This window comes from Lynx canadensis, chromosome F2 (genome assembly GCF_007474595.2).
Source record: "Lynx canadensis isolate LIC74 chromosome F2, mLynCan4.pri.v2, whole genome shotgun sequence".
Classification (NCBI taxonomy): Eukaryota; Metazoa; Chordata; class Mammalia; order Carnivora; family Felidae; genus Lynx; species Lynx canadensis.
This window is the reverse complement of record NC_044320.2, coordinates 36,941,446-37,085,624: the sequence shown is the minus strand read 5'-3', so window position 1 is coordinate 37,085,624 and position 144,179 is coordinate 36,941,446. Positions and strand designations below refer to the sequence as shown.

Below are 144,179 nucleotides of genomic sequence, written 5' to 3'. Positions count from 1 at the left end.
TGACCCTGGCACTGTCTTTGTGACGAATAAAAACATTTCAACTCCTTATAGTTGTGCTATCCATTTGAGTGAATGATCCTGCAGGAAGTCAATTCTGGGTCTTGTGGATGGACAACCTGGGGACATGTTTAAACCTTTGACCACATCCCAGGAAATTGAATTCCTTACTTTCAAAGATCATGGTCCAGTAGAAATGAATAAGGCTTATTAGCATTCTTGTGCCATGATGATGAGCATTCAAAGATGAATGTGTGGTCAGTTTGGTCAGAGCTCCAGAGGTTTCTGTAATCTCTGGAGCCTTCTGCTATGATGCAGTTCTGGATAAGAGACGTGATAAGTGAATGCCAACAAAAGAGAACCTGTGTTCCTTCACAGAAGATGCTCGTGTTTTAATTTATAAACATCTTCCATTTGAAACTCTGGAAGTGGAAACAAAAATGACATTAGAGATATTTCAAGACAGCAAGTATAAAATGGATTTCATAGAAGAGCAGTCATCTCAGAACCCTGAGAGAATAGTGAAGCTACACAGATTGGTCACTTCATTGATGTGAGTGAGGGTCCTTTTAGTCCAAGAACAAGTATTTGTTTCCATTAGGAAGTGTCAGCAGTTCACAATCTTCAAACCACCCAGTTGAGTCTTGTATGAAGAATCCAGGGTCTGTCTTTACCTATACACTTAAGAGCACATGTTACAATATGGGATAAGCCATTGGAAAGATCTTGGAAAATGCTAACTGAAGCTCAAACTAAACCTACAGAGGAAAATGTACCGACCTAGCAACTTCCTAAAATGTAAATATGAATGGTAAATTAAAATAAATATTTTCCTGTGAAAAAAATAAACTTAAAATCATACACCTACCGTACGATCTAACCATTCCACTCCTGTGTATTTACCCAAGAAAAATGCAAGCATATGTCAATACAAAGATTTATGCACAGATGTTCATAATGGCTTTTTTATTGCCAAAAATTAATAACAGCCTAAACATATTTCAATAGGTGAATGGATAAATTGTTATATCCATACCATAGACTACTACTCACAATAAAAAGGAATGAACTGATAGAGATATACAACAGTGTGGGTGAATTTCAAAATAATTATGCTGAGTAAAAAAGTACATATAGTATGATTCTATTTATATAAAATCCTAGAAAATATAAACTAACCTATCATGACAAAAAGAACAGCTGATACAGGGGAGGGCCAAAAAGGAGATAGTTGAAAGAAACAGGAAGAAACTTGGGAATGATGGATATATTTATTATGGTCAAAAGCTATCAACATGTGCATTTGAAGTATACAAGTTTGTCAGCTATACCTCTGTAAGCTGTTAAAAATTGGGGGAAGGGAGGGAAGAAAAATATTTTGATATATGTGTATTTTTCATTCTAATTGGCATAAAACATGTAGAACTTTTAACATTACTTCAAAAAAAATGAGTCATGATTTTGTTTGTATAAAACTGTGTCTCACTGTGTATACATACATGTAAAAATATATGTAGAAATGTCAGAATGTCAGTGTTATCAGAGTGGTAGGATTTTAGGTGGTTTCTTTCTTTTTCATGCTCATTATGCTTTAAGTTTTTAACCATGGACATGTATGATTATAATCAGACAAACCAATGAAGTTGTTTGAAAAAGGAAAGAAAGGTCACCATAAAAAGTGTTATCTTAGATATCTTTATTCACTTTTTAATATCTTCATATTCCTACTTGACAGGATGGTTATGTTTTTAATTAAAGGAAGAAATTTTCTTTAACATGGTGGTTATGTTGCAGAAGACCTTGTTGGAGGTTGAAAGAGATCTGAAAAATTCTAAACCTGCACCTAAGACTGAAACCAAAGGGAAGAGAATGGTAATCCAGGAAGTAGAAAACTCAGAGGATGAAGGTGGAAAGGACAGCAGAAGAAAACATGAAGACAACAGCGGAGATAAGAGTAAAACATCTTTTCTCTTTTGGTTATGCAAAAACCTCCCTTTTTATATGATGAACTGGCTCAAATTTTCTCTTTCTATCAAAATTCTTAGTCTACCAAACTCTAGCTTTACCTTATAAATTCACAAGCAAGTTTTTTCTTTATGTTTTTCCTAATATAATCTTCCAAACCCATTTTTCTTCTTAACCTGGTACACTTCTCTGGTGTTCAATTCCTGATTATCATGGTAAACTGATAATACCAGTAATATTATCATATTATCCATGTACCAGCCATTTGCAAGTTAACCTTAACCTTTACCTTTCTCCTAGATGATTGTTCCGTATATATCTACTTGGTTGTAAACAAAATATGTTGCCTTCACAGGAGTATAGGACAAAGACGAATGCATTGTTGGGAAATTGCTACATGTGCCTCTCAAAAAAATTTTTTATATATGCAAAAGAAATAGGCATAATTTCACCTCTGGTATAACTTTTTTTTTTTTTTTTAATTTTTTTTTTTTAACATTTATTTTTGAGACAGAGAGAGACAGAGCATGAATGGGGGAGGGTCAGAGAGAGGGAGACACAGAATCCGAAACAGGCTCCAGGCTCTGAGCTGTCAGCACAGAGCCTGACGCGGGGCTCGAACTCACAGACCGCGAGATCATGACCTGAGCCGAAGTCGGACGCTTAACCGACTGAGCCACCCAGGCGCCCCTGGTATAACTTTTTTAAAAGAATCTACACTAGGTAAACTTTTATCTTCATAATACAAAATAATGATAGTTACATCAGCTTTAAGGGGGAAGATCCACCTACTCCCTTGTGGGGGGTAGGGGGGTGGGTGGGCGACTCTACCCCCTTCTGAGAGTAGCCTCCCACCCCCCACCCCAGCATTCAAAGGGAAAGCAACAGTTTTGAAAATCATTCATGGACAGAACTCAACTTGGCAAGTAACTGACAGAATATTTTAATTTTGAAAGAGAAATATAAAATGTTCATTCAACTTAAAAAAGTAAAGAGGTAAACATTGTTATTTTTTCAGTGACAGAAATATAACGTAAGATATATAGCTCAAGACAATATATGATCAGTGAAGACAGGGTAAAGACAAAGGGACCGAAAAAAAAAGGAGGAAGAGAAAAAAGGAAACAGACTAAGAGCACCAGGGAGATAGGAAAAGAAGAGAGGGCATCAAAAGGATTTAAAAAAAAAGAAAAAAAAAGGAGACATTAAATAGTTTTTCAAGGATTGAGACTCACCTTTCAGCCACTTTAAATAAATTCTGGCAGCAAATATTGTTCTACAGGTTTATATTCATCTAAAGGTGTCAAGCCAAGTGTCTTAAAATTAAAGGAGATCATTTAAAATCTTACGTGGGGGGCCCCTGGGTGGCTTGGTCGATTAAGTCCCCAACTCTTGATTTCGGCTCAGGTCATGATCTCATGGTTCATGGTTTCGAGCCCTGTGTGGGGCTCTGGGCTTGCGGTGCAGCACCTGCTTGGGATTCTCTCTCTCCTTTTCTTTCTGCCCCTCCCCGTCTCATGCTCATTCGCACTCTCTCTCAAAAATAAATAAATATTTAAAAACTCTTTTAAAAAATTTACATATAGTGAAAATGGAGTTTTTTGGTATGCAGTTCCAACATGTATATAATTTCATGTGACAGCCACCACCATCAGGATACAGAACAATTCCATCACACCAAAGACTCCTTGCTCTCCTTTTAGCCAAATTCTCCCCTCACCTCAAACCTTGGTAACCGATGATCTGTCATAATTTCTTCAAAAGTTTTTTTGGGGGGACAATACTATTTCTCCTTTCCCACAGGGACTGTTATGCCACAATTGTTAGACCACTTACTATTGTCCCACAAGGCCTTGAGGCTTTTTTCTTTTTTTTTTTTTCTTACGATTGAAAAGTTTCTATTGATCTATATTCAAGTTCACTGATTTTTTTCTTCTTTGATCCCAAATCTACTGTTGCTCCCATTCAGTGAATTTTAAATTTTGGTTATTGTGGTTTTCCACTCTAAAATTTCCATTTCTTAAAAATCTTACATTTCTCTGCAAAGTTTTTAAGTCTTTCTGTCCATTTTGGGAGAGTTTGGCTTTATTTCTTGGACATGGTTATAATAGTCACTAAAAGTCTTTGAGTATTAACATCTGTGTTATCTGGGGTTTGGCATTACTTAATTGTCTTTTCCCCTTGCCAAATGTTAATATTTTCTCTCTTCCTCATTTGTTAAGTAATTGTGTACTGTATACTAGCAATTTTAAATATTATGTGGTTTTCAGTCTTGTTTAAATCTTACGGAGAATTTTTTTAAAGCAGTTAATCTGATTAGGTTAGGGTAACAGTTTTCCTACCCAACTTCTGTGGAATATGGGTTTTTTTTTAAGTTCATGTATTTATTTTGAGAGAGACAGAGACAGCACAGTGGGGGAAGGGCTGGGGGGGTGGGGTGGGGAGAGAGAATCCCAAGCAGGCTCTGTGTTACCAATGCAGAGCCCGATGTGGGGCTTGAACTCACAAAACTGTGAGATCGTGACCTGAGTCAAAACCAAGAGTCAGACACTTAACCAACTGAGCCACCCAGGCATTCCTGTGGAATATGGTTCTAATGTCAGTTTAGTTTCAAGACCTTTGCAATGCTATTTGGATCTGTCCCACCTGTACACAACTCTGTGACTAGCTGGGGTCTGGGCAGTGGTCTTCCCCTGTGATTCCGGTCTCAAAATTTTCAGAATGACGTTTAGGGTCACATGCATATAGATCACCTGGAGGGTGCGTCCAGTCCATATACAATTCTTTGCAATTGTTTTCTTGAGTTCCCTTCTCTCTGTGATTCTTCTCTACTCTTTCTGGTTTCCAATGGTTTTCCTTCCCATTCCTCTAGCTAGAAAGCCAGACTTTTAATTTCCCCATTCTACTACACACTTCCCATGACTGTGTGCCTCCAGGACTAAGCAGCAACAGGACAGAGAAGAAAAGCAATGGGGAAGAATGCTTGGGACACAGCTTCTCTGACCAGAGATAAGAGTTTAGGTACCTACTTGGCTGCTGCTGCCTCTGCAGCTGCTGCAGGATTGGCTGGGGGCTGGGACTGGATAGAAAGGAAAAAAGAAAAAACCAGGTTTTCCCCAACTCTCTCTCATAGGTGCCAGCTAACTTGTTGCTTTAGATAAACTAAATAGAGGGCTTCTCCTGAAGCTCTTTCTCCCCACACCCAGTGCAGCAGTTCTGGGTTTTAGATGGCCTTTGACCCAGGTTAGGAGATATCAGAGGAAAGAAAAAACAGAAACTCACTGCTGGTTTGGTGGTATTTCAGGTTCTAGTTCCTTTTCCCAACTGGGCTGCTACCATTTACTTTTCGGTGTCCTCGTGTGCCTGCTGCATCAATTCTGTTTCAGATTTTTAGTTATATTCAGTGGGAGAGATGGGTGGAGTGTGTTTACTCCATGTTGACAGGAGCTGCCTTTCTCATTACTAGTTTTTTTTTTTTTTTGAAAGATTAGCACATTTGAAGAACTATGAAAGTGTTTTATATAGATTATTTTATTTAATTCTCAAGAAAGCTATAATGCAAACTTTCATAGATTAGGCAATGGAAGCCTAGACAGTTGTAGTTATTTGCTGCATATGCACTGGCTGTAAGTCACGTGGCTAGGATATGGCCCTAAATCTGTGTGACTCCAAAGTCTATCTCATAAAAGTGGTTACTGGATGCCAACTAAGAAAGTATATGTTCTATACTCTATGAAGTCCAGACTGAACATCACCAGGCTACACTGTCAAAGAAACAGATGTAATTTGGTGTTTATCTCCCTTGTGCTCACTGACTCTTATCAGAGGCTGAACCTATGTTGAGGAACAAGTGAGTTAAAAACCAATGTGATCATTTTTGATTAAAGGAGCATAAGAACTGAGTAGACATTTTTCCAAAGAAGATATTCACATGGCCAGTGGATACAGAAAAGGGTGCTCAACATCAGTCATCAGGAAAATGCAAATCAAAGCCACAATGAGATGTCACCCCAAATGTGTTTGAATTGCTGTCGTCAGAGAGATAAGAAATAACAAATGTGGGCAAGGATGTGGAGAAAAGGGATCACTTGCTGACTGCTGGTGGGAATATAAACTAATGGAGCCACTAGAAAAACAGTATGGAGGTTCCTCAAAAGATTAAGAATAAAACTACCATATGGTCCAGTTATCCTATTTCTGGGTATATGTTCAAAAGAAATGAAATCACTATCTTAAAGAGGTATCTGTACCCTTTTGTTCTTTTCAGCATTATTCCCAATAGCCAAGACATGGAAACAACCTAAGTGTCCTTCAGCAGATAAGTGGATAAAGTAAATGTAAGACACACACTCACACACACTAGAATATTTTTAGGCCACAAAAAGAAAAAAAAAAAAAAAAAAGAAGGAATTCCTGCCATGTGCAAAAACATAGGTGGACCTTTAGGACATTATGCCAAGTGAAATAAGTCAGAGAAAGGCAAATACCGTATGATCTCACTTCTGTGTGGAATGTAAAAAAAAAGCCAAATTTGTAGAAATAGAGAGTAGAACAGTGGTTGCCAGGAGTGGGGGCATGGGGGATGAGTTGGTTAGAGTGAAAACTTCCAGTTGTAAGATGAATAAGTTTTGGGGAGCTAATTTACAGCATGGTGACTATAGTTAAAAATGTGGTATTATATACTTGAAAGTTGCTAAGAAAGTATATTTTAAATGTTCTCACTACAAAAAAAAGTTATGTAAAGTGACGGATGTTTTAAGTAACCTTACTATGGTAATCATTTTGCAATATACGTATATACATATTTATATGTGTATATATGTGTGCATGTATGTGTATATATATAAAATCATCACGTTGTACACTTTAAACTTACACAAGGAATGTTATATGTCAATTATATGTCAATAAAGCTGGGGGAGGGAGAGATACTAAACAGCCCTCCTCACAAATAAACATAAACAGGGAAGGGCTAATCATTAAACAATGAGTAATATTCTATGATTAGTAATCTGAGTTAGGATTGTTACGTAATATCATTTAATAGGTTCATAAGATGTTTCTCTCTGAGTTAGGTGGTTATCCCTAACATTAGAACTACAGAGAAGCAATATTCTCATTCAGATTTCCAAGCAGCTAGAGCTTTAAGGGAACCATATCTGATCTTGTCATTCGTGCCCCTCAATAATTATTTTATAGATAAGTGAATACTTAAAAATATGTGAGATTCCGAAAACAAAAATGTCTTGAGAGGAATGTAAATGTTAAGACCAGTTAGTTCCCTTTTATCAGGAAAGCAAATCCATAGGTGGAATAAATGGCTAGAAGCACAGAGGTAGTCCTTTTAAGATGAAATAAAATCAGTGAGGCTATCTTATGCTCACCTTACCGAGTTCCATTGTTAGAGGTCCTGGAGCCTTGGACAAGACAGGAGAAATCGAAGTCACTTCTAGGAAATAATGTGAAAGCCCAGAGGGATGTTATTAGGATGGAATCCTTGCATGTGTTTCCCCATATCACCACATTCCGAGAAAGAATTCCTAGTCATTATGGGGTATGATGCAGGGAGCCCTGAAGGCCATGGAAAAATGCAGCATTTAGTGTTGTTTAACCTCGGCTGATAATGTTGCTCCCTTGCGAGCACCACTTGCGTTGGCCAGGCCCAGTTCATCCCGACTGAGGTATAACATAACCAGTGGATTTAACTTAATAGCTGACAGTTATTGAGCACCTACTCTGTATCAGGTACTGAGACAAGACAAATGATAGGTTTCCTTCACCTGCCCTTCCAAGGACCAGTATGAAGAAATATCTATATGTCAGGCTGATTAGGTCTGGGGATTTGAGTTTCTGGGCTTTCTTGGGAACTCCCCATCTATTTGTGTTTTCTTTCCCTACTGGAGAGCATTTAGACGTGACCATCATTATACAACTAGCTGTCAGAGGCTTTAGTATTTATTTTGTCTTCTTACAGAGTCTGTGAGAAGCAATCAGAGAAAATTAAGCATCTAGCCCCTCTTTAGTGCTGTTGCTTATTCCCCACTTAAAAATGAAATATAAGAAAATTAAATAGTAACTCACAGAAGAATAAAATACAGTTATTTCTCTTGTCCTGGAGTCAGTGGGATCAAGAAGGTGGAAGGGTAGGGATTTCAAAGAGTTAATAGACAAAATCATGAAAGGTAAATGATGTTGACTGTAAAAGTGAAAAACCTGTATAAGTCAGATGTTATAAAAAAAATTAAAAGACAAATGACAAACTAAGAAAAATGACAAGCAGTTGATAACCTTATAATATGAAGAGCTTTTAAAAAACAATAATCAAATGTTAAAATAGCCCAGTACTGAAATGAACAAAGTGTATGAACAGATAAATCACCAATGGATAAATTAAGTGATCAACAAATTTTGTATTACTAATAAAAAAGGGAAAAGATTCCTTTTCTCTCCCATCAAATTGGCCAACATGGGGGTTTAAAAAAAAAAAAAAAGAAAGAAAGTATCCTCTGACTCATCAAGGGTAAAGTGAAATAAGCATTCCTTTTTTTAAATTGAGATAGGATACATATATCATGAAACTCATCCTTTTCAAGTTCAGTGGATTTTAATATATTCACAAGGTTGTGCAACCATCAACACAGTCTAATTCTGGAACATTTTTTTATCATCACAAAAAGAAATGTCATACCCATTAACAGTCACTTCCATCACCCATCCCCTGACAACCACTATTTTCTGTCTCTGTGGATTTGCCTGTGCTGAATATCTCATATAAATGGAATCATACAATATGTGGTGTTTTATGTCTGGCTCCTTTTACTTAGCATAATAGTTTCAAGGTCCATCCATGTTGCAGCATGTGTCAGTACTTTATTCCTTTTTATGGACAAATATTCTATTGCATGGATAATACTACACTTTATCTGTTGATGTACATTTGGGCTGTTTCCACTTTTTTGTCTATTATGAATAATGTGGCTATGCAAGTTTTGTGTTTATGCATGTGTTTTTAATTTTAATAACTAGGAGTAGAATGCTGGGTTACACGGCAACTCAGTGTTTAGCTTCTCTAGGAACTGCCAGACTATTTTCCAAAGTGGCTATACCATTTTATAGTCCCACCAATATATGAGGATTTTAATTCCTCCACATCCTTGAAACACTTGTTACAGTTTACTTTTTTGATTATAACCATCATAATGGGTGTGAAGTGGTAACTCCTTATGGTTTTGATTTGCATTTTTCTAATGACTTACTATGTTAACCAATCTTACGTGTTTATTATTATTTGTTTAGCTTCTTTGGAGGAATGTTTATCAAGTTCTTTGCCCATTTAAAAATTAGATTGTCTCTTTATAGTTGCATTATAAGTGCACTTTATATAGTCTGGATACTAGACCCTTGCACACAGTTTCTCCCATTCTGTGGGTTGTCTTTTTACTATCTTAATAATACCCTTTTATGCACAAAAGTTGTTAATTTTGATGAAGCTCAATTTATTTTCTCTTTTGTTGCCTGTGCCTTTGATGTCATATATAAAAATCCTTTGCCAAATCCAAGGTCATATAGATTTACCTTTATGTTCTCTTCTAAGAATTTTATGGTTTTAGCTCTTATATTTAGATTACTAACTTATTTTGATTGATTGATGTAGGAAGGGGTCCAACTTAGCTTTTTTTTTCCCCCTCAGCATGTGGAAATGCATTGTCTGAACACCATTTGTCAGATTATTCTTTCCCCATTGAATGGACTTGGACACTCTTGTCAAAAATCAACTGGCCATAGATAAATATGGGTTTGCAGACTCTCAGTTCTATTCTGTTGGTCTAGATGTCTATCCTTATGTCAGTACCACACTGTTTTGATTACTGGAACTTTTAGTAAGTTTTGAAATCAGAAGTGTAAGTCCTTTGATTTTGTTCTTTTTCAAGATTGTTTTGATTATCCTGGACTCCTGTAAATTCCATATGAATTTGAGGATCAGCTTTTCCATTTCTGCAAAAAAGCCTGTAAGAATTTGTTAGGAATTATGCCAGATCTGTAGATAACTTTGGGTACCTTAAAATTAAGTCATCCTATCGGTAATGAAGAGATGCCTTTCCATTTGTTGGTTTTCTTCCAGCAATGATTTGTAGTTTTCAGCGTACAAGTCTTTCACCTCCTTGGTTAAATGTATTCCTAAATTTTATTCGTATGACGCTATTGTAAACGGGACTGTTGTTGTAATTGTCAGATTGTTCATTGCTAGTATATCTTATACCCTGAAATTGCTGAATTTGCTTTTTAGTATGTGTGTGTGTGTGCGCGTGTGTGTGTTATACACACACACATATATATAAACACACACATACAAACACATATGCATAATATAAAATATATATAATAATATATAACAATTATGTCATCTGTTAATAAATGCTTTTACTTTTTCCCTTCCAATATGGATGCTTATTTTATTTTATTTTTTAATTTATTTTATTTTTTTCTTGCCTAATTGATGAGGCTACAATTTCCAGTATAATGTTGAGTAGCTGCAGTGAAAACAGTATCCTTGTCTTGTTCCTGATCTTCAGGGGAAAACTTTTAGGACTCTACCATTGAATATGATGTTGACTGAGTTTTTCATAATTGTACTTTATCAGATTGAGAAATTTCATTTCTGTTCCTAGTTTTCTGAGTGGTTTTCTTTTTTTTTTTTTTTAAGTCATGAGAAGGTGTTGGATTTTGTAAAATGCTTTTTGTTTTTACTTATTTTTATTTTTTTAAGTAGGCTTCACACCCAGCGTGTGGAGCCTAACACAGGGCTTGAACTCATGATCCTGAGATCAAGACCTGAGCTAAGAACAAGAGTCAGATGCTTAACCAACTGAGCTACCCAGGCGCCCCAGGTGTCCCTGTAAAACACTTTCTCAATGTCAGTTGTGGTCATGTGGTTTTTCCCCTTATTCTATTCATGTGTGGTGTGTATATTGATTTTGTACTGTTGAACTACTTCCTGAGAGAAATCCCACTTGGTCATGGTGTATAATCCTTGTATAGGCTGTTGGATTTGGTTTGCTATTTTTGTTGAGGAGTTTTGCATCTACCAACTACCCAAACTATGGAAGGCTACTGAAGTAAGTCCTTGTGGCTTTAGATCTAATGGTTCTCTATAGGCCTTATGTAGTTGACACTGCTGGCCATCCATTCCTTTGATATTTGTTACTGTTGAGTCCTTTCTCCCTGAAATACTCTTTCTTGGTTTCTGAGGCAGTACTCCCTCCTGGGTTTTCCCTCATTTCTATATACTTCTCCATCCCATTGGAGGTTTTTCTTCTGATCATCCTTTAAGTATTAGTATTTTTTAAGAATCCTTCAGAAGATCTGAGTGACCTCATCCATACCCAAACTTCGATGAACCTGTTTATATCAGCAACTCCCAAGCTAATTAGGACTTATCTGAAGAGTCAAGATAAGGCCACTCCTCTGAGCTACTTTTGGAGCCACCTCCTGAACAACTCCTCTGGAATGTTCCACAGTTCAGTACCGCCAGAACTCACAGGTCTTTCATGTTTGGGCCTCTGCTTACCTTTGTAGAGACTAACAAAGCTGTTCAAAGACATTTCAATCTTAAGGAAAGAGGTATGACTTTCAGTTCATTTCCCTGGAATCCCATAATCCAGTTATGCTGATTTCTAGCTCTTTTGCTCCAGGACATTCTTTAGCTTTTTCCGTGTCTTTGTTGCCCCATTTGTAAACTGGGGATGATAATACTTGGTTTGGGGATTAATGATTATGTAAAGATATTGACCCGTATTAAGTTCCAAATAAACTGCAGCTATTTAGTAATAGACAGACTTGAGGGGATAATGTACAAGGTAATAGAAAATAGTACTAAATTGTCTTGTTTCTGCTGACACTGATCTATGCTTTTATCTGGTTTTATGCTGGGAGGGGACTTGAGCAGCAGATACCAGATGACGAACACTGGAGCCTTGCTCTAATAATCTTACTGGGTCCAATCTCAGGATTTATTGCTATAACAAGATCTTTTTATTGTGTTCATAATGAAGCCCGTTTTGGTTATTACGCTTGTATGTGTGTTTTTATACTCAGCGCTTGCCTTAAGGTGAGCATCCCCTGATTTTCATTTAAATATTTGTGGTTTTCTTTTTACTTTCGTTGTTTTTAACGTTTTTTTTTTTTTTTTAAATTTTTTTAACATTTATTTATTTTTGAGACAGAGAGACAGAGCATGAACAGGGGAGGGGCAGAGAGAAAGGAACATACAGAATCTGAAACAGGCTCCAGGCTCTGAGCGGTCAGCACAGAGCCCGATGCGGGGCTCGAACTCACAGACCGTGAGATCATGACCTGAGCCGAAGTCGGACGCTTAACCGACCAAGCCACCCAGGTGCCCCTTTAACGTTTATTTTTGAGAGAGAGAGACTTTGAGCGGGCGCACACACAAGCTCAAGCAGGGGAGGGAGAGAGAAAGAGGATCCAAAGTGGGCTCTGAAATCTTTCAATTAAGATCAAAGGAATTTACGTTTGCATAAGCATTGTAATGGGAAATTTATTGTTTTTAAGGCTCCCTTTAAAAACTTGGTACCTATTTTATATCACTTCTTTGCTAAATTCATTTTTAAATGGTTTAATCACTTGGATTTTATTTCACTTTCGCATTATCTTTTTCTCCTAGTCCTTTAACGTAAGAAAATGGTACTCTGATGTTGGGTGCAATTAATTATTGTATTCAAGGTTTAGTAACTTCATTCGTAAATTGTAAATGGGAGAAGGGTACACATATTTTGTAAGTTGTAGCTCGCCACGTATGCTTTGACATAGGGAATGACTTTGGACAGTGGTTCCGCCTCGAACCCGTCGGCGTTTAACGAGTTAACTACGGGGCGGCTTCCACGCACGGCCGGGAGGACCGGGCCAGGCGGTCAGCCCCGGAGCCGACCTGCCCCTGGAAGTGCCGGGAACCGCGCCTCCACGCCCGCGGGGGCGGTGCCCGCCGGGCCTTTCCCGCGACCCGCCCCCTCGGGCGCTGCGCCGTGCGCCTGCGCAGACACCCCCGCGGCAGCCGCGGTAGGTAGTTTCTCCTGATGATGCAAACGCTCACTTCCCGCATCAACTTCCCACAGAGGGCGCGGAGCCGGCGGGAGCCAGGAGCGCCGCGGAGCCGTGCGCCATGGGCAACATCCAGAAGAAGCTGACCGGCAAGAGCGAGGGTGGCAAGCGGTCGGAGAGGGGCGCGCCGCGGCGGGGTCGGTCGCCAGGGGCCGGCGCGGACAAGCGGGGCCGACCGCGTGCTTCGGCGGCGGCGGCGGCGGAGGACGGCGCCAGCCGGCACTCTGGCGGCGGGCGGGACGCGGGAGACCCCACCGCCGCGCCCCCGTCCCCCGCCGCCCCTCTCGGCCCCGCCGGCCTGAAGAGCCAGGGCAACGAGCTGTTCAGAAGCGGGCAGTTCCCCGAGGCGACCCTCAAGTACTCGGCGGCGATCGCGCAGCTGGAGCCTGCAGGTAGGCGAGCAGCGCCCGCGCCTCCCCTAGGGCTGCGGCTCACGGGACCTGCCGGGCCGCCGCCCGGTGACAGGCGCTCGCGTGCGTGCGTTCCTTCATGCGGAACAGACCCAGGGCGGGGTGGCACCGACCTGGGCAGGCAGCACCGTGGAATGCGTAGTGTGTGCGCGGGCAGGCCACTGCGGGCACGGGCCGCTCCCGGGGCTCCGCATTATGGGCGGCCTGCAGGACTGCAGTGTCCCTGGAGACCTCAGTCGTCTTGTGCTGGTGAACTGTGACTGCGCTAATGGATTTTAACCGTGTTTAATTAAATGTGATTTTAGGAAGTGGAAGCGCAGATGATCTAAGTATCTTATATTCAAATAGAGCAGCGTGTTACCTAAAAGAAGGAAACTGCAGCGGCTGCATTCAAGATTGTACCAGGTAAACTGCCCATTTTCAGGTTTCTCAAGAGAGTTTTACCATTCCAGTGTGATGAATGTAGTATTTAATTGCTTACTAAATTTTTGCATGAGTCTGATTTCTTAAGACACTTTTTTAAGACATGTTAATTGAACTATACATGGAAGTCATAAATTCTTCTCTTTCATAAACTTCTAACTGAAGACAGTTAACAGAAGACTGCAAACTTTTTTCATTTCTACAGCCACCACCTTAATTCACGCTCTTTTCATATCCTAGACTACTGGACAAGCCTTCCATCTAACCTCTCTGCCGCCTCCAATCCACTGTAGTGTCAGAACAACTTTTCCTAAAGCATTATTTTTTGTTTCAAATAGGCATTCAGTGGCTCAGTATGGTGTTCCAGATAATTATAGGCTCCTTTTTTACCACGTTTCCCCCTGAACAAGCTTTCTGCTCTCATTTGGTCCACTGTAATGCCCTCTGCACATCTTTGCTTCTGAAATCCCTGCTCAACTAAGCCCTCCCTCTTCTTTGCCTTCCTGGTCACTTGCATGGCTATAACCCTTGCAGTGTCACTCTCACACCTCTGGGCACTTGTGTCATCCATTGCATTGGATATTGAGCTTTGTGAGGACCAGAACCATATTTTACATACAGCTTTGCATCCTTCAAGCACTGTGGTCACCCATGTTAACAAGTTACATACTGAAATTGGTGAATATATTTACATGAATAAAAAGTACTGTTTTCTTGCACTATCAAGGAATAAACCTGCTTCAGGAGCCCTTTGGAAAGAAGCTACTATTAAGTATCTAGCAAATAAATTGTATGTCCTGGTTTGATGTTCACAGTCCTGGTTTACTCTTGTGTGGTAAAATTATTACTGTCACCCTTTTTCACTCTCAAAAGTCCTAGTTTGAACAATATGTAGATAACCTTCCAAGAAGAAGAACAGTTTAGGGGCGCCTGGGTGGCTCAGTCGGTTAGGCGGCCGACTTTGGCTCAGGTCATGATCTCATGGTTCGTGAGTTCGAGCCCCGCGTCGGGCTCTGTGCTGACAGCTCAGAGCCCGGAGCCTGTTTCAGATTCTGTGTCTCCCTCTCTCTCTCTGACCCTCCCCCACTCATGCTCTGTCTCTCTCTGTCTCAAAAATAAATAAACGTTAAAAAAAAAAAAGAAGATGAACAGTTAATTATTTTTCATTGATAGTATCAGTATATTGATATGTGTAAAAACGTATAATATCTGTGCCTGAATTTTTTAAAAAAAGTGTTGAGGGGCTTGGATTTCTTTTTCCCAATTTTATGTATTTAAAAGTAAATACTATATGTTCACTTGGGCCTGACTGTAGACCCCATCCACTGTTGTGCTAGCTCACACTAATTAATTGTTGTATTTTTAGAATTTTGTGAGCTGGTTGAAGTCAAATTGGTAGCTTGAAATCTACCAATTTGTTTGGAATACTAATACTGTGAAAATTGGAAAATCCCACAAATCTGGGGTTTTCTCCCTAGGAGGAGAACCGGTTGTTAAACATTCACCACTGCACATAACTAACCAACAAGACCATGTGAATTTGTGGAATATCAAGCACATTGTGATTTGCAGCTAAGAACCTTGTAGCTCAAGTGTCTGTTGCTAATACCTTTCAGACTGGTCTTAGGTCTTCCTGCAGTAAGCACGTTCAGGACTTTAATTAAAACTTGAGACCCCTAGGGGTGCCTGGGTGACTCAGTTGGTTAAGTGTCTGACTTTTGGCTCAGGTCATGATCTCATGGTTCGAATATCAAGTCCTGAGTTGGGTTCTGCACTGACAGCACAGAGCCTGCTTGGGCTTCTGTCCCACCCCCCCTCTGCTGCTCCCCAACTGACACTGTGTGTGTGTCTCTGTCTCTCAAAAACTAAACTGTAAAAAAACAAAAACTTGAGACCCCTATAGTTAGGGCCACTGCAAAACAAATGGACTCACTTTATCCTTAAGTGAGATGGTTTAAGGTGGCAGACATAAAATTTGTTGTGTTTCAGTGTCGATCTGGGAGGAAGTCAACGATGGGATTCCAGCCATGGTGTCTAGGGAGGCTAGAATGGAGGTTTGTCTTGAAGAAGAGCAGGAGATGGCCTTCTGGGGAGGGAAGTGGCAGTGGTTTATTTAAGATGTCCTTAGATAAGAGCTGTGTTGTAGGCCAAGGAATCCTGCTCTGCTGGTCAGTGCTGACCTCCGTAGAGGCTGACCTACTTCGATGTTTTCTTGATACCTGGTTTATGAGTCCCAACATAAGGGGTATGAGATGATTTTACTCCAGAGCAGGGAGTCTCAAACTCGTTTTAATGCCAGAGAAACCATGATTGGCTTTTGCGAACATGTTGAAATCAATGTATTTAAATCTGTGTGAACTAGGAATCATTTAGTAGCAGAAATAGGACTGTATTTTCTTTTCATCTCAAGAAGATTGCATACATTTTAATGGAAGCCTATTTAGTTTTTCACTTAATTGTCTGCTCTTTGGAGAGTTGTTTTTTCTGCCATGAACCCTTATTACAAGGCAAGTGGTAGCTGTAGTCAAACATTGAAAAAGAAAAACTCACGGGAGCAAACTTTAAAATAAGGAGCGGAGGGGATCCTATGAATTAGCTTTCATAGATTGACCTATGATCTATACCTTTGTATGCATTTTGGGAAGAAAATGTTTGATTTTATGTGTCTGAATTCCTGGGGCCTGTTCTGAAGCACTTGCTCTAAGGTTTGTCCCGGGGTGTGCTGGGAGAATCACTACTGGGAGTATAAGAGGTATTGGGAGAGCTCAGGGAGCTCTGGGCCCTGCCCGTCTCCTGGCCACAGTATCTCCATGTTTCTTTTAGACTTCCAGGTGAGCCATGAAACAGGGTTATGATGCCTAAGCTGAAGTTTAAAACCATTATCCTAGAAATTACCTTTGTCGTCTGTTCTCAGGATTCTTTATCACCTAAAAAAAAGTCTTCACTTTTCCCATCTGCCAGAGAACTTTTTTGGGTTCTCTAAACTATACCAAAATATCTTTCAGTGACTTTCCATCAAGGGTATTTTGACAGGCTCAATAAAAATGAATGTTGCCTGATAATTCTTCGCTTTTGCTCCTCTGCTGCTCTCTGCCAGGCTTCAAATTAGGAGACTCTGTAGGGCCTTAAAAGTGTTAATTTGAATAGTTAAGTTTTTGTAAGCTCTGGTTTAAAAATTCTCTGTGTTTTTATGAATGAATGCCTTTTTTTTTTCTTAGCAGAATTTCCATTTATAAGCTCGTATTCATTTTCAGGCTTGTGGTTAAAGAGAAAAAACCTTGCATTTACTAGGCTGGGAGTGCTAAAAATTAAATGCATCATCTCACGCAGTGTTACATTCCACGCCTACCTCAAATCCATCTTGAGTGGCTAAATAGCACCTTGGGCATTGGAAGTCTGTGGTGAAATGGGGTAGTTGTGGGGAAATGAGGTAGTTGTGTAAGTATTACACGTATTTACAATCCCTCTTCATGCCATTAATATCCCCGAAGCGTGAAACTAAGCTAGATTTAAGGCAGTGGTACTAGTGATAGATCCTGATGCTCAGAGATCTGTTTTCTAGTGTTTAAAAGCTTTTACTTGATCTTCATTTCTAAAATAACTTTTGGAGTGGCTCATTCGGTTAAGCATCCGACTCAAGTCATGATCTCACGGTTTGTGAGTTCGAGCCCTGCGTTGGGCTCTGTGTAGATACCTCAGAGCCTGGAGCTTGCTTCAGATTCCGTGGCTCCCTCTCTGCCCCCTCTCCCGATTGTGCTCTCTCAAAAATAAATAAATGTTAGAAGAAATTTTTTTAAGTTAAATAAAATAAAGTAACTTTTACGGCTTACAAAAGTAATACGTATGTGTTACAGAAAAAAATTTTTAAACCCAGTACAGTACGAAGGAGATCATTAAAATAACCCATAATCCTAACACCTGGGTGGAACAAAATGTGTTATTTTTTAAAGAACTGAAGCTAATTAATGACAGCCTCTATGGTACACAGCCCGGGAGTGCACCCACACGTGCAGTTGAGTATGACGTGGAGAATTGTGAAGGAGTCCCAGTGGCAGATGACTCCAGTGAAGTTCCTTTATTTATAGTGTTTTTGCACTGTTTTGTGGTAGAAAGAGCATTGGTTCAATCAGGTGTTTGCTGAAGTGCTTCCTCTGGCCCAGGCATTGATCTCTACACTGGGAATATAGTGGTGCTTAGGACAGGCGGTGTCCTTGCTTTCCTGAAGCTTAAATTCAAAAGAACTGACATGTGGGCAGATGGCCCCATGTCTCTCCATCCCCTCACCTGCAGGATGAACGTGGGACTGTTTACCCTGCAGGCTTGTGAGAATGTCTACAGTGACCAGCACACGGTAGATGTCCTGTCAGAGCTTGCTCTTTGCCAGGTCACTGTAGACAGGAATAGACAGTAGATCCCCAAGACTGCTGGAGAAAAAGTAAAGCAGCCCTCACTCGTGCTTTCCCTGCAGCTGATCTATAAGCTGCATGGAACAGAAGAGTTAACCAGAAGAGCAGACCTGCCGTCCCCAGTGTGGACAGTCTGGTGCAGCAGATGCTCACTCATGGGTTATATAGAAAGTGGGCTCTTCCGAGGATCTGTGCACACCATACTTTACAATTTTAGTTAAGTTTGTTAAAACTAAGTATGATAGTTTTCATTCATAAACTCAATCTTTTGATTGTATGTTCTAGTGATGTTAGAAATACTTCGTAGCCTAAAAAGTGCAAGATGAAAATTCATGATTTATAAGGAATTCTCATATACTTCCTTGATTCCCTCCAGTTTATTTTTTAAGCCCTTTGGCAGCAAGTAAATCATAATAAACTGTATGAAGTTCAGAGAGCTGATTTTCAAAATGTATTGCAAGCTTCTGTGGTTCTGTGCTAAGGTGCCTTGTTAAACACATAGGTGTAGATAAAAATTTTCCTTTTAATCCATCAGTAAGTAACAATCTTTTGAAAGCCTACTTTGTACCTGGTGCCACGTTGGGCTCTGTTAGGGCACAGGGGAGGGGAGGGGCATTGGAGGGGGTGAGACACATTGCCTGCTGCCAGGGAGCTCAGGCTCAGTGGGGGAAAGAGTAAATGCCAGAGTGCTTTGGAACTGTTTGAAATGAGGTATGCAAGTTTGATTGCTCTTCTACTCTGAGTTTGCCTTTCTAGTATGTTCCTAGGTCCCCAATATGGACTGGCAGATACATAAAAATATTTCTGAGAGTCTGGTACTGTAGTGTACGTTCAGTTAGTATAAGTTAAAAGTAATTTTCAGAACAAGTGACATGTAATATTTTTGTCTTTAGGGCTCTGGAACTTCATCCATTCTCCATCAAACCTCTTCTTCGACGAGCAATGGCCTATGAAACTTTAGAGCAGTATCAGAAAGCTTATGTGGATTATAAAACGGTGTTGCAAATGGACTGCACAATCCAGCTAGCGAATGACAGTATTAACAGGTAACCTAACCCGAAGCAGTGCCTGAGGTCTAGTTGTTTTACAATGGAGCTACATTTTTCTCTTCCCCACCTGCAAGAACTACCAAAGTGTAGACTGTTCTGTTATTTACTTTGCATGAATGATCGCCTTCTCTCACTCCCATCAAAACCAAACAGTTCTTTCTCTATAACTTAATTTCTAACTGTCCTGCAGTACATTTTGAGTTGTCCTCTGACACCTTTGTATTTGTTTCCTGGTCCATTTATTACTGTTCAGTAATTATGGTTTTTTTTAACTTAGGGTACAGATCTTTGCTGTTCTGAGTGCACAGCATTTAATTTCAGTATTTATAAATATCTGTGGAGTTAGGAAGTGTTTTCAGTGATGTTGTAAATCAGTACTAATTATAGGACAGGATCCAAAAATGTAGTGAAAACTGCCATGTTGAATCTTCTTCTCCTACAGGGTTTGCACATGCTCATTGGCACCACATCTGTCAGTGGAAACATATCTGTTGTTTCTCCTCAGGAGAACGGATGTCTTCATGAGCCTGCTAGATATTTGTGTTATATGCCCTTTAGACACTCATCTAGGATGAGTATTAACTTACAATGGTGAAATAGCAAAGAATTTGGATCTAATTTATATTATGACCTATTTACCCCCTGAGTGAGCATGGGAAGGTAAGAATTTCCAGACTTCAAATGGCTTTCAGGTGAAATTTGAAAATTACTAGTTGGGCAATATTTCTAATTATGTATAATATTTTCTGATTCCATTTGTCCAAAGTATAATCATGTGCGTTATGCTGTGCCCCGTGTTGGTCTAGTGTACCATGTCCCCCACCCCCCCCACCACCTAAAGAGACAAAATGGGGAAAAATAATATAGTCTCTGTATTTAAGCAAACCAGAATATAGTTAGATGAAAAAAACACAAGACAGGTTATCTCCCACTGTGAAAAATGGTTAGGAAGGTGGGGGTTAACAGGCCAGGCCACCTTTGTGTAGACTTCAGTTGTTGGAGAGAGAGTGCCTGAGGTGGTCTTTGAAGAGCACTGATGGGACATGAGGAGACCTTGAGCAAAATTTTAGGAAATGAGAGTGGCATGTTTTGGATTAATTCATTTTATAAAATCATGCCTTACCTTCCTACATTATTTCACCACACTTTGGAGAAAACTGTCGGAAAGATTTGTATGTAGAGCCAGTGGCCATCTCCTGGAACGTTCACTCTCTGGTCGCGTGGAACCTGTCTAAAAGGGATATATACTGTTTATTGGATCTAGAGTGGGGCTAGCTGGAACCTTGGGCATTCACAGACTCTTTGATCTTGATCTTGTAAAATCAGGCAGCATCACGTGGGAGCTCTCCAGCCATTTGCCCTGTGGCACAGCTGCCTTGCCAAAGTGTCATCTACTGCCACATATATGCTTGAAGGTACTTTTCTTCTTTTTTGTCTAGTTAATTCCTTCCTATCAGGAGAGGGTCTGCTTCCTCTAGGAAATGACTTTCACAGATACACCCACCTCCTGCCTCACCATACATGTATTTCAGGCTCTCTTCCCAGTGACCCCAGAACACTGTGCCTTTTATTACACAGCTTCCATATTATTTGTAAATTCTCTGTCCCTCTCTTTTTGTAAAATTATTTTTCTCTCATTCTCCTGGAAGTTCTGTGAGGTCAGGAATTGTATTTTATCCATCTCTGTAGTTGAAGTACCTCATACAGTAAATATCCTCAGTAAAATGTGTTGAATGAAGTCATTCCCTAACAGTGTAATTCACTCCTGTGGGGAGTGAAATAGAAGGTAGTTGGGGAATATAGAATCCTCTCATGGTTAGAGGTTCTTGTGAAACAAAGTTGGGAAGGCCCCTGAAGTAGCTGACAGAGAGGAAAGGCCTGTTGAAAGGTATTTTAGGAAATAACAGTTCACAGTGATAGGCTGGAAGGTCTGAAGGGAGAAATCTATATCTGACAGGCTGTAATTACATTTCTGAACCTGCTGCACTATATAGTTTTTAAAAGTGAAGTACAATTCACAGAAGGGAAAACTGTTTTAAAATATATGATTGAGTGGCCTTTTAGCACATTCACATGTTGTATAACCACCACCTCGCTCTAGTTCCAAAACATTTATCGTCCCAAAAGGAAATTCTGTTCCCATTAAGCAATCACTCATTTTCCCTTATCCCAGCCCCTGGAAACCACTAATCTGCTTTCTGTCTATGGACTTCCCTATTCTGGGTAGTCCCTATAAGTGGAGTCCTAGAGGAGGTACCTTTTGTGTTTGGCTTCTTTCACCTACACAGTGTTCTCAGGGTTCATTCTTGTTGCGGTATATGTGAGTGCTTCATTTCTTCTTATAGCTGAATAATCCATCATACGGATATATATCATTTTGTTCATTCATTCATCAGATGGTGGACATTTGGGTTGTTTGCATCTTTGAGCTGTTGTGAACGGCCTGCTTTGAACATTTTGTGGACAGGGTTTTGTTTATATACCTGTTTTTGGTTCCTCTTGGTGTATACTCAGGAGTGGAATTGCTGGGTCATATGGGAATTCTATGTTTAAACTTTTTGAGGATTGTGTTATACTTTTTATATGTCCTCATGAAGGTCCTTTTATATAGATTGACTTGTAAGTTTTTTTTAATTGGTTCTTACTGATGTTTTATAAGAAGGTGAGGAGGCTTTTTTTTGCTGCATTTCTTCTATAAAATATCAATTTTTAAAATTTCACTGTTCCTTTTCATGAATCCCATATTTATGCTTTTCCATGTGAGCAACAACAGCTTTTTTTTTTTTTTTTCCAGTTTAAACATCTGTGCTTATTTTGTTTCTGTCTTCCATTAACCATATTCCTCTCTTCCTCTCCAGGAATCTTATATGTTAAATTTCCCTGCATATACTTATTTACTCCCTGGCAACACATCATCTCTTTTCAGCTGCTTCTTCCTTCCTCTCTGCTGGTAATACAAGTTTTGCTTGAAAATTCTTTTTTCTAAAGCTTTTTTTTTTCTGCATTTGTGGGTGGTTTTACATTATTTTTCAAAAAAAAAATTTTTTTCACTAAAATATGTGAGAGTTGGTTAGCATAACCAATTTCAGCATAACTGAAATTTCAGTTTAAAAAACTGGGGAAAAAGTATGTGCATTGTATTTGTGCCTAGATAAATAAAAACTATTCGCACAAAAAGTACTATTGAGTTAACTAACTTGAATGCATTCTCCTAATTACCAGTAAACCTTCTCAGTCTTGGGGCACACCTTTTTTTTTTTAATTTTTTAAAAATGTTTGTTTATCTTTGAAAGAGAGAGGGAGAGAGACAGTGTGAGCTGGGGAGGGTCAGAGACACACACACACACACACACACACACACAGAATCTAAAGCAGGCTCCAGGCTCTTAGGTGTCAGCACAGAGCCCCACGCGGGGCTTGAACTCACAAACTGTGAGATCATGACCTGAACTAAAGTCGGACGCCCAGCTGACTGAGCCACCCAGGTGCCCCGGGGCATACCTTTTGGAACCAGTTTCATTTCAAATGCATGATTCAATTTTGTTTTAAGTCTAAATATATTTTGTGTGTTTAAAATGATGACACAGTGATAATCGGAGATGTTAATCTGAACCTTTTGATGGTCATGAGTAAATGTCAGTAATACAAGGGCCCTTGTATTAGACTCCAGTATCTTGTCCCTTCATCATTATGTGTTTGAAAACGTAGTTAATGGATAATTTTAGAGGCAAAAAAAATACAAGGTAAGAGTCTCTTAGCAATATGGAAATGTTTTAAGAAAAAACAGCATTCCACATTACAGCTTGTCCTCATCACTTTCGGCAGCTAGTCTTGAACACCTGTCTTTGGTGTATGGTTTGGGCATAGAAATTCTGAAGTGCTTTTGGTTATTCTCCAGAGTAATACATTATCAATTTAGTAATTACATTAAATGTTATGCAAGACGTTTCTTTTAGGCCTTCTAAATTTTGCTTTTATTTTTCACTTTTTCAAAAAAATAGTTTTATTGCATATACATTAAAAATATTTTTTGAACCAGTTAGAAAGGCCTTCACTTTTTTCTTCTACAAAAAGGATCTAAAGTTAACATAGTTTTTGGCAACTTTTAAAAGTCCTTCTAAAGACCATTTAAAGGTCTGTGGACAGCAGACAGCTTAAGACTGTTTTCTGCAGGGAAGTACACAAATGCAATGTTTGTAAATCTTACTCTTGATTTGAGCTTCATGGATATAAAAAACAAATGGCATGATTAATCAAGAAAATTCATTTTCTTTTTAGGATAACAAGAATTTTAATGAATCTGGATGGACCAAGCTGGCGGGAGAAGCTGTCACCCATTCCTGCTGTGCCCACTTCCACACATTTACGAGCTTGGCAGCCTGCCACAGAGACACCCCCAGACCAAGTGGGAGACTCCTGTAGCCATTCCCAGCCTGGCATCACAGGTAGGGGAGGCCTACAATCCTTTCTTGTGCGGGTTGTCTTGAGCTGTGTGTATATCTTCTCGGTAAAGCAGAAGGAGAAGGACATGAACTCAGGCATCAGACCCAGGTTTAAGTTAAGACCCTGTTCTCCCTCTAACTAGTCTTAAGTTGTTTCATGCATCCAGTGTCCTAGTGTGTATGAAAGGAGGAAATGTAACTATCTCATGGAGTTCTTAGGAATAAATGGAGATGTGCATACAAAATAATAAAGGTTAAGTTAGCATAATTATTAATAAGAAAAAGAAATAGCATTAGTTTACTACTATGCCTATATGTGGCAGGGCTAAAATAATAAGATTGGTGTGTTTGAAATAATAAAGTAAAATCCTACAATGTAAATATCTAGCAGGTATTTTCTTCTGCCTTATATCATAGTTGTTAACATATCTGCATTCCCTTAGTACCGACCTCATCACGTTGTACAGTGTTTAATAAGTGTTGACTTCACTCCTGCTTTCTGCGTAAAGCCATTGAGGCCCCATTTCTCCTGCCTGCTTAGGAACTCTATGTATATCTCCTTGAGCCTCATCTTGCAGACACCCTGAGATTCCTGAGTCATGATGTTCCAGTGGCTTCTCTTAGACCCTCACCCTCTTCATTGACTAGAAAGAAGATGCAGGGAACATCTGCTGAGGCTTTAAGATTATTTATTTATTGAAATGCTTATTTATTTATTTTGAGAGAGAGGGAGAAAGAGCGTGCGCACGTGTGCCAGCAGGGGAGCGGCAGAGAAAGAGGGAGAGAGAGAATCCCAAGCAGACTTGGGGTGAGATTGTGACCTGAGCCAAAATCAAGAGTCGGAAGCCTAACTGGCTGAGCCACCCAGGTGCCCCAGGGCTTTATGATTATTTAGCAGTCCTTGGAAAATCATGGGGCTCTCTGGTTTTCTAGAGTTTGCCATTAGAGCCTCGCACAAAGCATTTGGTCAGTAAAGGGTAGCTGTTTGTTAACAGAGTGAATATACTAACTGTACCGTAGATATGGGATAGCTAATTATAAGCACAAGTATAATCAGTTCTTTCTGTTCATTTTTATGTGATTATTAGAATAGATACTGAAGGTTTAAAAACACTGGGGGAGGAAAAGCTTAAGGAAAGTTTTTCAGCAAGTTATATAAGCCCTAAAACAGAGTAATACTCTGTTTATGTTTTAGGGCTTATATATGCTAGATTTATGGGGAGTGTCATTGGCCCCATTGTATGAGATCTTTTGAAACATGACACATTAGAAATACTCTGTGATTGGGATGCCTGGGTGGCTCAGTCGGCTGAGCTTCTGACTCTTGGTTTTGGCTCAGGTCGTGATCTCAGGTTTCAGCAGTTCAGGCCCTGTGTCGGGCTCTGTGCTGATGGTGCAGAGACTGCTTGGGATTCTCTGTCTTCTTCCTTTTTCTCTGGCCCTTCCCTGCTCGTTCTGTCTCTCTCTAAATAAATAAATAAACTTAAAAAAAATTTTTTTTTTAATATTCTGTGATTTAAAGTAAAAGATGAGAAGTTACTACTTCATGCCATTGTGCAGGGGACAAATAAGATTATTGTTAATATTCCAAGTTTATATTACAAGTTTAGTGTATTAAGATTTTTAGATTATAAAATTTAAAGATACTTTAAATTTTTAATTTATGGATTTTTATATCAGGTGACTCCATTGGGTAATTTACACAGATTTAAAACTTTAGATATTCATACTTTATGTGTGTTAAAAAATTTTGATTGCAAGTAACAGAAAATCTATTGACAGGTTGTAAGGAATGGTTTTGGCTCATGGAACTGAAAGGGCTCAGGCAGGCCCTAAAACCAGGCACAGCTCATCAGGGCTCAAGTTCTGATGGAAAATAATAGAACTGCAGCAGTTTTAGGCTTCATGTGTGCACTTAAGAATGTCTAAGGGGAGAGAGATGCCATTGCTTTGGGTGGCATTAATTTAACAATGAGAAAATATGTTACACCTAAAACCCTAGCTTTTTTATCCTGTTCCTTTCTTGGCCCAGAATCTAATGGTAGTTACTCTAATGGGTCATGTGTCCATTCCTGAGCCAGTCCCTATGATGAAGGAATGCCATGCCTGGATTGGCTTAGGCCTGAGTTCTTGATCAGTGGAATCAGCTTCCCCTGAACACCTGGGGTTAATAGGAGAGGGGTGATTGCTGAATGAATATCAAGGCACTCTTAGGAAGGGGAAATGGATACTAAACAGAGAGTCAGCCATGATCACTGCATGATAACAGGTAATGGTAATAGTTGGGACTCTCTCTTTGAAGATAACAGAAAACCCAACCCTTTATGGCTTAAGCAATAAAGGTTGTTTACTGGCTCGTACCGTGGAAAAGTCCGCAAGTAATGTAGCTGCAAGGATGGTTGGATTCAGGAATCGGGGATTCTTATTTAGCTCTCTATCTTGACCTCTCTCTTGCTCTTTTCAGCCCATTTTTAGACACACAGACTCTCCCCTTGTATCATCGGATGGCAGAATAGCTCCTCCTTTCCTCCTCATTTTCCACTGGAAAGAGCCAAGAATTTTCAGAAGCTGCCACAGAAATCTTAAGTGTATCTTATTGGCTCTCATAGGCCCATCCCTGACCAATTAGATTATTGTGGCTAAAGAAATAATATGTGCTGATTAGTAAAAAAATAAAGATTACTCCAAATGGTAGGGCTAGGGTACGGTTTGCTTTACCTAAACTACAGGACAGAGGGTGGAGGAGGTGTGATTTTCCAAGGAAATGTGGGGCCAGATGTCTGCCTCAGGCATGAACAGGTTTGTTTGTTCATTTTTCATGAAATAGTTTTCCCACCAAACACTGTAGATGTTTGTATCTTCAGCAGAGGACATACCAATATGGATAAAATAATATAATTACTTATATTTTATGTTCTAATTTGAAAAAATATTGTAATAATTGTGTAATTTTTACTTACAGCCAATTTGTCTTTTTAATTTGTATACCAAGTTTTGTTCCACGTAGACTTCAGCTCTGCATGGTATGTGTGGTCAGGTTAATTTGCAATAGAATATCTACTTACAGATGTACTGAAGATTTTGTAGAGGTGCTTATATGAATCCTTCCTCTTTTTTTTTTTTCCCCTTGGGGGGTGTCCCATAGATGAAAAAATGTTTAAAACCCTTAAAGAAGAAGGAAATCAATGTGTAAAGGACAAAAACTATAAAGATGCCCTTAGTAAATACATTGAATGCTTAAAGATTAACAACAAGGAATGTGCCATTTATACAAACAGGCAAGTTCTTTGTAACTTTATGTATTTCTTACGTTCATTTTTTTTTATTAAAACATACAGACAAATTAATTGCCGAATTTTTTTCCCATCATTTTGACAATTTATATAGCATATTGTGCTAGGTGAGTATTCTTTAAAGAGATGGGGCCATAGAAGTTCCAGAGAGATGGAAAGCATGAGGCGGGCTGGGCGTCTGGTTGGTCTGCGACACAGGTTCCGCAGGCCGTCCTCGCCGCCCTGACGTTGCTGCACTGTCCCGTCTTGGCCGTTTGGACCCACTGTGGCTTAGTCAGGTCTGCGCATCATCCTCCGTGTAGGAGCAGGAGTCACCTCCCTTTCAAACTAGTTCTTAAGTGTCCTTTTTCTCTTAAAGTCCTAAGAGAGGGGACCAGCATCCTTCAGTGCATAGCAAGAATAGGCAGATTGTTCTGGAAAGCTGTTTACAGGCCATCTATACCACATAATGGTAAAAGATTGCTCTAGAAATCTGGTGATTGAGGAATTTTAGGAGTAAGTAGAGTCTGGGGTGATGAGGAAAAAGGCTTAGTTCCTAAAGAGCAGGGACTCCCAGCACAAGATTTCCTAGCTATTTCAGATGAATTCTTTTTAATTTAACTTCTCACTGCTTTGTTTTTGTACATGTTTTCCTCTATTGGCAACCATTTTGCCAAAAATTTTGTCATTAACTCCAACAGGTAGTTTTCTACTCTTCTTCTGTTCAGTCTCTGCGGTTCTGGGCATTAATGGTCACTCAGTTTTCCCTGGAAACCTCCTCTCCTCTTGGCATCAGTGCAGACACTCACTTGCCTGGCTCTTTTCTTCCTCTATGGGCCTTTCTTTCCCAGCCGTTCTCGGGGTTCTGAAGGTGTAGGTCCCTTTTTCACTCTGCATGCTCTCTGAGCCATTGCATCCTCCCTTCAGTTCCATTACCTTTCAGTTGTGTCCCCCCCCAGATCTCTGTGTGGGCTCCAGACCTAAGCACTCCACTCCTCTCTGCCTTCCTGACCAATGTGTCCCTCTCCTAGTGTGTCTGCAAGCTCAGATGTCCTACTTCTAAATTCCTCTTGGGGGAGCCTTTCTCTCCGCCCTCCCCTTCACCCATGTCCCATCACCACTGTCTCCTCCGAGATGTCTGCTACCCCTTCCACAGAACAGACTTGTTCCCTCTCGTCTCATTCTCTGAATTGCAGCACGACTAATCTTCCTAAAACATGGTGAACATGTTAGCCCCTATTTGAGAACCCATTGGTGGACTTGCTGGAAGCTCAGGATAAAGCTCAGGCTCCTTGCTCTTCCCCATCTGGCCTGACCGCCCTTCTACCTCATCCCTGCACCCAGCCAGCCATATGGCACTTAGTTCATCAAGAGTACCTTGCTCTCTGTCTTTCACTGTGAGACTCTGCCGTTGCTGGGCCATTGGCCACCCTCTCCCCTCCTGCATCTTAACTCTCAGCCCAGTGCCTTCACACTGGATAATTCTCACCTCCCACTCTGGGCTTCAACTTAAATGTAACTTCTTCTGGGAAGTCTTCCCCGATTACTCTTGCCTTTGCCTCAGCCCCACCAGATCTGGTAAGATTCTCAGCTGTGTGTTCCCAGAGCATCCTGTTCAGATTTTATTATGTTTGCTTATTTTAATTGTCTCTTCCACTTAGACTGTAGCCTTCTTGAGGGGCCTGAGCTGTACTTGTTTGCAGTTGTATCCCCAGTGCCATAATTAGAGTATATTGCAAGAAAATGCCATAATTAGAGTAAAATGTTAGGCTTCAATGAGACAGCCAACAGACTTATTGAGCTATGTTCTGATTGTTATTAACTATCTAAATTTATAGTGTTGTCTTTGCATTTCATAATACGTAATTGCTTTCATAATTACATTCTACCAGAGCTCTATGTTACTTGAAGCTGTGCCAATTTGAAGAGGCAAAGCAGGATTGTGATCGGGCACTTGAGATAGATAACAGGAATGTAAAAGCGTGCTACAGACGAGCTCTGGCTCATAAAGGACTCAAGGTGAGGAAATCTTCATTTTAATAAGTAAATTTCAGCTCTGAAAATAATATGTGGTTTTTATGAACATGAATCTTGGGAGTGAGATTATCCTGGGATTTAATCCTGGTTCTATGCTAACCAATCTTGAAAGCTTAGAATAGGCCTCAGATTTCCCCTACCTTTAATGTGGAGCTAGATATTTTCTAAGATTCCTTCCAGCTCAAAAATTATTATTTTATTTCCGGATTTTCCGAGGACTTTTGTTAGTTAATGATAGATCCATTTTATGGAACAGGAAGGTTTGTTACTGAATCACTGAAGGCAACCACTGGATTCCTCCACCAAAGGATTGAGGTGTCTGTGGGGTGGGAAGAAGGCATCAGAACGGAAGCTTGGTTCACCAAGTGAAAGTTGGTAGAGACATCAGAGATTGGTGATTTGGGCCTTAAACTGGCTGCTTTAGAGTGGCATTCTTCTCTAAGAAAACCACACCATTATTTGCAAAGAAAGTATTGTATAATTACACTTTTCTTTAGGCTGATTCTTCTGCATGGAAAACTTGAATGAATGTATGTATTTGTAGAAAGTAATGTCACAAAGAAAAGTCAGAACATACTGGGCTATGGCATTTCTTGAAATTGTTATTTCTTAAAAATCAACTTGATTAGGGTCTAATAATGAAATTCACACATTGTAAGCTTTCACATCTTTTAATTTTTTTCTCTTCAGAGGTTTTTTTAAATTGAGATACAACTGACAACTAACATTGTATTAGTTTCAGGTATACAGCCTAATGATTTGATTTGCACAATGATCACCAGTAAGTCTAGTTAGCAGCCCATCAGCACACATAGTTGAAATTTTTTTTCTTGTGATGAGAACTTTTAAGATCTATGCTTGTAGCAACTTTCAAATATGCAATACAATATTATTAATTGTATCACCATGCTGTGCATTATATCCAATGAGTTCTTTCTTTCTTAACTGGAAGTTTTTGCCTTTTGACCCATTTCACCTACTCCCCAGCCCTTGTCTTGCCTCTGACAACCACCAGTTTGTTCTTTGTGTCTGTAAATTCAGTTCTGTTTTTGGTCTTGTTTTCTAAATTTCACGTACAAGTGCAGTCATAAGGTAATTGCCTTTCTCTGTCTTACCTCACTTTTAGCATATGCCCTCAGGAGCCATCCATGTTGTTGCAAATGGTAGGATTTCCTTCTTCTGTATGACTGTAAATAGACCACATTTTTTCTATCTGTTCATTCATTGATGGGCACTTAGGTTGTTTCCATGTCCTGGCTGTTGTAAATATTGCTGCCGTTAACACAGGAGTGCAGAGGTCTTGCAGATTTCATGTTTTCGTTTCCTTCAGATAAATACCTAGAGGTGGAATTGCTGGATCATATGGTAGTCTTATTTTAGTTTTTTGAGGAGCCTCCATACTGTTTTCTATAATGGCTATATCAGTTTCCATTCCCACCCACAGCGCACGAGGGTTCCCTTTTCTCCGCATCCTCACCAGCACTTGTTATCTCTTATCTTTTGGATGATTGCCGTTCTGACAAGAGTGATACCTCATTGTGCGTTTGATTTCTATTTCCCTGCTGGTTAGTGATGTGGAGCATTTTTTCATATACCTGTTGGCCATCTGTATGTCTTCTTTGGAAAAATGTCTGTTTAGTTCCTCTGCTCATTTTTTAATCAGATTATTTTTTCGATATTGAGTTCTGTGAATTGTTTGTGTACTTTGGATAACTGCTTATTAGATACAGGATTTGCAGATATTTTCTCCCACTTGGTAGTTTTCATTTTGTTGATGGTTTCCTTCACCGTGCAGAAGCTTGATGTAGTCCACTTATTTATTGTTGCTTTTGTTACCTTTGCTTTTGGCATCAAATCCAAAACCCAAGACCAGCATCAAGGAGCTTACCACCTATGTTTTCTTCTAGAAGTTTATGGTTTCAAGTCTATGTTCAAGTTTGGTCCATCTTTTTTTTGTTGATATTTGTATGTAGTGTAAAGACAGTGGTCCAGTTTTCTCAACAGCATTTATTGAAGACTGTCCTTTCCCCAGTGAGAATTCTTGGCCCCTTTGTCATAAATTAGTTGACCATTTATGCATGGCTTTTTATTTCTGACCTCTCTGTTCTGTCTTATTCATCTCTGTGTCTGTTTTTATGCCAATACCATACTATTTTAATTACTGTAGTTTTGTAATGTAGTTTTATTTTTTTTTATTTTTAAAATTTATTTATTTTTGAGAGAGAGAGAGACAGAGACAGAGCATGAGCAGGGGAGGAGCAGAGAGAGAGGGAGACACAGAATCCAAACCATGCTCCAGGCTCTGAACTGTCACCACAGATCCCGATGTGGAGCTCAAACTCCTGAACTGCGAGATCATGACCTGAGCCGAAGTTGGACGCTTAACCAACTGAGCCACGCAGGCACCTCTGTAATGTTTAAAATCAGGAAGTGTGATGCTTCCAGATTTTTGTTCCTTTTCAAGATTGCTTTGGCTATTCGGGGTGTTATGTGGTTCATATAGTAAGTTTTAGGATTGTTTATTCTATTTCTGTGGAAAATGCCATTGGAATTTTGAATAGGGATTGCATTGAATCTATAGATTGCTTTGGGTAGGGTAAACATTTTAAAGGTATTATTTTTTCCCATCCATGAGCATGGAAAGTCTTGCCATTTATTTCTGTCTTCTTCAGTTTGTTTCATCAGTGTGTTATAGCTTTCAATGTGCAAAGCTTTCACCTTCTTGGTTAAATTTATTCCTAGGTATTTTATTCTTTTTGATGCAATTATAAGTAGAATTGTTTTCTTAATTTGGTCATTGACTTTTGAATAATGTAAATTCTCATGTAGCCATCACTCCAGTCAAGGTAAATATTAGTTGCATCTCTCTAGGAAATTCCCTATGCCCATTTTTCTTTATTTCCCTTATTCTGCCCCCCACTCCCAGGCAGCCATCCATCTGGTTTCTATCATTGTAGATTAGTTTTGCTTCTTTTTGACAGTAACATAAACATAGTCCTATAGAATTTACTGTTTGACTTTTTTTTTTTTTTTTTTGCTCAGCATAGCATCTGAGAGTTAATCTGTACTATGTGAATATTAGGAATTGTTTCTTTTTAAAATTTTTAAAATGTTTTTTATTTATTTTTGAGAGAGAGAGAGAGAGACAGAGCGTGAGTGGGGGAGGAGCAGAGAGAGAGGGAGACACAGAATCTGACGCAGGGTCTAGACTCCAAGCCACCAGCACAGAGCCGATGTGGGGATCGAACTCATGAACCTCGAGATCATGACCTGAGCCAAAGTCTGATGCCCAAACGACTGAGTCACCCAGGCGCCCCAGGAATTGTTCCTTTTTTATTGCTAATTTTTATTACTGACTATACCACAACTTTTTTTTTTAACATATTCACCAGTTAATTACATTCAGCTGTTTCTAGTTTGGGGCTATTAATATAGCTGCTATGATTTTTCCCCGCCCACATGTTATGAACTTGTTCATGAATTGGTACAGCAAGAGACCAGCTGTGAGTAGGAGTGGGGATGGAGAGAGATGGTCAGATCATGAAAGGCCTGGGGGTCATGCTGTGGTGACTGAGCTTGATCCTGAAGGTGGTGGGAACCCCTAAAGGCTACGTGGTCAAGGAGGGCACAATGGGTCAGATTTGCCAGCAGTGTGGAAGGTGGATCACTGGGGACCCAGCACGGAGTAGGGAGATTGGTTAGAAGCTACCAGGTCAGCTGCCTGAAGGAAGGTAATGGCAGAGGGAAGAGAGAAGGCCTATTAGTTTGCCGGGGCTGCCATAACAAAGTACCCACATCACGGGTTAAACAACAGAACTTCATTTTGTTAGAGTTCTTACGGTTCTTAATCTTGAGATTAAGGCATCAGCAGGGATGGCTCCTTCTGAGGGCTGTGAAGGAAGGATGTGTTCTAGCCCCTCTCCTGGGCTTGCGGTTGGCGGTCTTTTCCCTGTATCTTCACGTTGTCTTCTGTCTGTATATGTCTGTCTTCCACTTTCCTCTTTTTTTAAGGACAGCAGTCATATTGGATAGGACCCACCCTAATGATCTCATGTTAACTTGATTACTTCTTTAACGAACCTATCCCCAGGGGTGCCTGGGTGGCTCAGTCGGTTGAGCGTACAACTCTCGATTTCGGCTCAGGTCATGGTTCCTGGGGTCATGGGATTGAGCCCTACATCAGGCTCTGCACTGACAGCGTAGAGCCTGCTTAGGATTCTCTCTCTCCCCCCTCTGCCCCTCCCCCGCTTACACTCACTTGCTCGCTCTCTAAAAAATGAAAAAGAACCTGTCTTCAAATTACATTCTGAAGTATACATTCTAAACTGCTATGGGTTAAGACTTCAGCATAGGAATTTTTAGGAGGGGAACACAGCCCGTAACAGAGAGATTAACTGAAGGTTGTTTGAAGGTAAAGTCGACAGGACCTACTGAGCAGATGGACAGAGGAAGGAACAAAGGTGGTACCTCCAGGGTTACTGGCTTGGGTAGCTGAGTGGTGCAGTGCAATAATGGAGGGTATTCAGGAGGAGGGAGAGACTTGAGTGGGGAGGGGGATAGTTAGGTTTGACGTTACTGAGTTTGAGGTAATTCTTTTAGTTCCTGCCCATCACTGATGGGGAAATACTAAAAATATATTCTGTAAAACCTGGTTTTGTTGGGAGAGGGCGGTCATGTTTTTCTACAGTGCAGCATATGAGCTGTGCTCGTTGCGCCTTGAGGAGTCAGGACTTTCTGCATCGCACATGCACTGAGGTTGCCGCGCGGAGGCTGTGCTGTGACCTCCAGACCATTGGAGCCACGCAGCTGCCTGCCCTCCCTGTCGCCCCTCCCAGTTTGTTACAAAGGATGCAGATGAACAGCCGGGTAAAGAGGTGCATCGGCCCAGGTCCAGAAGGGTCCTGAGCATGGGAACTCCCGTCTCCATGGAGGTGGGGTGCGCCACCTTCCCTGCAGGTTTATGCCATGGTGCGCACGTGACCTGACCCCCCCCCCCCGACCCGACTCCTGCTTTTTTTGTTAGCAACACGCTCATTTATAAACCTCATGTATAGATTCCTTAGATGGTATGTGGCACCATGAATTAAGAGAGGCTTCTTCAAAACTCCCTCAGCTTTCTCTGAGCTTGATGAATTCAGGTACGTGAGGGTAGGTGTGTGTGATGACTCACGAGTGTATGCGTGTCCAGACTCTTAGAGCAGGTTTACTCCATGCTGGTTGCCTGACTCTTGGAACTTGTCTTCCTGACGCAATGTGAGAGGTGTACCTAACGAAAGACTTTCTATACTCCTTTGGAATGCATTCTAGAAATTATACTCTGCAGAAAGATGATCCCAAATTTGAGTAATCCAACCCACTAGATTATGAGGCCAGCAGTTTGTTTTTCTGGTTTGATTTCTTGCAGTTTTGTTTATACATCCTGTAGTTTGAGTTATGTGCCAAGCTAATTTAGTTTCAGTATCTTCAAAAGCAACAACTGCTTACAAAACGCACTAGAAGTCATGCCTGGATCCACTTCCTTGGCGTGTCTGGGAGGGGCTGGCACAGAGGCCCACGAGGAGCAGGTGCCCTGCCTGTAGTTAGTAGCACGCGCACACACATGCCAGTTTTAAAAATCACGAGGCTTTCACTTAGAATTCCTTTTTCCCCAAGTTTTTGTTTAAATTTCAGTTCACATACAACGCAATACTAGTTTCAGGTGTAGAATTTAGTGATACAGCACTTAGTGTAACACCTGGCGCTCATCACAGTAAGCGCCTAGATCCTTGATCCCCAACACCTAGTTCACCTGTACCCCCATCCACCTCCCCACTGGTGACCATCAGTTTGTTCTCCAGAGTTAAGAGTCTTCCTTGGTTTGCCTCCTCCCCCACCCCCTGTGTTCATTTGTTCAAATTCCACACGTGAATGAAATCATATGGTATTTGTTTTAGAATTTCTTTCTTTAATCGAGTGCCACTTACGTACGTGCTAGACTGTGGGAGCAGAGTGGTAAATAAGACATCGTGCTTGCATTAAGGAATTTGCAGCCAATTAATTGGGTATGCTAGAAGGCCAGAAATATCAAAAAGTAACATAACTCTTATTACAGTTTAAGTGCATCTATTAATATATATATTATCACAAACACATGTGATTATATATATATTTTTTAAGGCCTAATGGTGTAATTAGCAACTTTGAACGTCTTCCTTTTTGCCAGAGCCATATTTTTCTCTTCGTGTATGCTCTGCTCTTCCCTCCCGCGTGGCTGTTTGTCTTCAGGTCTTGTGTTCTCTGACAACTGTGTCAAAAAGACGACTCCTTTGGGGTGCCTGGGTGGCTCGGTCGGTTGAAGGTCCGACTTCGGCTCAGGTCATGATCTCACAGTCTGTGAGTTCGAGCCCCACGTCGGGCTCTGTGCTGACAGCTCAGAGCCTGGAGCCTGTTTCAGACTCTGTGTCTCCCTCTCTCTCTGCCCCTCCCCTGTTCATGCTCTGTCTTTCTCTGTCTCAAAAATAAATAAACGTTAAAAAAAAAAATTAAAAAAAAGACTCCTTCCTCCTCGTTAGTATCATCGGAAACCTTGGTTTTCTTACTTGCATTAGTGATAGTCCATACTTACTCATTTGTTTACTTTTTTATATTGTTTCCCTTCATAAGACAGAAACTTCTATAAGGGCCAGGGCCAAGCTGCGTGACCATTTTTGGGATCTGGCCCGCGGGCCCTTGTCTTCCAGTGTCTCCACTTTTCTGGCTCTTTTTCTCTTTACATTTGCTCGCCTCTGTTTTAACTCTTATCGAAGTGTATTTCCTATTTTCTTAGGTCTCCTTCAACCAGACAGATTGCTCTTTATGCATAGATTTTTCTTGAATGGGTTGAAAAACCATACATACTGACTCTGACTGGTGGACTTTCATTTCCAAGGCTGTAGCTCACAAATCTGTTTTCAGGCTTCTCGCTAGGATTCCACAACTGTATTCCCGTTCACTTTCTGGTCATTGCTGCCTCGATCATCCCAAGAATTATCTCTCTCTGTGCCTCAGTTCCCTGACCTTTTAAATGGGGACAGAAGTTAGTATGTGCAGGGCTGCTGTGAGAGTAAACTAATACTTTCAAAATGCTGAGAATGGTCAGAGTTAGCAGGAACTACCTCAGCTTGCCCTGCTGCCCCACTTGCTTGCCTTTCGGTATGGTTCCTAGCATGAACACTTAGGATGGAAATACGGTGTCATTTGGGTTCTCTGTAGCTGGTTCCAGCTGTACTGTTGTGACACAATGGTATGTGATTTGTTCCTAATAGTTTATAATGTACTATCGTTTGTAAACAATTTACCTTTTTTAATGAATTTGAGCAGATTTAAGTTTATCTGTTTAAACAAATCACTTTTGCTGCAGTGTCCTGCTGGACAGAGGGAGAAGGGATGTGGCATCACAGCTAGTCCCCCAGGAACGTCATGTAACCACAAGCTTAGCTTCCCGTGCCCCAGCCTCCAGAGCAGGCCGTTATTGGTAGGTCATGAATACTTAGGGAGGTTATACATCATTGCAATTCTTTGCCTCCTCACAGAATTAACTTTGGCTTAATCAGAACATTGGTGTAGTCTGTAGTTCTAGAATATGGCCTGTCACATCAGACTGATTTTGTGGCCTCTGTCTCAGCTACCACATTCTGCTATGCGTTTAGATGCCTTTTCTTTGCCCTCAACCTCTCCCAGCGTATTGTCTGACTCGATGGAAGAATAAATGTCGACGCTAGCCTATTTGAACAGTATACAACTTTGAAGGGTTTTATGGTACAGGATACGATGTGACAGCTGACATTTGTATCACCCTTTATGGAAGTTCAAACCGCTCGTATTACTACTTCATTTATGCTTGGTACAGCTTTGTGAAAACTTGAGTAGGAAAGCTTTTGTTATCCTTAAAGATGAGAAAACTGAAACTCAAGAGGTTAAATAAGTAGGATTTTGGTGTTTTGTTTTTTGTTTTTTTTTTAAGTTTATTTTGGTGGGGGCGGGACAGACAGAGGCAGAGAGACTGAATCCCAAACAGGGTCCACACTGTCAGCACAGAGCCTGACTTGGGCTCAGACTCATGAACCGTGAGATCGTGACCTGAGCCGAAATCGAGATTCGGACGCTTAACCAACAGCCACCCAGGCGCCCCTTTCCAGTTTTTTAGGTAGGTACTAACATGAGGCTGTTCGTTCATTTCGCAGACAGCAAACGCCTCCTGTACATCCAGGACTGATGGTTGTGATACACAAGTGAACTGGAGTCTGAGAACTCCAGATTCTGTGCTCGCTTTTACGGGTTTTAATATTTCAGTCCGAGACTACTTTGTAGGCCTGACTTTGTAATCTGGGCACTACAGGGAGCCCACCGCACACATTCTGCACCACTCCGTCCCTCAGTCTCACTCCTGCTTGGGTTAATCTGTGCCTCTTCTTTTGTCATAAAAATTATTTTCTCTGCCTTTCTACTTTCAGGATTATCAGAAAAGTTTAAACGATCTCAATAAAGTTCTTCTGCTGGATTCAAGTATTATTGAGGCAAAGATGGAACTGGAAGAGGTAACCAGACTCCTTAAGGATAATGCATCATTCAACAAAGAAAAAGAGAGAAGGAAAATTGAAATTCAAGAGGTATTTGTATTTGATTAACTTTGAAAGTACTCTTTTGGGGATTTCGTAGATGCTAAAATCCTATTTCTCTGAGTTCTACAAAAAAAAATTTTTATTTTCTTTTTACTTGGATGTCCAGTAAAGGCATTTTAACCAGTTATAAAGACAAAACTTTCCTTTGCTATAATTAGCCACTGTAGATCCCAGCTTGTGTCCATCGAGGGTACTGGGAGTCTGCATTCCTGAGGTTTCTCCTTTCTCTCCCCCAGCCACCCCCACCTGGCCTATAGTTTGCATTGTTTCTGCTCAGATTGCTCTGGAAGCCTATTTGCTTCAGGGTACACCTGGAGAATCCTGACAGGACTCATTCAGTGTCAGTGGCCCTGCCAGCCATACCCCATAGGGATTTTTTTGATTGATTGAGACCTTTTTAGCACTCTGAAACAAGACTGGCCTAATTGGAGATTTTGGAGTATCCCAGAATCAAACGCCGTGTCTTGCGCTCTAGCTTTTTCGTTTGGCATCCGTGAAGAATGTCAGCTCATGAATTCCTGTGTCCTTGTGGATGCTAATATCATATCCCATTTATCATACATTTCCGCTAAGAGTAAGAGGCGAATATGTGAGAGAAACTAGAAGGATTTCCAAGGAGGGAAGAAAAAATATTTTAAGTTCATGTCTCTGTTAAATGTGAGGAAATATTTGTCACGAAAAAGAGGTAAAGTTGTTATAGGTCTTCTTTCATAGAAAACTAAACCTCATGATCATATTTTCAGTGTCAAAAATTTTTTATACTTAAAAACATACTTTCATGAATGGATACTTTAACACTTCCTAAAAAGAGTAGGTTTTCCTATTCATTATAAAGTATACACTTTTTTCACTTAGAATTTGACTAAAATAGAGTCTACCAGTGTTTTTCAGTTCTTTCCCATTTTAATAATTTGTGCAGTGGCTGTTGTGTCACAGTATAATTTTTTTTTCCTCATGAAGGTGAACGAAGGCCATGAAGAAGAGCCTGAAAGGACCTCTGAGGAGGTGTCCAATGACTGCTTTGCCACCAGGAAGGAGGACACAACCAATGGGCCACCAGCATACTGTGAAACACTCCCGATCGCCAGGCCTACCAGTGCCTATGAATTTGGTCAGGTTATAAATGCCCTCAGCACGAGGAACGATAAAGAGGCCTGTGCACACCTTTTAGCCGTCACTGAACCGAAAGATTTGCCAGTGTTGTTGAGTAACAAACTTGAAGGGGATACATTCCTCCTCCTCATTCAGTCTCTGAAAAATAATCTTATTGGGAAAGATCCTTCTTTGGTGTATCAGCATCTTTTCTATCTAAGTAAAGCAGAAAGGTTCAAGGTAAGTGGCAAAACATGGATACTGATTTTTGTTTTAGGGTATCTGTAACTTTAAAATGTTCATTTTTAAATGAAGCTAATACAGTTTTTCTCCTTCTTCCAGATGATGTTGACACTAATTAGCAAGGGCCAAAAGGAGCAAATTGAACAGCTCTTTGATGACCTCTCAGACACACCAAACAAACATTATACTTTAGAAGATGTACAGGCCCTAAGAAGGAAGTATGAGCTTTAAATGAAGGCTATTGTTAGATTTCTTCCATGCATGTAGGAGTTCCAGTAGTGCTAATGGGATGGTATTGTAATAGCGTTGCATGGATAAAACCTGGTTTCGAAAAGATCCTTTGGTTTGGACTGTAAAATATTTTATGTATTTTTATATAGAGAACATGTATATTCTACGATATGCTTTTATTAGTTGTAAATATTTTCCTACGTACCAGAGCTAACATCTTTATATTTAATAATAAGTACATTTGGAACTTGTTCAAGTACATTTTAATTTATATTCTAAATTTTCTTTTAATAACTCGTTAAAAATTTGAGTTCCATTCCTTTGGGCCATAAAGGATTCCTCTTAAGTTTCATAGAAGTGTATTTCTTTAAAAGTGAAAATCATTAACAGTGATTATTATATCACCTTTATTTCCTGCTATGATATATATATATGAATACTATTTTATACTACTTCTGGATTACAATCCGCTAAGGTGAAATGTAACACTTAAATCTTACAATATGAAATGATTATTAAATAAATTAACTTAGAGCTATAAGAGAACTTCTTTTCTCACATGGAAACATTGCCTAATAATTAAAGAACAAAAATTGGCAAAAATTTCTACTACTTACTACTTTTTACTAGATTTTAAAGTGCGGTTTCCCAAACAACTGTATAAAAGCAGACTAAGCCTGCATTGTCCCCTCCACATTTTCCCCAACGTTTAGATGTTGTCTTCACCCTTTTTTCCCCCCCCCCCCCCCCAATTTATTCCCTCAACGGAAAAGTGAAGTCTTATTAAAATCTCCTTTGTTAACTGGATCAAAGTAAAGGTATTTCTTACAATAAAACATTCAGGTCTCTATCAATGTACTGTCATTTATTGCTATAGTTTTTATCAAGTTCTTTTTCTGGAGCATTCTGTCTTGAGAAGTGAGTATCACAGGTGAGTATCACTTTCATTATTTGCATATTTAATCTTTTGGAATTAATAGAATTTTAAAGAATCATTGGGGGTAAATGGTATCTTTCAAACTGACATTTTTCTTTTTAACTCTTTGTTCATTAATGAAAAGCTGATTCTCCTTTTTTAATGTTAGTAAACTTTACAGTAGAGACATAAAAAGGAAACTCTTTTGTTGACAGTTACGTACCCAGCACCTAGCTGCACGGGGCTGTCTGGCAGTGGTCACCTCTCCTTCAGAGGAGGTGGAAAGCTGTGAGTGCCCAGCGGTGCCAGTTGTGTGGGTCATGGCTGGAGAAACCCGTTTCTGTCCAGTGACAGCCAGGGTACTGAAGTGGGAACTTCATGACTGAGGGGAGGGAAGACAAGGTGAAGGAACTGTAGATAGGAATATCAAAGAGCATTAAAAGAATGCAGTTCCTCAAGACTTCAGCAGGAAGTCTGCCCATATGCCTCTGGGAGTATCCCACTCAAAGACCTCCCCACCAGATTGCCCCACTGGGTCCACAAGCCTCCCCAAAGCCCTGAGTTAAATTCACGCCACCTCTCACTATGTGCTGGATCCCCGTGCGTGCTCCTGAGCGGGGCAGTGAGAGCAGGCCCGGTGATGAGAGTTTTCTCAGAAAAATGGACCAAGAGTCTGTGGGCAAGGGAGAAATCACACACTAGAGCTGTGGAGCTATAGCACCACCTTCTGGAAAACAAAAGGTTCCAGCAGCTAGACTTGAGTTACAAGAAAAGATGGAAAAGTTTAAGAATTCTGCCACTAGAGGGAGCAAGAAGAGTGGAGCAGGTTCACCCATTCAAAGGCTGAGGACACCTCTGACGTAGTGACACCAGTGATAGTACCTCATCTGACGGCAACCAGTGAAGACTCGGGAGGCGTCTGTTACTTCAAATGTGAAAATAGCCATGCAAACGTACAAGGAACATGAAAAAATATTTCACCCTCCAAAAGACACCAATAATTCAACGACTACACACAAAGACATAGGATGTTGCAGATCTAGCTGATAAAGAATTCAGGATAGCTGTTTTGAAGAACACAACAAGCTACAAGAAAACTCAATGATATTAGGAAGGAAAACATGAAATCAACAGAAATTACAAAAAAGAACCAAATTCTGGAGTTGAAGAATTGAGTGAATGAGATGAAGACTACTATAGCAAGCCTCTGTAGAATAGAGCAATTGGAAGACAGAATAAATGACTTAGAGAATACAAATTCTCAAATGATGCAGAAGACCAAAGGGAGAAGGGGGCAGAAAATGTAGTTTGAAAAATAATTGAAAATTCCCCAAACCTGGGGGAAAGGACTTGAACATCTAAAGTCACAGAGCTCACATAGATCACCGTAGTATCTCAATGTGGAAACACCTCCCAGACATGATACAAGGAAACCACCAAAAATCAATCCTAAAGACGGCTGGGGGAGTGTAACTTACCAAGGAAGCCCCATTAGGCTGTCCGCGTATTTCTCCGTGGCAAAACCCTAGAATGACATTCAAAGTCTCAAAAGAGAAAAACTTTCAGCCAGAGTTACACTTCAGTGATGAAGGAGAAAGACTTGCCCAATAGCCAAAGCTGAAAAAATTTATCACCACTAGGTCTACCCTGCAGAAATGCTGAGAGGAGTTCCTCAAGCTGAAATAAAAAGATGCTAATCAGTGACATAAAACCATCTTTACACTGGTAAAGGTGAAAAATACCCAAATTTAGAAAACTCTAATTCTATAAAATGGCATATTAGCCACAACTATAGTATACCATCTTAAAGAATTAGAATTTTCTGAATTTGAGTACGTTTCACCTTTTCCTTTAGGAAAAGAGTATTAAAAATAACTTGCTACTATAATTTGCTGACAGTACACAATACAAAAAGAAATCTGATGTCAGAAAATATATATAAGAGTAAAAGATGAATAGACCCTTTATAGACAAATGAAGATAAGTTGCTATCAGCATAAAATGGACTCTTCCATGTATGAAATGTTTTATGTAAACCTCATGTTAAAAAATTCAGATTCACAAAAGATAAAGGGGAAACCATATATACGACTGTGGAAAATCAGTTTACAGAGTTGAAACAAACGGAGAGGGGAACAAAAGGGAGGAAAGAACTGGGGAAAAGGAACAATGGAAATCTAGAACAGGAAGGCAACCAGGAAGATGGCAGTTGTAAATCCCTACATATCAATAATTACTCTAAATGTAAATTGAATTCACCAATCAAAAGGCACAGAATGGCTGGATTAAAAAAAAAAAAGACAACCATATGCTCTGTACAAGAGACTCACTTCAGCTTTAACACATATAGGTTTAAAGTGAAGGGATGGAAGAAGATACTACTTGCAAGTGAAAACCAAAAGAGCAGGGGTTACTGTACTTGCCCTTAGACCAAACAAACCAAGCCAAGAGTGGTAAGAGACAAAGAAGGTCATTATATAATAAAGGGGGTCACTACAGTCAGATGATACAATAATTGTAAACTGTATGCACTCAACATTGGAGCACCTAAATATATGAAGCAAATACTAACAAATCTGAATGGAGATGTGGAGAATAGAATAATAGTAGAGGACTTTAATACTTCACTTAGAGCAATGGGTAAATCATCCAGACAAAATCAACAAGGAAATGTTAGAATTAGATCATACTTTGGACCAAATGGACCTAATGGTCATATAGAACTTTCCATCCAATAGCAACAGAATATATTCTTCCCAAGTACACAAGGAACATTCTCCAGGATAGATTATATGATAGGACACAAAACAAGTCTTAGCAAATTTAAGAAGATTGAAATCTATCTTCTGACCACAATGGTACGCAACTACAAGTCAACAAAAGGAAAGCTGGAAAATATGTAAATATGTGGAAACAACACAATTCTGAACGAGTGGGGTCAAAGAAGAAATTAAAGGAAATAAAATTTATCAACTGAAAATGGAAACAGCAAACCTGTGCAAAAGCAGTTCTGAGAGGGAAGTTTAGAATGATAAATGCACATGTTAAGAAGTTAGATCTCAAACAGCCTCACATTACACCTAAAGAGCTATAAAAAGAACAAACTGAGCTCAAAGCTAGAAGAAGGAAGGAAATAAAGATCAGAAATAAGAGACAAGAAAAAAATACAAAAAAAGAACAAAACATTTTTCAAAAAGATAAATGAAATAGACTGTTAGCTACACTAAGAAAAAAAAAGGCAAAATCAGAAATGAAAGAAGAGACATTACAGAAATACATCGGATCGTAAGAGTCTACCATGAACAGTTGCATGCCAACAAATTAAGTAATTGAAGAAATGGATGAGTTCCTAGAAACACAGAATTCACCAAGACTGAATCAGAAAGAAACAAAATCTGAACAGATTAATAATAAGAGATTGAATTAGTAATCAAAAGCCTCCTAACAGAAAATTCCAGGATCAACTGGCTTCATTGGCAAACTCTACCAAACGTGAAGAAGAGTTAACAATCCTCAAACTCTTCCAAAAAATTGAAGAGGAGGGAATACTTTTAGGCCAATTCTATGAGGCTGGCATTACCCTGATATCAAAGCCAGATAAGGACCTACAGGAAAACTGAAGACCCGTATCTCTGATGACTGTAGATCTGCAAATTCTCCACAAAATATTACCAAACCAAATTCAAGAACACATTAAAAGGATTGTACACCATGACTATGTAGGATTTATCCCTGGGATCAAGCGTGGTTCAACATGGGCAAATCAGTTTCATATACCACCATTTAATAGAATGAAAGATAGAAATCACACAGTCACCTGAACAGATGCAGGAAAAGCATTTGACAAAATATCCTTTCATTTTAAGAACTCTACAGACTGGAAACAGAAGGAACATACACAATAAAGGCCATACATGACAAGCCCACACCTAACTTGCTCAGCAGTGAAAAAAGCTTTCCTCTAAGATTAGGAACAAGACAAAGATGCCCACTCTCACCACTCCTAATACAAGTGTTGGGAGCCCTAGCTAAAAGAATTAGGCAAGACAGAAATAAAAGGCATCCAAATTGGAAAGGAAGAAGCAAAAATTTTCTTGCAGTTTATGTTGTATATAGAGAAAATCCCGAAGACTCAAAAAAGTATTGGAACTAATCAATAAATTTAGTCAAGTTGCAGGATATAAAATTGACAAAGAAATCAGTTGCATTTCTGTAACCATAAGCATCTGAAAAAGAGGTAAAAACTATCCCATTCACAGTAGCATCAAAAACAAAATACCCAGACTAAATTTAACCAAGGCAGGTCTGTACAGCAAACACTACAAGACATCATTGAAAGAAATCAAACCTTACACAAATGGTAAAGGATTCCATGCTTATGGATTGGAAGAATTACTACTGTTAAAACGTCCCTATCACCCAAAGCCATCTATAGATTCAATGCAATCCCTATCAAAGACCCAATGGCATTTTTCACAAACATAGAAACCAAACCAAACAACGACAAAATCCCTAAAACTTGTATGGAACCAGAAAAGAGCCCAAATTGCCAAAGCAATCATGAGAAGAGCAAAGCCAGAGGCATCACACTTCCTGATTTCAAACTATACTACAAAGCTTTAGTAATTGCAACAGCATGGTACTGGCATAAAAAGAAGACAGACAAGTGGAAGAGAACAGAAAGCCCAGAATTAAACCACTACATATATGGTCAACTAACATTCAACAAGGCAGCCAGAATACCCGGTAAGGAAAGGATAGTATTTCAATAAATTGTGTTGGGAAAATGGCATAAACACAGAAAAGTGAAACTGGACCCCTCATCTTATACCATTCACAAAAATTAACTTGAAATAGGTCAAAGATTTAAACATAAGACCGGATACCGTAAAACTCCTAGAAAAAACAAACAACAACAAAAAAACAGGAAAGAAGTTCCTCAATATTGATCTTGGCAATGTTTTTTTGTTTTGTTTTGTTTTTTTAATGTTTACTTATTTTGAGAGAGAGAACATGCAAGCAGAGGAGTGGGCAAAGGGAGAGAGAGAATCTGAAGCAGGCTCTGTGCTGTCAGCACAGAGTCCAATGTGGGGCTCAATCCCATGAACCATAAGATCATGACCTGAGCCAAAATCAAGAGTCAGAAGTTCAACCAACTGAGTCATCCAGGTGCCCCAATCCTGGCAATGACTTTTGCATATGACACCAAAAGCACAAACAACAAAAGCAAAAATTAACAAGTGGGACTACATCAAATTGAAAAGCTTCTGCACAGCAAAAGAAATCAACAAAATGAAAAGGTACAGAATCGGAGAAAATCGTTTGCAAAGCATATATTGGGTAAGAGGCTAATATCCAAAATATATAAACATTTTGAGAAAACGCCAAGTGGCGGATGGCACTGGTGTTAGTTAGACCTGGAGGGCCTGGGGGTCCTGGAATGGGAGGTCATGGTGGCTTCCACAGAGGCTTGGGCAGCAGCATCCAGGGCTGGGGTTACAGCTGTGGTTGGGCCATGGCTAAGACCAAGGCCAAGGCGCTTGTGGAGGCAAGGCTGAGGACAAGAAGTGGATCCCCATTACCAAGCTGGGCTGCCTGGTCAAGGACATGAAGATCATGTCCCTGGTGGAGATTTCTCTCTTCTCCCTGCCCATTAAGGAATCTGAGATCATTGACTTTTTTTTTTGTCCTAGGGGCATCCCTCAAGGATGAGGTTTTAAAAATTATGACTGTTCAGGGGCGCCTGGGTGGCGCAGTCGGTTAAGCGTCCGACTTCAGCCAGGTCACGATCTCGCGGTCCGTGAGTTCGAGCCCCGCATCAGGCTCTGGGCTGATGGCTCAGAGCCTGGAGCCTGTTTCCGATTCTGTGTCTCCCTCTCTCTCTGCCCCTCCCCCGTTCATGCTCTGTCTCTCTCTGTCCCAAAAATAAATAAACGTTGAAAAAAAAAAAATTATGACTGTTCAAAAGCAAACCCTTGCTCGCCAGTGGACCAGGTTCAAGGTATTTGTTGCCAGCAGAGATTACAATGGACATGCTGTTCTGGGTATTAAGTGCTCGATGGTAGCCACAGCCATCCATGGGGCCATCGTCTTGGCCAGGTTTTCCATTGTCCCTGTACGGCGAGGCTACTGGAGGAACAAGATCCACAAGCCCCACACCATGCCACGCAAGGTGACCTGCTGCTGTGGCTCTGTGCCAGTGCACCTCATCCCTGCCCAGAGGCACTGGCTTTGTCTCAGCCTCTGTGCCCAAGAAGCTACGATGATGGCTGGTATTTATGACTGCTACACCTCAGCCAGGGGCTGTACTGCCACCCTCTGGGCAACTTTGCCAAAGCTGTTTTTGATGCCATTTCCAAGACCTACAGCTCACTTCTGTGTTTACCAAGTCACCTATCAGGAATTCACTGACCGTCTTACAAAGGACCACATCAGAGTCTCTGTGCAGAGAACCCAGGCTCCAACTGTCACCAGCATATAGTTTCATACAAGAAAAATACACACACACACACAATCCGCACACACCCTCACACTACTCAATAATGAAAACCAATCCAAATAAAAAATAGGCATTTTCCCAAAGAAGATTTCAAAATGGCCTAGAGGTTACATGAAAAGATGCTTAACATCATTAATCACAAAATCACAATGAGGTATCACCGCACACCTATTAGAATGGCTGTCCTCAAGACGACAAGAGAAGCACTGGTGAGAAAGTGCACAAAAAGGAACACTTGTACCCTGTTAGTGGGGTTATAAACTGCAGCCGCTATGGAAAACAGTTTTGAGGTTCCTCCAAAAAACTAAAAATAGAACTATCAATATGACCCAGCAATTCCACTGTGGGTATATACCCCAAGAAATGAAAACAGGATATTGAAGGTTATGCAATCCCATATTTATTGTAGCATTATTCACAACAGCCACGATATGGAAACAGTTTATGCCCGTCAACTGATGAATGGATAAAGATTATACATACCCATACACAACAGACAATGCAATGTTATTCAGTCACAAGAAGGAAATCCTGCCATTTGTGACAACATGGCTAGACCTTGAGGACATGCTGAGTGACATAAGTCAGAGACAAATACTGTATGATATCACTTTTATGTGGAATCTTAAAGCCAAACTCCTAAAAATAGAAAAATAATAGTTACTATGTAGAACTACCAGGTTGGGGGAACAGGAGAGATGTTTACGTGAACGAACTAGCACTAGAAGATCAGCTAAGTCGTAGAGAACTAATGCACAGCATAATGACTGTAGACAATATTATAAGCATCAAACTTGCTAAGAGACTGATCTTAATTATTCCCACCACAGAAAAGAAATAATTATGTGAGGTGATAAAGATGCTACCTAGCAGTACAATATATAAGTGTACCAAATCAGTTATGTACACCTTAAATTTACACAATATGTCAAACATTTCAATTAAAAAAAAACTACCGTACTTGGTTTTGAGCTTTGTGCTAGGCCTGTGTATAGTTTATTACACACTAATTTAATTCTTATAACAACTCTGTTATAGATGAGGAAACTATGGCACAGAAAAAATCAAACACAGAAAATGTATATTAAATCCCTGTAAATTAACAAGGGTTACAAATATTGCAAGTAGTTGATCCAAGATTCAAGTCTTTGAACTTATGCTGTTTAATGGAAAATATTAAACATAATGGAATAATTAGTAAGGTGCCTGGTCTTTAAGTTACAGCTTGTAGAGGCAATGAACATATAAACTACCAATCTTGTTAAACCAATAGAGATGTAATAGTGATCATGTAGAGCAAGAGAAATGCCCAGTACTGCCTGTGAGGTTAAGATAGGTTTTAAGGAGATAACTGTGCAGCCTGAGTTTGTCATTTGGATGAGAAGAGGGTGTGCCAGGCAGAGGAAAGAGGAGACACAAAGGCATCCAGATGCACATCGAAGGTGCATGTTGAACGCAAGTGTGAAATAACGGGGCGTGTGTAGGGAACTACGTGTACTCTTCATCTTAGAGGAGCAGAATGTCTATGTGATAGGCCTGAAGGAATGATAGTTGGATAAAACAGAAAGCTGTATGCTGCATATAAAATGGTAGAAATAGAGTTTTAGTTACAGATGTGGTTCCTCTGTGAGTCAGGCGTTGCCTGGTTTTCTTCCCCTTCTCGGCATACACAAGATGGGACTTTTCAAACTCTGTGATTGGTTAGGGACACATGACAAATCCTGCCAACAGAGTAGAGGTAGAAGTGATGTGTCCCTTCTGGGCCCAAGTACACAACAGCTAGTACAGGCCCTGCGTGGTCTTCACCCTTGCTACAGTGACTGAGAAAGGCCTCACATTCCAGTTAGTGGGTTGTAAGAAGACGACAGCTCCATCATCAGCCTGATTCTTTGAGTGTTGGTCTGAAGTGGATTCCTACCAGTCTGCATTGGACAGATAGCATGAATGAGAAATAATCCTTTTTTTTTTTGTTGTTAAGCCACTAAGACTTTTGGATTGTTTAAAATTGTATCCAAAGACTTGGATCTGTTTCTGTATAGTCTTTCCTGATCTCTCAATCCGTAAAACCAACTTCACACTGTTCATCTCCACATGAATGCCTCATAGACACCTCAAATGTAATAATGCCCCAAACTGAACTCTTTGTTCCCTCAAACTTAGGTTTCACTTGTTCTTTATCTTGGTGAAAGATACCAGCATTCATACTCTGGCCTAAGCTAGAAACTTCAGATTCCTCCTAGACCTTTCTGGCTCTTTCAATCTCCGCATCCAATATTCATTCAGGCAAACTGTTTTATTACCCAGAGAGGGCACATTCACTCAACATCGACTGCTTTTGCACCAGACGTTTCCCTGCTCTTCTCTCTTCCTTCTTACTTCCCAAAACCACAAAGCTAATTCCTAGGCATCCTTTAAAATCCAGTTCAAATGTCCTCTCCCAGAGGCTTTTCCTCACCTGCCTTGGCTGAGTTAAGTGATCTTTGTTTTCTCATAGTGCCGTATGCATAGCTCTACTATAGTTTTAACCACTGTTTTTGTGTTTTGATCTGTGATCATGCTCAGCTACCTGACCTTAACTGAAACAATTGAGGCCATCTCATCTAACTGCTCCAATGTACTCCCCTTTTGACTAATGACCAGATTTTCCCTGTTCCTTCTCTTTTAGAAAGTAATTTTCCCCCTCCTTTCTAGTGCTGATCCCTCATGCTATCCTCTCCTCTCTTCAAGGGCTTTCCTCCCAGAATAAATCCATCTTTTGCATATTTCTCTTTCAATTACAGCCTTCCTCTCAGTCTCCAAACCCACTCAACTCTTCCTCACTTAAAGTCCTTCTCTCAGTCTCCCAAGTTTCCATCCTTTCCTACACCATATTTTCAAAAATAGATAACTTCTTCCATTTTTCTTTCCTACCTCCCAAATTTCCTTTTTTGAAAGAAATTTGGCCTCTATCTCCCAACACTATTCAAACTACTGCCAACAACATTTATCAGATCCAGAAGCTTTTTCTTTGTCATAAAACTGGGTTACACTGTGGCCTGAAGAGGTGTTTTTTTTTTTTTTTTTTTTAAGAGAGATCCTCATCTAACTCTACTCCATTTACATTGAAGTCCAAATAAGAACACAACAGAATATTATGCAGTCTGAAATGCTGGTGAACCGTGACTGTACTGGTTTTGCTCTTATGCTGAGATTGTGGGCAAAGGAGGGGAAACTTGAAAGGTAAAGCGGCAAAGCCTTAAGGGCAGCTACAAGACTGAATCTAAAATGGCTACTCTGGTTCTGAGTTGCTCAGAATGATCAATAACGTATCCAGGCAATTTCAGAGAGCACCTTCTTCATGAGCAAGATCTCAGAATGCCAAGGGCTCTGTAAGTTGACACTGCAACATGATGGACAGATTGAGAATCTGCTGTTTGTCAGGAAAACTTTCATTTCCACTTCTTAAATGCATTTTGGTGAAAACTCCCTTCACCTGACCAACTTGTGGCGCCTCACTGTTGGAAATGTGCTCTTCACTAGAGGACTTCTCAGGAAAAGTATTAAGGGCTGATGGTATTTGTGTGCAAACAGAATAATTAATCATGAGTTACAGATCATTATTTTAAAGCGATTTCAAAGATATGTTTTATACTTGTTTTTCTAATATACTATTTGCCATCTAGGAACAAGATGTAGCAAAGTATGTTCACGTTTGGAATGTGTTTTACTCTCTCAGCCAGTTGCGACCACTTAGACCACAAGGACCCCCAAAAACCAACGCAGAAGTCCTGCCTCTCAGGTCTCCACACAAGGGATTTGTCTCCAGAATGTATTGAATTTCTTCAAGTTCATAGGTTTTGATGCCTTTTGCCACACGTCAAAGTAAAGAGATGGTTGAAAGTTAATCGATGGTACAAAGATCAATGAAAAACAAGCAGGAGATAAGAGTATAAGAGACTCTCACAGCTGTCTCTTCTCTTTTTCTCGGGGAAACTACTTTAGAGCATAAACCTGGAATTAAATCCTAACTCTGATACTCAGGAGTAATGAGCTCATATAAAACTCTGTATAATCTCAAGGATTTTAGGTTCCTCATCTGCAAAATGAGGAGGGATATCTTCCTACCGTTCAGGGTTGTAGTATGATGTAGTTTATGTAAAATACCTGGTGATACTTAGTACTTTTATCTTTCCGTCCATGTTTACAATTGCTCTCTTCCCAAATGTATATCTTATCTATGTTGCTAGAAAAAGAGAGGTCTTTTCAAGTATTATGGACACAATGTTACATTAAAGAAAGTATTATGGACACGTTCATTATTCACTTACTGGGTAAGAGATATACATTAAGACCCCTCCAATAGAAACAATACAGCCAGAGAAGTGACTAGCCTTGGATATCTGTTACCATCTCCTGGGAATTAGTCATGCCAAAGTCAAGAAATTACTCCACAGGTTGAGCAGCAGAGAATCTAACAACATGCATCTTTCTTTTCCAACCTGTCACTGTTTTGAGGTATGTCAACACAAACAGTTGCATATTCAGAGTCTGGCATAGGCTGGTGGGTGCTTAGTAAATGTTCAATAAATGAATCTAGAGGACACTGCCCTAAAAAGGTGCTCTGGTTAACAAAATTCAGATTAGAGAAGTTCCTATTATTGACAAATTTATAATGCTCTTCTAAATATTTCTCAAACAGTGGTTCTTAGAATATTTGCTCAGAATTGCTTGAGAATCTTGAGTCCAAGGGGCTGGGAACTTAACTTTTAAAATATCTCTTCTAATTCTTAGGCAAGTTGGAATATACAACCCAATATGCCAGAAGGCAAGTTGTGCAATTACTAATACCTGAGTTGCACAAACATTGTAAGTGAACTAAACTACTCAAGACCCTCTGAATAAAGTATTGTGGAGGATAAGTAAAAAGGACAGTTTCTGATTTTAATGAGCTTATGACTAATTTGGAAGAAACAAAACCAAGTTCCAGAAGCTCTAGTAGGGGAAACAAAAGCATCAACGCAATGTTTGAGTGTCAAAGTTATTACAAGGGCCAAGAGGAATAAATCAAGAACATTTTCAGGAGAAAGCAAAGTCTAAGCCAGGTTTTTGAACAGACTTGGGTGGATGAGAAGAAAGAGCTCAGTATGATTAAATTACTTTTCTGCGGAATTTTCAATATCAGAAAGCAATACAAACCTAGTAATAATAACTCTGCTGCTGGAAGCTTCATTGTGTAGCAGGTAGAAGCCAGACAGGAAACTCAGGAACCAAACTGACCTGGTTTTCTGTTTTTCCTTAGGGTTTAAATAGTGACCTGTCAAATCCAAAAACTGCTAAAAATTGAACCTTACTGGCTACCTTACATTTGATCTCTTCTATGTCAGCTTCTTACCTGCAAACAGGACCAAATATTTACTATAATTAATCAGTGGGTTGGGAGGAACAATTTTAATCCTAATTCATATGTGTGTGAAGACAAGGGCAAAGATTCAACTAGAATGGTTATAATAAAACAGACAAAAAAAAAAACCAGACAGACAATAACAAATGTTGACAAGGATGTGGAGGAATTAGGAAGTATACATATTGCTGATGGGAATGCAAAATGATGCGGTTGCTTTGGAAGAGTTTGGCAGTTCTCCAAAAAGTTAAACAGTGTTACCATATGACCCAACAATTCCACTCCTAGTATTATACCCAAGAAAACTGAAAACATGTTCACACAAAATCCTGTACACACATGTTGATATCATTTATAATAGCCAAAAATGTGAGAACCCACTGGTCTATCAACTGATGATAAACAAAAATGTGTTATAACCATAAAAAATATTATTATTCACCCATAAAAAGCATGAAGTACTGATATATACTACTCCATAGATGAACCTTGAAAACACTAAGTGAAAAGAAGCCATACATAAAAAGCCACATATTATATGAATTTTATGTGAAATGCCCAGAATGGACAAATCTATTCAAACAGAAAGTAGCTTTAGTGGTTGCCAGGAGCTAAGAAGACCATGAGGGATGGGGGTCGTGGGGGGACCACTGGGGAGATGGGAACTGGTTGCTAGTGGATACAGGGTTTCTTTTTGGGGTGATGAAAATGTTCTAGTATTAGGTAATGGTTATGGTTGTATAACCTTGTGAATATACTAAACATTACTGAATTTTACACATTGTTACAATATGTGAACTGTATCTCAATTTTTAAAATTGAAGGAAAAAAAAAGCAAACCACTCAATTCAAATAATAACTTACAGGTAAACTCTGGGGTCCTCCAATCAATCCAAACTGGCCACCCCTTTAAGCTTGTCAAGATTTTACCAAAAGGAATGAAAGGTGAAGATGGAAGACTACTTAGACTGGAAACAAGGTAAGGATGTCTCTTTTACCAGTCCTATTTAATATCTTACTAGAGATTTGAGTCCATAGGTCCAAAAAAATAAAAAAAATGTTGCTAATGGCATCTAGATTGGAAAGAAGGATATAAAACTATTTGCAGAGACATGATTGTCTATGTAGAAAAATCCTATGGCTGTACTAAAACTCTTTAGAGCTAATAAATGACTTACAAGTTTGTAGGATTCAAGAACAATCTACAAAAATCAATTGTATTTCTGTATAATAGTAACAATCAGAAATTGAGATTTAAAAAAATATCCGTATACTGAAAACTATAAAGCACTATTGAAAGAAATTTAAAAACTTAATAATAAATGGATAAGCCATGTTCATGAATCAAAAGATTCACTATGGTTAAGATGCCTATTTCCCCCAAATGGATCTATAAATTCAATGGAATCACAATAAAAATCCCAGCAGGCTTTCTGGTAGCAATCTAGAAATTCCAATAGAGAGGTGGCATTCAGATCAGTGGGAAAGGATCGATTATTTAAAAAACAGTGCCTTCACAAAAACAGCTTTCCATTGGAAGAAAATAAGATTGGACTTCTACATTATAGTAAACAAATTCAAGACAGATTAAAGCAAATGTAAAAAATTTAAAAATCTCACAAGAGGGGGCGCCTGGGTGGCTCAGCTGGTTAAGTGTTCAACTCTTGATTTCAGCTCAGGTCACCATCTCACGGTTTGTGAAATCAAGCCCTGTGTCAGGCTCTGGGCTCTGCACTGACAGTACAGAGCCTGCTTGGGATTCTTTCTCTCCCCCTCTCTCTGCTTCTCCCCGGCCTGCATGCTTCCGGTCTCAAAATAAACATTAAAAAAAAAAAAAATCTTCCAAGAAACCTAGGAGGCTGTAAGTATAATTTAGGAGCAAAGAAGACCTTAACTATGACGGGAAGTTCTGAAATATAGAATTAGATAATAGAACTTTCATATAGCAAAATTGTGTGTGTGTGTGTGTGTGTGTGAGAAAAGTGTGTATGAGAAGCCTCTGAACTATCTTTGCAACTTATCTTTATAGTCTAGAAACATTCCAAGTAAGTTTAAAATAAAATGCACGGCAGGGGCACCTGGGTGGCTCAGTCTGTTGAGCATCCGACTCTTGATTTCAGCTCAGGTCATGTTCTTATGGTTTGTGAGTTCAAGCCCCACATTGGCTCCATGCTAACAGTGCCGAGCCTGCTTGGGATTCTCTCTCTCCCTCTCTGCTCCTCCCTGCTTGTGCATGTGCGCTCTATCAAAATAAACAAATAAACTTAAAAGAAAAGAAAGATTCAACCTAATAAAATTCTACATTGTTTATAACATGTGCAGCAAAAAAAGTTAATAAAGCAAATGGCCAAATAATAGACTTGGACAAAAATATAACCTGTAACAAAAAACTAATAGTTATATATAATGCATAGATAATTATAATAACTGTAAATATATAATAGCTATGATAAAGATCCCTTTCAAACTGAATAAAGAGAAAACCCCCTCCAAAAACAGGCAAAAGATATAAAAGTCAGTTTAGAAAACAGTACATCAAATACCACCAATTCTCCCCCTACAAAAAGATATACAAATTCACTAGTGACCAGGGATACATAAACATAAAATCAAATAATACATATTACTTTATGCCAAATAGTCTTGTAAAAACTATAAAGCTCTAATATTTACTATTCGTTGAATGCAGGGGAAAGGAGACTCACCTATTGTTAGTGGAACTGTAAATATTGATGGCCTTTTTTAAAAAAGGGAATTTGATAACCTTATTAAATTTAAAACTACATAGACTTTGCAACCTAGACTTCGGAAATCCATGAAACTATCTCCCATAATTAAAACTACCAGAAAATAAGGACTTACATGAGGGGCTGCCTGCACACTTTTGTAGAGGAGTGGGGCGGGGTGGGAAACAAAAGAGCCAAAGAGAATGCCCATCATATGCAGCCATTAAAAAGAATGAGCTGGAGCTGTACCAGTTGACTTGGACTAATTTCTGTAAGATATTGAGAAAATCAAGAAAATGATCAATGTATATATGCATTGTGCATGACCATGTAACATGGAGAAAACTTATGCTATCATACATACTTGCTCCTTTGCAGGGGTTATGGGGGAAGGTAATGTAGAAAGGAGGGGCTGAGAAAAGGTGGAGCAAAGAAAAAAGGGAAAGAAGGGAAAAAAGGGCTGAAAGGGAAAGTAAATTCTTTTCTGTGCATTCTCTGAAACATGTTTGCACATTACCTCTCTAAATCAACAAATTTCTTTATCCAGCTAAAGTATCATATTTCCTATAATAAATGACAATACAACAAAAAGCCCCCAAAAGCAAAATTAAAATGCCTTGGCTAAACCAACCCTGAAAAATGCTGTTCCAGTTGATGAGGGAAAAAAGGCAGGAGAGCTGCAAATCTCCTTGCAGCTTGCAGCCCACAGACAGACACGAGAAACATGCAGGGTGTGCCTTCCTCAAAGAAATCACGGCTGCCTTCATGTTTTATTAAAAACTAAAAATGACTTTAACAGCAGCTGCCCCTCAAGGTCCTGAAACCCTGTTTCAAAGTATCTTAGAAACTTACTTTATCTCTATCTCCATTCCCTCCACAAACTTAAAAGTATATAATCAGTCACTCCTCACAACCCTAGTGCAGCTCCTTCTCCCCACGGGTCCTGTCCCTGTGCTAAAATAAAATCACGTTTTTGCACCAAAAACATCTCAAGAATTCTTTCTTGGCTGTTTGCTCATGAACGCAAAACTTCCAAATTTCATCATAGTGGCTGTCATACACCTACATTTATGAACGTACGTGATATAAAACCTTATTAAAGGTGACTGCTTTTTCAGTCACTGTCTTTGTTTCCAAAAACTTGTTCTAACAATGTAATGAAGAGACTGGTACCAACTCTGAGGCCTAGGCCCACAAACATTCTCATTGCCGCTGCTCAGTTATTCTGTCCCATCATAGCAAGCTTATCCTCAATCTCCTCTTCAAATATAAAGTACTTATTAGTACATAACTTATAGGAAAAAGAAGACATGGTCCTTATCCTCAAGAGCCTATAGTTTCTTTCTTTCTAAGATTTCTCTTGTCCCAGTATTCTGAATTCAGAATTTGGAGGCACTTGGTATACCTGTGCTATGAAGCATCTAAGTTTTACCTCCTCCGTGCTGGATAAAAGGTAGCTGAAATAGGTGTTCCAATTATTAGGCAAAAGGCTGGAAAGAAAAACAATAAAAGCAAAACTGTCATTACCATAGAGCCAGAAAAATTCACAGATTCTAGGATTAGTAAACTCTTACAGAAGAAAGCCTGCCACTCCTTACTGCTCATGTTATATCGATAAAGATGAACTGCTTCTCAAGCTGAAAATCTCATTTTCTATAATATTAAAAAATAATTCACAATGCCCAGATAGCCTTAACAACAATTTTTACCAAACATTCAAAAAAGATATAATTCCAATCCTATGCACTCTGATACTGAAGTTTATCCCAGAAGGTTTGTATAATATTTGAAAAATCATGTTCATATTTTAACCATATTAACCATAACCATATTAACCCTTAAAGGAATAAATCACAATTATATGACAGATGTCCCTTCCAATAGCAGTCAATAAAATTCAACATATTTCTCAAGGTAAAAACTATTGGCAAACTAAAAGACAACTTAATAAACTTGATAAAGGGCATCTACAAATTTATCCACACAAATATCATACTTAATGGTTGTTATTCAGCACCTTACACTTGAAGTCCTAGCCAGTGCAAATGAGCCAGAAAAAGAAATACATGATAGAAAGATCAAAGGGGAAGAAACAAAACCATTTGAATCCTGGCTTTGCCACTTACCAGCCATGTCACCCTGGACAAAATACTTAACTCTGTGCCTCTGTTTCCTCATCTATAAAACGGGGACAATAAATACCTCCTTCAGAGAGTTGTCTGAAGAATAAATAAGTTAATATTTTAAAAGTATGTAGAAAGTGTTGGACAATTCAGAGCACTGTAAAAATGTTAGATAAAAAAATAAATTATTCACACATGACGACTGTGTACACAGAAATGTCAAAGAAGCTTAACTACTGGAATTAAAAGTTATATTCCCTAGCTATGAAATTACACAAAAATCAGCTGTATTTATATATACTATCAGTAACAAACAGAAAATGGCATTGAAGAAAATATAAAGTTCCCCAGGAATAAAATTTAACAGAACACACAAAAGACCTCCACAGGGATAATTATAGACCCAATGTAATCCCAACTAAAACTGGCGGAATTCAACGTTACTCTAAAGTGGTTATGGAAATGTAAAGTGTCAAGAATAGTCAACACACTCTCCAAGAAAAACAAGGTGGCAGATTTGTCTTACTAGATGTCAAATACCAAGACTGATGTCTAAATAGTCCATTAACTCACCTGGGAGAAGATCTCTTTCTGCAATGCTCATCCATTTGGTTTGGATCTTTTAGATCTTTACACTAATGTTATCTAAGCAGAAATGCTCTGTATAAAACAGCATTACCCAATACCTCTAGTCCCTTTATTCCACACTTCATGTTTTTCATAACACCCATCATCTGACACCATTTTAAGCTATGTGTATGTTTTTCATGTCTCTCTCCCCCAACTATAGTATAAGGTCATTGAAGCCACGGTGTCTGATACAATGCTGTATCTCCAGTCTACTTTGTTACTTAGTTGAATAAATTGGCAGGAATCCCAAAAATTCTGACTAGCATATGAAATACAATGATTAAATTTGAACTAAATTTAAAACCTGCAAACTCCCTTTCACTATTCATCTATTAAATGATGGTTACCAAAACACTGTAACTCTCCCCAAGTTTACAATACTATTCTGAGCATTCAAAGCCCACCAGTATGTAAACATTGGCTTTTAGCAATGATAACTCATGCTTCAATAAGGGAAATAAATAAAACAAGCCTATTAAAAGGAACCATATAAAACGTAGCCCTGAGAATCCTAATGACTCTGGCTATAAAGGCAAAACGATCAGAGAACAGGAGGTTAGGTATTTTGCTCATGTAGGAATTAATAGCTATGATGGTTTTCAACATGTATTTTATCCTTTGGTGGTCAAAGTTTACATTTAACTAGACAATATGCTGTGGAAAGTCTTACATATTTACAAATTAACTCAATTTGCAGTGAAAATAATAGTGATGGACTGTGTAAATTTTCCATAAAAGCAGATTCAGTGCTCTGAGGCTGGGAATTGTATATTTAAGAGAATCCCAGTAAACTGGTGGTCTACATAACGAACAGTAGAGTAATGCCATTATAATCTTTGTATTCTTCTCTCTCACTACTCTGTGACTTTTCCCCTGTAGGCCTTAAAAAAAAGCAAACTACAAATGGTCTTACAAAGATTTTGGTGAGTTTAGGCCTGCTTGAACCCTGGAGTATTCTCGTGTTCTCAGAATTGAGCTCCAGGGGAATTTGGCTTGGTCCTAAATTAATCCAAGTGTGAAGGATCCGTGGGGGATGAAGGAACTTCTGAAACCAGTGGAAAGGTTTAGACCATTTTTTCAAGTGAGACTGGGGCAGTACTTGTTGAGGGCACAACCAGAAGTGGAATGAGGTACACTGAATGCACTGACCTCCTACGTGGCACCACTTTTGCCGTATTCCTCCAAAACTCATTTCACTTTCCATTTAATCTTCGGTCTTTTACAGAAACGTCAAGAAGGTGGGCAACATATGCATACATATTAGTTTCATTATTAACTATGTAACAGGAAATTTAAACAATTACCAATGCATTTTTTAGAGGCTACGAGGAGGGAAAGCATTTGATTACAATTACTAGCTTAAATTTAAATGGCTCTAGTTTCATGGTCTTATGTTGCCAGAGAAAATCTTAGAATAGTCTTTTAAGATCTTTTTACTTTTCTGTTAAGATGAGGATTTATAATACTTATCTTTTCACAATTTAATGATGGGTCTATTTACTTTCCAACCAATTCACTTTAAAAAATAAAATATGTTGATGAATAAAGCAGCTTCTTTCTAGAGGAAAGGCAAGTATCAGACATGAAGAAAGGACAGTTTCTAACATTGTTGAGAATTTCAGCAGATGCTTCCTTTTGGGCTGAGACTAGGATACAGAATCATCTCAATAGCTTGCAAGATCTATAAATACCTGCCATATAGCAAATAAGTATTCTTGTTCTTATAAAAACACTTGCAAACGAACCATAAGGCAGCAATACATTAGTATTTACATTTATTTAATGTATGCAGTTTACACACTCACTGTTGAACAAAATTGGAATGCAAACAAATATACAAATACCGTAATAAGCATTATCAAATAAAATAACTGGCACTAGTGTTATAAGCATATTAATGGACCTGGTGAGAACAAGTGATGGAAGAAGACTGCAGCCCAGGGCATTTTTCTTTTTATCAAAAGAAAACGCTCAGTAGCACCATAATGGTAATACTTAACAGAAACACTTAAGATGGAACATTTCAACTGCTATCATTGAGGTTAACCTGTTTTATATAAGTGAATTAACAGTATAGGCAGTATTTTGGCCAACTTCTGTTTATGTCAGCTGACCACCCTCCATAAACAAAAGCAAAAGAAAGTAAAGCCAGCCATACACGGATCCCCTCCTCAGTACTTGGTACAAACTCTGCACCGTGCTTTGAGCTCATGATCAGAGAAGATATGCATGTGTTAAAAACTGAGGTTATGTAATCACTGAAGCCTGAGTGTGTCTTTGGTAGGCTAATACTTTTTCAGCATTGTTATTATTAATCATGTTTATCTATCTTGTATTTGTCTACATAATCCAAAGTGGCTAGAGAGGACACTATGGAAAACAATATAGCAAAATCTTCAAACAACTAGGCCCTTAAAATCCAGTCTATTCCAAAGGCACCAAGAATCAATGGGGTGCAAACATCCCCTTGGTAGAAGGTGACTTTTTTGTAATACTTATAAACTAATGGAATTGTATTTTGTAGTTTTATAGATCTTATTTGGTGCTGTCAGTATACTTAATTACCTACTTTTACGCTTTGCTTCTAAGATGGCAACAGCAAGATGCAAGATATAGAGAGTACCAGGTATTTCTATTTCAAAGTTGTGCAAAAACTGCCACAATCTTGCTCAGAGTGTCTAAGTATCCAAATGGTAGCAAATGGGCTGCATTAAGCTTTATATATCCACATTGCATATGAAGAAAAAAAATGAAATTTATGCTCAGTTATGAATAGAAATGTTACAAAGAGGATCATATACTGAGAGTAACCTGCAAAGTTCTTTAAACAGTATCCTTTAGTGGTTTCAATAAAATGTCACTAACCACTTATCCCTAAGCCTCAAGTTTTCTTCATAAGAATGTTTCTAATTGCATTAGTACTTTATACTGATTATAAATTAAGCCAAATTTCTATCTAAATACACAGTATGTGCTTCAAGCATTGTTTTGTGGTGAACACACAAAACATACTTCTCTTAAGAATTATTGTCCTTACAATAATGCACTTTTTAAAGCCTTCATTTCATAGTTTGGTAATTAAGATCCACATGAAACACAATGCTTTGCTGAACACAGAAAATGTATCTGCATTAGATTATGCAACCTGGCATTTGCTGGTAACTTGAAACTTAAAGTAGTCACATGTAGTTCAACCAGCTCCAAACAAGGTTGTTCAGTGGTAATTAATTTGCAGCATTTATAGGCCTAAATTTCAGTCTGAATTGCAACTTTTAATTCCATTGTCTGATGTGAGTGGTTATTATTTGTTTCTTTTAGTGCATCACCAAAATATAAATCAACATTGGGTTTTATTCCATTGTTACCATGTTCTTCAGCAATATGATTCAACTGTGGAACTTCTGAACACGAAGCAGTTTTGGTAAGCACAGAGATGCTACACTGATGTGGAGAATTTTCCAGACGGTCATTTTCTACCTCAGGAAGAATGTTAACAGTAGCAAAGCGGGCATGATAATCATTGGAACCATGACTACAAGAAGTTTTCATGCTTTCTAGGTCAGAACAACTAAATTCAGAAAAATGACTAGAGTGCGAATCCGCTACAGATGGCATACTGTCACTCAGGGATGGAGCCTCAAATTCACTTGAGTTCGTGCTTTGCTGTTCTAACAACTGTGCATCCATGTCCTCTCTGGTCTCATTTATCTTCATGGTACTCTTTTTCCTCAATTTACCACTTTTTGCTTTCTTTCCTGCTGTTGCTTCTTTGGACCACTTGGTGGCACCGGATTTACCTTCAGGCAAGCCACTGGATGAACCACCAGGATGACTCCGAGCGGCGCTGCCATCCTCCACGCTACTACTTCCGCTGTTGTGCCTGAATTTAGATGGCTTTGATTCAATATCTACTTGCACCTCCAGACTGTTGCCTTCTCTGGAACACAAGAGTAACAAATATAAACAAATTTCTAACTTCCTTTTATTTTGATTCAGGTTAACAGCAAAGGGGGTGAAAAATTCAAAGACTACATAAAAGCTGTCAGAACAAATTGATGTCGGACAAGTTCTATTAAAAAATTACTTGAGGGGCGCCTGGGTGGCTCAGTCGGTTAGGCATCCGACTTCGGCTCAGGTCATGATCTCATGGTCTGTGAGGTCAAGCCCCGTGTCGGGCTCTGTGCTGACAGCTCAGAGCCTGGAGCCTGTTTCAGATTCTGTGTCTCCCTCTCTCTCTGATCCTCCCCCATTCATGCTCTCTCTCTGTCTCAAAAATAAATAAAAAAACATTAAAAAAATTTAAAAAAATTACTTGAAATAATAGGATAGGACTATATTTACAATAATGCTTTAATTAAAAAAAAAAAAACAGAAATAGCTACATTTATTGCTTATGCTGTTCCAGGTACTATGTTACCTTCTCCATTTTTTTTCAGAATAGCTTTATTGAGATGTAATTTACATATCACAAAATTCCTGTTTAAAGCACACAATTCAATGTTCTCTAGTGTATTCACAGAGTTGTACAACCATCACACCACCACCTAACTTCACAACATTTTCATCACTCCCACAAGCAACTCTGTATCCACTTCCACTGCCTGTCTTCCCACCCTGACAACACCTAATATACTTTCTGTCTCTATGGATTTGCCTACTCTGGACATCTCTTCATTTGCTTTTCCCAGAGAACCCAATAGTTGGTAACCACTATTTATGATAGTTTTGCCTAATGATAGGAATAATTCTTTTAAAATTAATTTAGAAAATACTTTAACTTTTGGGGCACCTGGGTGGCTCAGTCAGTTGAGCGTCTGACCTCGGCTCAGGTCATGATTTCATGATCAGGTCATGGGTTCGAGCCCCGTATCAGGCTTTGTGCTGACAGCTCAGAGCCTGGAGCCTGCTTTGGATTCTAGGTCTCCCTCTTTCTCTGCCCCTCCCCCACTTGTGCTCTGTCTCTCTCAAGAATAAACATTAAACAATTAAAGAAAAAAATCTTTAACTTTATAACAGTTCTTTCCTTACTTGTCCAACGGGATGTAGGAATTCAGAATAGATCCTGCCATTGCTTTGGTGCTGGCATTATCACTAACTGTTCCCAAGCTGACTGTGCCAGATTCTCCACTTAGACTGTACCGTTCTTTCTGTACGTCTGCTTGTACTTCCAACCTTAAAAAGCAGGGAGGAGATAAAAACTGAAATTACATGTAATATCAGACTACTATAATACATATCTTCAAATAATTCCATTAAGAATCCCTAGGAATTAAGAAACTATTTTAGAAACAGCTACCAGCATTTTTTTAGCCTCCTTTTATTTGATTATTTAAATTCTACTGCAGCACACGGAACAGTACCAGCCATCCAAATAAAATAGGAAAAATTAGCTGTCTGCCAAGTAAGATACTAACAGAATAACACAAAAAGGACATAAAGGATTTTAATTAAATATGCTGGCCATGTTTGAGTGTGAAACAAAATCTGAATACACTAAAAGCCATTCTACTTGACAGAACAATGAATCAAAAAATCATGAGCATCTATATATTAAAAATGATCCTATGAATTTGACCTGATTCTTTAAAAAAGACATAATAATAAACACCACTACAACTTAAGAGTTTGTATTTAAAAGCAACCTACCTGAAAATAAGATAAATACAACCAATTTGACTTTTGGGGTGCCTGGGTGGCTCAGTTAACTATCTGACTCTCTTGATTCTGGCTCAGGTCATGATCCCACAGTTCACGAGCTTGAGCCCCACATCGACAAGCTCTACATTAATGGTGCAGAGCCTGCTGGGGATTCTCTCTCCCTCCCTCTCTGCCCTTCCCCCACTTGCTAGCTCTCTCTCAAAATAAATAAACTAAAAAAAAAAAGATCCTGGGGCACCTGGGTGGCTCAGTTGGTTAAGCACCCGACTTCAGCTCAGGTCATCATCTCATGGTTCATGAGTTTGGGCCCCACATCAAGCTCTCTGCTGTCAGCATGGAGCCCACTTTGGATCCTCTGTGCCCTTCTCTCTCTCTGCCCCTCCCCTGCTAGTTTTCACTCTCTTGCACACAAAATAAATAGATAAGCTTTAAAAAAATTTTTTTAAAAGAGCCTATAAAATATCTGATTCTTTAAAAATGACATAATAATAACTTAAGAGTTGTGTTCAAAAGCAAGCTACCTAAAAACATGATAAATATGACCAATTTATCTTTTAATTCATGTATACTTTCCTACATTAAAAAAGCTAATAAACAGAAGTAAAGAATACTGAATTAGAAAAGAAACAAAGGAAGATAAAAATGCTTTACATTTCTCCTACTTATCTGTATGGCTGTTAGTAAAAGACTTGGTGAGAATGAAATAAACATAAATATACAAAAGGATTCAGGTGGACTAGACTACCCTGGCCTCAGTTCACACACTCCCACATATCCTGATTCCTCCTGTTCCCCTAGGCCTTAACCCAATGTCTCTTTTTCTAACATCCAGCTGCTGCTGTCTTGAGAGGTAAGGTCCAGGCTTAAGTATTTCCTTTACTGTGCCTACCAAAGCAGCTCTAGCACTGATTCATAACATCAGATGTGACAAGTGCAGTGAAAAAACTGGCAGAATGCTATGCCATAGACTTACTTGGCTTTTACTATAGCATGGGTCTATACTATTATGACAGAAAATTCAAATAAGTAAAAACCTCCTGTTCACCACTAAGATTCATTTTTAATATTACCATTTTCAACTCTGACACAGCCCGGTTATATGTAATCATCATATTGATTACATAATGACATAATCATTCAAAATTCTTATTTAATGAATAACTTGTAGTTAACAGAAGGCAAACAGAAAACTAAGCACACTTCTCTTACCTGTTAAAACAGTTTACCATGGCACTTCCTGACAGACTCCCTGTTATACTGGCTCCAGCCAGAGCCATGGTACTGGCCGTTTCACTCAAGTTGTCTCGAATGGCTCCTATTCGATCCATGTGGCTTCCACTCGCGCTCAAACTGCCAGTCAGACCACCAACACTTCCCTCCCCTATGCTAGGGTTGTGTCTTGCTTCTGCTACTGAAGTTGTGTCTAAATGCAAATATTTCAAAGAAATTAAATAAGTGTGATTATTAGTTTTCCTCTTCTTAAATTCCTCTATGATTTCAGATAGGACGTTTTATTATAAAACATACACAGGAACAGAAAAGACATCTGGAGTCAGGAACAAGTAACTATGGGGTAAAGGGAAAGAGAAGTATCTCAGAGTTTAAAAACAGATTAAGGACTAACTCTCAGTATTAAACTGTCACCACTTTTTGCCATAATAGAACTGTATGGGAACAGACGGTCGCTACACTTGTGGTGAGCATAGTATAATGCAGAAACTTGTTGAATCACTATGTTGCATACTTGAAATTAGTGTAGTACTGTGTGTCAACTATACTCAAGAAAGAAAAAAAAAATAAATGAGGAATGAGAAGAAATGGGAGAGGAGAAACTGGTTTTCTCCTTTTTTTTTTTTTTAGGATTAAAAATACTAGGATTTTTGTATGCTAATGGAAACAAATAAATATGATCAAAGCAAGTACCTACTATGTTCTGGGTGCTAAAAATACAGTAACAAAGAAGACACATATAGCCCTTATCCTTAGGAAACCAAGTAAACAAAAAAGTTATTACAAATTGTGATAAGTGCTTTTAAGGAATCAAATTTTTCCCTTTAAGGCAAAATTGGCTTAAAATCCCACCCCTTCCCAAAAGAGTGGTCAGCACTTTTTAGAAAATCCAGATGATTTAGGAATTCTGTAAAAAATGTGACGGTTGAAAAAGTTAGCTGACTTTGGAGGCAAATATGTGAGTTTCCAACAAGGTTCCATTTAAACCACTTATTATTCTCCAGGTCAAGAAAGTGGGCCAGAAGCTGATTTCTAGATATGTCCTACAGATCCAACTGTCTGTAAGCTATTATAAGATCTGATACCAGGGGAGAAAACTATTCCAGGCAGAGAGAACTGCAAGTTTAAAAGTCTACAAGTAAAGGTGTACTTGGCATCCTCAAAAACACGAAGGAGGGATGGTATAAGATAGGAGAGTGACAAGAAAGAAGTTCAGATATGCAGCCTAGGACAGATCATGTGGAGTGGAGCTGTACAGGCCATGGTAGGGATTGTGGATTTTTCCTCCGGCACAGTTGGAAGCACTAGCAGAGTTCTGAGCACAAGAAAGACATGATCTGATTTATGTTTCACAAGTTATCACTATGGCTACACTGTGGAATAGTGAGTGGAAGATAAGATGATGGATGAGCTAAAGAAGCTATTACAATAGACCAAGAAGAGGATAGTAGCTTGGACTAATGGAATAGTGGTGGTGAGGGTAAGAAATGGTTGGATTATAGCTAAATATTGAAGGAAGCACCAGAATCTGCTGATGGATCTGATGTAGGGTAAGAAGGGAAAAGGAGGAGTCACTGTAAGTGAAGGTTTTTGGCCCAAGCAACAGCAAGAATGGAGAGGCTACTTAATGAGGTGAGGATGATGACTGAGAGAACATGTCTTAGAGTGAAGAATTTAGTTGCAGACAAGTTAACCTTGAAATTCTTGTTAGATATTCAAGTGTAGATTAAAAGAGGAGAGTTAGATGTACAAATGTGAAGTTCAAAGGAGAGTTCCAGCCTAGACACAAATTTATGAGTCGTCAGTCTACATATTATTTAATAGAGGAGATTATAATGCAGCGGGTGTAGATGAAGACTGAGAAGAAGTAGCCAGGAGATATGATGAGATGAGAAAAGGTTTCCCGGAAGGTAAGTGAAGAAAATATTTCAAGAAGGAGGGCATGGTCTACCATGTCAGGTGTACTGGTATATTAAGATAAAACCCAAAAGGTGACCATTATATCTGGTAACATGGAGGTCACTCATGACTCTGCTTTAGTGGAGTGGTAGAGATAAAACCCTAGAGTGGAAGGGTCCAAATACATTTGGAGTGAGTTCAAGACAGAATGGGAGGTAAGAAAGTGTATATTATCTTTGTACTTCTGCCTAATTATTTCCTGAAGACAAATTTCTATAAGAAGAATTGCTGGAATATAGAACATGCACATTTTTTAAGGTTTTACTCCTACTGGTAGTCTATGAGGGCCTTTTCATTCTCTAGTTAATTCATATTTCTTTGAATAACAGTGGGTTGAAGATATTCTCTATTCACTGGCCATCTGCATTTCTTCTTTTATGAACTACCTTTCTCTTCATATCCTATCCTTACTGACTTGTAATATTTTAAGCAAAACTGAAGACTGAAAGTCTAGAACTTCTAAGACGTTACATTTCCAGTGTAGGTTAGGTACCCAGAACCCTTCCACCCGTTTTCATCCATTCACCTTTCCTAGGCAGTATTTCAATGATATACTTCTGGATGAATGCTATTAGCCCTCTGGAAAAGAAGGCAATGGAAATTCTAATTTACATGTTATCTATCCCCTAACATAAACTATTAATAAGTACATTTTCTTCCTTTGCTTAAAGGACTTACCTACAGCTGTATTAGTTCCACCAACATTTATATCATTTTCATCATCAAATTCAATCCTGACTCCTTTTCCATTGCCTGCTGAGACTCCACAACCTCCGCTTCGACAGAGAGAAATTGGAACAACACCATAGACATAGGCTAACATGATAGGAACACCAATACCTAAAGAGGAATTAAATTAGTCATTAGAAGGCAAAAAATAAATCATAGAAACATCACTTTTTAGAAAGCCTTTTCAAGAGAAAATATACAGGAGAAAAGTGCTGTTGCTCTCTAACTCTTGCCCAAAGTGGATTTACCCAGCTGATAAGGGGAACAAACAAATTCAAAGCTCTGAATCTTTCAGGTGACACTCATGAGGTGAAAAAAGATGTCAACCTTTTTAAGTGCCAAGTCTTCAAACTGTATGGGGTGAGGGAGGGAATAAGCCACTAAGAATTTACCAATTATCCTAATGCTAGGCTCTTGAGTCTATAATACTTTTAACCAATACAATTACTCAATGAGAGGTTTTCTGTAGGCTCAGTTTAAATTGTCCTTAAATACAAAAGTAATTATCGTTGGGATGAGCACTGGGTGTTGTATGGAAACCAATTTGACAGTAAATTATATTTAAAAAAAAAATACAATGCTTTCAATCCTTCCACAAAACTTAAAACTTGAGATTATTGTATTTTTAAGCATTTTCTTACCTACAGTTACTGCAGCTACAACTGGAGATACTATTACAGACAATGTTACACCACCTGTTATGGCCAAATTCCGCTTGTGCTTTGAAACGTCCTTGCCTTCGTATCGGTTGTGAATCTTGAATTAAAAATAAAAACGAGGTGAAGATTTAAAAACACATTACGTATTTAATTTAAATGAAAGTCTAGACATACATTTGATAGTAATTTAAAGTGATTTCTTTTATAATTTCATTCACTTAAGTGTCCTAATTGAAGACAAATGTTTTAATGTTCTTAAACCACATTCTTACACATAGTTTACTCCTTATTAATAATTTGCTTCAAAAAGACAGTGATTTAATAGATTTTACTTTCTGTTTACTTTTAAATAGTCTTGAGTAAATGTATAATCTTATTCAAGAATAGTTAAAATCATGTTTTGAGCAAAGAAGAAATTAAGAATATTATTTTCAACACAGTTATGAATTAGATATTTACAAATAGGATTACTCCTAAGAAATTTAGCATTTCACAGGTTTCTAAATAAACATCCCTAAATGGTAAAAGTTGGCTTCTAGGGGAGATTTCTACAACTTTTTTTTTTTTTAAATGTTTATTTATTTTGAGAGAGAGAGACAGAGAACGTGAGCCGAGGAGGGACACAGAGACAGACACAGAATCCAAAGCAGGCTCCAGGCTCTGAGGTGTCAGCACATAGCCCGATGTGGGGCTCAAACCCATGAATCGTGAGATCATGACCTGAGCCGATGTCAGACGCTTAACCGACTGAGCCAGCCAGGCAGCTCCCCCTGCCCCATTTTTTTAAAAAATTAACCTTTATTTTTTTTTTTTCAACGTTTTATTATTTATTTTTGGGACAGAGAGAGACAGAGCACGAATGGGGGAGGGGCAGAGAGAGAGGGAGACACAGAATCGGAAACAGGCTCCAGGCTCTGAGCCATCAGTCCAGAGCCTGACACGGGGCTCGAACTCACGGACCGCGAGATCGTGACCTGGCTGAAGTCGGACGCTTAACCGACTGTGCCACCCACGCGCCCCTAAAAAATTAACCTTTAACAAGCAGTATGAATAAGCAAACACCACTAAATAAGTCACTTAGATTCCTTTTTATAAAGAAAAATATTATCAAATGACTCAGAATCCTGGGGTCCCATTTATAGCTCAAAGTAAAAAGGTGAATGAGGGAAAAAAGAGAATGCTGCTGCCAGGGGACAGAAGTTAGATCTACTTAGCATCTTTGTATACAATATAAGTAGTAATAAATAGAATTTAATATCACATTGAAAGTGGCTTGGGAGATATATGAACTTCAAGAAACAGCTCAGTATCTGGGATGCCTGAGTGGCTCAGTTGGTTAAGTGTCTGACCTCAGCTCAGGTCATGATCTCACAGTTTGTGAGTTCAAGCCCCATGTGGGGTTCTGAGCTGACAGCTCAGAGCCTGGAGCCTGCTTCCGATTCTGTGTCTCCCTCTCTCTGCCCCTCCTCTGCTCATGCTCTGTGTGTGTCTCTCTCAAAAACGAATAAACATTAAAAAACAAAACAAAAACAGCTCAGTATCTTTGGTCTCGTGATTTGCAAGGGCTAAAGCTAATAAGTACATTTCTCCGGTTTCAATAGAGATTCACAACAGCCTTCAAAAGTGTGCAAGTAGTCTCTAACATAAGATACTTGACTTATGAACAATATTACAAGTGAGGTTTAATAAAATAATCTATTATTATTATATGGTTATTTTGAAGGCTATAAAGTACAATGAGTCTTGTGAAATATATTAAACAGTGAGAAAGCTGGGGTGGGGAGGTGGGAGAAGCATGTGTGGGACAAGAAATATTCCTATTTCCTAGTCAGAATCTTGTTTCCCAGCATTGACTATATGTTCCTATGGAATGGGCCTCTATAATTGCCTCAACAGTCCCTGCAGGTAGAGATGGCAGCCCCTCCCAAAGGTAGCTTTCATTACCCTTCAGTACTGCAGCTAATTCTTGCTCCTCTCCCAACTACCATTCCTGAAAAACAGCACTGAAGCAGAATAAAGCCAAAACTAAAAACTGAGTAAACAGGAACCCTCCAGAAAACTTTTCATCCTTAAGCACTAATGTTTAATTACAGTGATCATATCATACTACTTCTGGTTCAACTTAATTTTTTCTATTTTACTATTTTGTGCCACATTTTCTATTTGTTATTGCAAATAAAGACTAAACTTTTAGGTACTTTTCAACTTAATAGGTTTGCCTGGGCTGGTTTGTATCCCCAAATACGGCAGAGAAAATTGTTTCAATGGAAAACTAATTCATCAACTTGTAGATGTTTGAAAAAAGGAGACTGGTAACTGCACCTAAGACTTGAACAATGAGGTAAATAATCCCTCCTCTATAAATTATTTGTAAGTGTGTGCAGTACAACAGTCTCTATTTACCTTCTACTTCTATTTCTAAGTATCTGAATAAACAGTTTTGTTTTTAGCAAAGGCTTGCTTTGGATAATTACATGAAAAATTATTATAATCAGCTATTATGTATGGGACACTTTAAACAAGCTTAGTTACTTAAAACCTTCCATAATAAACATTTGGCTCATAAGTATCTATGTTTATCCTTGGTCCCAAAGCTAATTTTTTTAAAAAATAGTATGTATTGTTATTTTTCTGATTATAAAAGTAATATATGTTGAATATTTAAAAATGTGCCTGTTATATGGAAAAGGATCAGCTTTGTCTTGAGTTTGGCCCCAAAAGTCTTAACTGGAATTTAATGAAACAATTCAAAGGGAAACAGATTCTGACTCAACATTAACAATTACAGATAACAGGCAACAGAATGGGCTGCTTCAGGAGTTGGTGTTTCCCCCATTACTGAAGTGCCCAAATGGCTAGAAGAATTTATCAGGATTCTTACATAAAGAATGTATCTGTGTTTACATCCTAGCTCTGCTTCTGTTTGTGTAACTCAAACTTTCCTAAACCTCAATATTCTAACACATAAATTTCTGTGAGTTTAAAAGGAGTCAAAGTACGTAAAACACCCAGCACACAGTAAGGGCTATATGCCTCTGCTCTATTCTGCAATTAGATACCTTCTATAGTTACTTCTCAATTCTGATTTTCTATTAGCCACTAAGTGACTTCTTAGCCACTTCACAAATTATCCCTTTAACTTTTCAAAAAAGAATTATTGAATAGCTAATGAAATATAATTCATCATTCACAGGCCACTCACTGGTAATTATTGGTGTTTGGACCTTCAAAAGATTGTTATAATCTACAAAACAGCATATTTAGTAATAGCAGTAATCTAAGAAAATAAAAGCTTTGAACTAAAGTTCAAAATAATTCAGGAACTGGCTAATTATTCTTTGCCTTGAGGGCATGTGTTTGTTAGCCATTAACTTTTTCTAGACCTGACTTTACAAGATATACATCCATGCGAAAATTATCAGGTGTGTCCTTCAATACTTTACACTTAAAGTTAGAAAGGTTTATAATACAAATGTACTCAAGTTTTCAGATTCAGGTAATTTCAAAGCAAGTCTACTTTTTAAAAAAAATTTTTTAATCTTCATTTATTTTTGAGAGAGAGAGACAGAGTGTGAGCAGAGGAGGAACAGAGAGGGAGACACAGAATCCAAAGCAGGCTCCAGGCTCTGGCTCGAACTCATGAACTGCAAGTTCACGACCTAGCTGAAGTCAGATGTTCAACTGACTGAGCCGCCCAGGTGCCCCAAAGCAAGTCTACTTTCTATGCATTCGTATGAGTTTGCTGAATGCTGAAAATTTATTATTTTATGAAAAATAAAGTAGTTTTATACTGAAAATACTAAAAATGATCTTTCAAAACAAATAAAAGGCAAAACAAAAATCATCAACCTTAATCCTAAAGATTTAGAATAAGATATTAAACTAATAAGGAATCAAGCATTTTACCTTACGGCCCACATAGACAGGAATGCCAATAATCATTGCAGGGATAGCAATGCCAGCTATTAAAGCAATTCCTACAGGAGCACCAACAAGTGTCCCCAGCTGCCACAATATCTTCTTCTTTCGGCTCCAGGGTTTCTTCCCCCAAAAAGTACAACCTGATGGACTAATGAAAAAAATTATAACTGTAACCACTGTAAAACATAATAATGACTACAGTAAAGAAATGACTCTAAAAGAATTTTCATACTTAGGAATGAGGTTTTTTCCCTTTCTTTGAATTCATTAAAAGCCAAAAAAAAAAAAAATCAGTGTAAGAATCACCATAAATTATTTTAAAAGGATACTGATAGGGGCACCTGAGTGGCTCAGTCAGTTAAGCGTCAGACTTTGGCTCAGATCATGATCTCACGGTTCTGTGCTGACAGCTCGGAGCCTGGAGCCTGCTTCAGATTCTGTCTCCCCACTCTCTGCCCCTACCCTGCTCACACTCTGTGTCTCTCTCTAGCTCTCAAAAATAAACATTAAAAAAAAATTTTTTTTAAAGAATACTGATAACTAGGATTCAGGTTAAATATTTATCCCTAGTTCTCCATTAGCCGGAAAATGTTAGTTTTTGAAGAGTAAATTAATGCAAACATGCTTATTTCTATCCCTGTTTTAGGCATACAATTATCTGATTATATTAAGCTCACTTTGTGGAATAAATGAGGAAATTTATATATGAGAAAATTAAGTGGAATTATTTATGACCTAGCATAATTACATGGGGGTATAAAATACTAGCTTTCTAGTTTAAAAAAAAAACAAAACAAACACAAAAAAAGAAGAAATCTAGGTTTCCTATTTTTGACTAATCCCAAATGACAAGCACAATAATTTGGTTCCATTTAAATTTATGTAACTGAAATAAAACACATCCCTCTAAGAATCTTAAAAGCACCAAGTTTAAAAATGCTTAGGATAATAAAGTTTCAAATTCTTTTACAATATAAAATTATATTTAGATATAAACAGCTCCTTTTCCCTTCCCACCCAAGTACTAACCAGGCCTGATCCTGCTTAGCTTCCCATATCGGACATGATTGGGCGTATTCAGGGTGGTATGGCCACAGACTAAATAGCTAGCTCCTACTATAAACTTACCTTAAATAATGTAAATCTGAGATTTCTTTCATACATAACCAACAAAACTCACAACCACAGACAGCACATGTCATGTGATTACAGCTCCCATCATTCATCTTTATTATATAAGCAGCACATCGTGGACATGGCTTTATATCATCAGCTATCAGGAAAACAGAGAGACCTGTTTGTTTAGTACATAAAACTGGTCTAAAAATAACAATTTTAGTAGATAATCAATTGCAGCAATGCCAAAAAAATCTTAACATATCAGATTGTTAACTGAAGAAAGGAACATACTTTATATTAAATTTTCAAATTGTAAACATTTTCAAACAGAACAATGAGAACAAACAGTGACAAAATAATAAAAAGAGAAAGGAGAACCAAGGACAGCACTGGGCAAACTGCAAACTACATAAAGTTTGTCTTTGTTCCTACCTCATAGCTGTCTTCTCTGAGTGGCACTTGATATTCTAAAACTTTTCTAACCATCTCTACTTTATTAAAATGTAGATATTCTTTATACTACAGAATAGTTATCTTTGTCCTTTTTTTAATTCATTTATTCAAATGCTGTTTCTGGATAATGCACAGTAATATGGTTACAATGCACACAGGTGCTAAGTTAAAATCAAATGGTACATAACTTTTGGAATCACTAACATAGAATACAAGTTATCTCAAATTACACAACTATTTTGAACTTTGGCATCTAAGAGCAACCAGTAAATTATTTTCTATTATTAGTAGTGAGGTATATTTTCTAACTATACACAGTTAAGAAAAGATATGCATGGTACTAGCCATTGAATTCAAGTATTTGTTCCATTTTCTTACATGATAAGCATTAAACTATATTCTAGTTTCCTTTCTAAAAGTTTTATGGTCATATTTTACAATGAATTCAGCTTTCCTTACTGCTTCTTTAAGAGCCAAAGCTGGTTTTTAACTTAAGAACTCATCAATGCTCACAATTAGTATTTTAACAATTCAAACAATTTTGAGCAAACTGGTAACTCTATGCAGCCAGATCAAGAATATAAAAATTAAAAATATCCGTAAGTCACGATTTCAATGATCCAAAGGACATAAAGTCTGCATTAAAATACTTTTAACACTGGAGCATAAATTTTAAAAAGCTAACTTTTATAGGTGATATAATGCCTAGTACATCAAATTAAAGAAATACTAATACTATCTGCTTAACTGGCATATTAATTGATAAACTTCCTCATTCCAGAGTATACTCAAGTAGTAAATATCTCAATTAGAGGTGGGAGTAAAGACACTCAACTTTGGCTCTGATACATTCAGAACAAAATGAAAGGGGACATCCTCATTCATTCTTATGTTCTAAAAACACAAAACAGCTTTTCAATACGCTTAGATTACATGTTAGAGAATGAACACCATAAGGGATTTTTTTTGAGGTCTCCTTATAGATGTGCATGTTTTCACTGTGTACTTATCTACAAAAGGCTGTTTTGTCTTTGTCTCTTTTCTTAAAACAAATTAGAAAAAAATTCACTGTGTACATATTTTTCTCTCAAAATGCAAAAATCCTAAATAGATCTATTTTACTGATTAGATGGTCAACTGATGCCCCATTCCCTGAGCATCAATTAATCCACAGCTGCTTTATGTTAAAAGTTTCCTGTTTGTATTTAAGGTGGGTTTGACAAAGTTTTGTGGTTTTTTTTTTAAATCATATTTCTATTTGCTGTTAAAATATGGGCTGGCCTACTGTCATATTAAGAAAAAAAAATAACAGGTTACAAAACACTATACAATTTGTCAAATTTGTCAAATCTCAAAATTTATTTAAAAATGTTCCCACCCCCCACCATAGTACCTGTAAGGACTTACAACAAAATGTTAACAGTGGTTATCTCTTGGGGTGGTAGCATTAGGGAATAGTACACAGGGGACAGTAGTAGATAGGGGAGTGGAAAACCAATTAAATGTATTTTTAATAAAGGGGGAAAATATAGTAATAAAAGTGAAAAATACAGTTATTTAAAATGTGAACTCCAAGTGCATAAACTCCCTAGTAGCTATAAGGAAGTGTCTCATGTAGATGCAATACTGTCACAGTTTAAAGACAAATATAATCACAATACAGCACTCTTATCTTCAACTCACTCATAAGGAATAGTCAACTGATTATTATCGTTATGTCAAGCAATCTTTAAAAGTACAGCCAATTTTTCAAAGAATCATGATAATGGGAGACAAAAAATACCAAGATATCTGGAATAATGGGAATTAATAAAACCATTTCAGATGGTAGTTTCCTTCCCTCTTCCCCCCGCCAGTCAATGAGCAGCCAAGTTCAAGTTTATAGATTATATCAAAAGAAACTATCACATAAACATTTGTCCTGAGAGTTCTGATTTTTAGAGCACTGAAAGTAAAAAGGCATGTACTTAAATTTTCAGAATTATAAGATTTTTGAAATATGGAAAAATTCCAAATGAACTTTTTAAAATAATCACCTTGGGAGGCTATATTTATTCCAACAATGCTACTATTTGGCTCAAATCATTTGGGAAGTTTTTCTTTCATAATTACTTTCAAAGCAACTTAATATAAAGAAAATCACTCTCGAGAGCACCTGGGTGGTTCAGTCGGTTATGCAACCAATTCTTGATTTTGACTCCCGTCATGTGTCTCATGGCTTGTGACTTCGTGACCCACATTGGGCTCTGCACTAACAGTGCACAGCCTGCTTGAGATTCTCTCTCTCCCTTGAGAGATCCCTGCTTGAGATTCTCTCTGCCCCTCCCTCCCTTGCACTACCTCTCTCTCAAAATAAATAAATTTCAAAAAAAAAAAAAAATCATTCCCATGATCAGACAGTCACATTTTACTTTGGATATATCCCAAACCGGTGATTCAACTTGGTATGATATTCTAGTGGTTAAACTTAGCTCCAAAGGAACTTCTGGTCTTTTCCAAAAATCAAACTGACATTAAGAAGATAGTTTAAGTGGCTGTATTAGGATCTAAAGGTTATGACCAATAAGGTGTTCCAGGGTAGCACTGCTGAAAAAAAAACAACATAAAATCCCCCATGGTGAATACTGTAAGATCAACATTTATTTGGATGACTAAATCATGACGTTTATTTTAAAATCAATAACAAATGCAAATCTCTAGCAGGTGACTGGTTTCTCTAGTTTCTCCACCTCTAACAGCCAGAGCACCTACTATGTGTCAGGAAATGTTTCAACCTTATAGACATAAGTATTATTAATATCTTCATTTTATAGCTGAGACAACTTGCTCAGGGTTGCACAGAGAATTAGTGGAGAAGCTACAATTCATATCCAGAGACACTGATTCCAGGGTCAAGTCTGTGACTCAGTATGTCATGTGTCCTATAACCAATAAACACCCATCCCTACATTTAAAAAAGAGGAATATCATTTCCAAGTGGACCATTCAATGGCTACAGCGGACTCTACAGGGTACAGTTTACATATATCAGGTCCTCTCTGAATTGCTTCTGGACCCACACCTACAATTCATTATTAATACCTTTGAGTTCCACCCCAAATCTTCAGGAGAGTAAGCAGAAACAAGTCAATCAGCAAACAAGCATGAAAATCTGTGTACATTATATAAAATATTAAATGTTGACTTTCAAGTTTATATCATTTTAAATGTTTAATTTAAAATTCAACTTTAACTACTGAATAAGACTTTTTTCTGATAGCATTAAGTATATGACTATCTCAATAATACACTGCTGGTAGGAATGTAAATCATTTTCTTGACAAATGTCTGTACTTTCCAAGTTTTTCCATTTTATAATTAGTAAGAAAAGTATTTTTCTAAAAAAAACTATTTTTCTAAAAGTATTTTTCCTAAAAATCCCAATAAACAATGAAATTTTGTAAATGGGAAATACTAATTTTTGGAATTTTTACTCAAAGAACATTAAGAGATTCAGAAAAATTTTTTAGGGGCGCCTGGGTGGCTCAGTCCATTAAGCGTCCAACTTCGGCTCAGGTAATGATCTCGTGGTTCGTGAGTTCGAGCCCCGCTCAAAACGTCAGGCTCTGTGCTGACAGCTCAGAGTGTGGAGCCTGCTTTGGATTCTGTGTCTCCCTCTCTCTCTGCCCCTCCCCCACTCATGCTCTCTCTCCCTCAAAAATAAACATTAAAAAAAATGTTTTTTTTTTAATTTTTGAGATTTAGAAGATGCATACATTGTTCGTGTACATATCCCCAGGTAATTTTTAAATTCTTAGCCAAAGACACAAAATTCTTAGTGTCCTCCCCACTAAGGTATGATTTGAATCCTTGATCACAAAATTAGAAGAGACATCTGTAAATAAAAGATGTAGTATTTCACAAAACATGTAAATGAAAGAATTCAAAAAATAAATACCATTTTAAACCTGTAACTTTGTGATATTTACACAATTAGAAATAATCTAAAGGTAATATATTCAAACTTAATATTTTATTAAAAATCTTTGCTAAGCTTTGCATAATACACCTTTATAAATTACAATTTCAGACATCCTTAGCTATCAGTTATGCAAATCATCATGGCACTTCACTTTTTTACAATAAAATCTTTCCAACCTCAGTACCATTTTCTTCCACAGCAAAGATTGAGTGCTTCTGAGACAGAAATGCCAACACATAAAACACTTTCAAAAACTGAAGGGAGAAAAGGTAATAGCAGGAACTGAATGCTGCATTTTTTATTAAGATAACTATAGTGCTCTGTATGTGTCAAGTATCTTATTAGAAAAGTTAGACATAAGTACCTGCTGCTCCAGATTCTTGACTATAACTAATGGATGAAGAACGTATAGTTCTCAGACGTAAACTCTGGGCTCTCTCTTGCCGAGCAGCATCACAGGTCTGATTGGGGTGCCAAATTTGTTTACAGTGGTAGCAAAACTCTGTTCCACAGCCTTCTCGCCCACAAGTTAATTTTGGACAGCTAGCACATCCAAATGCTATCACAGCGTATCTTCAAAGAAGAATAAAAACGATTTAAAATGTGACATAAAAGAAGAAATATTAAGTAAAACAATTAGCCAACTTCAATGCTATTCCTGTTTTCTATTTATGCATGACCAAATAGTCATAAACTCTATCTCATCAATATAAAAGGGGGGGAAAAGTGAACAATTCATAAATGAAGACATACAAATGGTTCAAAACATTTTTAAAGTTCCATTGTTAACTAAGATGGCAAACTATATACTTAACTTAATCCCAATTTTATAAAAATTCTATTAAATTAGTATAATATGCACACAGAAAACACTAGAAGGAAATACACCAAAAATCTTGACAGCCGTTTTGCTGGTATTAGAGTTCTAATTTTCTGTTTTATATATTTATACATTTCTGACTTAAAATTTTTTTTTAATGTTTATTTATTTTTACGCGGGGGAGGGGCAGAGAGAGAGGGAGACACAGCATCCAAAGCAGGCTTCACACTCTGAGCTGTCAGCACAGAGCCCCATGTGGGGCTCAAACTCACGACTTGTGACATCATGACCTGAGCTAAAGTTGGACGCTTAACCGACTAAGCCCTATAGGCACCCCTATACATTTCTGATTTTTATAATTACTTACTTTGAAAATCAGAAAAACAAAAATATAACCTATTTAAAATATAATGACTGTGAATGAGCTATACCTATAAGTGAATGGCAAACTGCCAATTCATAAGTTTTGTGATTATCTAGTATTTATGCATAAATTCTCATATTAATGTTTCTAAGGCACATGCTGAAAGTGCTCTTTGGTGCCGATGTCCTACCAAAAAGTACATAAACTTGAATTCTCAAGCAAAAAAAATTTTTTTCCACTTAAGATAAAAGACTGAGAATAGTAGATTCATGACTTGCCCCAATACCTATTCTCTAAGTTAATATTTTTGTCACTTTCATGTTTATTTTTGAGAGAGAGAGACGGACAGAGCGAGCGCGCACGTGAGCAGGGGAGGGCTGAGAAGGAGATATAGAATCCAAAGCAGGCTCCAGGCTCTGAACTGTCAGCACAGGGCCTGACACAGGGCTCAAACCCATGAGCTGTGAGATCATGACCTGAGCCGAAGTCAGATGCTTAACCGACTGAGCACCCCCCAATATTTTTGGCACTTTAATAATTTCTTATTTAAAATAAATTCTGGGCACTCTTGGACATTTATCCCAGAAAAATGAAAACTTATGTTCAAACAAGTACACAAATGTCTATAGCAGCTTTATTTGTAACAGCCAAAAACCAGAAACAGTTTAGATGTCATTCTTCAACAGGTCAATCAACGGTTAAACAAACTGGGATGCATATATACCATGGACTGCTACTGGAGAACAAAAAGAAACTACTGATACACTTAACAAATCTCATAAATCTCTGGGGAATTATGCTGAATGAAAAAAGTCCGTCTCAAAGTTATATATACTGTATGATTCCATTTATACATTTTTGAAATGACAAAGTTTTAGAAATGGAAAACTGACTAGAGGTGGCCACAGGTTAAGGGATGGGGTAGAGGAGCCAACAGGGTGTGATACAGGTGGATGTATTTATAAAAGAACAACAGGTATATGACTAAATATACATACACACACTAGTAAGTACAAGTAAAACTGGGGGAATTTAAGATTGGTAGATTATATCAATGCCAATATCCTGGTTGTGATGTTGTCTTATAGCTTTGTAAAATGGTACCACTGGGGCAAACTGTGAAGGATACACAGGATTTCTCTATTATTTCTTATAATTACACATGAATCTATAATTATCTCAATAAAAGTTTACAATAAAAAAATGTTTAGGGGATTCTGGTTCTCTTTGAAAGAGACACAAACAAGTCTTATTTATATATAAGAAGCTTCTGGGGCACCTGGGTGGCTCAGTCGGTTGGGCATCCGACTTCGGCTCAGGTCATGATCTCGCGGTCCGTGGGTTCGAGCCCCGCGTCGGGCTCTGTGCTGACAGCTCAGAGCCCGGAGCCTGTTTCAGATTCTGTGTCTCCTTCTTTCTCTGACCCTCCCCTGTTCATGCTCTCTGTCTCAAAAATAAATAAATGTTAAAAAAAATTAAAAAATATATATATAAGAAGCTTTGTAAATATCAAACATTTCCTTTTGCCTGGAAACTTAGGGGAGTTTCCAGGGTTCCTTTTGTTATTGGCAGTAAAATTTAAACAGTAACTGTCACTGAGATTTTTATTAAATTTCAAAATAATCTACAAAATTGTGAAGTTTTAATAGTCAAGAAGTTCCTCCACTTTTGGACCCTTTGTTTCCTTAATATCTTATATCTTACCCTTTAAACTTAAATTTTACATCTTAAATTCCATTTTATTTTTGATAGACCAATTCTGCAATTACCACTATCTATCATAAATATGTCCAAGCATGACTAACTCAAAGGTAATTTATGTATCAGCGTCAGGTAATTTAGCAAAGTTTAATTTCCTGAGGGCTTATTCATTGCATTCTCAATAAAAAGAAAAAAGTCCTCAAAGACTCTACACTTTCTCTTCTACAAATTATAACCCTAAGTAGTCTTTAAGGTAGTAATTTCAGTGAAAAGGAAATGACCTTCTCTTCTAAAACTCTTTTCTAACCTAGCTTTTCTTGAAGGAAGGAAGAAAAGGGACACAGGGAAATCTCTGTGTGTATGCAGGGGACAATGATGCTAAGACCGACTGTTTTTTAAGGCCAGTCACAATTATAAAGGCAGAAGAAAAATTTAGGTTACCTGGTCCAAATTCCACTTCTACCCCCTATTACTGAATAGTTTCATGTAAATTACATCATCTCCCTACAACTAAGTTTTCCCAAAAATATAACAGGGACTCAAGAAGTTTGGCTTAGGCTCAGTAGTCACCCAAAATCAACTTCAGCTTTAGCCTTGATCTTTAGAATGCCAAATAAGCAATTCACCATTTCAGTGATATTTCTAGTATCTCTGCACCTGTGTTTGATTAATGACCATGTGATCATACAAGTTACTATCCTTTCTACAGCAATATAAATAATGTATGTCATTTTGGATTATTAGTATCTGAATATGCATTGTAAAATAACCATTAGTAGGCATTCTAGACAGAATAAAAATTTTATGGCTTTATATGGTGAAATTTTACTGGACAACTTAAGTATAAATGTACATAATGTTGGAAAAATAAAATGCAATAATTATCAGTGATGACTGTGAAAGCCAAATTTAGATACAAACTAAAGAACTTTCAAACAATTAAATAGGGAAACAGATTTACAGTTAATATGAACATTGAGAGTGCTATAACAGAATTTAGGAAGAATATAGCCTTTCTGAGTAAATAAGTATTTATAAAAAATATATGAGGTAGATGAACAGAAATTAGGTTATATCAGGGCGCCTGGGTGGCTCACTCGGTTAAGCATCTGACTCTTGATTTCAGCATAGGTCATTATCTCACAGTTGTGGGATCAAGCCTGGTGTTGGACTCCACACTGAACATAGAGCCTGCTTAAGATTCACTCTCCTTCTCTCTCCTTCTGCCTCTCTCCCCTGCTTGCACTCTAAAATAAATAAAATTAAATTTAAAAAAGAAATTAGGTTATATCGTAATTCTAACCTCGGTTGAAAGTTGTTCAGTATACTACTATATCACTAAATAAACCTTTAAGAATTGACATACTTTTTAATGATTTAAGCTATGAATCTTTTAAGAAAAAGTCCTTATTACAGAATTCTTCACATTTTGACAAGAAGAATGAAAAACAGAATTCAACTTTGCCATTTTAAAATTTCATGACAAGATGCAGTGTATGGGTGGCTCAGCCAGTTAAGCAACCAACTTTGGCTCAGCTGGTGATCTCACGGTTCATGAGTTCGAGCCCCACATCAGGCTTTCTGCTGTCAGCACAGAGCCTGCTTCGGATCCTTTGTCCCCTACCCTGTCCTCTTTTGCCCTTCCCCTAATTTCACATGTGCTGTCTCTCAAAAATAAACATTTTAAAAAACAAAGTAAAATAAAATTTCATGACATGAGAATTTCCAAAATCTGATACAATATCCATGAAAACACAAAAGGGTATGGCAAGAAAACTGAGATCTCAAAACGCATTTTATTCTCAATAATCAAACTTCAAACAGCTTCATAAATTGCTTTAAGATGAAAATTCCTTACAGTTTTGAGTCTAAAGACTTAAGCTTGTTGAAAGTAACTGCTTATAAGTATTGAATATCTCTACTTAGAATTTTTTAAATATGCAGTATAATTATCAGGAGCAAACTAAACAGCTGACATGTAGACTAGTATCCTACAGTATGATGTCAAACGCTTAACATTTGATTATTTTTTAAATTATTTTTTTAAATAAAATTTTATATTGGGGCACTTGGGTGGCTCAGTTAGCTGAACATCCGACTTTGGTCATGATCCCACAGCTCATGAGTTCAAGGCCCGAGTTGGGCTCTGTGCTGACAGCTCAGAGCCTGGAACCTGCTTCAGATTCTGTCTCCCTCTCTCTCTGCCCCTCTCCCATTCGTGCCATGTCTCTCTCAAAAATAAATAAACATTAAAAAAATTTTTTTAGGGACACCTGGGTGGCTCAGTCAGTTGAGTGCCTGACTTAGGCTCAGGTCATGATCTCACAGTTCATGGGTTCAAGCCTGCATCAGGCTCTGTGCTGACAGCCCAGAGCCTGGAGCCTGCTTCGGATTCTGTGTCTCCCTCCCTCTCTGCTTCTCTCCTGCTCACGCGCTCGCGCTCTCTCTCGAAAATAAAATAAACATTACAAAAATTTTTTAAATTTTTAAATATAAAATTTTATATTTACTTTTGTATCCTCTAAGTTCATCACACCATAATTAGTGATATTTGACTTTGGCCTTGGAGCAATATTAATTTGACATCTGGTCATTTGGCATTTGTTGAAAATGTAGGTTAGATGCATCTCAAAAATTAGGATATAATACTAAAAAGAGTTGTGATACATAAATAAAACTGTGTGTGTGTTTATACAGGGAGAGCGAGAGAGAGAGAGGAGAGAAAGAGGTGGGGAGAAAGCAGGGAGATGGGGGGAAAGAATTTGTTCATAGCACGTATGTACTCAAATATTAGAGATAAAGTAATAAGAAAAAGTATATCAAACTTGTTTTATGCTACTTCTCAGTATTTTTTTTATTTTTTTTAAATTTTTTTTTTTTTCCAACGTTTATTTATTTTTGGGACAGAGAGAGACAGAGCATGAATGGGGGAGGGGCAGAGAGAGAGGGAGACACAGAATCGGAAACAGGCTCCAGGCTCTGAGCCATCAGCCCAGAGCCTGACGCGGGGCTCGAACTCACGGACCGCGAGATCGTGACCTGGCTGAAGTCGGACGCTCAACCGACTGCGCCACCCAGGCGCCCCTCAGTATTTTTTTTAAAGGAAAAGCTAAGAAATCCAATCCCAGAACTAAACATTCACGTCCCATTCAATCTGTTCAAATCACAAAGAAAAATAAGTTTATCTTTCCTAATTCTGTTTTCATGAATGTATATTTTGATTAAAAGTTAAGGCAGTCTACCAGTTTTTTCTTATGTTAACAGTTATTGAGTACTTACTATATAAGTGTTCGTGTTCATACATATTCAGTCCTAATAATAACTTTGTTAGGCACATTCTATAATACAGCAAGAATTAAATGTACCTAGCATTCACATGTTTTTGAAAGCAAAATGTTAGGCCTTTTGAAGATCATTTTCATTGTGTGGGAGCTGAACTTTTTTTCCATTGGAAAACAGCTCTCAAATTATAATGGAAGCCAATGGTAAAACTAAATATAAAATGCTTCCTTTAAAGAAAAATTTCAGGGGGCGCCTGGGTGGCGCAGTCGGTTAAGCGTCCGACTTCAGCCAGGTCACGATCTCGCGGTCCGTGAGTTCGAGCCCCGCGTCGGGCTCTGGGCTGATGGCTCACAGCCTGGAGCCTGTTTCCGATTCTGTGTCTCCCTCTCTCTCTGCCCCTCCCCCATTCATGCTCTGTCTCTCTCTGTCCCAAAAATAAAAATAAAACGTTGAAAAAAAAAATTTAAAAAAAAAATTAAAAAAAAAAAAAAAAAAAAAAAAAAATTTCAGGAGTCTCTCTGCTCTGATGCATTAAGTGTTATGTGGGAAAAGAACACCCTCAGATGTCAGAGACAAGTGAATAATACTAGTTAACTAAACATCTTTGGCTTGAACAGTATTCACATCTTGGTTTAAAAGATGCTCTGGAAAGCAGTGTGGAGGTTCCTCAGAAAATTAAAAATAGACCTACCCTATGACCCAGCAATAGCACTGCTAGGAATTTATCCAAGGGATACAGGAGTACTGATGCATAGGGGCACTTGTACCCCAATGTTCATAGCAGCACTCTCAACAATAGCCAAATTATGGAAAGAGCCTAAATGTCCATCAACTGATGAATGGATAAAGAAATTGTGGTTTATATACACAATGGAATACTATGTGGCAATGAGAAAAAATGAAATATGGCCTTTTGTAGCAACGTGGATGGAACTGGAGAGTGTAATGCTAAGTGAAATAAGCCATACAGAGAAAGACAGATACCATATGGTTTCACTCTTATGTGGATCCTGAGAAACTTAACAGGAACCCATGGGGGAGGGGAAGGAAAAAAAAAAAAAAAAAAGAGGTTAGAGTGGGAGAGAGCCAAAGCATAAGAGACTATTAAAAACTGAGAACAGGGGCGCCTGGGTGGCTCAGTCGGTTAAGCGGCCGACTTCAGCTCAGGTCACGATCTCACGGTCCGTGAGTTCGAGCCCCGCGTTGGGCTCTGGGCTGATGGCTCAGAGCCTGGAGCTTGCTTCCGATTCTGTGTCTCCCTCTCTCTCTGCCCCTCCCCCGTTCATGCTCTGTCTCTCTGTCTCAAAAATAAATAAAATGTTAAAAAAAAAAAAAAAAACTGAGAACAAACTGAGGGTTGATGGGGGGTGGGAGGGAGGGGAGGGTGGGTGATGGGTATTGAGGAGGGCACCTTTTGGGATGAGCACTGGGTGTTGTATGGAAACCAATTTGTCAATAAATTTCATATATATATAAAAAAAAAGATACTCCATTTCCTTCTACAATCCATTATTTAACTCAAGTCTTACTTTCCATCTCTATTCTTTCTACTTAAAATGTTTTTTTTAAGTTTATTCACCCATTTTGAGAGAGCAACAGAGAGCAAGCATGCAAGCAGGGGAAAGGGGGAGAGGGGCAGAGAGAGAGAGAGAGAGAGAGAGAGAGAGAGAGAGAGAGAGAGAGAGAATCCCAAGCAGGATCTGCACTTTGAGTGCAGAGCCAGATGTGGGACTTGAACTCACAAACCCAGGGGATCATGACGAGCTGAAATCAAGGGTTGGACGCTTTACTGAATGAGCCACCCGGGCACCCCCTTACTTAAAATGTTGAAGCCTCCCTATTTAGCAGGAGTGAAGGGATAGGAAGAAATGGGAAAGGTGCAAAGGGATTCGAATAGGGCAGTCTTTCCAGAAATATTTTCTGTTCACTGAATTGCTAACAGGAGGTCTATACTAACAAGTACTCAATGGTCAAGTTAGGAAAATGCTAAGCAGAATTACTTTTTCATTTTTTTTCTTTGTTAATCCTAGGATTTTCTAAAAAAATTTTTTTAACATATCAATGATCAGTAGACAGTGATTTCCAGAATTTATTTCACCATGATGTCTATTTCCTGGTAGAGTTTCGCAGTACTAGAGTTCTACAAATTACACTAATGATCACACTTAGGAAGTAGGGATACCAGCTAGGATAGTATAGTCTGTCTATAGCAAATTCCTCATGAAGGAACAAGTAAAAAGAACAATAGATATATTTCACATGAAATGTAATCCTAAGAAAGATATAATAGTCCCCAATAAAAATATTAAAAAATGAGAAAAAAGAAGAACGATTATCTAGGAATCAAAGATACATTTTTTGCCCCAAAGGTAAATTTTAACACAACCTTTAGAGAACAAAGAAAACATAATCACAAATACCCAAACTATTTGATCCAGATAAAGGGAAAAGTAAAATTTTGTATCAAAATCAACAGGCTCATGTTTCCACTTGCTAAAAGTTACTATTATTTTATGGAAAAGGAGTAACTTGCTTAATATATTTGGGAGAGTGTCTAGGTAATGTGAGGCTCATCTCCTGGTTCCCTCTTTCAGAAGCTGCTTACTTCCTACATAGGACGAATTCTGTTGTGCTTTCCACTACATGCTCCAGGGGAGGCTTACAGTTGTTGAGAACTGCCCAGACTATTTGGAGAAGTCAGTCTTATTTAGGAGTGAAGTGTAAGTAAGCTATTCTGGCTGCACATCTAAAGCCACATTCTTTAGTTAACTAATGAGTAGAGAGAGCTGACATGTCCCCTGTCATATCAACTTGTTTCTGAATGAAGGTTTGAGGGAACGTTTTTATTGATTCCCTTAAAACTCCATCAAAAATCTTAGTATCATAACAATGTCTGGTATAGCAGAAGTTTATACTGAATTACACAGCATTAAAATCTATCTAGATCAATTTTATGGTTAGGAAGAATAATTTAAAAAAGAGCAAACTCTCAGGTCAAGGTACTTTCAAACTCCCAGAACACTTTTATGAATGTCTATTCTAACAGATACAACTTACCACTAGTTATGAATTACAACTTCCACTGAAACATGGTTTACTCATGATGGTTCCCTATACACAAAACCTGCTGTTTTCTAAGTCACATGTACTTGTTTCCTCTGGAGAAAATAAAAGTTGGATCTGTTCTCTGTATAAAATTTCTAAAAGGTCAGCCTACAAAAGCATTTCCAGCATGTCAAAAGATGGTCAAGTTATTTTTTATTTTTTTAATGTTTATTTATTTACTTTTGAGAGACAGAGAGAAAGCACAAGTGGGGGAGGGACATAGAGACAGGGAGACACAGAATCCAAAGCAGGCTCCAGGCTCTGAGTTGTCAGCACAGAGCCTGATGCGGGGCTCGAACCCATGGACCGTGAGATGATGACCTGAGCTGAAGTTGGATACTTAATGACTGAGCCACCCAGGTGTCCCAAAAGATGACCAAGTTATGGCTAAAACCTTTTTGTAGGATGGAAATAAGAGTTATATAGATATTAACTAAATTTAAAATATTTAAATATTAAAATTTGAGTTTAAAATATTGTTTAGTTGCTATAGCTCCATTTAAGTTTATGAACAGTATCCTCCACCACAATAATTATATAGAATAATTTAAATATCGGCCAGTTTGACACTACACAAACCTGATTATAGCTGATCACATTGCTTTAAAGTGTTTTATTAACGGTTCTTAAGATAGATGATTTATGTTTGTGGCATACAGTAAGATTGGTTCATTCAACAACTCTTTGTTGAGCATGGGGTTAACCAATGGTTACAAAGAAAAATCAAATATATATATACACACACATACACACACACACACACACACACATATTTTTTTGCCCTTGAGGGGCTCACAGACATTATTAAATCATTAATCATATTCTTCTATAATAAATGTTCCTATGTATTCAAAGCTCCCCATCAAAGTCAGAAGCACTCACCTGAGATAACAGGGATAATTTGTGCTGGTAGAAGGGTGGCATTGAAACAAGTGATGACCACAACTGATATGCTAACTTTTTGCTATGTGCCTACAATGTACAAACCAGGCCTCCTGGGCAGAAGGTAATCAGATATTTTTACTCAACACAGGTTTTATGCTTTCCTTCCTAAGTGCCCCTCACCCCAACACTTCTTAGCCACGGCCAGATTTTTCTCTGAACCTGTACAGACTGCATGTTCTAGAAGCAGTCTGGCTAACTTCATCCTGGTTAAATCATAGCACACAGGTTTGGCTCCTTCTCAAGAGGAGTTTTTAGAAATACTATCTTTTAAACAAGCTTCATCTGTCCTGGCCCTCAGAAGAGTGGAAAGAATATTAGGTCAGAAACCCTGAGAGATCTCAAATAGAAACCAGGTCAAGTTTTCTTTATACTCTGAGCTCAGGGCAGTATTTCTCAAAGTGTGTTAAACTACATGTTTAAGTAAAATTAACATTAGACACAAAAAAGGGTTATATTGATAAATGTCAAATGCAAAAGAAAAAAATTCATAACTTAACAAACAGCATTTCTAGAAAAAAGCCTTTCAAGTGTGTTGTACAATGAAAGGTATTAAATACTATGTATGTGCCAATGGTCCTAGTTGCCTAAATATTTCTATGACTTACTGACAATCAGATATTTACCAGTATTCTTAATGCCAGATTTAAACAATAAATGGATTTTAAGTTAAAAAATGTCCTGGGGCACCTGATGGCTCAGTCGGTTAAGCGACCAACTCTTGATTTCAGCTCAGGTCGTGATCTCGCAGTTTGTGAGTTTGAGCCCTGCATCAAGCTCTGCGCTGACAGTACAGAGTCTGCTGGGGACTCTGTCTCCCTCTCTCTCTACACATCCCCTGCTCTTGTGTGTGCACTCTCTCTCAAAAATAAATAAAATATTAAAAAAAAAAAAAAAGTCCTTCTGTGGATCCAAAGATTTTAGTAAGTTCTGAGAGGGCAGGGATTTTTTTGGGTTTTGTTCATTATTAAATCTCTACTACCTGGCACACAGATGCATTAAATATTTGAGTAGCTGTCTGACTTAAAAAAAATTTACAGCAAAACTTAAGAAATGGACATAAGGAATGATAAATAAGAGCTATAAAAGTTGTTGTGTGCTAGGAATTATGCTAATAATAAAATTAAAGATCTATCCCAATTCTTAACACAATAGGACAGAGATTCAAAATCAGATCTGTACATGCTCATGCTAAGTAAAAATGAAACTTTTAATGAGAGTTTATGTAGTATTCTATGTTTTCAAGTTTTTTATGTTTATCTACTTTTGAGAGAGCGAGCGTGTTCACCTGCACGCGCGAGCAGGGGAGGGGCAGAGAAAGAGGGAAACACAGAATGTGAAGCAGGCTCTAGGCTCTGAGCTGTTAGTACAGAGGCAGATGTGGGACTCAAACTCACGAACCCACGAGATCATGATCTGAGCTGAAGTCAGACACTTAACCAACTGAGCCACCCAAGTGTCCCTCTATGTTTTCAAAGTATACATATACATTTTAGGTTACTAGATGACATTTTCTACATAATGCAACCATAAAAGCCTACAGTGTAATCAAGTATATAAAATATGCTCTTAATCTTGAGAGACAGCATAAATCAAATGTAAATGAAAATACATAAATAAAAGTTATGTTGACATGTTTTCTTTGTCCTTTGTGGGTAAAATACTAACAACCACCAACCCAAAGTTAACTTACAGTCAATTTAATCAAGGCCAATTCTTTGTTAAACTTATATAACAATCAAGTGGTTGTTTTCCTAATAACAGAATCTATTAAAGTAGTTGTTTCTATTATTTTATGATATTTATACTTGAGTTAACATTTAATTTCTCCAAAATATTTAGAATATTAAGCCATTTTACTTTTTTAACAATGAAGTCTCAATGAGAAGAAAATGGGCGAAAATAACCCAAAGTATGAAATTTTTTTAAATTTTACTGAAAAATGTCACACATACAAAAAGGACTTATAAATGAATACCCCTGTATCTACCACACAAACTAAGAAAAGTATCAGTAGAGTGATCATATAATTAACAACCTAAACTGGAACATGTGAGAGCGGTGATGCTATTAAAAATTACACCAGTACAGTAAGTGTAAACTGAAACCACTGAGGGAAATCAGAACCCAAGGTTACCTCATTTATCAGTGGCTTTAGAAGCCCCTTGATTGCCCCTTCAAATTCACATCCTCCTTTTCAATTGGTAACCATGAAACTCAATATAATTCATCCATTTTGCTTTAATGAACAATTTTTTTCTTGTTTGCTATCACGAACCTTCTTAAACATGTCTCCTAACAAAATGTCTCCTGGTACACAAGAGTTTTTTCAATCCTTTTAAATTACAGGATAAATGTGTATTCAATTTTAATAATAATAATAATAATAATAATAATAATAATAATGGCAGTAGGTGAGCTACTCTTAGACATATGTTTTCTTTTGGTTCAATTTTTTCCTTTTATTTATAAAACTTTCCTTTGTAACCTGTTTTGATTTTGTTTTGGTGTTATTACATGTGATGACGATCTATTTTTTTCCCCTCAAAGAGCTAATTTTCACAATTCTGTATGTTGAAAAGTCAATCCTTTCCCAGTTTATGTTTCCCCTAAAATCAAGTTCTTATATAAACAAGAATCTGTGTCAGCCCTTCTATTGTGTTCTATTAGGTTGATACAATTGATATCTATTTGGACCACATGATCAGTCAACCCAGCACCAGAGAATATACCTATTTACTGACCAGAAAGTTTGTGCCCAGGATTTATGGTCTCAATCTCTTAGGGCCACAGATTCTGACACGTAAGCCTTTTAACTTATTCTATCACTTTCAGACTTTTTCTTTTAAATCTATTAAATGCTTGAAGGAACTTGTGAAGCACTTCTTACCCTGAGGTTCCATGAAAGATAAAAAACCACATTCTTTCTCCAGACAAAACACAATATATAGGCATATTCCTCACTATTTGAAGTCTTGCTATAGAAGTATTTGCTATAATGATGTGTAAAAATGTTTTTATAACCTAACATTTGCTGTCCAACTTAAGATCTAATGAACGTGCACACTTGCACCGTGAAACTTTGCACAGGAGTCCAGGGGACCAAGTGATACAAAGGTATCCAAGCTGTTCTTCTCACAGGATAAAGCCTCCTGTTCAAGTTATTTAAATGTATTGTTCATTATCCCTATTTTCTTCCCATCTTTTTCTTGAGAGTTTAATTCTTCATGGATCTCAGAGTTTGCTTCTGTCATATACCTGGAAGCACAGCCAACCTTGGCCCGGTTTAGATAGTTATCTTTAACATAACATTTTATTATTTATATTCTAGTACAAGCTCCCTGCAGTAGAGGGGAGCATAGTTCAAATCTGATAATAGTATTTCTGAGTCCTTCACACAACTAGTAAGTTCATAAAATGTTCAATAATTAGGTAATATTTTTAATGCTTTGTATTACACTGAAATCCTTGGTAGACAGTTAAGTGCTAGTTATAACTGGGAAAACTGGCTGTGATTTGCACAGGCTGGCAACATATCATCACTTTTCTCATTTAAAATTATGGAATGCAATTGATTGATGAATAAAGAAGATGTGGTATACATATACAATGAAATTTTACTCAAAGATCAAAAAGAATGAAATCTTGCCATTTGCAACAACATTCATGGAACAAGAACATATTATGCTAAGTGAAGTCAGTCAGAGAAGACAAATATATGATTTCGCACGTATGTGGAATTTAAGAAACAGATGAACAGGGGAAGGGATGGAAAATTAAGACAAAAACACAGAGGAAGGCAAACCATAAGAGACTTAAATACAGAGAACAAACTGAGGGTTGCTGGAGAGGTGTGGGGTGGGAGGATGGGCTAAATGGGTGATGGGCATTAAGGAGGGCACTTGTTGGGATGAGCCCTGGGTGTTTTATATATAAGTGATAAATCACTAAATTCTACTCCTGAAGCCATTAGTACACTGTAGGTTAACTAACTTGGATTTAAATAAAATTTAAAAAATAAAAAAAATTATGGAATATAGGCTAAATGCAATCTGAAAATTTGCTACTCAACAAGCTTTCAATAATAGATTCGATTCAGACAATAAATCCTGAAACTTCATCTGAGAAATTAAACTCACATTCCACCCTCGTCTCTGATTATACCCAGATAATCTTGGAAGTTCTGGGTTTTCCCCAACTCTTACTTACAATCTCTGGTTTACTAATGGTATGCTAAATAACATCCGGTATTTACAGCTTTTGTTCTTCTTAGAAAACATATGACTGCTTATTCCTAGTTACAGCAACTGTACACAGTAAATGCTCTATAAAAAGAAAATGCTGTTAAACATAATGAAATACTGAAGCAAAATTATTATCAATGTTGAGAAAGTGGTACTTGTAATTAAAAACTTGAGGCAACTGAAGTATTATATAACCTCTAGATCTTGAGACTAGCAATACTGACGTAATACCAACATGTACACATGACACTATGGCACACATTAAGGTATCATGTGCATGTTTCAAAAGGATCAGTTGAGTTTATACAACCGAAATCCACCCCCCGCATGAAAGCAAACAAAATCCCTGATCATTTCATCTGTTCTACCAAAATAACCGTTTTTCCAAATGAATGGGGAAAATCAACTTTGCCCACAACTAGATCCTAGTACTCTATTATCTTATCCTTTTCTTCTGAAAATGCTCTTAAGTGAGTATGAAGAGATACAATATAAAAATGAGTAAGAGAAGATTCTTGCCATTAGCATCAAAACACTGTGCCTGGCACATGGTATGTACTCAAATGCATGTTTGTCTTACTGAATGAATGAATTACCTGACATGTTAGGATTTTTGAGTAATAGCTAATTCTTGTTTTATCCACAGAAAAAATATTAAAGAAAAAACAAAATCTTACCCACAATCTGGAGCCGGACACCACCTACAATCAGGATCTGCAACAAGCCACCGTCTAAGCATAAATTCTTCGTATTTTTCCATCAAGACATCATCACTTAATATCAAGCGAATATCATGGGGATTAAACCGTTCAGTACATTCTGGGCAACTGATATTAACTCTACTTTCAGATATTTCTATCCTTAGATATTGTCGTAAGCAATCCACACAAGATCTATGATGACAAGTCATTATCTCAGGAAATCTGTCCTTAGAATGCCGCAGAAGGCACAAAGGGCACTCTATAAAGTCTCCAATTTGTTTGCTGAGAGAAGTTAATCCATTGTCAGAGGAGGTATTTGTAGAGAAAATGGAGTTCTTATCAGTACACATTTCAGAATGTATACTTTCAATGCTCGCAATTCCATCCACCCCGCCATTTAGCTCCCTTGATTTACGTTTGTTATCCTTTTTTCTCCGAAACAGAGAGCCTATTGAAATTCTTCTCTTTTTGGGTGCCTTTTTCACTGAAGGCAAGCTCACAGATGAGGCAGAAGACTGAAGATCACGATCTGAACCCATTTGCCGATGTAAACTCATGTCTAAAATGCTCATTAGAATTGAGTCAGGGTCTGTGTTTACACACAGCCCTTCATTATATTTAGAGATAAAACCTATTTCTTGTTCTTGCATTCAGATTAAGTCATGATGTAAGAAAATCCTACTTGGTTCCTTCAGTGAATTCTTGAAACAGCTGGACTTACAGAAGATGGTAATCATAGATGTTCTGAAAAACAAAACACAACACCAATATCATTTTACTGTATTCTTAGTCTGCATGTTTTTCTTAATAAACTTACAACTTTACTATAAAATTTCAAGCCAGTATGTTATTTAATCATTACATTGTTTTTTTTTAATAAGGCCAATTTAGTGAGAAGTCTACACAAGAATGTAATATAGAATGAATGTTAAAACAAGTATATTCTTTAATTTTGATTAAAAACTCTAGATTTGAGCTGACCTTGTCATTTTTGAAATCTGATAAAAAAATTTCATCATTTTCACTCAGACCTCATGATTCCCCAATGCTTTTCAGAGTTTTTGTGAACTGACAATAACATATTCACACAAATACAAAGGATTAAGTATAGCTTATACACTCTTGAAGAGCAAAGTGTGTGTGTGTGTGTGTGTGTGTGTGTGTGTGTGCATGCTCTTACCCTGCCAGATGTAATGACTTTTAAAGTTACAGTAATTAAGATGACATAGTGGTTACATCACACAAGGCTGGATACAAAGACCAATAGCAGACAGTCCAGAAAAAAAGTCCCACATATATGTGGATATATATATGTGGTTACATTATTGAGCACTAAGGATGGCCTTTTCAAAAACAAAACATAGTACTGTTTTACTGGTTACCATCTGAGAAAAGGAACTTGACCTATAGCTCACCCCATGCATAAAAATCAATTCCACTTGGTTCACACATCTAAGCATGAAAAGTAAAATTGCAAAGTTTCTAGAAGTCAATAGAAGACAATATTTCAGTGAAAAGATTTCTTCAACAGAAAAGTACTAACCATAAAAGAAAAGACTGACAAACTGTGGAGTGTAATAAACTCAAAAGGTAGTATTAAGGGAGTGGGACTACACATTTGCCACATATAATAAAGGATCAGTACCCAGAATATGGAAAGAACACTTACAAATCAATAAGTCAAAACAGATAATTAAGAAGAAAAATGGAGAATGTGTGCCTGGGTAGCTCATTTGGTTAAGGCTCTGACTTGATTTTGGCTCAGGTCATAATCTCATGGTTCATGAGTTGGAGCCCCATATCAGGCTCCATGCTGACAGTGAGGAGCCTGCTTGGGAGTCTCTCTCTCTCCTCTCTCTGCCCCTCCCCTGCTGGTGTGCATATGCATGCTCTCTCTCAAAATAAAATTATAAAAAAGAAAAATGGGCAAGGGACTTAACAGAAACTTCACAGAAGGATATGAACAGTGTCAACATCATTTGTCATCAAGGAGGTGAATATTAAAGCCATGTTGAGATACACACCCAGTAGGATGGCTAAAATTCAGACTGACATTTCCAAGTATTAGCAAAAGGGTGCCTGGGTGGCTCAGTCAGTTAAGCATCTGACTCTTGATTTCAGCTCAGGTCATAATCTCATGGTTCATGGGTTCTAGCCCCATAATGGGCTCTGCATTGATGGCGCAAAGCCTGTTTGGAATTCTGTCTCCCCTTCTCTCTGCCTCTTTCTCTCTAAATAAATAAATAAATAAATAAATAAATATTAAAATAAAAAAAATTATTAGCAAAGATGTGGATTGCTGGTGGGAGTGTAAAATGGCACAACTACTTTGGAAAAGTGTTTAACGGTATCTAGCAAATTTGAACATATAGATAACTCTATCACTCAATTATACTACTAGAAATAACTGCACAAAAAAATGAATGCATACACACATCAAAAGATATACATAACAATACTAATAGCAGCATTAGCTATAGTAAACCAAAATACTAGACGCAAACCACACTTCCAACAGTAGAATAAGTTGTGATACATTCACATTCTAGTATATTAGAAATCAATGAAAATGAACAAAATACAGCTTCACACAAAACAAGAATAAATCTCACACAAAAGAAGGCATACTGTATGTATAATTCTATTTAAATAAACTTCAAAAACAAGCAGAGCTAATATGATGATAGAAGTCAGGATTATAGCTACCCTTCGTGGGGAGGCACAAAGGGAACTTTGACATATGTAGTGGTTACAAATATATGTTCTCTTTGTGATAAATCACTGACCTACAAATCATGTTTAATATACTTTATTGAATGACTATAAAAAAATAAAAAAGCTTCCTGAGATGATATCTACACATATCCTTGAGAAAGTCACACTGATTTCCCAACACAAAATATAGAAAAACATTTCACTCAGATGAACTTTATTCTTGTCCATCAATTTTTATTTTCCTATTATTTGCAGCATTCTCTGCTAATTCTGAGGAAAATACAGGGTTTAAGAGTAGGTTTTACCAAAATTTTCTGCATATTTTCTTCTTTGTATGTTATTTTATCTTGCATCTGAAAATGCCTTCGTACTCCACAGTGCAATATATTTATCATAGAACACTACAGAGGGAATCTATCTTGGGGAACATATCCTAAGAATTTATCATTTAAAACAGTAAACCAAAGGTAATCAGGATCACCTGGGAAATTTTTCAAAATATATACTTTAAGAACTTGATAGCCATATAATTTTTTATCCAAAAGAGAATTTTGTAAGAGTGAATAGAAGCACTCTTAATATTTAAACTAGGGTAACAGGGGCAAACTGGAACATGTGTTCATCATATTTAGGAAATCCTAAAATATTGTGCAAATACACAAATATGCCTCAAAGAGAAAATAATCTGAATACTAAACCTTTAATATTTCTATATGGTAAAAAAAATACTATAAAGTAGAAAGACAATATGTTAGAAAAACATACATAACAATGAACAAATTTCCCCACTACACAAACAGCTTTTACACTTAAGAAAAATGCATATTCTGATAGCAAAATGAGCAAAGATACAAGGAGGATGTTTAGAGAAAAAAGAAGTACAAAAATTAGAAAGATAAGATACAATTTTTAACAACAATCACAACTAAAGAAATGAAAATTAAACATTAGATACCCTCTTTATGCACATTAGATTGACAGATTGTAACGGGTTGGTGAGTGTGTACGGAAAGAAGCATCTATGTTAGGAGGAGTGCAAGCAAATCAGCACAATTCTAGGGAACCAACTGGCATTTTCTATTAAACTTCAAAACGGAAATATTCTTAGGCCAGCAATCCTACATGTAAAACTTATCCTTCAGAAAATAAAAGGACACAGGCATGCAAAGACAGTATGCAAGGAAATTCACTGCAGCCTAGTTGATAGAAGCAAACAAAACAAGACCAAAAAACCCACACAAAATCTGAAAATAACTTAAATGTCTAACAGGGGACATGTAAACATAAATGAACCAACCACAATTTATGTGCAATGATATGGAAAGCTCTCTATATATAATGCTGAGTGCATAACTGCAAAACAGTGTGTATAATGTGAACACATTTGTGGAAAAAACACTCACACAGGCTTACATATACATACATAATTTCTGGAAAAATGTTAAGAAATCATTAACAATGGTTACCTTGTAGAGTACAATCTAGTATTGACTTTCTGCCTTCTGCAGAGCTTAAAACTGTATCATGAGCATCTACTACTTAGAGTTAAGAAACTGAACCCCACAAAAAACAACAAAAAAACATATTTGCCCTAAAGCTAACCAATCAAAAATAGGATGGGGTCCAGAGTTCACCTGTTTTATATTTAGTCAGTAATTCAGTGGCATACTCTGATGAAGAACCACTAATACTAAGGAGACTTACTTAAAACACTCTCACTTAAAAACAAAACTCCATAGGCCTAAGCCTCCTAAACAAGGCTTCTTATGTTTCATTATTTTAGGTACAAAAAAACCCAAAAGTTCCATTAAAAACAACAGCTTAGTTTATTAGTCATTGTCAGCCTATGGGGTTATAGTGAGGTAACCCTTAACTTATTGTATAGAGATGACAAGAAAGACTTACTTAAAAATCTACATAATTTAATGACTATCTTTCTGGAGAAATAATCCACAGAAGTATCTATAAGCATGTGACTGAAGAGTATTAGGAATGCCTCAGTCAAGGGAACTTTGGCTAACTTGGGATTTCTAAGACTGCACCCTAAACCACTAAAAGAAGAAAAGAAAGTACTACAGAAATTCTGCCAATTTGGACAGATGACAAAACGTGTGAAATTAAAAAAATTTTTTTTCAGTGACTCAGGAACTTATTTTTAGAAAAAGTCAACTTCACTCTCCAGTGAAAAATAAAAACCTATTATTTGCATCATTTAATATAGTACTATTCTTTTTGAACTCAACTTTTTATTTATTTTTTTGATGTTTAATTTTTTGAGAGAGAGTGCGAGCTGGGAAGGGGCAGAGAGAGAGAGAGACACAGAACCCAAAGCAGGCTCCAGGCTCTGTCAGCACAGAGCCTAATGTGGGGCCAGAACTCACCAGCCATGAGATCATCACCTGAGGTGAAGTTGGATGCTTAACTGACTGAGCCACCCAGGCACACCATGAACTCAACTTTTTAAAGAAAACTATTGGGGGCACCTGCGTGGCTCAGTCCACTGAGCACTGGACTCTTGATTTTGTCTCAGGTCATGATCCCAAAGTCGTGGGTTGAGCCCAGCATGTGCCTCTGTGCTGAGCATGGTGCCTGCCTAAGATTCATATTCTCTCTCTCTCTCTCTCACACTCTTTACAATAAAATAAAAAAGGTGCCTGGATGGCTGTCAGTTGAGTGCTGGGCTCTTGATTTTGGCTCAAGTCATGATCTCACAGTGCATCAGGCTCTGTCCTGACAGTGTGGAGTCAGCTTGAGATTCTCTCTGTCCCTCCCCTCCTCATACTCTCTCTCAAAATAAATAAACTTAAAAATAAAAGATTTACAAAAAGAAATAAACTATCAACTATAGGAATCTGCATTATGTTCTGCCTCATAAATGCACATTCCATTAAAAAAAATTACTGAGTTTTTAAAACAAATGGTTGGGTTGCTAGCAGGAAAAAGAAGGAAAAAATATGTTGTATACCATAATACCATTACAGGGATGCCTGGGTGCCTCAGTCGGTTAGGCATTCGACTTCGGCTCAGGTCATGATCTCACACAGCTCGTGAGTTTGAGCCCCGCATCAGGCTCTGTGCTGACAGCTCAGAGCCTGGAGTCTGCTTCAGATTCTGTGTCTCCCTTTCTCTGCCCCTCCCCCAATCACGCTCTCTGTCTCTCAAAAATAAAGATGTTAAAAAAAAATTTTTTTTTAAATACCACCACACATTAGAGTTTAAAAGTGCTTTTTAGGGGTGCCTGGGTGGCTCAGTCGGTTAAGCATCCGACTTCAGCTCAGGTCACGATCTCGCGGTCCGTGGGTTCGAGCCCCGCATCGGGCTCTGGGCTGATGGCTCAGAGCCTGGAGCCTGCTTCCGATTCTGTGTCTCCCTCTCTCTCTGCCCCTCCCCCGTTCATGCTCTGTCTCTCTCTGTCTCAAAAATAAATAAACATTAAAAAAAAATTTAAAAAAAAAAGTGCTTTTTATTTGTGTCTTGATTCAAACCTCACTACCCTATAGAACAGGTATTATTAACCTTATTTGATAGACAGGAAAACTGAAGTTCAGACAAAGTAAATATTGCAATGTTAGTAAATGATAGGGTTAGGGGTTAAATTCAGGTCTTCTGACATCTCAGCCTCAGTACCATCATCAGCCTACAGTTGCCTTCATGAAACAACTTCTCCAGGCGCTATCAGGATATACAAAATTATCTCAGAAAATGAAAGACAATTACATCTTGCATATCATCCAGGGCCAGTCTTAACTATCATCCTTCAACTCCATGTCTCATTCAAGCCATTCTCCCTTTCTGAAATGCCACTCCCTTTTCTCTCCTCCTAATCAAACTATACTCCACTTTTATAACTCAGATGAAACTTTGTTCACTTTTTCTTTCCTGATTATCTTTAACTTTTTAATAAGGTTTTTAATAAAAATTTTTTAATGTTTATTTCTGAAAGAGAGAGAGAGAGAGACAGAGAGAGAGAGAGAGAGATCGAGACCATGAGTGGGGTGTGGGGCAGAGAGAGAGGAAGACATAGAATCCAAAGCAGGCTCCAGGCTCTGAGCTGTCAGCATAGAGCCCAATGTGGGGCTCGAAACTCACAAACCATGAGATCATGACCTGAGCTGAAGTTGGATGCTTAACAAACTTAGCCACCTAGGCACCCCTAATATGGTTTTTAAGGTAGAACTTGAATATTTGTTTTTTTAACACAACAGAGCCAAGATGGTGTCATGAACATAAGCATCATGAAGAAATGCCAAATGAGTGTTTCTTAAAATGATACAATGTCACTGAAGTGATATTATTCCAGAACTACAAGAAAATATGAGTCTTCCCCCACCCCCAATTGTTATTCCTAGGCACATATGTCTTCCTTTTTTTTTTTTTTTTTAAAGTCCAATTAGTGCAGGCACCTGGGTTGCTCAGTGGGTTAAGTGGCTGACTCTTGATTTCGGCTTAGGTCACGGTCTCAGAGTTTCTGGTATTGAGTCCCACACTGGGCTCTGCACTGACAGCAGGGAGCCTGCTTGGGATTCTCCTTCTCCCTCTCTCTACCCCTCCCCTGCTCATACTCTATCTTTCTCAAAATAAGTAAAATAAAAGAAAAAGTTCAATTAGTTCATATTAGGTCTACAAAGAGAAATATCAGGTCTCCTGGATTAAATACATAATAATTTATACATAAAAGCCGAGATGTTTACATGGTACAACACCATTTCAGAGCAGGAACAGAAGATGAATGACAGTAAATGTACTAATGATATAATCTGAAATATACCCAACTCCTAATAATCCCCAATATTGGAAGCTCTTTACTATCTATCACAGGATTTGTCAAGTTGTAATGCACTGATGATATAAAGCAGAGAGGGGGAAAAGATAACTGAGGTGGGGCTCCATAATAGTACGGTAATTGGTTTAGTAGGAATATCCAAAATAAAAGTAGGGATCTGTAATTAAAAATGCTAGAAGAGGTTAGCTACTGAAACAGAAAACAATAATAAAATACAGGTAGACCCTAAATTATGTATTTTCACTTAAGTATCTATAATCATAATCATTGTCACACCAATGGCACAAGGAATTCCTGTCACCCATTAATTAAGCTATGAGAAATGTCTCCTTTCCCTCTTTTTCAGTCTAGCATAACTGACAAGTAACCAAGATTGCCAGTTGCTGCTGCATACTCATGCCCCTGAAGAAAATGGTTGGAGAATTAGTTTTATCACAGGCAAACGAGCCCCACTCTTAACCTTTTAATGCACTTCAATGGAAGAGTATCACCCAAGACTGGTATCGGGAAGGACAAAGATCTGCGCTTGCTTATCTAACCTTCCCTAGTCCAGTGTTTATACTCCTGTAAAGTCAACACCATTTGATTCTTACTTTTTTCTACCTCTTGGGAATACGTGAGGAATTATGAAATAGGAATGACCCAAAACAAAGATATTTCTACCAACATGTGTCAAAGCTGTGTAGACTAAAGATTTAGTAAAAGTGCTGATAACTTTGTACTGACTCATAAAATACATCTAATTTGGTACCACACTATTTTTTTTATACTTTCTAAAAAGTACAGAAATTAAGCATTCCAGATGAAGTTCCTAATCAATAATTATAATACCATTTTAAATGAAAATATGTACCATATGTATTTTTTCATGTTTTATTTATTCTTGAGAGAGAGAGAGAGAGAGAGAGAGAGAGAGAGAGAACGCACGCACATGAGCAGGGGAGGAGCAGAGCAAGAGAGGGACACAGAATCTGAAACAGTCTCCAGGTCTGAGCTGTCAGTACAAAGCCCCACGCGGAGCTCGAACTCACAAGCTGTGAGATCATGACCTGAGCCAAAGTCAGTTGCTGAGCCACCCAGGCGCCCCTACCATATTTTAAACACTCAATTTATAAACACAGGATAGATAAGAACAATCAGAAGGCTCAAATTCATACAAATAGTAGTCCATGGTTTTAAGAAAAGCTGTATGTATCAGTCAGGGTCCTGGCAAAAACAAAGCATTCTCAAGGAAGTATCTGAAATTCACATTTTAACAAGTGTGGGCAGGGTTAAAGGAACCAAAAAGGGATGGAAACTATTCAGGAACCCATTGCCACCCTTTGGAATGAAGGGGCAGAAGGAAGCAATTACCAAAGAGCTGTGCAACAGCAACTGAAAGAATAATATCCAGCTTCTCTCTCTGGCTTTCCAACATCCTGCCAATGCCTCACATTGGCTAAGTCCAACAAAGGAGTCCAAACAAGGTAGTCCTTAGAAGAACTCCCTCTGGGGCACAGAGCAAGGCAGAGAAGGGTTAAGAGTGGATCTGGAGGGGCAAACAAACCCAGTACTGGATATATAAAGAAGAGAATTTTGGAGTCAAGACCTGGTTAACTGTGTTTAGTCATAAAATCCCTGCATAAGGTACATTACTGAGTCTGTGATCTCCACTACAAACAGATGTTAGGAGAATAAAGTAGACATGTGCTAAAAGTACCTAACAAAACCTGGCACTATACTAAACGTTAGTATACTAAATGAAGTGAAATGAGAGACAACTTTGTATTCCTAGTGCCTAACACAATGTGTAACTTATAGCAGATGTCTAATAAACTTTGACTAAATTATGATGCAGAGTACACATAAGAAATGAGGAACTGAGGATTCTGTTCATATCTTTACCTTTGATTTGCTATCACTGTATGATCCGTATATTAAGGGATACAGCTTTTTATAATGAAAAAGACAAGAATCTTTACCCCATGAGTGCTACAAGAAAAATAAAACAAGTATCTTAACACTATATAACTTCAAGAATTACAGATTTAAGATTTCCCCCAATAAAGATCTCCTAACCATAAACACTTCAATAGCACCTGAATAGCCACCTACATGCTAAATGATTTAAAACTAATAAGAGGGTATTCTGGAAATGTAGAAACCTGGGCAAAAAAAGTTTACAGACAATAAATCACTTCCAAGAGAAAATTCCTTTATACTCCTGATCTGTTTTTGCCTGTTATTTAGCTAAAATTAGGCCTCTTCTATTACTTCTCAGAAAGGTTAAAATAGAGCCAAAATCCAATAATTTTGTGTCTAAATACTAAGTATAAGAGCAAAAGTACCTTACAACTGTTAATTTCAGGTTTTTTTTTTTTAGATGTCTGACATCTAAATGTTTAGCATGTCTAAAAACTTGCATGTAATGAAAACACAGAATATTTACTAGCACTGTTGAAGAGAACAGCTAAGTCATTTTTTTTTTTGCTGATTTAAATGTTTTTTTAAAAAATTTTATTTAAATCCAAGTTAGTTAACATGCGGTGTAATAATGGTTTCAGAAGCAGAATTTAGTGATTCATCACTTCCATAGAACATCCAGTGCTCATTCCAACAATTTAGCCCTATTTAGCCCATCCCCCCACCCTCTACCCCTCCAGTAACGTTCAGTTTGTTCTCTGTATTTAACAGTCTCTTATGGTTTGCCTCCCTGTTTTTATTTCTGTGTTTAAATGAGGAGGAAGTAGGTACAGAGATCCCCACCAGAGTTTCTATTGCTCACTAATTTTGGTTACTAGTGAAGCCTGAGCTATTTTATATTCAAGTGAAAGAGTCAAGAAAGAAGATAAACAAGATTTTCTATTTTAGATATTGTATTCTATTGAATACAATATTCTACTGAAAAACATAAAAGGCTACTAAACTTCTTCAGTAATATACACTTATGTTGTAAAGGTGGGAAAAGAGGAGAAATAAAAAAGGCTTTTAAATTTCAATGGCTATATACTTGAAAGATACTTTTAATATTTTTCACATGTTTACAAGTCACTTACATTTCATTTCCTATGACCTAACCACATGCTCATATTCCACTGTTGGGACTTTTCCTTACTGATGTATAAAACCCACGTATATAGAAAGAACAATTGCTTTTACATGTCAAATACATTTTTAAAAATTTGTACTTGATGGCATAGCAATTTTCCAGTGTAGGTATTTCAAATTTTCTTAATGTGTTCCAAATCCATATCTTACTCTTTATGACTTTTGGGTTCTACACTTGTCTTGAAAGAGTCTTGTTCACTCCAAGATTATATTTCTAAAATCCTCTCATGTTTCCTTCTGGTACTTCTATAGTTTATCTTTCTGCTTAAATCTCTCATCCATTTCAATAATGTTAAGAATAAGCACATATCAAAATTTATGTTTTCTAAATGGCTAGTCAGTTACCTCAACACCAGCTGTTGAATAATCTCTTTTTCATTCACACCTCCCACCTATTTAATAAGCTACACCTAGTATGTGAATTCATGCTATCTAGGTGGTATGGACTTTTAAAATAAGCTCTTGAAATAAACTACCAAACTCTCTTGTTCCAATTTGTAATCCCACCAGTCAGAAAGGTGCTTATTTCCCTGAATTCTTACCAACATCCTTTGCTATTTCAATAGCTTTTTCTGAGTCACAAAAAAAAGTACTTCAATTTCCATTTATCTGATTACTAAACAAATCAAACGTTTGTTCACATTCACTGTCCTATTTCTTTAATGATTTATCTGTTGATATGTTTTTGTCCGTTTTTACACTGGAATATTGATGCTCCTTTTTGATTTTAAGCTTTCAATATTTACTTTCTAGCATTTGTCCTTTAATTTTGTGACGTTTTGAAGACATGTAAAATTTTTATTGAGTTATATATACAAAGCTCTTCTGTAAATTCTTTGTTTTATATGCTCATAAAATCTGTTCAGAGGATAAAATCTATTTATCGATATATATACACCATTTTTGGTATTCATTCCTTCTTGAGGATACAAGTTTCATCACAAGTCATTTCCCTCCAGCCTGAGGAGCATTCTTTAGCATTTCTGGTGTGCAGGTCTCCTTACAATGAATTCTCTCAACTTTTGTTTATCTGAAAAACGTCCTAATTTTCACCTTCATGTTTTATGGATATTTTTGCTGAATTCAGAATTCCAGGTTGACAGCTTTATCCTTTTGAACTTTATTTAAAAAAATTTTTTTTTAATGTTTATTCAATTTTGAGAGACTGAGCGTGACCTGGGGGGTGCGGCGCGGAGGGAGGGAGGGAGAGAGGGAGAGGGAGACAGAGGGAGAAGAGGGAGATGGAGAGGGAGAGGGAGAGAGAGAGGGAGAGAGAGGGAGGGAGACACAGAATCCAAAGCAGGCTTCAAGCTCTGAGCTGTCAGCACAGAGCCCGACATGGGGCTTAAACGCACAGACCACGAGGTCCTGACCTAAGCTGAAGGCAGACGCTTAACCAACTTAGCCACCCAGGCACCCCTGGGAGTCCCATAATGTAAACAAATACTTATCAAAATCCACTTTAAAGCTTTCTTTCTAAAAGACAATATATACTATTCACAGCAACTCTATTTTTCATAGTAACAATGGTTTTCCTGATACCATAAATAGCTGACAATTTAAGTTACAGAAAAAGGAATCACTGTTTATCTGACCAAATGATCTAGTATACAGAACATTCATTTAGGTCACAGGGCATAACTTCAGGAACCAATACTGATAAATAAACAGTGGGGGAAAACCTATGTTTCCACACTATCTCCTATGTAGAGAGTAGCTAGGCACAATTCAATGTAGCAATTGACTACCAAAAAAAAAAAAAAAAAATTATCATAAGCCACCCCTGGATCAGACCACACTAGAAGTGATGTACTAGAAATGATGTGTCCACACATAAGCTAATTTCAGCCCAAAGTAAATAGAGCTTTTGTAAATCAGAACCATCTCATTAAGAGAAGCTTAAGGCATTAATGTTTCTGGATTTTCATATATGCCTTTCCCTAAACAAATATAAACCACTAAAGTTTATTACAATAAACCTTGTTGTTACTCAAAAGATTATTTAAATGTTTAAAGTTCTTAAGTTATGCCATTCATTTTACCAACTTTAAATTGGGAAAATCCCTATTTTCCTCTAATAAATCTATCCCCCACTATACCTGCCAAATTCAGCTGGAGCAGCAGTGCAGGCTCCAAGCATAAGTCTTGCTCTCCAAATAATATTAAGAGGACACACTCTTTTATAAAAACTCTCAATTATTAAACATCTCCTTATACAATCTGGTAAAAATATAATAGGCATAACAACAAATTTTTGGAGGAGGATAAAAATGCTTAAAAATAACAGCTAATACATGGACAGGCTTCAAAGAAATCCATGAAATCTCTAAAACAGTATACTAAATCATGAATATATGTATATTCTAGGGACAGAAGCCACAGCTCTCAAGAAATTCTCCAAGGAGCCTAAAGTATAACAAACGTTAACAGCTACTGCTGGGATGCTGGAATTTCTGTAAAAGTTATTTTCAGTTTCTGTAAATTTTCTGCTCTCAGTAATTTATATTAGTATGATATTCGTATCTGTACTAATTATTACCTCAGTTAGAACATACTTGTATTCCATTAAGATTTGAAGTTGCAGGGGCGCCTGGGTGGCGCAGTCGGTTAAGCGTCCGACTTCAGCCAGGTCACGATCTCGCGGTCCGTGAGTTCGAGCCCCATGTCGGGCTCTGGGCTGATGGCTCAGAGCCTGGAGCCTGTTTCCGATTCTGTGTCTCCCTCTCTCTCTGCCCCTCCCCCGTTCATGCTCTGTCTCTCTCTGTCCCAAAAATAAATAAAAAACATTGAAAAAAAAAATTAAAAAAAAAAAAAAGATTTGAAGTTGCAGTTCTTTCCAAAAGAGTTAGGTTTTGGGGAAGGTTAAAAAACAACTTTCATTCTTAAAACAAATGTCTCAGGTTCACAATGCAAGAATAAACGTGAGGTATGTAGATGGCCTAGAATAATTTATCAAACATTTAAGAAACAAAATTCTACAAATAAAGGCTAATCAATATTGTATATTCAAAAGACAATTGAAGGGCACCTGGGTGGCTCAGTCCGTTGAGTGACCGACTTCGGCTCAGGTCATGATCTCACAGTTTGTGAGTTCAAGCCCCATGTGGGGTTCTGAGCTGACAGCTCAGAGCCTGGAGCCTGCTTCCGATTCTGTGTCTCCCTCTCTCTGCCCCTCCCCCACTCATGCTCTGTCTCTCTCTGTCTCAGAAATAAACACTAAAAAAAGATTTAAAAAAAAAAAAACAAAAGACAATTAGTTACAAATAGGCATATAAAGAGATTTTAATGCTATTATGTCATCTTCACTTAAAATGGCAATTACCACTGGAAAATGTTAAGTTTGTCATTCTTCATAGAGTCAATAGCAGTATCTCTATTTAAAACATAACGGACACAAAGAGGTAAAATATTTGATGTCCAATGAGAAAGAATCAACAATGATGCTAGAAATACAGTCTAAATGCCTTTCAATTTGTGAATATCTCCTCAGAAACGTGACCATATTATATGCAGCTCTAAGGAAATCTGTGTTCTATTTATTGCTACCAAGTGCTTTTGTGGCTTTGGTTTAGTAACAACTTCTCTGTATCATCTGTAAAACAGGGAAAACACAACTGTGGCAGAGATATTATATACTCACCTGTTTCATTTTCCTCCTGAGCACATATGAGGACCACATTTTCCATTCCATTTGTAGCTAGATGCAGTCATGTGTCTAGTCCTGACCAATGTGAGTTCAATGATGCATGCTCCTTCCAGAACTGGTCCCTAAATCAGCCCTTCAAACATCCTCTGAGGTCTCACTAGTAACTCTGGGGGGCGACTCCAAGCAGGCCATAGGGGCAGCTGAGTCACGAGATGGAAGGAATCTGAATACCTGAGTCATCCACATGGTTTTTTGTGTGATGAGAAATAAACTCTTTCATTGTGCTCCACCATGAGATTTGGGGGTTATCTATTTCAGACACAATAATCTTACCTACCTTAGTGGGGGGAAGATAAAATGAGGTAAAAAATTTAAAGTAGAAGATAAAATGAGGAAGGGATTTTTTTTTTTTAACGTTTATTTATTTTTGAGACAGAGAGACTGAGCATGAACGGGGGAGGGGCAGAGAGAGAGAGGGAGACACAGAATCTGAAACAGGCTCCAGGCTCTGAGCAGTCAGCACAGAGCCCGACGTGGGGCTCCAACTCACATACTGCAAGATCGTGACCTGAGCCGAAGTCGGACGCTTAACCGACTGAGCCACCCAGGCGCCCCGAGGAAGGGATTTTTAAATTCTATACAAATGTGGGGTAATGATAGCAACTATTTTTTTATATATATTTTAACGTTTATTTATTTTTGAGAGAGAGAGACAGACACAAGCAGGGGAGGGGCAGACACACACACACACACACACACACACACACACACACACACACACACACACAATCTGAAACAGGCTCCAGGCTCTGAGCTGTCAGCACAGACAGGGGTTCAAACTCATAGACCACGAGATCATGACCTGTGCCCAAGTCAGACTCTTAATCGACTGAGCCACCCAGGCACCCCCACAACCATTTTTTTAAATGTTTGTTTTTGAGAGAGGGAGAGACAGAGCATGAGTGGGGGGAGGGCAGAGAGAGAGAGGGGGAGACAGAATTGGAGCTCAGGCTCCAGGCTCTGAGCTGTCAGTACAGAGCCAGATGCAGGGCTAAAACCCACGAACCAGGAGATCATGACCTGAGCCAAAGTCAGAGGCTTAACTGACTAAGCCACCCAGGCACCCCATGATAGAAACTTTTTATCCAGAAAGTAAAGCAGAAACTTTGGAGTCACTACATCTGGGTTCAAGTTCAGCCTCTGACACATATTAGCTAGGTGTGTGACATTGTGTTAAATTACTAAGACAGTTTCTTCAACTATAAAATAAGAACAATAATACCTACAGCCCACCTGATTATTATTAGGATTAAGTGAAATAACATATACAAAGAATCCAGCAGAGGGTATGGCACATATTAACCACTTAACAAATATTATCCAAACTATTACAAATATCTGAGAGGATGGCACAAACCACCTACTGGATAAAACTGTTGGAAGGATTGTAACACTTAAGGCTAGAAATAAAATGAAACAAATTCTTGGCTCCAAAAGGGCTTTTGTAATGTAATCAGAAAAGTTAGGCTTTTGGTAGTTTAGAACACATCAGTATAATACATTAAATTCTCTAAGGTAAATATAAATAATGATTTTAGTCTTAAGTTTATGTAGCTACAAACCTACCTCAAGTGATCGTTCTAATATTACAAGTGGGATAATTTCAGTTCAACTACTTATAAATGGGTGAAGTGGAGGTAACTGAAACAGATGATTAGCATAGTCACTATCAGTTTCCAGCAAAGTTCTTTAGAAAGACTCAAATACACTACCATGAGCTCTATCCTTAAAATAGTTTCTACAATTTCACAGAAAAAGAAACTAAAAGTTCAGAGTAAATGATTCCCATATACCACAAAGCTTCTCCAAAGAAGCAGTCCTTAAACAGCTTCACAAACATACACCTGCTACATTTATCTCTTAAAGCCTGTTAGTGATTGGGAGGTAGAACAGAATGGTACTTTGTGGTTTTAGTAATATTCATTACAAATAATACTCATTACTTAATCCATTACAAAAAGCAAGCTACTGCAGAAAGAAAAGGCATTATTCATTCCATTTTTCCAATTAAAAAAAAGATTAAAAACATTTTGGCTGGCTCATTCCAGACCCTCTTTTCTTTTTAAATTTTTTTTTTCAACGTTTTTTATTTATTTTTGGGACAGAGAGAGACAGAGCATGAACGGGGGAGGGGCAGAGAGAGAGGGAGACACAGAATCGGAAACAGGCTCCAGGCTCCGAGCCATCAGCCCAGAGTCTGACGCGGGGCTCGAACTCACGGACCGCGAGATCGTGACCTGGCTGATGTCGGACGCTTAACCGACTGCGCCACCCAGGTGCCCCCAGACCCTCTTTGTTCAGAAAGGGAAACAATACATCAGTAGGGAAATAGGTGGGAAAACATAATGCAAAATGCTGGGCATGACAGAGTGCCCAGAAACATTAAAAAGTTTTAAAATAGGTTTTAAAAAAGATACCTAGGTGTCAAAATTTTTTGAACTGGTTAAAATACTCATTGCTACAGATCAACAGAAGGGAATTACTAACCTAGTCTGAAATCTTAGTCTATCTACTGTTTTGAATTTCAATGTCCTTATTTGAAAGTTGAAGTGATTGGACCAGATAATGTCTAAAAGACTATGATTCTAACATACAAATGTGTAGAGTTTTAATATACAGCATATTCCAGAGTGAAAAGTGGATAATTTAGACTGTAAGATAAAGAATTTTTGGTTTTGTTTTAAGAATGTCTCCAAATCCTCGGGCACCTGGGTGGCTCAGTTGGTTAAGCATTCGACTCTTGATTTCAGCTCATGATCCCGTAGTTCATGCATGGGTTTGGGCCCAGCGTCAGGCTCTGTGCTGGCAGTGTGGACCCTACTTGGGATTCTGTCTCCCTCTCTCTCTCTGCCCTTTACCCACTCATGATCTCTCTCTGTCTCTCTCAAAATAAACAAACAGGGGCGCCTGGGTGGCGCAGTCGGTTAAGCGTCCGACTTCAGCCAGGTCACGATCTCGCGGTCCGGGAGTTCGAGCCCCACGTCAGGCTCTGGGCTGATGGCTCAGAGCCTGGAGCCTGTTTCCGATTCTGTGTCTCCCTCTCTCTCTGCCCCTCCCCCGTTCATGCTCTGTCTCTCTCTGTCCCAAAAAAATAAATAAACGTTGAAAAAAAAAATTTTTTTTAAATAAACAAACAATAATAAATAATAAGTTATCTCCAAATTCTCTCAAATGTTAGTATACTCTTCTGCTTTAGTAAATCCAGTTGAATGAGTATAATCTTTGCCTTTCTGATAATCTTTTTCTAACCGATTAACATATTTTTTGAGACCAAATACAGAAGCACATAGGACACTGAACTGGAATTACTAAGTTGAACTGAAAGTCAGGATATAAGACTTCACTTGGTTTTACAACTCTCCCAATATGACTATGCTTCACTCTCTTACCCTGTCTATAAAACAAGGGAAGGGGCGCCTGGTTGGCGCAGTCGGTTAAGCGTCTGACTTCAGCCAGGTCACGATCTCGCGGTCCGGGAGTTCGAGCCCCGCGTCGGGCTCTGGGCTGATGGCTCAGAGCCTGGAGCCTGTTTCCAATTCTGTGTCTCCCTCTCTCTCTGCCCCTCCCCCGTTCATGCTCTGTCTCTCTCTGTCCCAAAAATAAATAAACATTAAAAAAAAAAAAAAAAAAAAAAACAAGGGAAAATGTGCTATCATCTATTTCACTGGAGTAGTATTAAAGTATGTCTTTGAAACACTTTGAACCACTCAGACAAGACTCTTACAGAAGAGATTTTTTTCATTATTAGTAACTTATCATACCAAGTCTAAGTATAAAAACAAAAGAAAGAAGTTCCCATGAGACTACTGCATATGGGAAGTCCTCTTACCTCCTACATTGGAATCAGTTACAATTAATAAATCAATATAAGATGTTCTTATAATACACAGAATCTGGAAAGGTGACTAGGCCCATTGCAGCACCAGATTTTAAATCTCTGATCTACATAAAAACTGCCTGAACTAATCTATCCTTCAGTTTTTGTTTATATGAATAACCAACATTTCTTTTTTTTTTTTTTTTTTTAATTTTTTTTTTTTTCAACGTTTATTTATTTTTGGGACAGAGAGAGACACAGCATGAATGGGGGAGGGGCAGAGAGAGAGGGAGACACAGAATTGGAAACAGGCTCCAGGCTCTGAGCCATCAGCCCAGAGCCCGACGCGGGGCTCGAACCCACGGACCGCGAGATCGTGACCTGGCTGAAGTCGGACGCTTAACCGACTGCGCCACCCAGGCGCCCTAACCAACATTTCTTAAATAGGCATTCTTAAAATCATGAAATAAGGAAGGTCCTTTGGAAAGAGGGGTAGGGACAGATAAATAGGTGTGAATGGCGAAAATAAAACCATTCAGAAAAGATATATTATGTACAGCACAAGATGTATTATGTATATATAGCACAATGACTATTTTATCCAAATCAAGGGTGGCAGTGGTTCCCTAGTAAGAAGTTATTCACAAATATAGCTAAATCAAATAGATGCTTCCTTACAGCTAGCAAAATACCCTTTAATTAAAAAAAAAAAAAAAAAACTTAGGGTGGGAGGGAGGGGAGGGTGGGTGATGGGTATTGAGGAGGGCACCTTTTGGGATGAGCACTGGGTGTTGTATGGAAACCAATTTGACAATAAATTTCATATATTGAAAAAAAAACTTAAACTATTATTATGGATGAATATCCTTTGCCTTTCTGCATAAACATAATACACTTTACTAATGTCCTTAATAAAAATTTCTGGAATCACGTAGTAAGTTGAATGGTGGCCTTCAAAAGAGATGTTCCCATCCTAGCCTGGAACCTGTTAATAATATCTCATTTGGAAAAAAATTTTATAATCACTGACCTAGAATGATTGTGGAGATAAGATACGAGTCAGGCCTTGAAAGAAGAGAAGGACCTTAGATAAGCAGAGAAGATGAAAAAGAGTATTCCAGACAGACAAATGCATAGGAAAAGTCATGGAGGTGAAAACTATCCACATTTTGTTAACATATTTACCAAATAGATCAATTGGCTGCAGTGTGGGGTTTTTTGGTAGTAGAATGGTGAGAGACTTAGGTTAGATTGTGGAAGGCTTTGAATACCATGAAAAATCTGAAATTTATCTGTGGGAAGCAAATGGTGATTTGTAAACAAAAAGACTAACATAATCATGCAGAAACCAGGTGATTAATGAAATTTCAGTCTGGGAAAATAGAAAGTGGTCTGAGCTTTTGGCTCTACCACATTGTCCAACAGCACTTTCTGAAATGATGGAAGTATTCTAGACCTGCACTGTCCAATATGGTGGCCAGTAGCCACCTACAGCTATGGAGCATTTGAAATGGGAGTGGTGCAACTGGGGAACTGAAATTTTAATTTTTTAAAATGTTAACTAATTTAAACTTAAATAGCCCCATGTGGCTAGTGATGATATACTGGACTGAACAGCTCTAGAGTTTTCTCACTTATAAAATGCAAAGTGCAATGAGAACACTAGTGTCCCTAGGCTAAGTTCCACAGCCAAATAAAGTTGGTGCAGCATTCTGATAAAAGCAAACAGGTATTCAAGCAGATGCACCTGAGCATGACTGAAACAGTTCCAGGTTTGTAACCTTTTCATTTCACTCTTTTCATCTCCTTGATTTACTTAAGAGACCCACTCTGTCTCTTGCTGATTTTTCAAACTGGTCTTTAGGTTGATGTTTCCCATGAGTCTATAGTTAAATAGGTAAGGCATCTAATTTAATAGAATTTCTGTGGAAAGGAACAAACATTTCATACAAAAATGCCCCTAGAGCTATGCTGCCCAGTGTGAACACATACTGGAAAAAAGACAGTATGAATAAAAGAATGTAAAGGTGGGGCGCCTGGGTGGCGCAGTCGATTAAGCGTCCGACTTCAGCCAGGTCACGATCTCGCGGTCCGTGAGTTCGAGCCCCGCGTCAGGCTCTGGGCTGATGGCTCGGAGCTTGGAGCCTGTTTCCGATTCTGTGTCTCCCTCTCTCTCTGCCCCTCCCCCGTTCATGCTCTGTCTCTCTCTGTCCCAAAAATAAATAAAAAACATTGAAAAAAAAAAATTAAAAAAAAAAAAAAAAAAGAATGTAAAGGCACTCATTCATACATGTTGAAATGATAATATTTTGGATACACGGAGTTAAATAAAATATACTATGAAAATTAATACACCTGTTTCTCTTTAATTTAGCCAATAGAAAATCTTAAATTACATTTATGACTCACATTAAATTTCTCTTAGACAGCCCTGCTGTAGAGAAAGTTATGACATAGATACCTCACAATATACATACTTTATTCAGTTAGTACATACTTACTCAGCATCTATTATTGTCAAGCTTTATGCAACGTTCTGAGACTTTAACAGTGAAGAAAGAGAATGGTCCCTGCCATCAAAGAGCTTAAATTATCTCCTACACTTCTGCACATTTTACATATATTATCTCATTTGTGATAATGCATAAAGATAATTTAATTTTAGAATACTTTACCATTTGGGGGAGCAACGGTCAATGTATAACTAAGAAATTACAAAACAAAGATTCACACTAATGACTATTTTTGTGATACACTAGTTATATTACTATGCTATATAATATGTATCTGGAAGCCTAATACTATCACATTCCCAGTAGCTTCTCCTGGTTTCTTGATCCCTCCCTCTAACTAGTTTGCTCCCTCTTTATGGCTCACCTCTCTCAGACTGTCTCTTCGACTGGCAACCTGCCTGCTATTCACATTACAGCAGGGTTATTTATACTTCCAGGGGTCTCCAAAGAAGGAAAGAGGTTGAAAATGTAAGTGTACATAATTTCAAGCAGCCAACTTCAGTTTTTTGAACCCAAGACTGAGTTTTGAAGTTTCTTTTCAGCTTAAACTAGGTAATTTCTGTAGGATTTTGCTTTATAATTCAATGCACAAACTTATTTGAGGGCTGAAACAACTCATTAGTTTTGTTCTACTGAAGCTTTCACATAAGAAAACTCTCCCAAATAGGGCTTCAGAAACAAATTAACAAGTAGTATTTCTCTAGCAAATGATTTTTAAAATAAAATACTAGGTAACATCAATAGGTCAAGAATATATAGGATTTTAAGGTTAATGGCACAACTTTCAGGAAAATGTTACTAATAAACTAAATGTTCAGGTTTGACAGCTACAAAGAGAGCAAATACAAACAAAACTGCTGTACTTTATCAAAGGGTGGCAATTTTTCCTAATTTAATAAAGTATTACTAATATATGATAGTTATTGAGAAACAAAATGAAGTACCCAAGTTTTAACTACCCAAAATGATTTCACTGCCTTTTTTGGTTGAAGTCTACCAGCATCTGAAATACAGATGTGTTTAGGAAAGGAATACTATTCCTTGGTCTTTAGCTGTGTGCAGGTGTGGCTATATACATAGTTGTTTCAATGTTACACATCTGCTGCCAGCAAACAGAAAACTCACTTTATGATATTAAAAAAAAAAAAACTGAAGAAAAATAATAATTACTCCCGATTTGGGGGAAAAAAAAAAATCACCTAAGGAAAATGTAGCTATTCTCCTTAAGTAACTGGATTAGCCTTTTGCTAAAAAGGAGTCAAACCAAATTTAAGCTAACATACTTCATATATGATCATGGGTCCTCTCAATCATTAACTATTAGTGCTACCATGCCATCAAATATACAATGCAATCAAATATAAGTTTAGAAATTCAACTTCTGTTTGCTCTCCAGTCCAAAATGGCCTATCTTTTATACAGGCCCCAAACAATAAAAGAGCATAAAGTTTAGCGCAAAACCAGCCTGCCTTTGACAATCAACTGTCACTTGTTAGTAGCATCAGAAAAACACGTAACGATTCCTGAGATTTCCTTTATAACTTCAAGATAGAATAAGTATAAGGAGGCAATTCAGATGTAAATGTAACAAAATTTATCCCCAGCTCACTCTTACTCTGTGCCCAGAACTAGCTTAGGGACTTTTACATGTTATCACAAATATTTGTCCTCCTCTTCCCCTTTGATAAATTCAGAAAATTACATTGTTCAGTCCTCAGTGCCCTCCAGATTAAAAAAAAAACCAACAAAAAATAAAGGAAGAAGAAAAGCAGGAGGATGGGAGATGGTTACAAACCAAAGAACTTCTGTGATAAGTCTAAATTAAGTGTTAAAAACTGAGGGTTGATGGGGGGGGGGAGGGAGGGGAGGGTGGGTGATGGGTATTGAGGAGGGCACCTTTTGGGATGAGCACTGGGTGTTGTATGGAAACCAATTTGTCAATAAATTTCATATATATAAAAAAAAATTAAAAAAAAAATAAATAAATTAAGTGTTAAGATAAAATCAGAACCCGCCATAATATATGAGATTCTTTCAAATGTTAAAAAAGTTTGCTTCAAATTACCTATATTTAATTCTATCTAACAACCTCATTAGAATAGTATCTTTCAATCTGATCCCATTAAAGAGAGGTGGCCCCAAGGTGTCTTACATTCAAACTGCAAAAAAAAAATTACCACTTTCCCTACTTCAAATTTATGAGGTGCATTTATTTTCCGTAAAATGAAGGATCTTTAAAAACAGATACTGATCTTAGTATCTTTCATACATTAGGTGGAAAAAAATATGGTTTCATTTAGTCAAGCAGAAAAGCACCCCAAATTCTACAAATCACCACCAAAATTTTAAAAAGAAATTAAAACAGTGGTTAGAGGACAGTAAATTGGGACTGCTCTTTATATAAAGTCTAATCTTCAACTGAGGCCTTCCCCAAATAAAACAACAGTATTTTAAGTAGCTACTATCTGAAGACTTGGGTTGTGTTTCAATTCCTGAAACAAGCTGCAGTTTTAAAAGTTAATCTTACTAGAATCCTCCTGGAAGTCAAAGATATTGAAAAAAATACTTTAACATAAGATGCCAAAGTAGAATTATTGTTCCCTCAGCAAGACACCTTGCGGTGCCATTAATAGTTTCCATGGAGGCATGAAATTTAAACTTCAGTTATACTGTATACAGTCATTTTAAAGGAGAAGATTAAACAAAGAAAAAGGTTTTGTTGTTGTTGTTGTCGCATAATTTGATTAAGCCCCCAGACTGAATTCCAAATCTTTACCATGGAATTGCAACTGGCAAGGAAAGAACATTTGAAAATAAGAGTTAACAATAGATCATCGCCATTTTCTACACAGAGAGAAGTATTTACATTTTAATTCAGTTCAGGCAGCTGGGTGCTAAGGACGCATAAAAAGGCAAATATGGTAATAGCTTCAATTATAAACAGACGTGGAGAGCTGCCTATTAAGATGGTTAATGGCAAAACTGAAAATGAAAACAAGGCATACCGTCATACTTCCCATAACCAAGAGTCAAGGCAATCTAGGTTAAAATAATAAAAAACGAATAAGCCATATTCTCACAAAAAGAAAAAGAGAGAAGTGGGACTGAAAGAAAAGATCACGATCATTTCAAGGCAGCCAGTCAGGGGGAAAGACTGCTTGCTGCCTCCACTGTTTACTAATATTTAAAACTAGCATTTCCAGTCAACACCTGGGTTTGAAAATCGCAGCAGCACGGAAAGGCTGGGTCCTTTCCGACGTAAACCCAACAGAACATTCGGCAACGTTTTGCATAGTAAATATTACCCAGAATAAAGCACTGTTCGCGTATTTCCACCTTTAAAGACCAAAGAGAAAAAAAACAAAAAAAACAAAAACGAAGACCCTTCTTTCTCCCATAAATAGCCTTCACCCCTCTCTCCCCTCTTTTACTTATCGCCCTTGCCGCGGGGTTAATGAACCCTAAACTTCTTTTTCTTCTTCCCATTAATGGAAACGGGGGGAAAGAGCAACGAGAGAGGGGAAGGAACCCAGATGACAGGAAAAACTGGAAATCAAAACCAGTGGCGTTTCTTCCTGGGCGAAGGCTAGGAACTCCCTGAAGGTTTCGCGTGACGGAGACAAGCCTGGAAGACCCCTATTAAACCCCTGTTAACGTATCTTTTGAGCCCACGGCGACACCATTTTTCGTCTCATTTCTGCTTCTGAAGGGGGTGGCAGTTCCCCCGGATGAACCTTCACGGGCGCACGCCTCCCCTTCCCTAAAGCCCCCGCAGCAGGGGTTGGGGGGCTGTGGCCCCCGCTCCGAATTTACAGCGAGGCCCGGAAATCGGTCCCGTTAGAGCCGATTTCACCCATCAGGAATGCGCTCCACCCCCGCTGCCTCCCCGCGGCGGCCGCCCTCGGTGTCGGCTGCTTCGGGGGCCCGGGAAGTGCTGCAGGGGAGCGCCGCTCCGCCCGTCACAACACTGCTGGGTCGGCCGCCGACTCCACAGACTGGCCGGGCCGGGAGAGCAGAGCTCGGGCGGAGCCCGAGCGGCCGAGGGGGCGCCAGCGCCGGGCGGGGGACGCGGAACCAGCCCCAGGCCTGACCCCCAGGTCCAGGACCGGCCCCCGGCCTCGGCCCCGGGCTGAGCCCGAGAGGCGGCGCCTTTCCCGTGGGATTTCTGAATCCATTTTCCGTCCCGGGAAGGGGCGCGAGGGCAGCGGCCGTGCCGGAGCGCCTCGGGTCGGAAACGGGAGCCGCCCCTGCCCTCCTTTACCGGGCGCAACCTCTTCCCGTGCCCGCCCGTACCTTCAACTCCTCGGAGCGGCGGTGGGCGCCGGAGTGCGGGTGAACAGGCCCATCTCCCGGCGGCAGCGGCAGAAGCCGAAGGAAGTACGGAGGAGGTTTCCTCAGACCCGCCGAGACGCCTCTCAGCTGGGGCGGAGGGAACGCAGAGGAGGGGTCCCGAGGGCCGCTTTCCCGAACTCCTCCTCCGCAGTTCTGTCTTGACGGCTGTTCCGGGAACCAGCGCCACAACTGCCATTCTCCCCCTCCTCAGCCCCCGCTGTCTCCGCCTCCTCCTCCCACTCCTTCCTCCCGCCCCCGGCCCACCCGCCCGCCCCGCTCCGCTTCGCTCCGGCGCGCTGCCCCGCGTGCCGTGCGTCATGGCGTCACGCCCACCGGGCCCGCCGCGGGCGGCTCTGGGACGCTGTCGTTAGCTCCGGCGCGTTGGCCCCGGCTGGTCTCGGCGCGCCCCGCCCGCGACCGGGTGGCCGGGAGGGCAGCCCCTCGCTTGTCCTCTACGCGGGCCAGTCAGCCGTCCTTTCTGCCCCTCGGCCCGCAGCACTTCGCCCTTAGCGGGGCAGGGTGTCTCCTAGGAGAATGGGTGGGGTGGCCGGATCTGCCCCCTAGGTGATGGAGGATGCTGGACTCGAGGACCCGGCTTTTTGGTGTTTTCGCATCGCCATAAATTATTCGTTTCTTGTGTTCTCACGGTTCACCTGCTAGATTGGCAACCCCAGGGAAAGCAAGGCCGGGATGTTGCTGCAAGTTTCTGCCGCTCCCCGAGTGAAATGTTTTCCCCTCCTGTGGCTGCGCCCCAACCCACTCGTTCTTACAGTTTTAAGCAGGGGCTGTCTAGCAACAGCGCTTAGCTCAATGTGAGGATGCAGAGAATATCTGCCACCCCTCCTATTCCCTTCCCCCCATCACTTAATTTCACACAGTAGCTTAAGTATTCGAATTCATACTTCAGTACTTACTGATACATTCTGAATTACTTTAATCCAGCTTTATCTGTTCCATCCCCTCTTAGCCTTTAAGCCAGTCATGCCCCCTTTAAATTTTTTTAACCTGCACATGATTTAGTATCAGTTCTTTTTAGTTGAATAAACATTCATTGCAGACCTGGTCCATTCCTCATAGTTGATTTCTCTACAAGATTCCTTGGCATATTGAGAAATGGAATGTTATGGATGCCTGGACAGAATGTCCATTTGCCATCTGTTACTTAACAAATATATCACCCTATCTATTCTTGTTTTAGTGTGTCTGTCCAATTTAAATTAGAAACAAACCAAGGAGCCATGGTGTTTCAGACGGTACTTGGTAGCTTTGGTAACCCAGTAAATGTTTACCAATTAGAAAACTAAACAAGCAAGGCAGTTAAGCCCAAGTATTTTTTTTTTTACCACAAATCTTAAAAGAAGTAATGATGAATATGTTTATTTTCATTTATTGGAAGTTTTAAAGCTGTTTTATACTCCTTGAAGGCTGCCTACCATTTAATCAATGGGATACTTTGTACAAGTAGTACCAGAATAGTAAGTTAAATGGATTTATGGAACAGTATTCATACATAATATAATCCTTGAGAATGTATCAACATGTTGAACATTTAAGAACAGATAGGGCAATGGCTTGAAAGGAGGTTTTGAGTAAAGAGGCTGTGCAAAGTGGAAATGGTCTTGTACTCTGTACATTGTCATATTTTCCAGAGGTGCCTTTTCCTGCTTGTCTTCTTGAAAGCTGGAGGGATTTCCTACTCTTCACTAAGGCAACATAGATATATTAAAAAACAAATATTTATTGAACATCTCACTGAATCCCCATGGGTACCTCAACTCGGCCTGTCCAAGACAGAATTTTCTCTTTTCCTCTAACTTGTGTCTCTCATTCACCCAGGCCCAAGCCAGAAATCGAGGATTCTTACCAAGCACCCTCCTTTCAGTCACTTCCAATTCATAATTAACCATCCCTGTTAAACATTCCTGCACTCTCCCTTCTATACTCTCCTTCGGCCTTTAGGGCAGTGATTTCTACTTTGCACATTAGAATCCCCTGAGGAGCTTTAAAAAAAATCCTGATGCCCAGGCTGCCTCTGCCAATTAAGTTAGTATCTCTGAGGATGGCACTCAAGCATCAGGATATTTTTTTTTAACTCTCCAGGTGATTCTAGTGGTTGAAAACTATTGCTAGGGCCTCATCATTATTCACCAGATTACTGCAAAGGCATAATAATTGGCCCTAGATGCCTTGAATTTGGCAGCATTGTCCCTTTCTTTCCCTACTGTCTTCTAATTCATTCAAAATCAATTCAATAAATATTTATGAGTGCCTAGTATTGGGGGGGGTCCCAATATAGCAATGAAAAAGATAGCCCTTGTATGTGGTCTCATAGTCTGGGGGAGTGGGGTGGCACAGTTGGGGGGAGGAAGAAAAAAAAAAACAAAGAAATAAAGGAAAGGAAATAAATTTACCCGTGTAACATATAGAACCAGGAAGGCTGTTACCTTAGTTTGGTTTCTCCAACTAAAGTCTACTCCTCTGACATTTGAGCTGGGTTCTACAAGACAAGAGGAGGCAAACAAGTGAAGGGATGGGAAAGGTAGAGGAACAGTAGGTGCAAAATTCCTAGCCAAAGTTGCCAAGTTTAAGGCAGCTAGAGACTGAAGCATAATCAGGACGAGGGAGTAGAACATGGAGTTAAAGAGGCAGGAGGAAGCCAATTATGTAAGACATTTTGAGGTCATCATAAGGAGAATTCTAACTGGTTGGTATGATATATGATTAGACACAATAGATTTTCAAGTGGAGAGACACCTGATTTACCTCTGAAAAGGATCATTCTGGTTGCTCTGGGGACCACATTCTGGCAGAGCAAGACTGGAAGCAGGGAGACCAATTAGGAGGCTACTTCAAGAATCTAGGAAAGAAATCATAGTTCTTTGAACCAAGGTGGAGACGAAAGAGGATGGTTTCCAGTATTTGTTTAGAGGCAGAATTGGTAAGACTTGCTTAGAATGGAGTGAAAGCAGGGGATGAGAGGAAGAGAACAGGGTTACAATAACAGCTGCTTTTTACTGAATACATGTTACCTGACAGGCATTGTTCTAAGTGGTTTATAAGTATTCAGCCATTTAATAATCACAAGAGTCCCAAAAGATAGGTGCTATTCTTTTTTTAAAAAAATTTTAATGTTATTATATTTGAGAGACAGAGAGAACAGGGAGGGGCACAGAGAGACAGAGACAGAATCTGAAGCAGGCTCCAGGCTCTGAGCTGTCAGCACAGAGCCTGACGCAGGGCTCGAACTCACCAGCCAGGGAGACAGTGACTTGAGCTGAAGTCAGATGCTTAATGGACTGAGCCACCCAGGCGCCCCAAAAGATAGGTGCTATTCTTATCCCATTAACAAATTAGTATCTGAGGCTTGAGGGTAAGTAATTTGCTCAAGTTACATAGCTGGTAAGTGGCAGAACTGGGATTCGACCATGCAGGCAAGTTAGTCTGACTCTAGAATTCATATTCTTTTCTACCCCAAACCATAGCCCCCTCCATTGGTGTCACAGTCAAAGTGAAATTTTCATCCACATTAAACTACTTAGGGTACCATAAATCCTTTCTCCTTCCTCCACTTCTTCCTCCTTCTTCTTTCCTCCCTCTCTGTACACATGAGCATTTACTTTCTTTGCACGTGCTGTCTACTATACCTAGAATGCCCTCTCCCCTCCCTTCCCTTCCTGCTCAATGTAGAACCTTTGCGGGTCCTTACAGGCTACGTCAGGCCCACCTTTATGCTCCATAGCAACCCTGTGCTTACCTCCATAATTTTCTATGTAAGGTGCTTCATCCTTATTTGTAGGTCTTCCCACTAAACTTTGAGGCAGGTAACTTAATGCCCAATACCTAAGACAGAGAGCAAGGAGGTTTCTCTGGTCATTGGGAGATACAAATGTGGTAATGCATGTCCTTGCCTTCAAGAAGCTTGTAAACTTGACAAGGAAACAGACACATAGAAAATCACTCTAATACAAGGACAAAGGTATCAATAGAAACAACTATGTTATAGGACAGGACATTGGAGGCAAGAAAGTTGGCTTGAAGGTTCTGCTGGGGAAAAAAAAATGCAACCAGAAACGTGATCTTGGGGGCTTTATTCTCCACCATCATTTAATATGGCTTGGGGAGGCAGCCTTGGGACCTCATCCAGATAGACTTGGGAGATTCTCGGTTGCCACAGTTGATTCACTGGAATGTGCTACTTCCTGACTTCTCACTTTTACCTGTCCCTGTGTGAATAAGTGTATTGACTCCAGTTTGTTCAATTCCCTTTCTAGCAAGGTCAGAAATTTCTTCTTATGCAAGTCCCTCCTTTTTCTCGTGTGTGAGGCTTCAGAACTTGGGTTCTAGCTGTGGGACGTTGGGAAAGTTACTGAACTCCTATGACCCACAGTGTTGGGCCCAAGTGTGTAGGCGTGAGGGTTTTGCCCTGCATTACCATAAGGGGTGTCACTGACATAGACACCCTGTGGTCATAGATCACACGTGGATGCGCTTCATAGTAGGCCTTCTCAACATGACCCATCATGAAATAGGGGGAAAATAGTACCTACCCCATTGAGTTGTTCTCGAACTAAATGAGTAAATGTAGATACAGCACTTAAGCTTGGCATGTAGTAAATCATCAGTAAATGTTAGCTGCTATTACAAGGTAAAGGGAAGCCGGCTAGAGTGGGAATTAATCCAGCTAGGATTTTAAAAGTGGGGTCATCTGTGCCCCTGCTTGGGTGGTTCTCTTCATTGTTAGGACCATAGAGGGAATCTGGAGAGGAAAGCACTTTTCTCTTCCAAATTGAGGACCTAGGACCCTCAGGGGAAAAATCCTTCAGGTGGCTGAAAGCTGAGTTGCTCTGATCCACCAATTCCTCCTGCCCCATCTCTCGCTCACCACCTTCCACACGGAAATGGCACCATATACTCCCCAAAGCCAGCCCAAGCCACTCTTTCTTGTGGAAAGATTAGACTCCCTGAAGGGCTATGAATCAGCCTGTAGGGTGGTATTTCTCAAAGTGTAGGCTAGAATCCTCATTGCTAGAATCACATGGAGCACCTGTTAAGATAAATTCCTGGGTTCTATCTCAGACTTACAGAATCATTATCTGTGAGATGGTAGTCCTGGAATCTAGTTTTTAACAAGCTCTCCGGGTAATTCATACTACATGTTGAGAACTACAGCTTAAGTGCTCAGCCATTATGACAATATCCCAGCTTCAAGCAGTTTTTCTTTCACAAGATCTCTCATTAGGCTCCTTAGGAGGGAGGGTATCTCATTCCTCTTCAGGGACCCATCCAGTTGTCTATAATCTGGTTCATTCTCCCTCCCACCCATTATCAGAAATGGTATCTCCTTTAACCTTCTCTTGGTAGAGACTGGAGCCTCAGGCCACCATTACCCATTGTTTATTCCAGTCTTTCTTAATTACCTTCCCTATTTGACTGATTCATGAGTTACCCTACTCTGAGCTGGTGACCTGGGCTAGAAATCCCCAGAACCCCTTATAACTAGAGCTGGTTAGACTCACTCTATGTTGGACAGGGTACGTTTGGCTGACTAGGTCCAAAGTGATGTGTTGCACTAGAAGCAGGATATCAGTGGGTGATGAGCAAGGACTTAGAATGACCATATGTCCCAGTTTGCTCAGGAGATCCCTGGCTTATACCCTGTTGTGGGGGCTTAATTATTAATGGTACCCCTTTCACTCTCAAAGAGTCCTGGGATAAACAATTATCGGTCATCCTGATAACGAGCCTCTGTCAAGACCACAGTTGCAATGCTTTAGGCCCTTGGATTGTGCCTAGACCACCCCCTTCCTACCTCTCCCAGCCACCAATCCAATGGCATGGTTCCTCTTCTCAGATTTCCTTAATGACTTTACTTTGGTGTAATACTTTGGACTTACATAAGGGATTTATAAGAAAGCACCGTGAAAATTGTTGCTATATTTACTCTCTCTGACTGTATCTGAAGAATGTTTTTTTTTTTTTTTTGGTTTTAGCACCTGGAATAGCTGTGTTTCCCCTGTTTATTATCCCCATTTGTTTGTCTTCTGGATCCCTAATGGAACTGACAGTATTTCTCTTGGCCATGAGGAAGCTTAGACCTATGTATGTGGCCTCCTTCTGGTCTGTATATGGATTAAACAGAACAGCACTTTACACGCTTAACTTACTCTTTTTCTTTTAATTTTTAAATTTTATTTTATTTTTTTTTTATTTTTTTTTTTAATTTTTTTTTTCAACGTTTTATTTATTTTTGGGACAGAGAGAGACAGAGCATGAACGGGGGAGGGGTCAAGAGAGAGAGGGAGACACAGAATCGGAACAGGCTCCAGGCTCTGAGCCATCAGCCCAGAGCCTGACGCGGGCTCGAACTTCACGGACCGCGAGATCGTGACCTGGCTGAAGGTCGGACGCTTACCGGATCCTTGCGCCACCAGGCGCCCCCTAAAATTTTTATTTGAGAGACAGAGAGAGCATGAGAGTGAGGGAGAGGGACAGAGGGAGAGAGAGAGAGAGAGAGAGAGAGAGAGAGAGATCTTAAGCAGGCTCCACACTCAGCATGAAGCCTGAGGTGGGGCTCAATCCCATGACCCTGGGATCATGACCTGAACCAAAACCAAGAGTCAGATGCTCAACCAAACTGAGCCACCCAGACACCCCATACTTACTTACTCTTGACTTGAGTCCTCTGTTTCCATTTCTTCACTAACTTGAGATTTAATTTCTCTGGTGCTACATATATGTATCTGTAACCCATCTTTTATCCTTTTTGAAACAAGGCAGGTAGAAAAATGTTTATGAACACATTCTCACAAACAAACTGGTACTAATTGCTAGTTATATAACTGAAAGAGATTATTTTAAAATGTATACAATGAATAATTTCCTCACTTCAAAATATAGCATTAACAAAATGAATAGCATTTTAAGTAACGCTGGATTTAGCATTATTCAACTGCGTTCTTATCTAGCAAGTGAAAGATTCAAACGAAAGCAAATGAACCAAAGATTAGATTAATTTTCAAGCTGAACTATTTTTAGATATGACCCAGAACCTTATACAATAATGTGATGAGGAACACTCACCTATAGAAACCACATAGCCCAATTAGACTCTATTCAGGGGTGTTTACCTTCGTAATGAAATTCTCTGCTGTTGGACATGAAGAAAGGGAGAGGAAGGGGCAGGTCAGGGAATCAGATTTGAGAATGTACATTCCAGATAATAGATCCATGAAGAGGAGTCTTTGGCCAGAAGTATGTGGCCTGTAACAGTCTCCAGACAATTATTCTTACTGCTGGCCTCGATAATATTGCAGGAGTTGGGACACGGAGCCATATAACATAAAACCACATAAAGAAATTCACCTTAATGAAATTACTGAGAAATACATTTTTTTACAACTAGTTTATTTGGGAGATTGTGCTGAATTTACAAGACTTAAAGTTATATGGATAGTATGGATAGTACACTGTATTATTTTATGGATAAATTAGGCATCTAGTTAAATGTGCTTCAAAAAAATTTCGCCCCAAGTTTATGGAAAGCATGCTAAATATAGTGATTTCTGCCCCTTATCAGCATAAATATACCCATTTATCTTTCTTTAATTACAAAAATTTGCAGAGAATATGGGAACCTGTGTAACTCCTAAAAGAACAAATGTTAACATTTTCTCATATTTGTATTCCTTTTCAAAGCAAAAGAAATGAAACATTATAGCATTGAAGCCTCCTTTGTTACTCCTCCCAGCGCCCCCCCCCCCCCCGCCCTTCCATTTCTCTCCTCCCAAGGTAACTGTTATCCTAAAAGTTTTACCCTTCTGGCTCACATTGTTATCCTTTTATGATATAAGTGCATATTCACAAATAACACATTCTGTTGTTTTATGTTCTAAATATAGTTTTTGCTAAACAACATTTTTACATAAATGATATTGTACCAAACGTATCATTCTACCTGCCTTCTTTTTTTTTTTTTTTCCTAATCAACATTGTTTTCAAGATCTACCCATGTTGATACATGGAAATCTATCTTATTCATTTTAGCTGCTTAATAAATGAGTTTTCTTATACATGTCTCTTTTTGCACATATGGGAGACTTTCTCTAGAGTATATACCTTGAAGCAAAATTACTGAAGACACTCTTTTGAAACTTGAAAAATACTAGAGACTGTCTTGTGGCTGTCCTCTGCTCTGATTATACCTGTAGGTATTAATAGTTAGTGGGTGAAAAAAGTAGGCATGTGTATTTGAATTCTCAGGGCTCTTCCCGTAAAAGTTCTAAAATTAATAATACAGGGAGATGAATGTCCATAAATCAAAGTTCCTATATGTCTATTCCCTCATCTTTATAATGAGGGTAATAAAAGTACCTCCTTCTTAGAATTTCTGCGAGAATTAAATGAAGGAATAAGTGTAAAGCATTCAGCACCTGGCACTTAGTAATAGCTCGGTAAATATTAGCAATTATCAGTAGTGTTATTTTAAGATGAGTGGATACTGGATTCAGTGGCTTTTATTTGAAGATAGTCTGTCACAGACAGAATTTTAAGGAAGAAAGAAAGTGTTATCCCCCCTGCAATATCATTTTTGAAAGTTTTATCTTTACGTTTTCCTTTTCCTTTCAAATTGTGTTTAGTATTTTTGGCAGAATATAGCACTGAAACAGTAAGAAGATCCAAGACATTTAAGCAGGGAGAAAACAGTAGGAAAGGTGACTAAGTATAAACTAACCCCTGCTGGCCGTGGACAGCCTGTTTTTGCAGGTGCCATGCTCCCACTTTTTTTGCCTTCCCTTCTGTTCAATGGTATTGTCAGGAAACTCATCAGCAATTAACAAAAGCAATTCTGTTTCTAGGGTGGTTTCAATTTAAAAAATCCCATCTACCTTTGCCAGGGGAATCCCATCAGAAATGTCAGGAGAAGACTTATTTAAAAGTTAACTTCCTGGCAAATGTGGTCAGAATCCAGAATGACTGATTAAAAGCCTGTGTGATGTCAAAAGGCGGACGAGAAATGACATGCAATACCTTGAATACATCAGCTGATTTTTGGGGTTAGAGGGAACAATTTGTTACCTTACCCAAACGGATACTTGGGAGTTTTCAAAACAACAACAAACCCCCCAAAACAAAACTATCACAAGTTTGGAGCTAAAATAACTGTGCTGAGCCAACATTCCTATCAGTGATCAAAGAGAAAAGATTTTAAAATAGTTGAATAACGAAGCAAAGGAGAAATATATCCGAAGTGTCAGGGCTAGCAATCTGTATTCAATTTCAAGTTGCTTCTGGGAGTTTTATATCCTGTGATAAAATCAAAACTTTTAAATAATATATCGCAAGGACATGAGGGGAAAACTGAATAATTACTACAATGCTGTGATTTTGAGATGGTGTTGTTCAAATAAAGATTCCCTCACACTAAAATTGTATTATCATTTATTTTTACCAAGAAGAGGAAGATGCCCACGGGTGTCTGGGTGGCTCAGTCGGTTAAGAGCCTGACTCTTGATTTTGGCTCAGGTCATGATCTCATGGTTCATGGGATCAAGCCCCGTATTGAGCTCTGTGCCGACAGCACAGAGCCTGCTTGGGATTCTTTATCTCCTCCTCCTTCTGTGCCCCTCTGCCACTGGTGCTCCCCCTTTCTCTCTCAAAATAATTAAACATTAAAAAAAATAACAAGAGGAGGGTTTCCAATCCAGATTTTGTACACTGTTGGTTCCATACATCACAGGAGCTATTTTAAATGATCTTCTCAGTGTTTCAGTGTTGAATAGAAGAGGAAATAATTTCATAGCAAGCATTCGAGGATTTAGAAACAATACTTGAGACATTCTATTTTCAGAAGTACAAATCTGCAACGCAATCAAATTCAAGGACTGATGACTAACGTAAATGGTCAATTGCCAGGAGGTAATTCTTTTGTTTCCACTTTAATATTTTACTGATTTATAGACCCAATAGGAACACGTGTAGAGTTTTTGTTTTTCTTTAAAATGAACAATGGATTCCCCTGAAATATTACATTTAGAAGACGTACGTAGGAAGTCTGGAGGAGAGAGGAAGTTCCTTTCATTTTCTTCTCCTTCCAGTGCCTACGCCAACCTCACTCCCATCTAGCAATGAGTACTGTTTTCTCTTAATTAGGCTTCTAATGTAACTTTGCATTAATTTTTCACAAGTGAAGAATTAAGAATTTGCAACCTGAGAAACCTAAGTATATGTGTATATGTATTTGCATAATGTCATAAAAAATTAAAACAAATAAAATAGAACCTTATAATGTGACATTTCAGTAAGAGATGATAAGAAAATTAATTCAAAAGATTCATCTTTCAAAAAGAAAATCCTAGAGAAGAAATATGTTTGCTGTTAAAGGCGGAGAACTTAAAACTGAAGGGTCTTAGCAGAGGGTTTGATTTTCAGGTCTTCCAAAGAAGCAAACCCACGGTCATTCTGGATCTTGACTTCCTGTATTGTATCTGCTAATCTGTCCCTCTGTTTGACCTGACCAGTTCCATGGTCTTTGATTCTCATCAGACTGTCACCTCTAGGCCTTTTCCTCTCAGTGACCTCTGGACAAGATACATGTACCTAGGAATTTCATTCTAGTTTTTTGCCCTCAGCAGCTTCAAATCTGCAGCCTGTCTCCTGGGTCCTTAAGCCCAATATTTACCAGATCTCTGCTTCATCCTATATTGATCTTAGAACATAGAACAGAATATAGAATATAGAATATATTCTATAGAATATAGAACATAACTATAGAATATAGAACATAACTAACTGATAGATTTTCCGATCATTGTTATCAACCCCAATATTGCAGAAATATCTGCGGATGTTTAGGATGGTTTATATCCAAGTATTTATATATGTTGATATACAGAGAAAAATTAGGATAGCCCACATGCACTTTTTAAATTTTTTATTTTATTTTTTTGCTGAGCACTCTGGTTTTCCCAAAGGGTCTTTTTGGGCCTACCTCCGGACAGGGAGGCTCTGCATCTAAAAACGTGTGTTGGGCCTCTTGGCGGTGCAGCATGGCTTGTGCTGGGGACGCAGGACCCAGTGGGGCAGCGGGAACTCGATCTTGGAGTCCCGGAACTGCTGGGCTGAGGGCTGGTGGCACTTGCTGGCTGCCATCTCCTCCACCTTCGTGACCTGGATCCAGTGAGCCCGGCGCGGTGTGGAGCGCCCGCCCGTGTCTCAGTAGCGCTGGGTGACAGCGCCTGCCGCGGTCGGGTCCCGGTACTGCCGGTACAGGCTGTGGGCGCCCCTGCCGGAGTCAGAGCGCAGCCAGGTGCTGAAGTCCCTCACCCTCAAGGGGATTTCTCCAACACCTGTCCACAGTGGACGATTTCCCCCAAGACTTCATCTTCTTCAGCTGAGACACGAAGCACCAGAAGCGGAACTTGGCGACAACCTGATTAGGCGCAAAGATTCATAAGCGATAGAGGGGCGGAGCATGGCATTTGGGGTGGGCAGGAGGCACCCCACCACCTTGTAGTCTCACAGCGTGCCCCAGGCCTTCAGGGTGCTCTCTTCGCTCGTGCCGCCAAGCAAGAAAAGACTAGGATAGCTCATAATTTTAATGCACATAACACATGTCAATCATGTCTTTAATTTCCTTCCCTCTCTCCTCCCTTAAAAAAACTCTGGGGTGTCTGGGGGGCTCAGTCCGTTAAGCATCTGACTTCGGCTAAGGTCATGATCTCACCATTTGTGGGTTTGAGCCCTGCCTGGGACTCTGTGCTGACAGCCCAGAGCCTGGAGCCTGCTTTGGATTGTGTCTCCCTCTCTCTGCCTCCCCCACTTGCTCTCTCTCTCAAAAACAAACATTTAAAAATTTTTTTAAAAACGCACTTATTTATTTATTTTGAGAGAGAGAGAGAGCATGAGCACAAGTGGGAGATGGGCAGAGAGAGAGAGAGAGAGAGAATCCCAAGCAGGCTTCATGCTGTCAGTGCAGAACCCAATGCAGGGGTCAGTTTCATGAACCATGAGATCATGAGCTGAGCCAAAACCAAGAATCTAACATTCAACCAACTGAGCCACCCAGGCTCCCTACATTGGTGTTGTAAAGGGGCTCATTGCTGAAAGAATAAAATCGTACCATTTGCCGCAACATGGATGGAACTGGAAGGTATTATGCTGAGTGAAATAAGTCAGTCAGAGAAAGACAGATATCATATGTTTTCACTCATATGTGGATGTTGAGAAACTTAACAGAAGACCATGGAGGAAGGGAAGGGGAAAAAAATAGTTACAGAGAGGGAGGGAGACAAACCACAAGAGACTCTTAAATACACAGAACAATCTGAGGGTTGATGGTCGGGGGGAGAGGGGAAAATGGGTGATGGGCATTGAGGAGGGCACTTGTTGGGATGAGCACTGGGTGTTGTATGTAAGTGATGAGCCACGGGAATCTATCCCAGAAACCAAGAGCACACTTTACACACTGTATGTTAGCCAATTTGACAATAAATTATATTAAAAAATAAACAAACAAAAAATAAATAAAGGGGCTCATTGCCTAAAGCCCTCAGAAGGGCTTGACCTTGACCGTCTATTGCTGCTTTCAGTTGGTCTTCATCTTCAACCCCATGTCCAGCCTGGCTTCCATCACCCTTGCAGGCATACTGGACCCTCTTACCCCTTTTCCATCCCACTCTCTCAGTCACACCAATTCCAATCTGTCTGCTTTTCTATTTCTTGTTTCTGAACTTCAGGAAAATGCATGCCAGCTAACCTCAAATTAGCAACCCCATTATTCATTTCTTATTGATTTCGAACAGCTATTCCCAGTATTCCCCATTCTTCTAAGTTCCTAATGTCCACTCTCTTTCCTTCATTTTATTCGACAAATACAAATTGAGAATCAACAATATGCCATGCTTGCTATGCTAGGTGATGGGCATTACCGTAGGGGCCCAAAAAATCCCTGCTTTGACAGATCTTACCATCTAGTGAGGGAAAAGAAGGTAACTTTCCACCCTTTCTGCTTTGCTAGAAACATCCAGGTCTTTTGGGAAACATCAGCCTCTTCACCCACCCTTTCTCTATGTCCTCTCTCTCTGCTTCTTTGTCTCTAGTTCCCCTCCTATCTCAGAGGAAAAGCCAATCTTATTTACTTTCCCATATGAGCTCTTGAATTCATTCCCTTCTTCCCTCCTCCAACACCTTACTTCCTTATGGTTGTTAATACTTTTCATTCTGAAACAAATGATATTATTTTAAACCCTTGAAATAGTCTGTATTAAATACAAAGCTATATTTTTACTTTCTTTGATGAAATAAATGCTGAGTACATTTGTTAATATCTTCAAAATCAGAACTGGCAGAGTTTCTTTGAATGCTATCTTATTTTTTTTTTTTCTTTTTGAAATCTTCTTGAAATAATCAGCATAGGAGCCAGTGGATTAGCATTTTTGGATCTGGTCTAAACATTCTAATGAATAGTTCCTCAGCAGATATGTCGGTATCACTTCTTTTAAAATGATTTTATTTGGATTGCCTTCCAGGTACTTTCTATTTTGCTATGAAAAAGTCCCAAATATATAGGCTTGGTTTTCAGTTTTTAATCTGAGATTGGCTAACAGATACCAGAAAAATTATTTTCAATTTCTGATCTGCTAATTTTGGATTGGTAGGGAAGAGTATTTCAGTATCTAGGAAATCTTATAAAAATTTCCCATTAGATTTAGTAATTACTTCTCATACACTATTTACTGCATTGGTTCCTGAAAACCTGTCTCCTGTAGGCGATGTCACCTATTACTTTACTGTGACCAGAACCTGGAAAATCCTGAGTGTATGGTCTTTCAATTCCAGTGTCTTATTTTTCAGTAAGAGGGTGTTAGAAATTTCCCCTTAGGAACACATCTGGTTCCTCTTTTTAAAATACTACTTTTTAAAAAGGGCATCCCACAACACAAGTTTGGAAAGGTGATGAGAACATCACTGATAATTTTGTTTTAGCATTGCTCTTCAAGCCAGCATTTCTTCTTCAGGGAACCAGACTAGGTGAGCAAGAAGCACTAATATATTATCTCTCTGTTGCTGTTGACACATTCTGACAATGAGCTATTGTAGAGATCTATGGGAAAACTGAGAAATAAATCCTGCCAAACAGGTAGGCTCTTCAAATATTTGAGGTATGAGTCCTACCCTGTAGTGAGAGTCTGAGACCTCAGAACTTCTTTAAGGGGGTCTGTAGTGCATGCATTATGGGAGACAAGATGCAAGGGCAATTGGTATCTACCCTGGCACAATGTACCTTCCTTCTTTGGGTCAGGGAAGGGGCTTCACTTTTGACCACATCCTCGGGGTTCCAGTTGCACATCTTCTTTAATGATCATAATTGGCACTTTTCCAGAGCCTCAAGTACCTAAGATCTCCTGTTGCAGAAGCAGGCTCAAGCTGGTAGGAGGGAGTAGTGGGGCAAGAAAGCAGTGGAGATGAATTGAAGCAAAGGAGCTAGCTCTTATCAGGGAGCGGTCAGCAGTTAAGATCTTCTAGTCAAAGCAGCAAGGTGAATTTCAGTTCACTTTGTAGCGTGTCTATATGCAAAAGGTCTATAGTCCAAGGGGCTGGGGCAATGTGTAGCAAAAGCTTCTGGGTAAGAGTATCTTTTTTTTTTTTTTAATGTCTATTTAGTTTTGAGAGAAAGAGGGAATGAGTGGGGGAGGGGCAGAGAGAGAGGGAGACACAGAATCTGAAGCAGGCTCCAGGCTCTGAGATGTCAGCACAGAGCCAGACGTGGGGCTCGAACCCACACGCTGTGAGATCATGACCTGAGCCGAAGTTGGCCGCTCAATCAACTGAGCCACCCAGGTGCCCCTGGGTATGAGCATCTTAAGATAGTAAGTGGGTATACAAATCGGAGAGGCCCTTCCAAATTCTGGAGGTGAACATATAGCCCCATGAAAGTGTCTTCTGTGAACCAGATGAGGGAGTCACAAAGGAATCAAGATCCTAGATGACACAGCTGAAGTACAGAGGGCTTTAGTTCCCAGAAGGATGTGGGGTGGAGGGTAACTAGAATCTGGGACTTGGGTCAAAGGCTCATCAGACCGGTTGCCTATGTGATGATGAATTAGAGCTCTGACAACTCTGCCCTAAAGCAGTGAACAAATGTGACAAATTCCAAATCCCTGGCTGATATTGTTTTATTGGCCGTGGGAGAGGGGTGGAACAGCTTACTGGCACCAGTGTCTGCTTATCCAGAACAGCAGGCATGAAGCGAAAGTGGGGCAAAGGTTGGCATAACTGACCTGAAACCACAGGTCAAAGCTTAGCATCTGATATACATGTGTGCACACACGCACAGCAGCCATCGGGCAGAAAGGCTGTCCAATTATTAGTGGTACAACATATGACCAAGGCGTTAGCAAGGAACAGAAACCAGATTATTCAGGAATCAAGCATGGGCACTGGCCCATACATAAGCCAAAAACCAGTTGGGTAAATGGAATACCAGGGGGTTCCTTTCTTTTGCAGCAAGGTCTACAGGCCTTATACCACCTGGTCATAAAGGATCACATTTTGGCAGGACACATAACAGGGTAGATCCTGAAAAAACACAAGAAAAGATGGGAAAGAAAAAAAAAGGAAGTTCCATTCTGTTGGCTCAAAAAAGTACCACTTGCATAATTACAAAAAGCCTGACTTGGCAACCATTCATGAGAAAAAAGACCTGGGGATTTTGTTGGTAATAAGCTCAATATAAGTGAGTTTGCGATATAGTGTTGCAAAAAAGGCCAATGAAATCTTCAGTTGCATTAGCAAAATATAGTTTCTAGATAAAGGGAGGCAATGGTCCCATTGAACTCAGCAGTGGTAAGGCCTCATCTGGAGGCTTATATCTAAGCACATTTTATTTTATTTTTTAAAATTTCTTAATGTCTATTTATTTTTGAGAGACAGAGAATGAGCAAGGGAGGAACAGAGAGAGAGGGACACAGAATCCGAAGCAGGCTCCAGGCTCTGAGCTGTCAGCACAGAGGCCAACGCGGGGCTCGAACCCACATACCATGAGATCATGACCTGAGCCGAAGTCAGTTGCTTAACCGACTGAGACACCCAGGCGCCCCTCCAAGCACATTTTAAAGAAAGACACACATAAGTCAGCATGAATCCAGAGAAGGACAATTAGGCCATAGAAAAATCTGGAAACCATGTTACCTGATATGTGTCAGAAGAACTGTCTGTGCTTGGACGAAAGAGAAAAGACTGGGGTGGAAATGTCTCTCCCAACACTTAAAAGATTGTGTGATGAGAGGAGTAACCTGAAGGTTTGTTAATCCACAGGGCAAACTGAGAATTGGGTTTCGGCTCACTGAAAAGCAGAAATTTTAAAGAATCAAAACTGTGTGACAATAAAAGTACTTTCTGAAATCACGAACTATCCGTTACTGAAAATGTTCAGGTCAAGTTTGAACGATCTTGTAAGGGATCCTAATTTTCTGTACGTGGAGTGGGCAGGGGAGGCGCACATAAGAGGAGAAAGGGAGCTGGATTTGTCCTAGGAGTCCTTAATAATTCTCCACCAGCAGTGTTTCCATGTCTAGACAAGATACTTGTCTAGTATCTTAACATCTTCTCCTTCCAGACATCCTTTCCAATTTTTTTTTTTTAATTTTTTTGTTTTTCAACGTTTATTTATTTTTGGGACAGAGAGAGACAGAGCATGAACGGGGGAGGGGCAGAGAGAGAGGGAGACACAGAATCGGAAACAGGCTCCAGGCTCCGAGCCATCAGCCCAGAGCCTGACGCGGGGCTCGAACTCACGGACCGCGAGATCGCGACCTGGCTGAAGTCGGACGCTCAACCGACTGCGCCACCCAGGCGCCCCTCCAATTTTTATTTTTATTTTTTAAAAAAATTTTTTTTCAATGTTTTTTTTATTTATTTTTGGGACAGAGAGAGACAGAGCATGAATGGGGGAGGGGCAGAGAGAGAGGGAGATACAGAATCGGAAACAGGCTCCAGGCTCTGAGCCATCAGCCCAGAGCCTGACGCGGGGCTCGAACTCACGGACCGCGAGATCGTGACCTGGCTGAAGTCGGACGCTTAACCGACTGCGCCACCCAGGCGCCCATCCAATTTTTATTTTTAAAGAAAGGAACAATCTTCATTTGACCTTTTGTTTTTGCTTCGAGTGGAGTGCTATTATTGTTTTCACCTGTTCAGCATTTTTGTATTTGGAAAGAGCATCCTGATTTCTTTGGGTGACTACCCCTCCCTCATTCTTGGTTCATAAGATTAGAGTGGTGTTAACCACCACCACCCCTCCTTTTAGGGGTGTTCATATGACCTTTGCCTAGCCTACTAGTGTTTCAGACAGTGATTAATTCAGGGATGGGCGTGTGACCTAAGCTGTCCAGTAAGAATCAATTCTAAGGTGCATGTGTGTGCGTGTGTGTGTGTGTGTGTGTGTGTGTGTTTTACTGGAACTATTAGGAACTGCTGGGACCACTTCTTTGTTAATTGTAAGGCTGGAGTTGCCAGAAACAAGCATGTGGAAAGAGTCTACAAGAGAATGAAGCCAACACAGAAAAGTGGGTGTGGCAGTGGAGAAAGAGAAAGAATATCCTGATGATATTGTTGAATCTCTGGACTTTCCAGTTACACAAGCCAATAAACTCTCTCTTTGGTTTAGATCTCTGTCTCTTGAAACCAAAATAGTCTGAACAATATGTTTGGGCTCTCCATTTCTTCCTAACTTCTCTCGTCCTTCTCAGTTCTTTACGTGGTATCCGGGGCCCATGGCAACTTGCCTGCCCACCTCTCCAGCTGCATCTATCACAGATGGCTTTGACACTGATGTAGACACTCAGTGCTGGTATGGAAGGGGCAGGCTGGCTCTGTGCCAGTCCTTCTGAAATCTGACTCCCTTGCGATGTTTTTGCAAGGAACCTTCTTTTTACTCCTAAATGCTTTTGTCTCTGAGTCTTCCTTTCAACATACCGTTAAAAAAAATTTTTTTTTTAATGTTTTATTTATTTTTGAGGCAGAGAGTGACAGAGCATGAGCAGGGGAGGGGCAGAGAGAGAGAGGAAGACACAGAATCCGGAGCAGGCTCCAGGCTCCGAGCTGTCAGCACAGAGCCCGACGTGGGGCTCGAACCCACAAACCGCGAGATCATGGCCTGAGCCGAAGCTGGACGCCCAACCGACTGAGCCACCCAGGCGCCCCTCTGAGTCTTCCTTTCATATTAATCTGTCCATTTCTTTCTATGGCTCCTCCATTTTTCTACCCTTTAGATTAGAATCCTGGTAGTCCTCTGAGACATATTTATTAAGCACCTCCCATCTGGGCTAGATGCTGGTGATTCAACAGGGAAGTCAGCATACACGGCCCTTGTCATCTTGGGCTTAGAGTCGAGGGGAGAACACTAACTGGTGCAGCTGTATCCAAATCACAACTGGGAGAGAATCCAAGCAGCTGCCCTTCTGAGCTTTGATTTCACACAGTGTAGGAAAGCCGTCATCATACTCTTAAGAGTTATATTTTCCCATTGCAGATGTAGAATACAAAATTCAAAAGGAACAAAAAGAGTGAAAATTCTCTTTTTTACCTCTGTCCCTCAGTTCCCACTCCTTTGGCACCCCTCCCCCCAGCAACTATTAATAGTGCCGTATGTATCAATCCAAAACAAGTCTGTGCACATGCAAGCAAATATACACGTGTATGTTCCCCATCCCCACCCCCTTTATAGAGAGTCTTTGCATCTCGCTTTTTTCCTCAATAATGTATCTTGGAGGAATGCTATACCAGTACCTATAAAGGTACACTGTTCTTTTTATTCATTATTAATTAATTAATTTATTTATTTTGTTTGAGAGAGAGAGAAGAGAGCTTGTGAGGAGGGGAGGGGGCAGAGGTCAAAACAGAATCTTAAGCAGGCTCCACACTAGGTGTGGAGCCTGATGTAGGGCTTGATCCAGCAACCCTGGAATCATGACTTGAGCCAAAATCAAGAGTCAGACTGGCTCACCCAGGCACCCCATACACTGTTCTTTTTAATGTATGCATAATATTCAATTGTACAGATACACCCTACATTAAACTATCTCCTATTGACACACCTTAAGTTGTTTCCAGTATAATGCTCCCACAAACAAATTTGCAAGATTATCTGAATTATATATTATTTCATATGTATTATGAATTATCTACAAGATAAATTCCTAAAAGTGGAATTCTTGAGTCAAAGGATATGTCTAATTTTCCACACTGATATCGATTGTCCACTTATTTCCCAAAGTAATCACATACTTTTAAGTCTTACAGCAATGGATGAACACCTGTTTTCCGACATCCTCTTTGACAAAACCTATTATTAAATATTTTGGTCTTTGCAAATCTGTTAAGTGGAAATGCTATCTCATTTGCATTTTAACTTGCATATTTTATTGAGTGAGGCTGAGTATCTGTTTGTGTTTAATATTCACTTGTATTTCCTTTCCTAGAAATATTTGTTCATGTTCTTTGCCCATTTTTCTGTTAGATTTTTGACCTATTGATTGGTATATGCACTTTATATTTTATGGAAATTAGCTTCTTCTCTTTCCTATGTGGTGCAATTTTTTCTACACTGCTATTTAACCTTTCATTTTGTTTATATGTTTCTCTTTTTTGCTTTCTTTTGTTTATTTTTGCCAAGAACACGACAACTTTTAATCTTCTCTCTTTTTCATCCTCTGGATGTTGGTAAGTCTTAAAATTTGTTCCTTCTTACTATTCTCTGCTTGGGGGTAAAATGAACAGACCATTTGTAACCAAGGAAGATAAGTGGCTAAGAAGCACAAAGAACGGTCATCCTCATAAACAAACAAAAGAAAATACAAATGGGATTTCATTTTTTACTCTAGCAAAGATAATCAGAGTGAAACCAACATTGCTACCCTCTGTTGCCAGGAGCGCAACTTAGTTCAATACTTTTGGAAAGCAAATTCTCAGTAAGTAGCGAGAACTTTACATTTCTGAAAAATCCTTATTCAGTAACAGCACGTCTAGAAATTTATCCCACGGATATACCATCAAGATGGACAAAGATTGATGCATGAGATGTACTTCCACACAGCACTATTTTAACACGGGAAGAATTGAAACAATTCATAAGCGGTTGTCCTACAGGTAAACCATGGTTTGGCCACACCAACGAAGGCCACACGGCTACAAAAATAAAGCTATTAATGACGTGAGAAAATTGTCACACTATTACACTAAAGACGGGATTCAAAATTGCTTGGACAGTGAGATCACAACTGCATTAAAATTAAAAACTGCCAAGAAGTGTCAAAGCAGTGGTTACTTGTGTTTAGAGATATGCGTGAAATTTTTCTTTTTACCTTTCTATGATTTCTCAGATTTTATAATGCGCAAGTATTATATAGTCTGATAAAACTAAAAGTCAAAATAAGCACACCTAAAAGGAACGTAAACCTATTTCTAGGATTTATGCTTTTTCTTTGTGTTTCCACAGTGACCACATAGGCCTTTATTTATTTGCTTTTCCCACTGGGATTATCGAAACAATCCATATTACCCAGTCTGGCCTCCTCTGGGCTCCTCCAATCTGTTAGACTACAGGAAAACACTGCCTGTCTTTACTCGTGACCCACAACGTCTCCCTGCTCCCTACCGCATGATGTTTACATTACTCAGGCTAGTACATCAGCCCCTCATAATCTGGCCCCCGCTCTACTTAAATCATCCAAGTGGATTTCCTGCTACTCTCCAGGGACATCCTGCATCCTGGGGTGGGGGTGGGGGGGGTCTTGTCACTGTGCCACCCTGGGCCTTTTTGACTCTGCTCATTCTGTGCATTGTTCTCCTGACTGCCTTCCTCACGCTCCCTTTGTGCCCATATCTTACACATCCTTAGGAGGTTCCATCTCCCCCATGTCTAACTCCTCCTCCCCCTTGGTGGAACTCTGAGAGCATGTCCTTTCAAACGTGGCTGTGGTGGAATGCCTCGCCGTTCTGCTACCATTTCTCATGGGCTGATATCCACTCCCCAGCGGTGTTGAGAGCTCCGTGAGAGCCGGCAACACTAATCATAATCTTCTTTTCTCTTCCCACTGGGTGTGTGCAAAGTGCCGAGCAGAGGGAAAGCCCCGGGCAACTCCTGAGGAGGCTGCTGTGACGGGCAGGTTCCTGGGCCCTCTTTCCCCTGTTCTTGCCTGGAAGCCTCACTTGTGAGGAGGCCCTGCCCGGTGGCAGGAGCAAATTAGAGGAAGCCCTGGAATGGTGGGGTTCTCAACCCTGGCTACCTATTATTAGCATTTGGAGACCTTTAAAAAATACAGTTGCTTGCTCTCTTCCTCCCCCTGCCCTGCTCAGAGGTTTAGAATTTAATTGGTCTAAGGTGGGACCAGCACTGATGTATTTTCTAAAGCTCGCTCGCTGACTCTAATGGTTTCATTAACCCAGCCCCACTGCTCTCAGGCCCCAGCCCTTTTGGCATGCGCCCCTTCCAGCACTTTCCTGTCTTGTTTCCAGGCAGGAAGTCATCCTAGAATTGGCCAGGGACTCCAAAGAGCTGTCTTTAGATAAATGCTTTGGCATCGGCGATAGCCTTTGTTGTTTTTCAAAGGTGTTTACTTTCAAACTGACAACTGCCTGCCTCAGAGCCTGCTCTGAAGATTGCCTTGCATGGGTTGTCTTTCAGTCTAGACAGCAAGATAAGCTAATGGATGGACAGACCAGCACTAGGGTTAAAATAAGCTCATATCACCCCCCCCCCCAACAAAACACTATTTTATAGCAATCTGATTGAAACAGTTTGTATCACATGGGAATGCAATACATAATTTGTGTGACAGAGCTAGAACAAAATATCAAAGAAAAGAGAACATATACAAAGAGCAAAATCTCAACCATTATAAAAATTCGACTAATGTATTAGTACACAGCCCCCTGATTTATACAATAACAAAAGCAATAATAACAATTTTTAGCACTCACTATGCACCAAGTACATGTTCTAAGGTTTTTTTTTTTATTGTCTCATTAATCTGACAAACTTATGAGGTAGGTATTATTAACCCTCATTTTATACATGAGGAAATTGAGGCACTGAATAACTAAAGAATTTGCTAGCTGGTAAGTATCAGAGCCAGGATTAGAACGCTTTCAGGGTTTCTGTTCTTAACAACTTTCTAAAGTAATTCCTATTTCAAAGGAAAAAAAGGTTTGTTTTTTTTTTTTTTTTTTTTTAAATTTTTTTTTTTCAACGTTTTTTTTTTTTGGGACAGAGAGAGACAGAGCATGAACGGGGGAGGGGCAGAGAGAGAGGGAGACACAGAATCGGAAACAGGCTCCAGGCTCTGAGCCATCAGCCCAGAGCCTGACGCGGGGCTCGAACTCACGGACCGTGAGATCGTGACCTGGCTGAAGTCGGACGCTTAACCGACTGCGCCACCCAGGCGCCCCAAAAAAGGTTTTTTTTAATAACCAAAGTTTTTCAAATATCTGAATGTGTATTAAATACCTTCCATTAGTTTTCTTTTATAATTTTCAATGAAAGTTCTTCCAAAGTATACTATATGCATCACTGCTTCTTTTTTTTTTTAAGTATATTTATTGATTTTGAGAGAGAGAGAGAGAGAGCACATTGAGGGAAGTACAGAGAGAGAGGAAGAGAGAGAGAATCCCAAGCAGGCTCTGCACTGACAGCAGAGAGCCTGAGGCTGGGCTTGAACTCCCAAACGTTAAGATCATGACCTGAGCCAAAGTCGGGTGCTTAACTGACAGAGCCACCCAGGTGCCCCTACACATCACTGCTTCTTAAATAGAGGAAAATGAACTCAGTGTAACCTTTTCTTAAAGACTCCATGCATCATAGACTTTAATTATTTGGGAAGGCTAAACGGAGCCCGATGCTCTCAGGTTTTTTAAAAAAACTTGCAGTTAGGTCATTTTGACCCAGTGCTCTGGACAATTATGATGGTCACCTTCTTCATCGGTCCCTTCTAAAGGTAACTAAGTGTACTGCTCATGGGCCTTACTGAGGCATCAGCCCCAGACTGCTGTGCTCTGTTCTGCACAGGCCTTGCAGTTCCTCAGCCACAGCCGATGACACGGAGAGGACACCTGACCTAAAGCAGTCATGCTCTAGGCTGCCCAGAATTCTGCAACACGAACCAGTGGGAAAAGTTTAGCCCAAATGGGCAATACGGTCCAGATTCTCCCCTTGGGGTTTGAACTGAGAATTGCTAGTTAGTGGGAGCTAACTAGAGAGAGCCAATAGGATGGAACAAGCAAAAGTTATGCGGAACCAGATACGATGATAAGCAGAAGCTGTGAGATAGAAAGGAGATAGAGAGCAGGAGTCACAAACTTGGATACCCTCAGCAGCCCAGCAGGCTAGGTCAATGAGAGAAGAGGGCGTGGCAAAGGTAATGGGGCCCGGTTAAGTTTCCTGCAACTGCCAAGTTCATGTCCCACCCAAAGACTGGAATTCTAAACAATGTGGAGGCACCATGCTGGCCAAACAAAATGAGTCTGCAGGTTGAAATAGGTCAAGAACTGGCAGTTTATACATTCCAAAGAGAGGATGAAGAAGCCAGTTAGAGGCAGGCAGAGAAGCCGAAAGACTTTGCCAGCTGTAGCCAAGGGGAGAGCTGAGTCACATAAATAACTGATCACTGAGGTGACGATGTGTGAGCTCCTGATGCTGAAGTCCTGGGGTAACCTTGGATTCTCGATGGTGTCCTGGTTCCAGTCTTTCTGAGGTTTGGCTCTGTGACAGTGTCTGTTCTTCCAGAGGCTTGGTGATCTGGCCTTTCGTGGTTCCCACGAGGCCCTGTGGGGCTGAGATCCCTGTTTTCTTCATTCCTTATAACTCCTTCCCCTAATATTAGATGTAACTTGAGCTGTTCCTCGGAACTACAAGAGCCTAAGGAAAACACTCTACATGGCCCCAGATTGCTCTTTTTTTCCCCCTTGGAATTATTGTTCTCCTATTTATAGTTTCTCTGTTTCTTCTTTGCTGCTAGGCTGTCAACTGTCACTTTTTATTGCCATAGTGTGCTTGTCTGTACTAGCCATTCTCTTTGTTATTAAGGCTACTTGTAGACTTGGACACTGGATCTGGAAGCTTGGTGGAATTAAAACAATTTTTTTAAGTAAACAGGCAATCAGACAAGGGTGAACTTTATAGTATGTCAATTACATCTCAATAAAGCTGTGATCCAAAACTAAATAAGCAATGAAAGACTTTTAGAGTCACATGAGCTTTAGTATATGTTTTGGAAATGCAATTCGTTCAGATGTCTTTCTTGTTTACTTTTAGACTTTTGGCTCTGGTCCAATCAGTGAACGTCTTACTAAAATATCCCTCGGTTCCGAGGAACCAAACATGCTGGAGCCAGCACGAGTAAAGGAAAGGAGATTTATTTTAAGACATTATACACAACCCAGCTGAAGAAAGTATGCATGGTCAGACAGATTCTCTCCCATTCTGTCTCTTTCTTTCCCTCTCTCCCTCTGGCTGCTTGGTTTCCTAATCTCTTGTTGTCCTTGTTTCACGTCTGTTCCATTATCCTCTCTGCAGACAAGTTATTTTGTAAGGATTTTAGTTTCTTTTCCCTCCTAATGCTGGCTAGCACATGACTTCGGGTTGCCAGACTGCCAGTTTTGGCAATGGCTGTTCATGACCTTGCATCTTCAATGCCAACACCATCCAATGCAGCCTCCATGTCTTTGAGAATGTGATTGACCCAGTTTGAGCCTCGCGTCTGTTCCTGAGCAAATTAGCTGGTCAGAGAGCTAATTAGTAGAGCTAACTGTTCCTGACACAATGCCCTTCCAGTATGTAGGCAGTGGCCTCTCAGAGCAGATTTGAATACGGAGGAAATCATTGGCATTTCCACCTGAGTGAAATTTCTAAATTTCTGAGCTCTATTTTGTTATTCCATGTTTACTTTTCCTCTTCCTTGTTTTTCTCCATTCAGAGCTTAGAATCCTGCTAACAACAAAGAAACTGCTAGTGGTATTAGCTATCACCATCTGAAATTAGTCAACAGGCACTATCTTGATTTTCAAGCATGTGCAATTACAAAAGATATTAAAGGCGATAAGATAGTTCTCTTCAGTTCTTTCTTATCTCCTTTCAGGATCTTACTATTCAACTATCCCTTTAAAACTTTAGTTCATGGTAAACTAATTATAATGCATATTTCCTTTTTCACAATATAGCTACGAGCTGTTGTTGGTTGATACGTCAGTGAAAAATCACTTTAAACTCCACATTACATCGACACAGGGATGCTTTCCGGACCAAAAAGTTGTCACTGTTGTAAGGATGTTTTGACCGTTTGTCTAAAATCACTGTTTTTTATGGTGTTTCCTTCCCTTCACAAATGTATGAAATAATTACGAGTCAACTACTGGTGGAAGAGCTTATTATTCATTTTTTAAAAGATGCCAGGTGTTAGAGGAAATTTTTCTCCTAGGCCAAGACAAGAACAGTTCTAATTCAGAAACAATAAAATGCAAATTAAATGTTTTTCCATTCTTAATTGAACGTTGAATGGTTTACAAAACATTTTCTCACATGTGATTGAACTTAATACTCAAAGATAACATCGTGAGGTCAGTACTATAGAATCATTTTGTAGCTGGAAAACAGGGTCAGAGAGGTTATATGACTTGTCCAAAGTCACGTATGCGCCAGATAAACACTAAAGTCTTTTTACTCTAAATCTTATGGGTTTTGCATGGCGCTTTGCTCTCCCTTTACTTTATCCCTAAAGTTTTTTGGGGGGAGGGGACACCAGTTAATGGTTGTATTTCAGTGTTTCAAAATCTGCAAATTCTCAATATAAGCTCCTTGATATATCTCGGTTGGTTTCTCTAACTCCAAAGCCCATGCACTTTATGATATAACAAAACTACCGCTTAATTATTTATGCAGAGTGATGGATTGAGGGTTGCCACAGCCTAAGACACGGTCTGACCTGTCCCTCACGGTTGAAATCACACACACCATTTTAATTCAGTGTATCCCTTTCTAACTCTTTCTAACTTTGTCAGGGATGTAACCCTAATTATGGAGATTAAAATAAAATGTAAACCTCTAACAAAACCATTCTTGCAAGGAGTAACTGTCAATGCTATCTAAAAGGAGCCAATTAGTCCCCTAGATGAGACTGTGATTGCATGGTGATGGTGGTTAGGAAGTTAGCCAGCTTAAAAGAAGAAATGTTTTTTAAAGAGATAAGTGCATTTGCTATTGATATGTAAATAGATCCTATTAACTACCCGAAGGGTTTTATCACTAAAGTAGATAAATAGGGCTTCTAACTTGGAAAACCCTCCTTAGCAGTTCAAATTATTCTTGGTACACAAAAGTAATACAACGATGCAGCTTTTTAAAAGTCTCTGGTTCAGACTTTTCATGGATTTGGATCTGTTTTCCTCTCCGTTGCTCATCTCTAAAACGAGCAACATTTTGCTGTGTTTATTAATATACAAGAGGCAGACATTAGACTGGCATTTAGGTGCTCTCTGTTCACAATTCACTCAATTTTGTTTGTTAATGTCACATTTGGTGCGTCTAACAGGATCTTCAGGACTGTGCTAAGCAGAGGGATTCTAATAGTTCTTACGGTCTACAGAGTATGAACAAGAAATAACCCACATGTAATAAAATACTAAGAAACAGAGGGACACCTGCCAACACGAGTTATTTTTATTTCAAATCCTTCCTTCTTTGTGTTGACTATATTCCTAATCTCTTTGCTTAGAGGCATTTAGGATCACTTGAG

General features: G+C 38.9%; 2 protein-coding genes and 3 pseudogenes across 4 annotated transcripts in view; 3 read left to right on the top strand and 2 right to left on the bottom strand.

The window, feature by feature from the left end:
* Positions 1 to 1,109, top strand: part of LOC115506005 — a 1,263-nt pseudogene extending 154 nt beyond the window's left edge.
* Positions 1 to 40,175, top strand: part of SPAG1 (sperm associated antigen 1) — a 69,837-nt gene extending 29,662 nt beyond the window's left edge. The window contains exons 10-19 of the mRNA XM_030303864.1: positions 1,792 to 1,951; positions 13,092 to 13,469; positions 13,793 to 13,892; positions 19,210 to 19,362; positions 23,644 to 23,810; positions 26,953 to 27,085; positions 28,972 to 29,098; positions 37,588 to 37,743; positions 38,716 to 39,087; positions 39,190 to 40,175. Of these exons, the coding sequence (XP_030159724.1) occupies positions 1,792 to 1,951; positions 13,092 to 13,469; positions 13,793 to 13,892; positions 19,210 to 19,362; positions 23,644 to 23,810; positions 26,953 to 27,085; positions 28,972 to 29,098; positions 37,588 to 37,743; positions 38,716 to 39,087; positions 39,190 to 39,321 (1,878 nt within the window). The 3' untranslated portion in view covers positions 39,322 to 40,175. The remainder of the gene's footprint in view (positions 1 to 1,791; positions 1,952 to 13,091; positions 13,470 to 13,792; positions 13,893 to 19,209; positions 19,363 to 23,643; positions 23,811 to 26,952; positions 27,086 to 28,971; positions 29,099 to 37,587; positions 37,744 to 38,715; positions 39,088 to 39,189) is intronic.
* A 6,103-nt stretch (positions 40,176 to 46,278) lies between these two features.
* Positions 46,279 to 46,975, top strand: LOC115506153 (annotated as a pseudogene).
* Positions 46,976 to 59,353: 12,378 nt separating this feature from the next.
* RNF19A (ring finger protein 19A, RBR E3 ubiquitin protein ligase) lies at positions 59,354 to 117,622 on the bottom strand. Of its 3 annotated transcripts, none has more exons than XM_030303845.1 (10): positions 117,358 to 117,622; positions 92,420 to 93,187; positions 77,649 to 77,857; positions 72,880 to 73,024; positions 71,737 to 71,899; positions 67,813 to 67,927; positions 67,121 to 67,282; positions 64,463 to 64,676; positions 62,624 to 62,767; positions 59,354 to 61,532 (listed from the first exon to the last, which is right to left on the bottom strand). In XM_030303845.1, exons 2-10 carry the CDS (start codon positions 93,091 to 93,093, stop codon positions 60,842 to 60,844), a joined length of 2,517 nt encoding a protein of 838 aa, XP_030159705.1. In that variant the 5' UTR covers positions 93,094 to 93,187; positions 117,358 to 117,622; the 3' UTR covers positions 59,354 to 60,841. The 3 variants fall into 3 exon arrangements, with proteins under 3 accessions (XP_030159705.1, XP_030159707.1, XP_030159706.1); XM_030303847.1 differs by lacking the exon at positions 117,358 to 117,622 and adding an exon at positions 105,584 to 105,678; XM_030303846.1 differs by lacking the exon at positions 117,358 to 117,622 and adding an exon at positions 105,568 to 105,659.
* Positions 117,623 to 128,322: 10,700 nt separating this feature from the next.
* LOC115506029 lies at positions 128,323 to 128,985 on the bottom strand (annotated as a pseudogene).
* Between the last annotated feature and the right edge of the window lie 15,194 nt (positions 128,986 to 144,179).

Excerpts from the sequence above, each read along its gene's own strand:
- RNF19A (XM_030303845.1), bottom strand. The coding sequence starts at position 93,093 with ATGCAAGAACAAGAAATAGGTTTTATCTCTAAATATAATGAAGGGCTG. Across the intron at positions 71,900-72,879 it reads TCAGATTTACATTATTTAAG|TCCATCAGGTTGTACTTTTT; the intron begins GTAAGTTTATAG and ends TTTTTTCATTAG. Across the intron at positions 67,283-67,812 it reads TGTAGCTGCAGTAACTGTAG|GTATTGGTGTTCCTATCATG; the intron begins GTAAGAAAATGC and ends ATTCCTCTTTAG.